This window comes from Saccostrea cucullata, unplaced genomic scaffold (genome assembly GCF_032062105.1).
Source record: "Saccostrea cucullata isolate Sc308-1 unplaced genomic scaffold, CSIRO_AGI_Scuc_v1 ctg501, whole genome shotgun sequence".
NCBI classification, from domain to species: Eukaryota; Metazoa; Mollusca; class Bivalvia; order Ostreida; family Ostreidae; genus Saccostrea; species Saccostrea cuccullata.
This window is the reverse complement of record NW_026935502.1, coordinates 291,703-435,881: the sequence shown is the minus strand read 5'-3', so window position 1 is coordinate 435,881 and position 144,179 is coordinate 291,703. Positions and strand designations below refer to the sequence as shown.

The following is a 144,179-nucleotide window of genomic DNA, read 5'->3' as shown; positions in this document are numbered from 1 at the left end:
TTTTAAATTAAGAACATACAACTATATCATACCAATATAAAGGTTATGATTTGAAAATAACTACATAAACGTTTATAAATAATTTTTATTAGAATTAGTCCCTTTTTAGTTTTTAGAAAATTGGATTTGCTTTCGGTGTATGTATGTGCAGAACTTACAATATAAAAAATAAATATCTAAACTTCAAGAAAATCAAGAAATTAATATATTTCCAAAGTTTCTCATTCAACGTGAAGAATGTACTTCTTTAGTAGATAAAATAAATTTACCCAGAGAGATTGTTAGGATACGTTTAGAGAATTTGAGTTGTCTAAACTCTCAGCGATCTCAGAACGCCTCGATAAATCCAATCCAGTGAAGATTAAGTTTATAATGGGTTTCTTAAGTGATTAAATGTATATTTTTGCGACTATTCGGGGCAAAATATCGAGTTCATTCGCTGAAGGATACAATTTTCTGTCACCCGGCAAGGATCTTGAGAGATTGCTGAAAACTGAAGAGTGACCAAGAATGGGCGAAAACAATTACTTATTAAAGATCTTTAGGCATTTAAACCATAATGTGTTATTTATACTTTTGTAATATCAAAGAGAACGACTTGCGATTTTCCTCATATTTGAGATTTGTAGACATTCATGTATTTGTTAAGGAGAGATATAGAGAGATTGGAAATATAATTTGTCCCTCTGAGAAGTCTCTGAGATGTCAACAAGAACCTTTTTTGGACAATCCTTGAAAATTCTGGCAGATAATTTGCAAAGACAACTAGGTCTAGTCGTTCTCCACCTCTCCACCTCTGAGAAAATATGTTCTAGAAAAATCCACAAAGAATATGAACGATGTTCAAATATGTCTTAACTTGAGGTATTAAAATACATTTTCCAACAATGTTGTTAGAACCAAAGTAAGTAGCAGTTATCGTCTTTAAACTGCTATTAATAGTAATAATGAATATGACAGAATCATTGATATGTTAATTAGCTGTCAAACATATTTATTGCTATGCGAATATATCTTTTTCAAATTATGTTTCTTCAATATTCTTTTCCACGGCTTGAAAATAAGAGGTTTAAAGGCTTCCAGTTATGCGAACAGTATTATTAGTAAAGGATTCACCACCCCCTTTAATGTTTTATGCACAGTTGAATTTTTGTAACAGTGTAATCGGGATTCAAATGCAATATCTAGGCATATGAAGAATTTCACACAAGAAGAAGGGGAAAATCCATATCCAGAAAAAAACCCAAAATAAATTAACAACAAAACAAGAAGGCTTCAGTATATATCCGATGTTGGGGTAAGAGAGAAGTTTCTTCGAAGAGGTTATAGTCAGTAGGCTATTATATGAATTTACATGTAAATATATAAACTGTAAAACCTTAAAGTGTGAACATAGCTTGAAGAATTTTAGATATTATTTTGGAGGAACAATATACCCCTTGATTAAATATGGATTTCCTTTTAAAAAGTGGAATTTTAATTTTCATTTCAAAAAATTTTTATTTTTTGTTTCTGAATTGATTATCAATCGTTAAAAGCATCAAGTTCTAATTTTATCCAAAATGTCCAACTACAGGAGCAAGAGATGGCAAATGTAAATGAAAAGTCATAAAGTGTAACAGGTTAAAATGCACCTGTCAGACAATTAAGGTTTCATATGTCTTGAAAGCTAATGTATTAATGAAAGTTATGGCATTTAGCATTCTATAAACACTGTGTGGGGTTGAGTTGTAAAACAAATGAGTTTTATTTTAATTCCCTATGTGCAAGAATAGCAGTTTCCTTGTACATTTGATCAGATGGGATACTTATAATTTTATTCAATACTTGAATTAATCATTGGTTGTCCATCTAACATAAAAATGAATCTGAGCTATATCAATCTGCAATTTTAATTTTAATATATAAATCAGCATTTTTTTATATATATTTTTAATGATTGCACAAAAGGTTTTGTCTTTTTTATGTGTATATGGCATCTTAATCAGACTGTTAGAACAAATATAAACTGGACAATCATAATCATGCTAATGAACTGCTATAAAAAGGCTACTTACGGAAATGAGATGTAATCCTGTCATATTTTCTTAATATCTTTTGAAGACTATTTTCAACATTATAACAAGAAGCCAAAAGTACTTTCCAAGCTTGCCTGATAAATAATATTTAAGTTCTTAAGTAAATAATTATTAAAAGAATTTTTTTTAAATATTAGTGCTTTCAATTAACTTTCATCCAATAAAAATATCTTTGGTTATTTATCAAAAAGTATAAACAAAGTACTTCATTTATGAAAAGAAGATTTTCTTACGAAACCTAAAATTCAAGCTCCTAACCACCATCATAACCTAAGCCACTTTGGGGAAAATGGTGCAATATATTTTTCATTCAAAATTCACGATATAAAAAGTGGCGCTTAAAGTCAGCATCTTGTAAACTTTATGGTCGATATAATAACCTTGTTAGCGAATACAATCTAGGTTTATCATTTGTTAGGTCTGTATTTTTAAACTAGATTTCCTAGGTTTTTTTGTATTTTTGACAAGGAGATCACGGCAGGTATGATTGGTCGACAGGGGATGCTTACTTGTCTGAGACAACTGATCTCAACTCTGGGAAATTTCGTGTCTTATGCCCTCTTCAAAGATTGGTATTGTTGATGGAGCTTTTGAGAAATCGATAAATGTTCATTATCTTCACCCTTTTCCACAAAAGGCAAAAGTATGTAATCAAGATCTATTTTTGAAAAACTGAAGTCCAAGGCTTTAGAAATATTATTAAATATTGTTAAAGCCAAAAGGACTTGTCTAAAAAATAACTATGAAACATGAAAGTCCAAGCACCAACTCGTCAAAAGTTAAGTTATGGCCATGGTAAAAGTATTTAAAAAGTCCAATTCCAAAGGCATGGTCAAAAGGGTTAATGATACTCAAGGGAAGATATTGTTAAAAGAAAGACACATGTGAAATATAGAATCTTAGAACCAAATGTTCAATAATTATGGCTAAGGTCAATATTGTTGGTAGTTGAAGAAAAGTCTTGACACAAGAAATACACCTGTTTTGTATATGGTTTAAAGTAAACTGAACGTTTTTTAAAAGGTTGGTCAAGCTCATTTGGCAAGGCAAAGAAGTCAAAATTGTTAATAACTATGGAAAGATTTTGTCAATTACGAGTGAAGTATGAAAACCCATGCAACAATTTTTCAAAAGCTGAAACAAAGGTTAACAATTCGTATATTTAGGCAAAAGAGGATCATCTTCGAGGTCTAGAGGTAAAAAAAAAGCTTGTCAGAAGAAAGACTCAGTTGAAATATGAATACCAAAGCTCTACCAAATCAAACGTTATGGCCGAGGTTACAGTTTTTTAAAGGACAAAGAGTGTTATACATTATTTTAATTTATACAAAATTTTATTCACAGAATGAATGGGACTGGGCAGCAGGCAAAGCCTATTTTAGCCCTCTCCCTAAGTGTTATAAATGGTTCTTGATGTAAACTGTATATTCAACATCTTTTTTCCGACATCTTATCAAAGATTGCAAAAACGTAAAATGTAATAAATAAAGTGAAATCATTATTTAAGTTCAAAGATTGATGTTGTTATATAAACGTTTTTTTATTCAAACACAAGCACCAGGGGGTCTTTGTAATTTTTTCGGAAAATTAAAATGTATATATACATGTAAGTGTTATAGATTTAAATTTCGTTGGAAAGTGTTTGAACATACCCCGTCCTTCCAAAATATATGTGAATGATATTTAGAGAATCCCGGTTACTGAAGTCAGATATATGAATAGAATTATTTTCACCTTCTCAGATTGATTTTATGAATGTTTAGTTGTAAAATACAAGTAAACGTTCTCAAATGTAGTTTTTCACTTTCTTTTTCCCCCTCCATAAGTATTAATTTGCAGATATTTGCTGCAGCGTTGTTTAACATATATCAATTGCATGTTTAATTTTCTTCATTTTTCATGTTCAACCTTTATGTTTATTTCTATTTGTTATTCTATAAAATATTGGAACCTTTATTGTCTTGAAAGGTAATTAAGAAAATAGTAAATAATAGATCAGAGTTAGCTGACAACAATGATAGCTCATTTACATTTTTAAATGTTTATAATAAAGTTACATGAAGATGCTTGGTCCTATTTCGATTTAAATTAAGATTATTTTTAAATTATAATAACATATATCATGTTGATGTTAGAAAAATAATGGATAAATTACAAATGGTCTGATCGTTTTATAGTTCCCAAAATAGAGTTCTAGGGGTATATATACTGAGGCGAGTTACTGCTTCTTACAAACCGCTCCCCATCACCAGGAGAACTGCCGCCCAACAAAGGAGGTATGCATCAGTTTTAATATTCCATTTCAACGATTCTTTCCATTGTTCATTCTTTCTTTCATTCATTAATTTATATTTTTCTTTAAATAAATCAAGTTTGTTGGTTTTCTCATTTAAATATTATATAGTAAAACTATTTTTATACTTATATGAATATATATTATATGAAAATTCAGAAGAATTAAATGTACAATTTAATCTGCTAAGTCTATTTAACACCAATATAATACTAATAAAATAATTAAAAAATCATCGCTTTTCAGACAATGCTCAGAATAATCTCCCTTGCTTGTATTGTTGCCTATGTCGTTGGGGACGGCAATTCATTCCAGTATAATAATGTCCCCGGATACAATGACATAGGATTCGGTGTGCAGAACTCTTATGGACCCTATGCCTTACAGAACAACTATGATAACGGTTTTAATGGCGGTCTCAGCGGAAATTACGTACCTCATTACTTCGGTTTCAATTACGACTTTGGGGGTTCCGCTGTAGCTGGTGCTGCTGCTTCCTCTGACGATTTTGGAAGTTCTGCTGCATCTTCTGCTTTAGCTGCCGGTCTGGGTAGCGCAGCCGCCGGTGCTGCTGCTTCTACTGGCGCCGCCGCATCTGCTGCCTCTGCTGTAGGATCTGGAATGTTCGGAAACTACCAATACTATGCTCCTTACACTCCTTCTTATCCATCATACTTGTACCTCCCAAATACTTACGGCAATAGATTTGGACCCGGATACGGAAGTTTTGTTGGTGGATCAAATTCATACAAAAGGCCTATCAGAGGTTTTCCTAGATTCCATAAAAGGGAAAGATCGGTAAGTATATATACATGCATTACTCTTTCTTAAGTTACATACATAATTTTTAAAATTTATCTCTTTAATTTATTTTTTTTTATTTTGTAGGTTTACTAAACAGAGGGACACACGATAAAAACCAGTAGTTTTATAAGTATTAAATAAAACAAAAGAAAAATAGTGTCTTTTGTTCATTTGGTGAATTCGTAAAATCATTGGAGATTCAGTAATGGTTGAAAGGTACAGTCTTTTTCCTAAAATTAAATAAAAATTGTCATGAGTGTAAACATAGCTATCAAAAGTTTAAGCAAACTTCAACACTTAATATCATTTGGATTTTTGTCAATGAAATATCTTCATATAATGTTTTATTTTTTCTATAGAGATTTCCGTGACAAAAAGTACCAATCAAAATAAATGCTTTATGCATGCTTTGACGTAGACTTTAATGCTGCAAGAAATATTAATGTTAATTCAACAATTTTACATACGTTCAATGCTTAAGAGAAAATAGAGACAATTGAAAATAAATATCCTGTTGTCATGTACATCTAGGGCTTTAACTTCAGGTAGCAGTAATGGTTACATCCCTTCTTTTTATGATAGAGCCAAAAACGGATTAAACATTCTGAAATTCCGTAAGAAAGATATATTCTGCTTCGTGGCAAACAAAACGCAGATGTTGAATGGGATAACTGATCTCTTGTAAATTAAAAATTCTTTGAAAATTATCAAAGTAGATCTAGAATTTGCATGGATTATTACTGGTATCAAACTCGTACTTCTTTATAGAACAATGGTGAAGATAACGGATGGATATCTATCTCATTAAAACTTCAAATGATATCAGTGCATCAAGACGGAATCCTGAAAATTCAACAGCCCGGCCAGATGCCCATGAGGAGTAAGCGATGATATAAAACTGTATCTTTCTACTGTATAAATGTGCATGGTGAAAGGGAAACAGTTAAAATTGACATCCCAAGATCACAGCATTTTCAACATACTCGTAGGAAACTTAAAAGCGTTATAAATTTTTTATTTGATCAAGGTCTTTCTGATCTTTGGGAGTTCGTCGTGATGTTCACGTTAAGATTTTTTTGTCACAAACATCATTCGTATAGTGAAAGTCCTATACTATTGATATAGAATGCTGTGCACTCATTGTTTTAAAAATAGAGCTTTGATTTCTAGAAAATGTTTGTGGATATTAACTCAATTTTGAAAGCATGTCCCTATTATTACGAAACTGGTCTTGAGATCATGGTACATTTAAAGAGTTGCCGTCATAATTAGCTAATAATTGATTGATCGAGAACTGGCAATTTAAGATTGTAAAAGTTTTATACCATAAGTGTGCTTATAACAGCGCATTTGGCAACCAATGGAATGTTGAGAGATCTCGACAGATTGCTGAAAACGTAATAACAGACCTTATTTCATATTCATGTCAAACAGAATTTTTTGAAAAACCTGTACATGACATGAAAAAAATGATTGCTGTGACCTTTCATTTGACATTCAGATTCAATTAACAATAGTTAGAAACAATTAATCATGATTAACATTATCAATTATTTATACTTCATACTTCCATTCATTGATATATACCACAACTTCTGACAAATCTAGCTACTTGTATTTCATATAAATATATTTAACGAGAAAATTGCGTAAATGCTAAATTAACAACAAATATTTAAAACAAACGTGCTGACTTCATTTTTTCCTATCTTCAACTTTCCTTTATTTATGTAGCAAATATCATTATTTTGTTCATACGGGGTTTATGTTACCCAGTCGGTTCTGTACCCAAGAAAATTATTTCATAGTAACAAAGTTTTATATTCATCCACATATGATTCACACCATATCTTAAATATTGTTGTTCAATTACCGTGATGTCTCTACTTCACTGATGTAAATATTTTTTGTAAACTTGAATTAATCCTGTTTGTTATCCCTGTACATTTCATTATCAAGATTTTAAAAAGTTTAATAATCCAGCATAGTACAAATTATTCTCATCGTAGGGGAAATTATTGTCATAGAATTAAAGTTGAAAAGCTCAGATAACGATCCTTTAAAACAAAGACAATGTTGTTACCTGCTTTGTCATCTAGTACCCATACTGATCCTGTAATTAACTGAAAACAAAAGGATAATGTTTGCCCTCAGTCGCTTTATGTGAGATTTCAACATCCCTCTGATACTTTTAATGCATTCTGACAAAGTGACCAGGTGTTCTTTTTCATATCTGTCCCATCACCCGAATTTATTAAAATTTATAGTATTATGTAATGAAAACGGAAATCAAAAGTTCGGAGTTCCCTACATTTTTGCCCTTTTGAAAAAAGTGATTTAACGCCTTGATTATTAACTACATTTACATCACCAGTAATGAAGTGTCCAGCAGGACGTACTTTGAAGGAAAACGCCAACTCGTTTAATTTTTATTCCACAAATGTTTGATATCTAGGCACAGAAGAGTATTTTTTGGAATTAAAAACTTAGAAGCAATACTTGATGTGTATTAGTAAGAAATACAAGACCTCAACTTGAAGATGATGAAACACACGTCTGGATCTTTTTTGTTTTTCAAGACATATCAAATGCGTCAATTTTTTTGCTGACATATTGGGCTTTTATGTATTTATTTTCATAAAACAGGTATATTTAAGGCCCCATCTTTTTACCCTAAAGTATAACAAAGAAAAGATGAATATCCAATAATTTCCTTCATTTTACACCTTTTATCAATTCTAATCATTTTATAATACACATGTATTTATTTCATTCTGTGGTCTAATAAATAAAACACCTTCAGTCTAAATAACATAATTGAAAAAAGTCACGTTTCTGTCATTACAACAAAGGACTACGTTCACCTTTTGTAAATTTACAAAACGTAAATCGGTAAACGATGGTCCAAGTAGTGAAAAAGGTGTTGTTACAGATATGTACATATACAACACATGGACTGAGAACTGCAGAAGGCAGGGGTTACAATTTTTTACAATGTAAAAAATATGCTCTAAAAGATTTTTATTTGAAAAAAAGTCCACAAGTAAAGTCTTTATTAACAATGAAAAATTATTAGTTCAATGATTGATTTACCGGCAAGTGCAGTCTTTACCATGTCATGTACTTTAAAAAGTATAGATATTGATTTTTTAAAAAATCAACTACTCTCTCATTGCATAACATAAAGAATAAAGGCACCGAGTTAATAATTAAGAACAAAGTAATATATGCAGATTTGACACATCTATCATTTTTATGTTAAGTCATGAATTAAGGGTCTTTTTCGTACTGTCTGTTTGAAGAACTTAATGACTAAGAGATTAAAGTTCATCTATAACAAAGAAAAATATATGATTTGTCACCTTTATACTGCAATTAAAGGGACCTTCTTGAATTATAATACTATTCTTATTACAAAAGGGATGTAAATTGATTTTAATGGTAATGCTTCTCGACTAAGTTATGTTTTAAAATTTATATTTACCTTCGAAGTAATTTGGTCAGTCATCACATTGAACTACACACCTTGATGAAGGAAAGATTAAATAACCTTACCATTAAACAAGTGAAATGGTTATAGAACTTCCTCACCAAGCCCAGTATTACCATGAAAACGGACAAGACTTATGGATTATAACAGGAATCCACATAAAAGCATATAATGAAACAATACATTTAATTTTAATTTTTTCTACTTAACATCGCAACACCTTAATGTTATATTGCGGATTCTTTTTAGAATAAATGAAGTTTTCGACATCACAAGCACAATATATTATTGCTATAAAGTATTCACAGAAATCACTTGTAATTTTAATGTTAAAAATTAAATTCATTTTTTGTTGATAAAGAAAAAAAACATTAAACGACAGACACCTGAATGCATTTAGATGGAATTAGAGTTCAATATATATAATAACAGAAAACCTTCAAGGCTGGAGTTTGGATACTAGTAATTGTTGAATTAGTCTATATAAAGTTCTGGCGACGTAACTGCTCAGGTATCCCAAAAAGTTGGAAAAAAGATTTGAATTGTTTATCTATTTCCATTTCATGTATCAAATTATTGAAAGATCTATGATTGAAATATTGGAATTGCTTAAGAAATCCTTTAACAATTATTTTAATGAAATATTAATAGAGAATACACGTAAGAATAATATAATATATAATTTGAATATTCATAGTTTAATTCCTGTTGGCGATTAATTTTTTTTTTGAATTTTGCCTTAGTGTTCAACACGTCTTAGACGTGAATTAAACCAAGAATGTCTATTTTATTTGATCATTTTTGAAGACATTAGAAGTATACTTTTTGAAAGCTAATTAAAAAAAATTAATTACAAAAGACTTCCTTTCATAAGCATGTCATTATGTAAATCAGTACTCTTTATAATTTCCATTAATTTGATTGCCAATTCATTGACATTGCCAAGGCAACCATTTTAAACCAACATTCCACCATGACGTCATGTATTTTAAATGATATATAAGGGGAACCTTTGCTCTAATATTTGTACAGCCAAACAGTTGTCCAAGACACCAGACCGAACAAAAGAAGGTAAGAAACTTAATTTTTTCCTAAATTTTAGGTACAGTATTTAAGACAGTAAAAAAGTTATAATTTCTACATGTTACAAAATCTTTTGTTAGAGTATATTTTGTTTTGAACAATATGAATTTTGAGAGGTCTAACATATTATCATTAGAATAGTTTCTCATTCAATGTTTTTCATTATTAATTATCCAGGAACCAAAAATATTTTCACACCACTCCAACCTTTGTACTTTCATATAACCCCACGATTCCATTTTCGACAAATAAAAATAGTTGGTTGTACAAAACATTGTGTTCCTATTACTAAAATAAAAAAATAATTGCTTGTTTAAACAGGACTGATTATTAAATTTTAAATCAAAAACATTATTAATTGTTATTTCCTTTTCTTCCACAGGATGCTGCGACTCATTGCCGTTACTTGCATTGTTGCCTGCGTTTTCGCAGACTCCTACTACCCCAAGTCAGGAGGATGTGGAATTTACGGTTGCAACTACGGGTACCAAGCACAAGGCCTATATGGTAACTTCGGAGGACTCGTAGGCACTGGTGGTAGTGGGCTAAGCACTGGAGGTTTCAACAGTGGATTGTTCGGTCTTGGTGGAGGATCAGCTGCCGCAAGCGCCGCCGCCGCCGCTGGGGATGCTGCTGCTGCCTCCTCTGCTGCCGCTGCTGGTGGAAATGCCGCCGCCTCATCAGCCGCCGCTGCTGGTGGTTTAGGTTGGAACCAATACTACCCAAACCAATACTACTCTGGGCAATACAACTACTTCCCTGGAGCCTATAACAACTTTGTTTCTGGATACAACTACTACCCAGGACAGTACTACTCCGGCTATTACCCCACACAGTTCCCATACTACGGAATCGGAGGTGGATCTGCCGCCGCTGCTTCTGCCGCTGCCGCTGGTCAGAGCGCCGCTGCCTCTGCCGCTGCTGCCGCTAGTCAGATGAACGCTGCCGCCTCCGCTGCTGCTTCTTCAGGATTCAATGGATTTAATGGAGTCGGAAACGGAATCATTGTTGGTGGAGGTTACGGAGTCCGAAGACCCAGAAAGGTATTAAGAAGTGATTTACTTTATCTAAAAAAAATACTACGCTGAAAAATAATTGGTTTTAAAGCATTATATCCCCTTTTTCATCCTGGTGATTAAACATTAGCAAGGTATCGCAAAGATAAATTATTTTATTCGTTCATTATTTTGGTTAGAATTCCGTTTTTGATTTTGCTACTTTGTCTAGTAAATGCTGAATAACTTTCCTTCTTGTTTTTGTCGGATGATCTGCGAGAAACTCATGTAGAAAGAAACATTGTTTACCAATACAATGACCAATAATATTTTTTCTTATTACTTTCAGGTTTACTAAATAAATGGAAACGACCGGAAGCTTGTGTATGGTATTGAATGATTGTATTTATTGTATATTAAATTCTTCATTTATGCAGCATATATGGCTATTAGTTTTCAATTAATTTTACCAATGCTATAACAACATACATTACATATGTACAAGTGTATAACTACGTATAGAACTCAAAATACCCAAGAAACTAATTGTACCAGTATTTGCAATTGGAAAATTTTAATTTAAAACTGCAAGAGGGGCTTCTTATCGTGAACAAAGTTTGTGCTTAATTATCACAATTGATAACAGAACAAACCAACAGGTGCTTTAGAAGAGTAAGCATTGACTGTCGACTTAACAAACTCGCACTGAGTCTTAAGTCTTCACCAGGTAGAAGAGGAAATACGTTTTTCAAAATGACCTAACATTTCCCACTAAAATAAGCTCAGTTATTAAAGTGAAAAGAAAAAATCTACAATGCTTTTTTTTTTTTTTTACAAATGGACTTTTCATACCTAAAAACAAAAGCCTTAATTAACATGGACATATCAATATTGCCTTTCCTTTTTCAGCATTGAGTAAAACGTACAAAACACAACAGTAGGGATCTCCTTAAGCCTTAAATTACTTTAACCATACCTCTGCTATTGTGATTTGTACGTTTTACTCAATGCTGAAAAAGGAAAAGCAATACTGATATGTTGCATTTTCAAACATTCCTGATTTCCCTTTTGTTTTAAGCTCACCTGAGCCGAAGGCTCAATTCAAATAATTTTCTTAACTTTCAAATCAAAATTTGTCCTGCACAAATGTCTGTCGTCGTCGTTGTCGTTGTTGTCGTTAACTTTTCACATCTTCATCTTCTTCTCAAGAACCACTGGGCCAATTTCAAACAATCTTGCCACAAAGTATCCTTAGGTAAAGGGGATTCAAGTTTGATCAAATAAAGGGCCAAACCCTTTTCCAAGGGGAGATAATTATGAATTAGAGAAAAATTGATGGCATTTTTAAAAACTCTTCTTCTCAAGAACCACTGTGCCAGGAAAGATGAAACTTATGGGGAATCATCCTCAGGTAGTGTAGATTCAAGTTTGTTCAATTCATGACCCCCGGGGCTAGGGTGGGGCCAAAATGGCCGACCCAAGTTTTACATAGGAATATATAGGAAAAATCTTTAAAAATCTTCTTCTCAAGAACCACTGGGCTCAGGAAAGATGAAATTGTACTCATATATATATATATCATCCTCAGGTAGTGTAGATTCAAGTTTGTTCAATTCATGACCCCCGGGGCTAGGGTGGGGCCAAAGTGGCCGACCCAAATTTTACATAGGAAGGTACAGGAAAAATCTTTAAAAATCTTCTTCTCAAGAACCACTGGGCCAGAAAAGATGAAACTCGTGTAAAATTATCCTCAGGTAGTGTAGATTCAAGTCTGTTCAAATCATGACTTCCGGGACTAGGGTGGGGCCAAAATGGCCGACCCAAGTGTACATAGGGATGTAGGGAAAACTTTTAAAATAAATCTTCTTTCCAAGTAATTCAAAGCCATGATTAGTGATATTTATGTGGAATCATCCTCAAGTAGTGTAGATTCTAGTTTGTTCAAATCATGAATCCCTTGGGGGTTAAAATTCAACCCCCCCCCACCTCAGTAAACTTTCTGTTCTGATATATACATTTCATGATCTGATATGTGCTTTTTCCTAGCCGATGTGCTCAGGTGAGCGCTGTGGCCCCTGGGCCTCTTGTTTTAGTTCATTCACCACAGATTAAGCATTTTTCTTAGATATTAAAGATTAATTGTATTTAATTAATTAAAGTTTGTGCAATATTATAAGATTTCAATATATTTTTCAAATAGAAGAAAAATCTGAACGCCCATCTATAATTTACCCAGTATCAATCAAACGGATTAAACTCTAGCATGCAAGCTTAAAATTCTTCAGTAAATTTTGCCGAAAATACAATTCAAATAATATGGTATGTCTCTTTTGATTGATAATCACTTAACTTTCTTCACTTAACTTTCAAAGCAGGTACCGGTATCATTAATACAAATATTGTCTAGAGTTGGGGGCAACATTGATTATGTTAAAAAAAACAATAGAAACTAACATGATCAAATTACAAATAGAGTCACAAACTTCTAACATTTCTAGAAACTAATTGATGTAAATAGAATTATTTGCATCTCATACATTATTTACAAGCATTCTGTCTGTAATTCATTCTAGCAAATCTTACCATTATAATGTCATCTAATTTAATGAGTTGATGTAATTCTAAGTTCTTTTTTTAACTTTGCGAAGATATTATGTCTTAGGACATCTGTCTAGGAACCAGATTCAAAGTATATAAAATTGTAGGGAAAACTTATTGCTAATATTCTTAAATATCTGTGGCGTGTAATGAACTTTTATTCCTGCATATATAAAATCAAGCTTAAGGCTACTTTTTATCATATTAAATCTATTGAGTTAGAATTTAAATTGTACTGATAGTGAAATAAGTATTTTGACTTGTAATTACGGGGAAACATAATTTTTTTTATTTAGTATACGGCCATATAATGATCAAATTAGATTTAAAAAATTATCGAGTGTTTTCTCTTTGATATTGTAAAAATGCTAAATGCTAAAACTGTATGTATAAATGTAAATGTTTATTTGCTAAATAATAATTTTGAAAAAAGTGCTATTTTTATTAAAATTAATACAATTTTTTTTATATAAAAGTCATTAATTTCTTTTTTTCAAATAAGAAAATCAAATTATTTTAAGTAACTTACAAACTGACAAGGAAAAATATACTTAGTAATTCATCAATTGACGTACAACAAAGAGAACAAGAAAGCTTTTTTGCTGTATAATATAGAGCCACAAAGAGTACAATATAGTCAAACTGTTTTCCAATGTAGATAGTCAACAAAGAAAACAATATGGCTACCTAATGTTAACACATCCGAGTACATTTTTATGAAATTCTTTGTTTTCTCAATACCTGGAATCGGGTATTGCAGGCTGCATAAATATGATTTACCTTGTCTTTGGTCACTTGTAACTTAATTTTGTCAAAAGCATTGTACACATGTACTCTGAAGTTTACATTAAAGAATGCTTTAGTATATAACAATATCCATGTAGTTTATTGGTACATGTACCAGATCTTCCAACAGTCTGTCGGAATTACATTGAACACCGATAACAGTTGCACTCTGTTATTAGCAGACCTATTATTGTAATCATTTGAAGCATGTACTCAAAAACTTATAAAAGAAAAAAATAAAACAACTGTTCTTGTCTTCAACTGTACGACTAACAACTAACGATTTTTACTTCCATTAAATATATCGAATTGATATATCACAGTAAACTTGAAATGAAAAATACTTCAAGCTCTGCGACCTCTGTTTCATATTTATTACTATATAAGAAAAAAAAATATGGTATCCTACGAATAAAACTCTGTGATAAACGTGATTGCTTCCATTTTGAATCGTCAACTTCCTTACTTATGTAGCGATATGTATCCTGCATATATGTCTGTCAGTCGCGTTGATACGCAAAACATGCTCTGAAACGAACGCGTCCTTAAACGAGGGAAATCTATTGATAAAGAAGTTGATGGAGAGGGCGTTTTAAGTTTTTAGAACTTGTGCCCAATCCCTTTGTAATTATAAATAATAATTAAATATGTTCAAACCAGAAGTCGATGAACCAAGATTATCAAAAGTCTTGTTTGATGTCATCATTGCACAAAGTCTATGGTCGATGACATTATCATCAACTACAATCTATCATAAAGTCAAATGCTGGCTAATGTCCTTTGTTAAAAAAATGTGTTGAAAGGTACAAGACATCACTTCTCAGAAAAAATCGAAAGCTGCATTATAGGAAATATATTCCTCGTAGAGAAAAAGATGACATACAAAGTTAAAAATACACAAATATAAATTAAACTCAAAACTACTCTAAAAAAATCAGCGTTTGATTTGTTTTGTGTTATTTTAAATTAAGACACAAATGCTAGTTTTTTTTAAAATAGATGCTTACGTGACAGAAAACATGGAATATGAATAATAAATTGTTCAATGTTTTGCAATCATAGGATTCAACAAATGAAGATTCGAAGAAATACAGTTTTAAAGAGTAGTCAATGTCAAATTATTAATGCTACGATCTTGAACGCAGCCCAGGTGTCGTAATCCTAAGGAAATATTCCTCTAAATGTTTTGTCGGTTTACTCAATAGAGGTGCCAAAATGATTAATGCCTTCAGAAAATACACACACAAAACGACTCTTTTAACAATAAGCGTTCTTTTTACATGTATTCTTTTTCCCTTTGCACGGGAAATACATAAAATTTGACATTTATATCAACGCAGGTGAAATTAGAATTACATACATGTATATTCTGATAATTCCTAAACATAACTGTTATCTAACTTATGTTAACGTCATAATAAATGTAAATAAGGGCTGGAATTTAATTGATTTTCTTTTGTTAGCGATTTGTCACTTTAACCACAAAATATTTTTTTTTTTGCACAATTAAATAAAAAGGTTGGCTTGTGAAAACTTCTTGTTCTCCGAATACATTTCATGTAATTAAAGGAACTCCTCACATGTAAACATTGAGCATTAAACCATATCGGGTTACTGTTAAGAAAGGTTAAAATTCAATTTTCCTTTCTGGGTTTCTTTCCATTTTTCTAACTTTTTTATTTTATTTCTGCTCATATTAATTCCTGATTTCCTCTAAAACTTTTGTTTAAAAAATAAAAATAAATACTTTAAATAGTGTTATCCCTGTCGTCTGAAAACGAATAAATGGACTGGTTATTATTATATATCGGCTAAGAGTTAAATCTTTAGACTACAAGAAAAAAAATGACGTTAAAGCAAAGTTTAAAAGTTTGATTTTGACAACCATAATTAACAGATTTTTTTATTTTAATAAAGGAATCATAGATTTTAACCAATTATTACTACCCATCTGGATTTTCTACTGTCCTTATTAATTGGTCATTATCTTTAAACTTCATTTATCACTCTGTAATATATGCACATGTTCAAGTGACAAGAACAAGAAGTATAAAGCCTTTCCTGCATGATAAGTGAAGAAATTAAATTAAATTAAATTAATGACTCTAAAACTAATTACATTCCTCTCTATTAAATGTCAAAATTTGCAATGTCTTTAAAAGGAACAACTTAATTCTCAAATTGAAACCGAAGGAAATAAATTGAATAACTCTGATAATTATATTCATTATGAAATATTAGATTTAGTATTTCTTCTTTTAAGCAGAGTTAGATCAAATTTTATTTTCATTTACAAGTTTTAAAATAAAATTTTAAAAGAACAGAAAATGACTTTACAGCAACTTTATATGATAAAAAGTAAAATATGACCATGTATTGGTATCATGTTGATTTTGTTATTGGGATGTGAATACAAATTGGTCCCTTATCAAATCAAAAGGGCTTTATGGTAGATTTGATCATGTGCCAAGCTGTATTTATTGTACAATCCAAAAAATAGAGAGCTTTAGTTACTCAAATACTGGTATGACTTGAATGTATTGAATCCGTTGATTATTTATGATGTCATTATAATAATACGTATTACGTTTATGATTAAACAGGTCGGAGAGAATACTCAAAATCGGGTATTATCCGTGAAATCGCGTATAATACTCGATATTAGGGTATCGTTGAATCCGCGAAATCGGGTGTAGGAGGTGTAATCACCTAATAAAACTTAGACAATGGGATGGCGCATGTTGCCGAGTTAACTTTCATCTAGATACACATGTTTTCTAAAGGTATTACTAGCCAAGTAAGAATTTGGGCGTCAAGATTAATGCGCTCAGGACAACAAATACCCGTGGAGCTCAGTACATTTCATGATATGCACACAAAAAGGCGTTCGATTCGCTTTATATTTTTCGTAATGTTGAAAGTATATGCATCTTCCTAATGTCCATTCCCAACACAACAGAATTGTAAAGTATCATAATTCGGGAATTTATAATAATTCCACATCAACACGACAAACATGAACAATTTGTAAATAAATCAAATTATACGGAAACACATTTCACACACAAGATATGATGCCATCTATAAACAAGGGATTGTCTTTCGTATCTAATTTTGCGTCATTAATTACTTTCACATTCATCTTGTGCATAAAATCAAATTTATTTATGAATGTATAAATAATGTAATGATAAAAATGTCTAAAATTTCGGCTAAAAAAAACCTCTATCTCTTTTATTTGAAAATCTTTTTTTTTATCATTCATACTTATCTGCAGAATATGTCTTCAACATTTTAGCAGAGACAGTGATAGTTTCAGGAATACAGCTTATGAGAGAACATAACTGTTGATCGTTTAATTTCGCTAAGTCATCAAAATTTTACCATTTCTTGGCGACTTCAAAGGGGGGGGGGGGGCTAAAGCTTCTTGACCACCTCTGACAAAACAACCTCGACTGTGTTCTGCATGTGTCCAAGAGACCTCTCTTTGAATGTCACGGTCGGTTAAACTCGGTTATATATTTTTAATTGTAGGGAAGATTTATTCATCAAATAAAAATCATATAGGTAAACAAAAAGCAACCTGTTATTTTCTAACACAATATGAGACTACAAGTAACTAGAATTCATGTTTATTTTTTTAACACATTTTTTCATTATAGATGAGTATTAGGAAAAGTTATTGCCATGAGTAATAAGTATCATATAGATAAAATAACTAAAAGAAAACTGTGACATATTGTCTAGAACCAATTAGATAGTGCGTTGTATTAGCATATTATAATGAGGTATAAGATAGCGATATAAAAAAAATATAGAAGGTAAAGAGGTAAAATTTACCCTGTCTATCAAATAGTGCAATAAAGAAAGGAAGTGGCTACAATTTTTATGAAATTTTAATGTCCGATGAAGAAGTATATACCCAAAAAGTAAGACAAGACTTTCCAAGGCAATTGAACACTCCATTATTTCAGTTTGTTCATTAACATGTTCATAAACGTAAAAACTATAAGAAATGTGAAAACTTGACTATGTAATTCATTTTTCAATATGACTGTACCTTTATCTATATTGAGAATTTTAATGTATTATAAGTTCATGAAAAGATGTACACATTTGACTTTTATTTATACCCACCCAAAAAAAAACAAAAAAAAACAAGAAAATCCTGTTCATATGACTTCTCGCTCTCAATTTTCATACAAATGCATAAAATAAAGGTAAAATAGCATATCTTGTATCGATTAATATGCAAATAAAATATTTACGGTGTCTTTGAATAAAAATTTCCATGCTAAATTAAATTGACATAAAAAAAAAAAGAAACTCACCTTCAATTAGCTATTTTTCAACCTGTTTTCTCGTGGGTATTTATTTAATCTTATTTCATTTTCTTCTTTATAATAACGTTGGTATTCTATTATTAGAGAAAACCACACATATATAAATTTCTTAAAGTTTAATGGCGAATAATGGCCATGGCAGCACTACAATTTTCAGGAAATTACATTTAGTTACTGGTTACAATCGTAACCAAGGTTGCATCCTTGCCTGCGTATTTAATTTGTTTAATTTATTTCCAGGACCGACCCAAATACATTGGGCGATTTTGGCAACCCAAATGGCAAATGGCAAATACATGTAAATGAAAATCATCATGAAATGGGCAAATACATTGGGCGATTTTGACAACCCAAATGGCAAATGGCAAATACATGTAAATGAAAATCATCATGAAATAGGCAAATATAGAAATGAATATGAAATAGGCAAATATACAAATGAAGCTGTTAAGCAACCTACTGGCAAATAATACATTGCAAATGTTTCATCCAGTCTGACACAAATAAGCAAATTGAAATTTCACACATATTGAAAATAATTATGTACAGTTGTAGCGAGCCCTGGGAACAGATGCTCACTAAATATAACCCTATTTAAGTTCAGCTAAAGATTGCATAGACTTATTCCATCCGTTATACATACAAATCGGGAATCGTACGAAAATCAGTCACATGTTAGACAATAGTGAGCCCTGGGGCAAGATACTCACTACACAAATAAATCACTATTCAAGTCCACCGGCAGATTGTGGAAAGCATCTAAAGAATTGTAACTTCATTGGTGCGGGTACAGTAACAGTTGGTTACATCAACAGCCATCTGAGGTTACCGCCATGCAGTGCGCCATGACGAAGTTAGGTGTTGAACTAAGAAATGTACAAGGTACACATATAAATCACTGTTCAAGTCCAACGACAGATTGTGGAACGCATCTAGAGAATTGTAACTTCATTGGTGCGGGTACAATAACTGTTACATCAACAGCCATCGGAAGTTACAGCCATGCAGTGCGCCACGACGAAGTTAGGTGTTGAACCAAGAGATGTACAAGGCTGAAAATAGAAAAATTTAAGCAGCAGAAAATTGACACCAAACAGACAATTTATTTTACATATTCATACATTGCATACAGGGTGTTGGTGGGTGGGAATTTTTTAACACAATATAAAATAAATAAACAAATTTTTATCTTGAGATGCAGGATATGTCTGCTCCCCTTCATTCTCTAACGAAAAAGGAAGTCCTAAGGATTCGACTAAAATACCAAAAGTTGAAAGAACGGGGAAATACTAATGACCCGATAACCCCGAATATGGGCCTCTCTAATAACGCGATTTAATTTTCAGCAATTAAATCGAATTATTAGAGAAAACCACACATATATAAATTTCTTAAAGTTTAATGGCGAATAATGGCCATGGCAGCACTACAATTTTCAGGAAATTACATTTAGTTACTGGTTACAATCGTAACCAAGGTTACCGACCCAAATACATTGGGCGATTTTGGCAACCCAAATGGCAAATGGCAAATACATGTAAATGAAAATCATCATGAAATGGGCAAATACATTGGGCGATTTTGACAACCCAAATGGCAAATGGCAAATACATGTAAATGAAAATCATCATGAAGTAGGCAAATATAGAAATGAATATGAAATTGGCAAATATACAAATGAAGCTGTTAAGCAACCTACTGGCAAATAATACATTGCAAATGTTTCATCCAGTCTGACACAAATAAGCAAATTGAAATTTCACACATATTGGAAATAATTATGTACAGTTGTAGCGAGCCCTGGGAACAGATGCTCACTAAATATAACCCTATTTAAGTTCAGCTAAAGATTGCGCCAATGGACACAATGTGTCCACCGCCACAATGGCGGTAGCTGAACGCTTATGATTACCCCCCACCCCCCCCCCCCACCCCTCTCCTTTTTAAAGAAAGGCAAAGCAAATAAATTAACATTGCATACCAAGACAAATGAGTATAAAACAATTGCATTAGCTACATCTATTGTGTGTCTATTTTAGTGTGCTTTACATTCTTTAGTCAGTGAAATGGAGTGCCATGGCCATTAAAGCCCACCCTTGACATTATAAAATTATGCAATGCTTTCCTCAAAGTTTCAACAAATATCTCATTGCCTTGCTCTGACAAGTGCACCCCATTCTCTTAAAGTAGAGTATGATCGACCAAAGTGAACTCTGGGCAACAAATATATCCCCCTTGATGTGCAACAAAGCTATAATCTCGAAACCCGACTTTAGTAAGAGCATGGTTGTCCCTAGCATTACGCCAAATCAATCTAGGTAATATCTGAGACCAAATAATTTTCAATAATTGGTGTTTGGTAACAGAACTACAATTGAATCAAAAGAATTATTTATGCTATAATGCAAAACACATGATGGAATTTGACCAATGTCGTTGCCATCGCAATGTAGAACCAGATTATAATTGTGGGGTATCTTCATACCTTAACATTAATTTGATTTTTGGGAGGAGATGTCACCATCTCATGCCGCCTTTCCCTGCCACCAGATATTAGCTTTCAATGTGGATAGCCCAAAATTGAACCCCCCATTTTGTCTAGCATAACCAAAACCAGAAGTCTCTGTTGAGACTGTAGCTCTACTGGTTTATACTTAAAACGAAGGAAGAGAAAAGTAGCAGTTGGGACCTGAAACTTTAAAACAGCAATGAATAAAAAATGATCCTTGCCACTCATCATATAAAAATCGATGCACAGAATTATGTATCCTAGCATAGACCACCTGTGTGCCAAGTTATCTCGAAATCGGACCAAAACTGTAGGAGGAGTAGCATTTTGAAAGAATTTCACAGAAATTTCTATTCTTATTAACCATGGCAGCACCATTCATCGAAATCCCAAAATCACGCATAATATTGACGATCCAAAAATACATATTCTTACACCCTCTGAACTATTTGTAAACAAAAATGATCATATTTAAAATAAGATGTTGCATAAAGGTATTAGAAAACCTATCAAGCTATACTGCTTGAGGTGCTTAAGAAGTAATACAACCAATTGAGTCTTTAGCCATCAATGAATTTGAGGTTGGTATTCTTATTTATCTCTTGTTGTTATCAACGACCTAATTCTTGATATAATTGGCAATCTAGCATATACAGAACTTTGCAGTCTTGACATGCCTACCACCATCTTTTTCTTAACAAAGTCTCAAGTACCATCAAATGTACATTTAAAGCTTATACCTGACAGATATGTTCTTACCGTAGAATATGATAGATACTTTAATGAACAACTAGCCATAAGTTCTATTATCTATTTTTCAACAGGATGCCAAATCGGATGTGACCCACAAGACAATAAGACAAGCCTTGAACTGTATATTATTTAAACTGGAACAAGCTAAAAAATGTGATGACCCTGATTACTTCAGTACCAACCCATTCACTTGGCCTCTTAAAAAACAACCAATGATTCTTAAAGAAAGCACCACAACCTAATTCTGAATTCCATGCACTATCAGTAAATAAATGGAGTTGATCATCATCTACTAAGTCAATTTGTGGAAAGTAACAGCAGCCATTGAACAAATCTAAAAAAAAAACAAGCCATACTTTCAAGTCCTCCTTAACCACCACAGAAACCCTGATAAAGTGATGTTGTTTACAGACCCCTTGCATGATGTCATAAATTATGCCTTGTGAATGCTCGGCCCGACGGAGTGACACACAAACAAAAATTCAACAAACCTGCAAGAGCCTTAAATTCCTTTAGAGTAGCCTTCTTTCTTGACATAAAACTGTTGACCAAATCCTTTAAACTACTCTACTTATCAACTGGGATTGACATAAAACTGTTGACCAAATCCTTTAAACTATTCTACTTCTCAACTGGGATTCTTAACACCATTTCAACCGAATCTAACTCAAAACCCAAAAAGGTCAGGGGAGTGGAAGGCCACACTGTTTTATCATCAGCTATTGAGGGGACACCTAACTGCTCGCATAGCCCATCAAAGAATGACATGAGTTCATCACATGTATTCCTACCTGCCTTACCAGGAAACAAAAAATCATCTAAGTAATGCACAACAGATTTCTGACCAGACTGTTGCTTAAATTTCCATTCCTAATATAATAAAAATTCCTCAAAAAGACTACAAGAAACCACAAAAAATATTTATTTAAAACCTAAAAGCTCAAAGATCTGCCCGGTGAACAGGAAGCAACCTAAATGCAGACTTGAGGTCCATTTTACCCATCAAGGCCCCCTTACCCAACAAACTTAGTAACCTAACCACATCATCTAATGAGGAGTAATTGACTGAGGAGAAAGATGGATCAAAAAAGGAATTAACACTTGAGTTTTCCGGTTAAGATAAATGATGAATCAACTTAAATGATCCATCTTTTTTCAGTACTAAACCTACAGGTGAAATAAAGCCTAAGACTGGAAAAGGGTCTTGAATGGAATAGGCCAGTAACTCTTCCAGCATTAATTTTTAAAACTTTTTTCAGAATTATCTCTGGCTGAGTTTAAATTAAAATAATTAGTAGCTACCCTTTGGACCATTGTAATTTAGAAACCTTCATAAAACCCCTTTGGCAAAATTTCTGAACTTTTCCTATTATAATCAGAGTTTTGCAAATAAGTGCAAGAACTTCTACTTTAACTGGGGAATAACCTAGGTCCTGCAGATTGTGGTGCACTGGGGAATCATGCTCAAGGCTGGGGTGGTCTTGATGAAGGTCCCTGGTTCCTGTATTATAATGGGTATCTTTGACCTGAAAAATCTCTAGAAGCATATTGATATTTAGCAGACGGGCCTTTTTACATGGATGAGGCCCGCTACAGTTCAAACATTTATGTAATTAATGGCACTGCTGTTTTACACAAACCCGATAATTGTTATAGTCATAGCATTTAACCCCCCCCCCCCCGGGAGGTTTTTGCACCGAACCAATAAACGATGGTACCATGTACAGTAGCTAAAGCTCCTGATCAACTATTCTTCATGAAACACTTGAATTTCTTGCAATTCTCATTAGAAATTGTTCATTTTAAAACTTCCACCTTATATCTGACAGCCTACCTGCTAGCCCCTAGACAAACAGTGTGGATTCATTTTAACAAGCCAAAAAAGAAATTCTGTAGGGTGTACTGTGGCATATACAGAAGAGAAAATTTGTAATTTTAACTGTAACCCATTTCGGTTCAATTACTACTTGACCATTAGAGACTGTTAGTGTTTGCTTATCAATTGTCGGGACCGGATTGGATAGAAGCTGTCCTAAATCAATGTATTCGCCCTTAACATTTTTTGATTTATTCTGTAGCATTTTCCCCCAAACTACCGCATATACCATCAATCTCATTACCTGTTGTATTAACATGATTGGCAGTCCCTACATTGACATCAGATTCATTGCTGAAACTAGTGGAAAAAGTAACCACACTTGTAGTAACCATGGTAACAATAATGTCTGTACAGGGTATGTTTTCCTCTTACGAAACTTCTGTAGATTCGACTGATCCCACTTTTTGGTTTAGGCCCACTCGTAGGTGCTGATTTTCGCTTCGCCGGCTTGGCAGCGGGTTTAACTCTAGGCATTTTCTGAAACTACCGACTTTGGAATAAGAAATACAATATAGAAATAGGCCTAATAATAAAGTTATTATTATTGTTATTATTTTTAATATTGACTTGGCGTTACGGCTTAGACAATTTTTGTTAATAAAATCATCATTATTATATTTTGCTCAAATATTCACTAAGCGTTACGACTTTTCTGTTTTATATTACGCATGTGGTTTTTCAAAATCGAAAAACATCCGAAAAGTCATGTACATAATGATGCAAATACACACGAAAATAAAAATTGCTAGAAACATTCTCCTTAAATTTCATGCATAACATGAATTTTTTAACACAATATAAAATAAATAAACAAATTTTTATCTTGAGATGCAGGATATGTCTGCTCCCCTTCATTCTCTAACGAAAAAGGAAGTCCTAAGGATTCGACTAAAATACCAAAAGTTGAAAGAACGGGGGAATACTAATGACCCGATAACCCCGAATATGGGCCTCTCTAATAACGCGATTTAATTTTCAGCAATTAAATCGAATTATGGCAGAAATATTCAATTATGACTCGCTTATACTGTACTCTCTAGCTGATAGGAATAATTTATATTTCACGTGAAATGGACGCCATACATTTTTCAGTAAAAACACATAACACGGCGTTAGTCGTTTACTTTCTTTAAAGTTTCACATTTTGTGAATAGTGCACAAATTATAAAATTAAGTATATGGAATACTTCAATGGGAAATAAAGACAAACGAATTGTAGTTATTTGTTTTTAAAAATTATGCTGAAAAATAATAACGCCATTGTGTCCTCTTTGTTACCCCAGCAGTATTTGTCGTTTGATTGTAAACTTCTTTGACAACGGAATGAATTAGGTTAAATAAAAATAAATCCACAAGATACTGATGTACATGTACAAGTAACAGTAACTGGCATAATGCGCCATTGCTTTATTCTTTAGTTTTTATAGAATACCCGATTTCGCGGATTCAACGATACCCTAATATCGGGTATTATACACGATTTCACGGTTAATACCTGATTTCGAGTATTCTCTCCGACCTGTTAAACGATGAATTTATGGTCGGTTAAAGAACCATTTTTAAACAGTTATAAAACGCCTTGCTAAGTAGTGTTTTAAAAGAGAAAATATCTACGATATTCTAAATGTTGTTATATTTTACGTGCAATAACGTCTGGAAACCATTTTCCCAACATTTAATAAGGTTAACTATATCCACTGTATTCCTGTGTTGTTCTTAACATTTTTGAGATTTGATTAAGCATCAAAAATGTTAATGGTATTGTATCATTTTTTTTAAATAGACAAATTTAAGAATGTCAGTTTTTTTTTACATTGTTTACGAACATGTCATGTCATGACAAAAAATATAAGATATGAATTCTCTTTTGTTTCAAATATTGTCTTCCGTTTTTGTTAAATAGTTAAAATATATGCACTGGATTAATCAAAAATAATTTTTGACAATATATATTTTATTTAGCTTTGTGTTTGACAAAATTATGAAAAGAAAGATTGAATAATTGAATAAAAACAAACCAAAACTTACACATAAAAATACTATGAATAATTCTATAAATGTTAAAAAAGCATTTAAGTTTTTATCTAGCTCTGTTCTAATCTCACATTTTAATGCCTAGTACAAAGAAACTAAAAAGAAACTCCTGAAGAAAAGCAGTGAATTCTTTGTCCTAATGATACAAATACGTCTAACCTATAATATTTCATTATTCCATTTTATTTTATACAAAAAACAATTTCTTTCATAAATAGATGACTACAGATAAAGCTGTCATTTTTTTGCATTATTTCCTTGTTAATTAATTAATTGTGTTTTATCAAGCAATGTAATAAACCACAGTCCCCGCCTCACATTGTTAGTAAAGGTATATAATACGTTTGAAGAGCGGAATCTTTACATCAAACATTCAAGCAGCAGATCCTGAGGCCCCACAAACCAGGGTAAGAGATTATTAGTTATCTTTGAAATTATCGTGATTTTAATGTTGCAAGATATACAGGTTGTTTTCAAGATATTTTTCACGTATTTTATGGAGAAAAAAAACTTTTAACAAACAAATGAATTTCTTATAACTTATTTCATCTCAAAAATCATTAAATAAAATCTTCATAAATTACTAAATTAAAAATGTTTTTTTAACAGAAAATGATGAGAATAATCTCCCTCGCCTGCATCGTTGCCTGCGTTTTTGCGGATTCTTACCCAAAGGCTGGGGGTTACTATCCCAAGAGCTATGGATATGACTTTGGATACGGGGATTACTATCCCAAGAGTTACGGAATTGGTCCATATGGTAACTTTGGAGGTGTAAATAGTGGTCTGGTTGGATTCGGGGGCATCAACAGTGGACTCGGTGGCGTTGGAGGATACTATCCCGGTTTGGTCGGTATTGGAGGCGGATCTGCTGCCGCTAGCTCAGCTGCCGCTGGAGGTGCTGCTGCTGCCGCCGCTGCTTCTGCTGCTGCACAAAATGCTGCTGCTGCCGCTTCTGCCGTCGCTGCAGGAAACGGTGCTGCTGCCTCTGCTGCTGCCACTGCTGGTGGACTGAATGTTGCTCCATACTACACCTATCCTGGATATTATTATCAGGGACAACAGTTCTACAACTTCCCCGGTTACTACCTGAATCAATTTCCAGGAAACTACTACCAGTTCCCCCTATACAACACCTTCAATCCTTATCTTGGTATTGGAGGAGGATCTGCCGCTGCTTCTGCTGCCGCCGCTGGTCAGGGTGCCGCCGCCGCCGCCTCCTCTGCTGCCGCCAGTCAGGGATTCAATGGATTCAATAATGGCGTCATTCTTGGAGGAAGAAGACCAAGAAAGGTTAGACTGAGATCTGATTTAAAAAATATATAACTCTTTTAAAAATACACATTCAATTTTATCTGTATTTTTTAAATAGACCTGAATTTCATTCTTAAAACTCTATAATAACTTTTTTATTTTTATTTGTTTTCAGGTTTACTGAGAAGAACGTTGTGTTCTTTGACGGCTGTGATGGTGTTACTTTTTATGATTAATAAATATTGAGTCCTTTATGTACGTGTTGACTTTTCGTATCTGGTATAACGTTTACCGAAACATACTACGAAAAAATCTATGAATCTTTAATTTGTAAAGTGTCTTTGTCCATTTTACCTTAATACATTCTTAGTTTACCAACAATGATAAATTAAAATCCAGCCTTTTTGATCACATAGACAGCTGCTTTTTAAATAAAAATGGAATTTGTAAATCTATATATTTTGTCATTAATCAAAATTATTTAATTATTTTGTCAAAAATATTGTTCACACAGGCACTCTGAAGCTGATATTAAAAAGATGTTTGAGTTTCTAATTGATAATATCTGTGTGGTTTTTGTTAACGAGGTCTTAAAACAATCTATTGGAATTTCCATGGGTATAAATTGTGCACCGATAATTTTGTATTCATATGAGCAAAATTTTCAATGTGAAAAGAAGGAAGCACTTGCTTTGGCCTTCAACTCGACATTTAGAAACATTTCCGACGCATTGTCAATCAAGAATGGTTATTTCCATTCTTATGTCGATACGATATATCTTAGTGAGCTTGAAATATAATATATCAAAGAGTCTGACACATTTTTTCATATTCAGAAATTCTTCATGAAAAAAAACGTCAATAGTTATCTAACTACCACGTTTTATGATCAACGTGATGACTTGAACTTTTCAATCGTCAACTTCCCTTACTTATGCATCAATAAACATTCATCACTTGCATACTGGGTTTATATATCTCAGTTGATTCGATACGCAAGAAAACTCTTTACGTTTGAATGATTTCTAAACCGTTTAAGAAACGTTTGACGGTAAAAAAGCTTAGTACTCAAACGTAACCCTATATTTTGAAAAATGAGTGAAAACGACAGCGTGTACGAATGTCTTAACAATTATTTTAAAATATCAGTAATTGTAGTTATCCACGTTTGTTTGATATTCATACAGATAATGGAACTTGAATCTACTGCTTAAAACCCTCAATACAAAATTTTCCATATGATGTACTTAATAAAAACAGCTGTCTGAAAAGAGCAAAGAATTGCAAGAGCACAAAGACATATTTATATGCAATTTTCTTAAATATTAGTGGTATTTTTGTTCAAATTCGTATTCGGGTAGACAGTTTAATTTCTGGAGGAGTCTAGAAAGCAAACTTTTTGCAAAAAAATCGAAAGGTTTATTAGTGGAAGGACCCAGAATAAGGAATGCACTTCATTAAATTTCTTCATGATAGCGTCCAAACCCGCACGCCCTGAAGAGTAAAGGGGTTTTCGGGATAAACAGAAAGTTAATGTTTTTTCACAGTAACAACATTCACCAGATCTTTGGCCTTTCGACTTGTTTCTATTTCCAAACTTGAAAAAAAACACCCTTCAAAAGGAAGAAACAAGTCTAGGAAATCACTGGATCTGCCATTTTCCAGTATACTAGGGGTCATACCCAAAAATGAGTTCTAAAAACAATCAGAAATTGGATAAAAAATGTTACGGACATGTGTTTGAATTAAAAGAGATTTATAAGATAAATCATGAAGACTAAATCATTGAAAAGCGTCTTTTGCTTCTATCCGAGCACCGAGGACATTATTTATTGAACAGCCCTCGTACTCATGTTTGTTTCGAATTATCACAAGAGTTTTATTGTGTTAGGCAGTCTTGTAGAAAGGGTAGAGTAATCCCATATACATGTACCTGTTATCGATTTAATGTCGGACTGTATCAATTACCGATATTATAGTCATTTTCTGATATTATTGAGAAAAACTGAAGTTTATCAATTATCAATCATCACCTGGCCTATCCCCTGTCATCGTTTTATTGCTGATCACTTTAAATATCATCACTCTTTAATTTATGCACATATTTGAACAATCACAAAAATAACAAGTTTTACTGCTGATTAATTAGTGTTAAAGTCATAATCACATACATGCAATTAAAAACTTATGTTACTACTCCAGCAATTGCTGTGTCAGATAAGTATTAAGCATATGAACAGCAAAAGTCTGGAGGAAGCAAATTGAACAACTTGATAAATGACATGAAATTTTAATTAAAGCAGTTTAACTTATATTTTTTTAAGTTCTTCCTTAACAAAGATGGGTTTATTTTTGTTTGCTTTTGGTTAGAAAAACGAATTATTATTTTTAAAGAATTCAATACAGTGTGAATTTACTGCGACTTTTCTATGTTAGGAATAAAATAAGAAGCATCTTCTATTTAAGTATCTTCTATTTAAGTAGGTCGCCCGCGTGGCGCAGTGGTTAGAGCGTCTGCTCTAGAGTGGCGGAGTAAGGAGTCAATTCTTACGTCGCGGTTTCGAATTCCACTGTGGGACGTGGATACCGGTCCTTCGGATGAGACCGTATAAACCGAGGTCCCGTGTCGCAGTAGGTGTTGGCACGAAAAAGATCCCTCCCTGCTCAAAGGCCCCGAGGACAAAATTTGCAGCTCTTCATCAGCAAGTGGTGGCGTCTCCATATGAGTGAAAAATTCTCGAGAGGGACGTTAAGCAATATACAATCAATCAATCTATTTAAGTAATACTAAACATGTGATATGCATATGGTAGAAAAACCACGTTATTCGAAAACAATGATGGAATCGAAGAAATCATTAAGATTTGTTGTAGAAAGTTCAAAGTAAACATGGTACTCATACATAAATGAAATTACGTTTTAAAAAATATCGTTTCATTTATAAGCCTCGTAAAGTCACAATACCATCAGAAAACATTGTCATCTTTACACTGTCAATATACGAGGGTTGTCCGGTAAAATCGTGGACAAATTTTCTAGTGTGAAAAATAATCATCACTACGTTCTGAAATGTTCACTATTCTTCAGTACATATTTTATGAATAAACATAGCAGATTTCAGATAGATATATGCATAAATAAACAAATAATGAGATTTTATCTTATGTATTGTATCGCCTTACAGCGCACAAATGTTAACGTCAAAGTGTCTAAAACAGCGTCACTTTTAACCTTTGCTAAAATAAAGTTAGATGAGTCCCTCCATAATTTAGGAATTTATTGATGCACGTACTCGGGTCTCCATAAACAGTTGAGGAATCAATCTGGCACACACATTGGATTTTCTGAAGATTTATTAGTAAGTTTCGGACTAAATTCTAACGATCCTTCCACTAAATAGACAATCTTTCATCGACGGTCTTCAATGGCAGGGTCTTTTGCTACTACAAAAGCAGTTAGTCCGTATGTTTTGTACTACCTAGGGAATCGATCAAAAAAGACTTCTCTAAGAAAACTCCCATTTCATTTGTATACTAAAGATCTGTTACCATGTTTTGATTTTTTTCTTCTATATTCATTTAAAATCTCTTAAGGTGACATTACAACATCTAAATAAAACTGAACTGCTCTCCGGTGCGCCGTAACGTCATCAAACGTCGCCATTTTTCATGGGTTGTGTTTATAAATTTCGCATGCTCGGAAAATTTTAAAAAGACGACAAAATAGATTATGGAATCGAATTAGCATAATTTGTACCCTAGTCTTATCTATTTAATTTTTTTATTTTGAATTAATTCTTGTGTATTCTCTAATAAAATCGTGGTTTTTGACCATGCGCCGTAGGACCGTACCCTGTGCACATTCAAGCTTAATAAAATCTATTTTTGTCTATATTTTATCAAAAAAATTATGATGCACTAAAGTATGATAGATAAACACTTATTGAAAATTTTAGCTTAGTGCGCCTATTATTTTTTGAGAAAAACGCTTTGTCCACGATTTTACCGGACAACCCTCGTATTTAGCCTATTTTCATTCAATGCTTAAAATAGGTCCCACTGTTTTTTAGCTTTGCCTGAGCAACAAAAATGTTTCAAATATAAATACACATAAGAATGCCAATGAGTTGTATACAAACATGTCATAAGAAATCAAAAATTTTAATTTAAAATTTGATTGAAAGAGTGTTTTTTTTATTTTATCAGGAAGTAACATTTGATTATGATTTTTGTTTGTTTTAATAATTGTCAAAGCATGAGCAATAAAGTGCATGACGCTTAAAATATGAATTCTATTCTTTTTTTATGGCAGTTAAAGGAAAACCTGTCCTTTAAATCATTTGGAAATTTTTGTATTCAGCGTGTTTGTAACGGAGTTGTAAAACTTCGTCTAAATCATATTTCTATTTTTTTTTAAATTAAGAACTGAAAATACTCACTAACAAATGAAGGATATGGAGAAAACGAACAGTACTCAATATCAAAGTCCACAAAACAATAAAAAATAGGATCAGAGCAAACACGGACCTCCGAAACATCAGAGTTGGGATCAGGTGCCATGGAGAAGGGAACATCCCCTGCTGACCGTTCACACCCACCGTGTGCTCTTTGTCATGATCGGGAAATAACGGGGGAAAACGTCGTCAATTCAGTGTATGAATATTGGACTAACAATTAGTATGAAATACGTCAGTCAGCATTTGACTCAATGATAAATTGTATTTACTGACAAGATCATTGTATCGACCAAAGAACTTACGGAATGATGACTTTAACCGAGACAGATGATATTTTTGTTTCATCAACTTGTTTGTCAATAATTTACATCGTTTCAGAAATTGTTCATACGTAGAGCATGTTCTTGCGTATCAAATCAACTGAGGTATATAAACTGCATATGCAGGTGATGAAGGCATATTGATCCATAAGTAAGGGAAGTTGACGATAGAAAAGTTAAAGGCATCACGTTTTTCATAGAGCTTGGTTGTTAGATTACCACTAACGTCTTTTTCAAATAAAATATCCAAGCATGAAACAGATGTGTCAGACTCTGTGGAATCTTTTATATCAAACTCTCCATGATATATCGACATACGAATTGAAATTTCTCTTGTTAATTAACAATACGTCGTCGATAGATCTAAATGTAGAGTTGAAGGCCACAGAAAGTGTTTCCTTTTTTTTCATTCATAAGATTTTGCACAAATTCTGCTTCATATGAATACAAAAATAGGTCTGCTAATAAAGGAACGCAGTTGGTACCCATAGAAATTCCAATAGATTGTTTGAAGATCTGGTCTCCAAAAACCACATAGATATTGTCAATCAGAAACTCAAGCATGTTTTTGATGTCAACTTCAGAGTACTTGTGTGTGCAATCAGAAAGTGTTTTAACAAAATAATTTTGCAAATGACCAATGACCAGGTAAGTAAATTTACGAGTTCCATTTTTATTGAAAAAGCAGCTGTCAATGATATGAAAAAGCCTCGACTTTAATTTGTCGTGGGGAATGGTTGTTTATAAAGTTGAAAAGTCGTAAATTTTTAAACTGTTGATTTTGGTAAAATCTTTTGATTTCAAATTGTCCAAATGTTCTTTGGAATTTTAGAGTATCCTCATCTGATTCACACTACTTCTTGAATATATTGTTGCACAGTACTCTTGAAGTTTTTCCTTCACTACTGTCAATATATTGAATATATTGTTGCACAGTACTCTTGAAGTTTTTCCTTCACTACTGTCAATATCTTAGTGAGTGAGGAGTAAAGAAAGAGACTTGGTTGAACATTTACCGGAACCCGCAGTGTATCTTTGTTGTTAAGGATTCTTATGAAGTTTCAGAATCCAATATATATATGGTAGTTCAAAAAGTAATTTATGAATTTTTAAATTTCTTTACTCTGCTTTCTTTTCCTATCTGTCATAATAAGCTCATTAAGTCTTATTTATAATCTGTTATCGTATGAGTTAAAAACCTCATAATTGTCTTGCTGAAAGATTGGGATATTATTTTCGGTCTATCTGTCTGTCCGTCTGTCTGTAGTTCTGTTTGTCTTTAATGCTTTCGTTTCCACGTGATATCTCGAGAATCCTTTGAGCTTTTGCGATGAAATTTTGAAAATAATCCATATGACCAAAGAAAGATCCTTATTAATTTTGAGGTCAAAAAGGTCAAAGGTCATAGATAAAAAAAATTCTGTTGTTTCAAAACTTTCGTTTCCATGCGATATCTCGAGAAACCTTTGAGCTTTTGCAATGATAGTACGATTTCCCGTGGCTTAAAGAAGATCCCTTTTTATTTTGGGATCAAAGATCAAACGCCAAGGTCATAAATTTTATACACTGTGTGTGTGTGTAAAGATGTGTGTGTGCGTAAAAGTGTCATTTCCGGGCGATGTATCAAGATGCTATGGAGTTTTTGCAATTAAATTTTATACCATAACTCCTCATGCCCCCGCTCTTCTGTCCGTCCCTCCCTTCGGCTGTAGTTCTGTCTGTCTGTAATACTTTTCAAAGCGATATCTCGAGAAGCCCTTGAACTTTGCAACTAAACTCTGCAACCCCCTATGGCTTAAAGAAGACGCCTTCTGATTTTGAATTCAAAAGCTTTAGTAGAGGCTAATTTAAACACACTTGGATTTTTTGTGCAATTTTGACAATATAGAACGTGATGTAAACTTGTATACGATATGTATGTAACTTATTTTTGCATTTAATTTCTTTTCAAATCAGGTCCGTTGATGGTCAATTGGAAAACTTCTCGCTTAATAATTAGCACGCCCGTGTTTGCTCTGCTCCTATTTTGTATTGTTTTATGGACTTTTGATTTTGAATACTGTTCATTTCATGCATCTCCATATGTTTCTTGTGAGAGGCCCATGATTCCCCGTTGATCCTTTTTAAAAAAAATTATCAATTGCTAAATGATAATATTTAGCAAATGTTATGAGATATGGCGTGTTCAAAATGTTTATTGCATTATGAATATTTTATATTATAAGAACCTTCATTTACACATTTCAGGAATGAGATATTAAATATTTATATCCATATTGACATATTTTTCATTTGCTTCTGTGCAGAATCTATGATTTTTTTTTTGTTGATAATTATTAATCAATTATTTATAATTATCGTTTGAGTTAAAAACCTTATAATTTTTACATGGAGAATGAAAAGAAAGGTCCATGACGATAGGTTTCAAAGTAGCTAAGTACACATCTTACCCAAGACTCTAAACAGAAAAGGCAGAACCCTATTCAAAGGATGTCAAATTCTAACATTTCATGATATTGATTTAAAAAAAAACTTTCATGTTTAACTAAAAAAACATATGCTGTAATTAAATCCAACCTCAATGTTGTTTTTATTTATTTATTGTGTTGTATTGCTGAAAAACATAAAAAAAAATTTAAAGATGCTCCTACAATTTATCAGATATATATTAACACCAAAAGGATGAGATGTACATGTGATTTTTTTTGTAAAAGTGAGAGTTCTGCATCTTATCAACAGTGAGGTTCAATGCGTTTTAACCATATTTTTCTTTTTTTTAATACTATAACTTATCTTATTAATCTACAAATGAAAAGCGTTGCCCAAAATAAAAAAAAAACGAAAAAAGAAAAGAAACACACAAAAATATAATTCATCTAATTATGTATTTTTAATTTCTCTGTATCATACGAAAGCCCAGAAGGCTCATTCGAGATTCGAGATTCGAAATACGAGATTCGAAATTCGAGATTCGAAATTCGAGTTTCGAGATTCAAGATCCAAATTAACCAATCAAAAGGCAGGTTCTATTTTGATTACTCCCCTTTATTATGTTTTACTATCAAGAAATCGTTGAATATATTCATATCAAATGGGTCATTTGCTTAAATGATAATGCAAGAAAAAAAGATATATGTATTAAAACGAAATAAAAAGAAATTTTAGGTTACATTTTAGAAAATATATATAAATTCTTATTTTTCCTCATTAAACAAAACAATAGATAGGTATATAGAATATTATATGGTCTTATCGTTGAATTGCGGTATTCTTAGTCGACATTTTTTTAAATAAGAACATTCACACTGCTCAACGCGTTATCGGCAACTCGGTTGTTATCGGATACTCGGTGCAGGAAAAAAACAATGCAAAGAAAATGTAGGTGATTTTAAATTTCTTCATTCAATGATAATTGTGTACTTCTGCAAACAAGTTTGTGATCTTTGGCAGATAAATGATAATACTTTCAACGGTAAAAAGCACGATCCAAATCACACTCTTTCAAGAGATCTACAGCTCTTTAAAATGAAATTTAATAAAATTTTCTGAATATATCAACATATTTTAGTCTTTGTAGAGGTCAGAATCAATTTATTTTATAAAACAAAGTAATTTATTAACTATATGGACAATCATAAACCTTTAGATAAGCAGACATTTATCAAAATTCAAATTATGGTTTATTTTACGGGCATTTAAAATGTTTCGTTGGGCAAAAACATGTCATCGGAAACACGGTTGAAGTTGCCGGATAATTCGGTTTTTCACGGGTGCAGGTTATCGGAAACCTAGGTTAAAAATTTTCCTTCTGTTTCAACAATAGATTAAAAAAAGACGAAATTCCATGATATTCGACGGTCAAGGCTTTCAGTTAAAAAAAAATAACAAATTGAACTTCAGCAAACAAAGTTTGTGATCTATGACAGATAATTGATTATACTTTCAGCAGCAGAAAGGACAAACCGAATCAAAAGATCTACAGCTCTCTCAAATAATTTTTATTAAAAAAAATTCGGATTATGTCATCACATTTTAACTTTTGTAGAATTCAAATTTAATTTATTCTATCAAACTGGTATATTTATTCTATGGACAATCAGATACCTTTAGATCGGCAAACTGAGATTAAAAATCCAAATTAAGGTTTAGAAAACAGTCATTTAAAATGTCTCGTTAGTTGAAAACATGTTATCGGCAACAAGGTTGATGTACGTAGCCGGATAATTCGGTTTTTAAGGGTGTATGTTATTGGAAACGCAGGTTAAAAGGTTTCCTTTAGCTTCATAAATAGTTTGGGAAAAGTCCATTACAATCTGTCAATTCTTGAAAAAAGCAAACGTAATGCGTAAGAAGTAATTTTGAAATTTATTTTCAAGGGCTGTCCGTAAGGTTCGTAAGTTTGTTTTGATATGAATGGTTATAAATAAGATTAATAAGATAAATGATAGAACTATTCTATCTGTTTAATCATTTTTGACATGTTTTCCATTCAAGTGAACCTCCTTAAGCTTCAGGAGGTTTCAGACGTAAATATATATCTTTAATTTATCATAACAAATTTTTAAAAAATCAAGTTCCCCCATGATCCCCGGAATCAAGTCACAGTTTGATTCATTTTCAGTTCCTCATATGTTTAACTTTTTCTACAGTCAGTGATTGGCGTTTTCAATTACACTTGGGCGGGGGGGGGGGGGGAGGGGGAGGGGGGGCAGAGAATTTTTGCTTCAGTAAAACATCCAATAGCAATGCAATATCCATGTGAACCCTCCTCGATCTACTAGTATTTGAGCATGAGCTCTATTAACACATTGCGTCTGGCCAATAATGACGAAGGGCACACTGCTGGATGTAACCGTTTGTCAGGGGGTTCTTATTCCTTCTTGGTATGTTAAACAACCTCCGATGTCTTTAGAGATCCGTGTTTACGATTTCGCAATTTTTTATGTCAATCTCTTTTCTCCTCAAAAGTTTTAATTCTATTTCATATAGTTTGGTCTAACGCCCTATTTGGAAATACATTTAACCACCCCGCTCGCGTGGAGCAGTGGTTACAGCGTCTGCTCTAGAGTCGCGAAGTAAGGAGTCAATCCTTACGTCGCGGGTTCGAATCCCACTGCGGGACGTGGAGACCGGTCCTTCGGATGAGACCGTATAAACCGAGGCCCCGTGTCACAGTAGGTGCTGGCACGAAAAAGATCCCTCACTGCTCAAAGGCCCTGAGTGCCGAGCATAGGACAAAATTTGTAGCCCTCCACCGGCAAGTGGTGGCGTCTCCATGTGAGTGAAAAATTCTCGAGAGGGAAGTTAAACAACATGCAATAAATCAATCATTTAACCACCCTTATATAATTTTATTGAGTTTGAATTCTTTAATTGATTTACAGTAAACTTATAAATTTATTCGTGTTGGAAAGGTTGTGAGTTTGAATTTCGGTGTCGCCTGTGCTAAGTCGATAAAATGACTGGCAACTGTTCTTTCGCTATGCGCTCATCACCTTGATTGACTGTATGTTGTTTAACGCCATCTTAAGAATTTTCAAGTCATATGGAGACTCCACCACTTGCCGGCGGAGAGCTACAAAACTTGTCCTATACTCGGCACTTAGGGCCATTGAGCAGCGAGGGATCTTTTTTTGTGCTAGCACCTATTGCGACGTCCCACTTTGGGATACGCACCAGCAACGTATAAGGATCGACTCCTTACTCGGCGACTCTAGAGCAGACACTCTAACCACGGGCGACCTCGGTAACTTGAAATGAAATTTAAAACTAGTACCATATTTAACAACAGGTCAAGATCATGCATATTTCAGTGAGAAATGCCAAAAAATACGCATTTTTTAAAGTTATATATGCTTAAAAGAGGTAAATAATAACCAAAAATTAGAATTGTGTGCCAGCCACTTTATATATTTAGATTTCATGCGGATTTCTGTCGTTCCTTTATATTTTTCCTAATCTATCTCAACCTTTGTTTCCGATAACCAAAACCGAAGTTTCCGATAACAAACTGAATTATTCAACCGTATTTCCGATAACATACTGAAAGTTAAAACTGGGCAATTTTTGTCCTTTAATAACATATTTGCAAGGTTCTGACGATGTCATCTTGTGGATAATCATTAACGCTAGGTAAATGTAAGGATTTTGAAGAAAAAAGCTATTTACAGCAATACCAATTGGAGAAAAACTTGCAAAATATAGAAGATTTGACTTTTAAAGCCTTCCCAAGGCTAACAAAAGCTATTCTAATACGTATCAAGGCGTTATTTTGTATCCATATTTATTTCTGTTTACAAAAATAACAATAAACATTCTCTGTTTCAATTTACCAGAGTTTATTTGAAATAATTGACTACCTTGTAGAAAATTGTGATCAACCGAGTGTCCGATAACAACCGAGTTGCCGATAACGCGTTGAGCAGTGTGACATTGATGAGGGAGAAAATTATTATTTATATGAAATACTAATGAGGGTACATTTCTTTACACTGTGCCCCCCCCAGTGATTTTGCCGATTATAAAATACTAAAGAAATCATAACTACTATATGCTTGTACCCCCCCCCCCCCCAATTTTGTGCCCCCTCAATAAAACATCTGATGACTTTTTTTGCTTTGTTTTTGGTTTTCAAGAAATTTTTGTTGTTGAAAACTGAAAATTGTATGGTTGTGCCCCCCCCCCCCCCGAATGAGATGAGCATTATGGTTTTACTAGTATATTTGAGTCTTTGACCAAGTCGGGCGAGACCCGAGCGATTTCCTTTTAAATAATTATCGAATATATATTTATTTTATCTATGCATCGCAAGATTGACGACGAATGTTGATAACCACACATTTGCCCCTCCCCCTCCCACTTGGCCATTCCCATAATATTTTATATGTTTCCGATATAATATACTATAGAAAACAGTAACTTTATGCTTATGTCCATTCAAAAATAAATTCCAATTACCATGATAACCCCTATTTTTTGAGGTTAGGGTAGGGATAGGGGGATTAACAATGATTTTTTTTCAAAATTTATTATTCACAATGGGTCATTATCTTTATTAAGCATGCATGTTTCAGCCATCCGTATTTAAGGGGATGTCTATTGGTTTCATAAACTTGGTCGATCTCGATCACTGGCCACTTTCTAATACCGTGTCACAAACACTATCCACCTTGAAACCCGTAGTACTAATTATTACAGAGACGAAGCATCGATTTTGAAAGTGGGGTGGGGGGAGGGGGGGGGGGGGCAGACAAAAATATTATTGCAAACCTGAAAATAAAAACTGACAGAAAAAATTTGTCCAAACCCGAAAATCCTATTTCGGGGCGTGAAAGGGGGCGTGGGGTGGGGGTGGGGGGGAATCGAACTTCTTTTAGTACCTAATTTCTTTTAATACACTACTACTTAAACTTCTTTGACTATTCTGCACCACTGTACCAAAACGTGGAGGGGGAGGGGGGGGGGTGGGCTTGGCAACTGACCTTTCGATGAACATTTTCAATAGTAAAAAAATTATGTTTGGATAAAAGGGGGGATGTATGTATGTACTGTAATCTATTTTAAGTTTACTATCATGTCAACAACCCTGTATCCAAAGTAGATAACACGAAATATATATATTCTTTATATAAATCTCTTATGACATTTAAGAAGTTATTATAAATTAATTTAGCATATCTTGCAGCCCAAAATCTAATATTTCTTTAAATTTCGCTTTGATAATATATAACACTTTTTCTTGCGTTGTAATTTAATCAAATGACCTCCTCAGTATTAAAATACTCAACGATTTGTTGATAGTAAAAAATAATAAAGGGGAGTAATTGAATCTCAAACCGCCTTTTGATTGGTTACTTTGGATCTTGAATCTCGAATTTCGAATCTCGTATTTCGAATCTCGAATCTCGTATTTCGAATCTCGAATCTCGAATGAGCCTTCTGGGCTTTCGTTGTACGTATCATTATAGCCTTTAAACTTTAATGAAAATGTCTTTTTTTCTTTTTTGTATCGGACTAAAAGCCCACTAGCTACATTTGAAAAACATAATATAAAAAAAATCTCATGTAGAAAAATTGTGAATTGGGTGTGTTATTTATTATAAATCTTATTTATAACTTTCGAGAAAAGAAATAAAAAGCTTTGTTGAAAAGATATTGCATTAAATTATCGTATGATATTCAATGTTAATCAATTTCCTTTAGAAATTAAATTACTAAATATAGAACTGTCAACGAGCAACATTTCCTCGTTAATTAATTTTGTGTTTTTCCAGGTATTGTAATTAAACCGCAGTCCCCGCCTCCCAGTATCTCTAAAGGTATATAATGAGTTGATAGGCAGGACCTGTACTAAACGGTTGTCAAGCAGTAGCTCCAAAGACCACACAAACCAGGGTAAGAGTTTAATTCATCTTTTTAGTAATTAATGAAAAAAAGTTTTCAGACATTTCATACGTTGTCTTCAAGATATTTTTCTTCGTTATTCGTTCCCAGTACTTTAAAGTACATAATTAAATTGTTTTTTTAACTCCATAGAAATTAATATTTCAGGAAAAAATTTAAAAATGTGAATGATTAGCTTATTAAATAGATAAAAATTATCTCAACATCCAAATTCTTTTCATGTTAGAAAATGATGAGAATAATCTCTCTCGCCGCCTGCATCGTTGCCTGCGTTTATGCGGATTCTTACCCAAAGGCTGGGGGTTACTATCCCAAGAGCTATGGATATGATTTTGGATACGGGGATTACTATCCCAAGAGTTACGGAATTGGTCCATATGGTAACTTTGAAGGCGTGAACAGTGGTCTGGTTGGATTTGGGGGCATCAACAGTGGACTTGGTGGCGTTGGAGGATACTATCCCGGTTTGGTCGGTATTGGAGGCGGATCTGCTGCCGCTAGCTCAGCTGCCGCTGGAGGTGCTGCTGCTGCCGCCGCTGCTGCTGCTGCTGGACAAAATGCTGCTGCTGCTGCCGCTGCCGCCGCCGGAAGAAACAGTGCTGCTGCCTCTGCTGCTGCCGCTGCTGGTGGACTGAATGTTGCTCCATACTACACCTATCCTGGATATTATTATCAGGGACAACAGTTCTACAACTTCCCCGGTTACCACCTGAATCAATTTCCAGGAAACTACTACCAGTTCCCCCTATACAACACCTTCAATCCTTATCTTGGTATTGGAGGAGGATCTGCCGCTGCTTCTGCTGCCGCCGCTGGTCAGGGTGCCGCCGCCGCCTCCTCTGCTGCCGCCAGTCAGGGATTCAATGGATTCAATAATGGCGTCATTCTTGGAGGAAGAAGACCAAGAAAGGTTAGATTGAGATCTGATGAAAAAAATTCTAACTCTTTCAATTTTTTCTTATTTATTTATTAAGACTAATCTGAAAATAATTTTTAAAAAATCGATTATAATTTTTTTAATCTATATTTATTTTCAGGTCTACTAAACGGAGTAGAACGTTCAATATGTTCTTTGACGGCTGTGATTGGGTTATACTTTTTATAATTAATAAATATTGCATCATTTATGTACGTGTTGACTTCTTAGATCTGGTATAAGGTTTACAGAAACATACTTCGAAAAAATGTTTAAATCTTTAATTTTAAGTGTCTTTGACATTTTTTGAGTGGTTAAATCTTTAACGAGTCCAAAAATGAAAAGAAATGAATATTGATGAAATTGAAATTCAATAACAATGAAACATATGGATATAATAAATATTCAAGATCATAAGTTCATACAACAATACAAAATGGACCAGAGCAAACAGAGACATCCAAAGCATCGGAGGTGGGATCAGGTACCATGCAGGAGTGAGCATCCCCTTCCGACCGGGCCCACCCGCTGTGTGTTCCTTGTCATGATAGGGAAATAAAGGATAAAAATGCGTCGTGAATTTAGTTTATAAATAATGGACTAACAATCGGAATGAAAAACGTCAGTCAGATGCCATAGAGGAGTGAGCATCTCCTGCCGAACGGTCAGACCCGCCGTGTGCTCTTTGTAATGATTTGGAAGTAACGGAAAAAAATCCCGGTATCGATTCAGTGAATAAATAATGGACTAACAATAAGTATGAAAAACATCAGTCAGCATTTGACTCAATGATAAATTGTAATTGCTGACAAGGTCATTGTATCGACCATAGAACTTACGGAATGATGACTTTCAACGAAAAAGCTGTAATTCTTGTTTCATCAACTTGTTTGTCATTAATTTACCTCTTTTTAGAAATTGTTCGTACGTAGAACATGGCTCTTGAGTATCGAATCACATGAGATATATAAACTCCGTATGCAGGTGATAAATTTGATTTTGATTTATTTAGTTCAGCCTGGTCGATCTTATTCTACGTGACTCAAAAGTTTAAGTTGACTATAAAAAAAGGAAGTCACCAAGTTTGTCATTACGTTTTATTATTAGGTTTCCTTTTCGGATCCTATGTATCCTATTTTAAAATTCTCTGCGAAAAACTGTAAAATCTGTGACATTTTGATAACTAACCCTTCTTTCACCAGTCATCTTACTGCACAGAGCTCTTATACCTAAACTTGGGAAAAACTGCAAATCTTCTAATGTTGTCTACGGAATAGAATGTAATCTATGTGGATTAATAAAAGAATATTAGAACATAGATTTCAAATAAATAATGTGGGCCAAAACTTTTATACAAGCATTTCAAATTACCTGATCATTTAATTTTGCCAATGAAATTTACAATTCTAGAAAATATTTAACACCATACCAATAGTCCTTCACTGAGTACACTTTTACGTAGACACCGAGCAGAATTTTGGATTAGAAAACTTGGGACAGCTTTTCCCTATGGATGTAATGACAATGTCGACAGTGTTGAAAATCTTGTAAAAAAGCCCTTGTATGTCCTATGAATATACATCGATTAATGGTTCAAAACTTTTTGATTAAAAGAAAACTATACAGGGCCTTGATATCGAATATCTGAGACATAATCCTCCATCTCGTTCATATTCTTCTTCACCCTAAAACTATAGTCCTGCTGGACACGTTATTATAGGTGACGTAAATATAGTAACTAATGAGGACCTTAGATCACTTATTTTAAAAGGTTCTAAATACATAGGGAACCCCGATCTTTTAACTGGGGTCGGAATTTCTTAAATATTATGGATTCTGTAAAAGATTACGCCAGGCGATGGGCCAGATATGAAAAAGAAGACGTTGACACTTTGTCAAAATGGATTAAATGTATCAGATCTGTGTTACAATTGCATATTAAAGATCGAGGGGCAATATGAAAACCATCTATCCCTCTGTATTCAATAATCCAGAGGTATACAAAGAATTAGATAGATTACATGATCAGTACGTACTGGTCCCTGCCGACGAAGCAGGTAACAACATTGTCTTCGTTTATAAGGCTCATTACATAATTGTATTTTAAAAGAAGTTCGATTTAATTCTACAAGTGGTAATTCAACTTATACTCATAGTTCCCATTCTAAGGAAGAAATTCTTCAAAATCATGTCAGTTTTGAATATTTTTTCTCAATCTCAAACAATCACAATGAATTTGAATTACCATATCTATATTAGATTCCAAAACTCCATCAAAATCCTTACAAACAAAGATACATAGCTGGTTCCAGTAAATGTTCAACCAAACTTCTTTCTTTACTCCTCACTTTAATATTAACATTAGTGAAGGAGAAACTTTGAGAGTACTGTGCAACAATGTATTCGAGAAGTGGTGTAAATCAGATGTGGATACTTGAAAATTCCAAGGAACTTTTGGAAACATTGAATTTTAATTAAATTTCAGGATTGTTTATATCATAGACAGCTGGTTTTTTTTTTTTTTTTTATAAAAATGGAAATTGTAAATTTTCTTACCTTGTCATTGGTCATTAGCAAAATTATTTGGTTAAAACAGATTCTGATTGTACACACAAGTACTCTAAATCTGACATGAAAAATATGCTTCAGTTTCTGATTGACAATATCTTTATGGTTTTTGGTGACCAGGTCTATTGGAATTCCCATAGTTAGCATTTGTGCCCTCTTATGTTTGTTCATTAATATGAGGCAGAATTTGTCACAAATCTTAAACGTGAAAATCAAACATTACATGCTGTGACCTTCAACTCGACATTTTGGTATATCTGCGATGTATTGTCAATTAACAAGGGTTATTTCCATTCTTATGTCTATACGATATATCCCTGTGAGCTTAAAATAAAAGATACCACAGAGTCTGCTACATCTGTTTCATATTTAGATATTCTACATAAAAAACATTCATTGTTATCTAACTACCGAATTTTATGATCAACGTGATGACTTTAACTTTACAATAGTCAATTTCCCTTACTAATGCATCCATATAGTTTCGTTGCCTGCATCTGGGTTTTATATATCTCAGTAATTCGATACGCAAAAGTATGTTCCTCATACGACCAATTTCTAAAACGAGGCAAATGTTTGACAAAGAAAGTAAACTGCTGAAACAAGAATATCAGCAGTCTCGTTGAAAGTCATCATTTCGTAGGTTCCATGATCGATGTAATGACCTTGTCAGCAAATATACAATTTATCATTTAATCAAATGCTGAATGATTTGTAGGGCACTATATACACACTGAATTGTTGACGGATTTCCCCATTATTTCCCGATCATGACAAAGACGGCTGAAGTGACAAGGGATGCTTATTCATTCATGGCACCTGATCCCCCCTCTGATGTGTTTAAGGTACGTGCTTGCTCTGCTACAATTTTGCGTTGTTTAATTGACTTTTGAGCTTAAATACTGTTTTTTATCACCAAATATTTTGCTCAGTATCTTAACTTTTGTTTTAATTATATTAATTTTGACTATGGACAAATTCATCTAATTAGTAAAAAGATATTATAGTGTATGCAACCCTTCAAAATAAGGCTATTTGCCTCCTCCAAGCAAACTGGTTCAAACTGCAGTGTTTCAAGGAATTCGTGATTTTTCCCCCCGTAATTTTCCATTTTTAAAATCCTGCTTCGTTTCATTAATAGGACTTATTACATCATCACAATTCGTTTTAATCTTTACTCGTTTATTTTTTTCATTTCAATGTCTTTTGTGAAATGAGTATGTTTAAAAATGTAATGATTTGATGCAAACAACATTCAACCGATTTCAATTCCACAAGATTTTTTCTTTGACTTACACAACGTCTCTATACGAGTGAAAAATTTTCGAATGGGACGTTAAACAATATTCAATCAATCAATCACTGACTTATGCATGTTAACATTTCTTAAATCCTATTTTGGACTATCGGCTTTTTTGGGGGTTAAATTCCAGGAAAACCGATGTTTTTTCATAAAGATATTTAAATCATTATTTTTATGTTTATTTGCGTCTAATATTGTGGTTCCTGAGAAAATGCATTACTCATATTTGTTTTGAATTATCACAAGAGTTTTATTGTGTTAATGAGATTGAGATTTCGTACGTGTATATGTACAGGTACGTGTGGTAGGGGAATCACCACAATTCCTCGCGTCATCAATTTTTGTGATGACAAGGATTTTGCATGTTCTTAGAATTTGTAGAATGGCATTTACATGTAAGTAAAAACTTGTAGTTTTAAAAATAAAAATAACTGTTAACGATAGTATTGTTCTCCCGCCTACTTTCAAGTCAATTTTCAAAAGTTAAGATATTCGAGTGGTTTTTAATATATATATTGATATTTATATGGATTTTCATAAAACATTTCTTATTTGGGAAAACAACGAGAGATAACTCTAAAATTTTGGTAAAACTTATTTTTTTTCACTATAGAATTCAACGGAAAATATCTTTAAAACATCTTTTCCCCCGTGAAACAAAAATTCCTTTTTACGGGTAATATATAAACTGTCATTTCAAAAATTCATACCAAAGCTTTTTTTTTGTGTTTCACGGGGGCGGGACATATGTTTATATACAAAAAACGACAAAAATGCTTATTTTTTCAGCTGTGTCCAAATGTTTAACAACTGGAACATTGTATTTTACTGATATATATGCCTGATTATATATACATAAAACATAAGAAAAGATTTAAGAAATGTCTATTCATATGAAAGACAATTTCAGTAGCACGCTTTCAGTGGAAAATATCTCGTACCCCCCTTACTTCAAAAGCCGGAATTGGAGATATTTTACTTTTCAGAACTGGTATCAAAATATTCAATCAATTACCATTGAACTGTTCTTTGTATTAAACAAAGATTTTATGGCCAAATTGTCATCAATCCTGTATTAAATGGTTGTAAAATGTAGGCGGGAATCGAGAACTGTGAAAATGTGATTGTTATAAAATTATTTAAGCTGTTTGGTTTCATGACCACTTTATAATGTTAAAAACGTGTACGTGTACGTAAAAGTATGTGCACAAGTACAAGTATGCGTACAAGTTCAAAGATCACAACCCCACTAATCAGTCTTGTAGAAAGGGTTGAGTAGCCTCTAATACATGTACTTTTTACGTATTTCAATCATGACTGCATCAATTGCCGGTATTATAGTCAGTTTCAAATATTACAATGAGGAAACTGAAGTTTATCAATTATTATTCATCACTTGCCTATCGCCTGTCATCGTTTTATTGCTAATCACTTTAAAATTTATCATCACTCTTCAATTTATGCACATATTTAAGCAGTAGCAAAAATAACAATTTTAATATTACATAAGTAAAAATCATAATCACATAAATGCAATTAAAAACTGACGTTATTACTCCACCATTTTGCAGTGTCAATTAAGCCACAAGTATATGAACAGCAAAAGTCTGGAGGAAACAAATTGAACAACTTGATAAATGACACGCAATTTCAATTAATGCAGTCAAACTGATATTTTTTTTATAAACATTTCTTCCTTAACAAGGATGGGTTTAGTTTGGTTTACTTTTTGTTAAATAAAAACGAAATATGATTTTTTAAGAATTAAATACAGTGTTAATTTACAGTGACTTTTTTATGTTAGAAATAAAATAAGAAATATCTTTTATTTAAGTAATACTAAACATAATTTAAAAACTAACGTTATTACTCTAACAGTGTCAATTAAGCCCGAAGTAAATGAACAGCAGAAATCTGGAAGTAACAAATTGAACAACCTAATTAATGACACACAATTTTAATTAGAGCAGTCTGAACTTATTTTTTTTAAAGTTCTTCCTTTACAAGGATCGGTTTATTTTGGTTTACTTTTTGTTTGAAAAAAACGAATTATTTTTAAAGAATACATTGTGAATTTACAGTGACTTTTCCATGTAAGGAACAAAATAAGAAGTGTCTTTTATTTAAGTAATACTAAACATGCGATATGTATGTGGTAGAAACACTACGTTATCCGAAAATAATCATGGAATCGATGAAATCATTATGATTTGTTACAGAAAGTTCAAAATAAACATTATATTTATACATGAATGAAATAATATTTTAAGTATCGTTTTATTTATCAGCCTTCTACAATCAAAATACCATTAGCAAAAAAAATGCCATCTTTGCACAGTCAGTAGAAAAATTTAGCCTTTTTATCTTCAGTGCTTAGATTAGGTTTCAATATTTTTCAGTTTAATTTGAGTTACAAAAATATTTATGAAATAAATATCACAAATGTGTAAGAAGGTCAATGAGTTGTATACGAACATGTCATAAAAAAATCAACGATTTCAATTTTAAAATCTTATTCAAACGGTGTTTTCTGATTTATCAGAAGTTACATTTGAGTATGACTTTTTTTTTGTTTTAATAATTGACAAAACATGAAAATTAAACTGTACGATGCTCAAAATATGAACTCTATTTTTATTAGCGGTTAAAGGAAAACCTGTCCTTTAAATCATTTGGAAACTTTTGTGTTATGTGTGTTCGTAACGGAGATGGTATTCATCGTCTAAATCAGATTTCTATATTTTCTTAAAAACAAATTAAGAACTGAAAACACTCACCAACAAACTAAAAGTAATTTATGATTTCTTAATTTCTCCACTCTGTTTTCATTTCCATTCTGTCATGATAAGTTCCTAAGTCTTATTTATAATCTGCTATCGTATGATTTAAAAACTTCATGATTGTCCCCCGCTGATAATGGGGGGATATTAATTTTGGCATGTCCGTCCCTTCGTCTATCTGTTAGTCTGGCTGTTGTTCTGTCTGTCTGTAACTCTTTCGTTTCAATGTAATATCTCGAGAAGCCTTTAAGCTTATGCGATGAAATTTTACAAAATAGCTCCTTATGACCTGAGGAAGATCCCAATTGGTTTTGAGGTCAAAAGAACAAAGTTCAAGGTCATGAATTAAAAACGTCTGTCTGGTTTAATACTTTCGTTTCCATGCGATATCTCAAGAAACGTTTGAGTTTTTGCAATGATAATTTATACCAGAACTCCCTGTGGCTTAAAGAAGAATCCCTATCTATTTTGAGGTCAAAAGATCACAGGTCAAGGTCGTAAATTTATACATTTTGTGTGTGCGTAATTTCATGGTGGTTTTGAGTTTTTGTAATTTAATTATATACCAAAACTCCCTTTTCCCCCTTGCCCTTCTCTCCGTCCCTCCCTTAGACTGTATTTCTGCATGTCTGTAATACTTCCGTTTCCAAGCGATATCTCGAGAAGCCCTTTGACTTTGCAATTAAATTCTACATGACAACTCCCTATGGCCTAAAGAAGAATTATAAATTGATTTTAAAGTCTTTAGGTTTAGTATGTTTAGTTGAGGATAAACTAGACACACTTGGTTTTTTTCAACTTTTTTTGGTAAATTTTTTACAATGAAGAACATGATGTTAACATGTATACAGTATGTATGTGACCTATTGCTTGCATTTAATTCCCTTTCAAATCAAGTTCGTTTATTTTCGAGGGAAAAGATTCTCGCTTTGCATGAGAGAAGCCCCCGGTTCAAATCCCCGTTGATCCTTTTTTTTTTTTTAATATTTTAAATTTATTAATTACTAAATGATAGTATTTAGCATAGCTTATGGCATATGGCGTGTACAAAATATCATTATTTTGTTAAATATTATATATTGAAAGGATCTTCATATAAGCTGTCAAAACTTTATATCCATATAGACATTTTTCATTAGCTTCAGTGCCTAATTTATGAATTCTTTTTTTTCATAATTATTAATTAATCAGGAATAAGTATCGTTTGAGTAAAAATCCTCATACTCAGTAATTTTAACTGAGAAATTGAAAGATTGGTATTGAAGAAGTCAACTACACATATAATCTAAGACTCTAAACAGAAAAGGCAGAACCTATTGAAAGGATTTCAAATTCTATTCAATGACTTTTGATTATTTTTTAAATTATGATTTATAACTGATTAACAGTATGTACAGTTATGAAATCCAACGTCAATCTTGTTTTTATTTATTTATTTATTTACTTTTGAATTTGTGACAAATATGAAAAAAAATTGAAAGATACTCCTACACATTTATCAGATATATATTAACAGTAAAATGATAGCATATGTATTAATGTGATTTTTTGCAAACGTTTGAGTTCAGTGAGGTTTAATACGTCTTAACCATATTTTCATAATTTTGAATACTATAACGTTTCTTATTAATATACAAATTAAAAGTGATGCCCAATTGAGAAAAACAAAGGGAAAAAGAAAAGAAAAACACAAACATATAATTCATCTAATTATGTATTTTTAAAAATATTTTTCTGTATCATTATAGCCTAACAACTTGAAGATATCTTTTTTTTTTGTATTTTGCATCGGAATAAAAGCTCATTAGCTACATTTGAAAACCTGAATATAAAAAAATATCTTACAGAAAAATCGTGAATTGGGTGTTTTTTAATTATAAATCTTATCTATATTTTTCTATTGATTGTATGTTGTTTTACGTCCCATTCGAGAATTATTTCGAGAAAAAAAGCGAAAGATTTGTTCAAAAGATGCTGTATTAAACTAATTGTATGATATTCAAGTTAAACCAATTTCCTTTAAAAAAATGAATTACTAAATATAGAAGTGTCAACTTTTGCAATATTTCCTCGTTAATTAATTTTGTGTTTCATCAGGTATTGTAATTAAACCGCAGTCCCCGCCTCCCATTATGTCTAAAGGTATATAATGAGTTGATAGACAGGACCTGTACTTAACGGTTGTCAAGCAGTAGCTCCAAAGACCACACAAACCAGGGTAAGAGTTCAGTTTATCTTATTAAGAAATAACGATAAAAATATTGAGACGTTACATAAATTGCTTTTTTAAAAGTTATTTTTCTTTTGTATTAGATTACAGTACATATATGTACAGAATTATATGGGGCTTTTTTAACACCATATAAATTAATACTTCAATAAGAAATTGAAATTTTCAATGTTTAGCTAATTAAATGAAAAAATATCTTAATATTTAAATTTTCTTCATGTTAGAAAATGATGAGAATAATCTCCCTCGCCTGCATCGTTGCCTGCGTTTCTGCGGATTCTTACCCGAAGGCTGGGGGTTACTATCCCAAAAGCTATGGATATGATTTTGGATACGGGGATTACTATCCCAAGAGTTACGGAATTGGTCCATATGGTAACTTTGGAGGCGTGAACAGTGGTCTGGTTGGATTCGGGGGCATCAACAGTGGACTCGGTGGCGTTGGAGGATACTATCCCGGTTTGGTCGGTATTGGAGGCGGATCTGCTGCCGCTAGCTCAGCTGCCGCTGGAGGTGCTGCTGCTGTCGCCGCTGCTTCTGCTGCTGCGCAAAATGCTGCTGCCGCTTCTGCCGTCGCCGCAGGAAACAGTGCTGCTGCCTCTGCTACTGCCGCTGCTGGTGGACTGAATGTTGCTCCATACTACACCTATCCTGGATATTATTACCAGGGACAACAGTTCTACAACTTCCCCGGTTACTACCTGAATCAATATCCAGGAAACTACTACCAGTTCCCCCTATACAACACCTTCAATCCTTATCTTGGTATTGGAGGAGGATCTGCCGCTTCTTCTGCTGCCGCCGCTGGTCAGGGTGCCGCCGCCGCCTCCTCTGCTGCCGTCAGTCAGGGATTCAATGGATTCAATAATGGCGTCATTCTTGGAGGAAGAAGACCAAGAAAGGTTAGATTGAGATCTAAGAAAAAAATAAAAAATCATTTGAAAACTTAAATTCATTTTTATCCTATCTATTTATTAAGATCGGACTATATTTAATAAAAAAAATTCGATGATAATTTTTACTTATTATTTTTCAGGTCTACTAAATGGAGTAGAACGTTAACGGTTTACTGTGTTATTTGACGGCTGTGATTGGTTTATTTGTTTGTTATAATAAATATTGTATAATTTAACTACCTGTTGACTTATTTTATATCAGGTATTTCGTTTGCAGAGAACTGACTTGAAAAACTATACTTTTCAAAGTTACTCTACAAATCAACAAAGACGAAATCTTGCTAGTCACAATCTCTCCGTAAAACTCCGTAAAAGTTTTCAAGAAGTTGAAAAGGTGATTTCAGCAAGTCTTCGTGTGGGAAAAATGAATATTGGGTATTGATGTACGAGATGTCGTACTTCACATAAAATTTGATGACACCAATTTTTATGCATTTGACTCAGGAACAGCTTATCGTAAGACTAAAGAGATCAAAGGCAATGATTTTATCTTACAAAAAGCTATATTTTTTTTTGTTAAAAATATCATAGTTCTATTCGAAACCTTACTGGAATCATTTTATTGGATAAAAAATTATCAAGAGTGAATAAAAAATATCTGTTTCAATCTTGAAGTAAGAGGAGCTTTATTCAAGATACCAATGTTCCACTTTTGTTGGTTATGGTAAGATCACAGATGTTTTTACAAAGCAAAAGAAAAAAATTGATTTAGATATAGTGCGATGTATAATAGAAAGACAAGTTGAATACGGTACTTAGAATATAAATCGGATATCACAGATTGCTTTACCGTAAATCTAAAAAAAAAAATGTAAAGTAGATAAATGTTTATAAAGCATATGTGCGTATACATTGAAACTGCATTCGCAAAAAAAAAATCTTAAAATTAAATCAACAACAAAATTTGCTAAAAGTTGATATCTTGTTAACCTCGTGAACAGATGTTCTTAACCAGTGGTCATTTTTAGAAACCTGTTAATACTACAAGCTAATTTGAGTAATTGTCCATGATTGTCCTTGCTGGAGAGTTCTTTCACTAGATTCAATATTGTCATATGATTTGACATGCAATCTGTCACTTAAATGTTATTTCTCTAAGAAAGAGAGGTCAGTTGTTTTATCTAACAACTAGTCCCTAGTTAGAGAAATTGTTCACTCAAATGTTATGAAAACTTTAACAGTTTTTATGTAACTGTTTTATCTTTTCTAATATATTTATCGGATTATTGAATGTGATCAGCACCATTTATTGCTGTATGTACATGGGTAATGTATGGTATGTACGTGCTAAATTTATAATCCGGTTTTTGAACGCCGGCATCGTGAAATAATGTTTGTATATGCGTAATTTAAGGTATTCATGGCGTAACAAAAACTGTTTTGAAAGCTTTTTTTTCATTTTAGAGCAAATGGCAATTTACAAATTTTTAAACGTAAAATTACTAGTAATATAGCCTTTGACCCACATTAGCAAAAGTAAATTGACTTTTTAAAAAACTAAATTTACCGCAGGTGCATCTTTATTTAAAATATGAATAAGAATTGAACAGGCTAAGAAATTATTTACTTGAAGAAAAAAAAACAACTATATAATATAGTTTTGTCATAAACCGATTTGTTGGAATAAAAGAATAGAAGGTTTCAAACATTTATATCTTAAGGTGAAATTTGACAAGTGTTTATATAAAGTTTTGCAACACTTGGGTCAGAAGATTCAACAAACTGATAACCAATGCAATAACGATGGCCAAGAAATATACATGTATTATCATAGTATTCAGGCGTCGTTTTATCTAGATAACCACTTTTCCCTTCCAATGTTTCGTTGATTAACTCATTGAAACTAAAAAAAAAACAAATTACTTTTTGTTAAAAATATGCATAGTTTCCTCTTTTAACCTTTTAAGTCTGTAAATCTACTTTAGTTTGGTTTGTTCGGAAAATATGTAAAATTCGATGACATATTATATGTTAATCTTCACAAAAAGTATGCACGTGCACGTATTTTTCATGGCTATATCAATTTGACTACGGAAAGTTCGTAACAATCAACCTGTGTGTGTAACCAGAAACCATATCTAACCTCTGATATTTCCAGGGGTCTCAGATTGACTTGTAATATTGAAACTGTTTTGAGATCACCGTACTTCATTTTCACCCTTCTCATTGACTCTGCACTGATATTTCAGACATTAAACTAAAGAATGATGAATGATACATATGGAGATAACGAACAGTATTCAAGATCAAAAGTTCATAAAACAATACAAAATAGGATCAGAGCAAACACGGACCTCCAAAACATCAGAGCTTGGATCAGGTGCCATGGAAGAGTGAGTATCCCCTGCCGACCGGTCACATCCTCCGTGTGCTCCTTGTCATGATCAGGAAATTCGTCAATTCAGTGTTTAACTAATTGACTAACAATTAGCATGAAAAACGTCAGACAGCATCTGACTCAATGAAAAATTGTATTTGCTGTGAAGGTCATTGTCTCTACCATAGAACTAAAGAAATAATGAATTTAAACAAGACTGCTTATATTCTTGTTTCATCAACTTGTTTGTCAATAATTTACTTCGATTTAGAAATTGTTCATACGTACAGCATGCTCTTGTATATCTTATCAACTGAGATTTGAAACTCCGTATATAGGTGATGAAGGTATTTTGCACCATAAGTAAGGAAAGTTGACGATAGAAAAGTTAAATTCATCACGTTTATTATAGAGCTTGGTTGTTAGATTAACATTCACGTCTTTTTCAAGTAAAATATCTAAATATGAAACAGATGCGTCAGACGCTGTGATATCTTTTATCTCAAGCTCATCAGGATATATCATATCGACATGAGAATGGAAATTACCATTGTTAATTGACAGTACGTCGTCGATATATCTTAAGGTTCAGTTAAAGGCCACATCAAGTGTTTTCTTCTTTTCACGCATAAAATTTTGCACAAATTTTGCTTAACATAAATACAAAATTAGCCTGCTAATAATGGGCGTAATTGGTACCCATGGGAATTCCAGTAGATTGTTGGAAGACCTGGTCTCCAAAAACAACTTAGATATTGTCAATCAGAAACTCATGAATGTTTCTGACGTCGACTTCAGAAATATTATTACCAACAAAGTTTAAAATTTTAATTTTCAAAGTTTTTTTTTCATTTTTTCAAAAAATATTTTTTGACAAACACCCTTTAATACGGAAGCCCGTTGAAGGCAGTTCAGAGAAAGAATTATTTTTTATTGCGTTTTAATCGCAATAATTATTGCGTTTAACCGCAAAACATTGCGTTTAAACGCAATGATTTTTGCGTTGAAACGCAATATTTTTTTGCATTAAAACGCAATAATCTTTGTATTTAAAAGCAACCATTTCTATTGATCTTTGAAGAGATCAATGGATCCACGCTGATATTTTTTTTTTCTTTTTTGTACATTAACCTATGAGGATAATTGTATATTGTTAAGGTTTATAGAATCAGATTCTTCTGAACAAGCATTTTCTGAATGGTTAAATCATTGGTATATGGGTTTAAAGAGGAGAAAGAAGTTTCGGTCTGTAAAAACAAAGACAACCTAAGAAAGAAACAAAGCTTAAGCATGTATAGATATCTATATTCCTATAAAAGTTTTGGTCAGTTGCTTACAAATAAAAATAGCATTTCCTTTATTGTTTTCTCTACTTTTAAACTTTAAAACTGTGCAAACAATTTAAAAGAATTATCGAAATAAAAGACTGGGGAAGAAATTGATGATTGAAAAACTATCACTGTCACATGTACATATTATGTGCATGTATATGTATATTCACAACCTTTCCTTTGATCAAATACAGTAAACACGAGAACACGAGAATTTAGGAGATGGAATCATATGAAATCAAAGATAAATCAAATGAAAACAGATTAACTGATGTATACTGCAAAACTGATATGGCTATTAATACAACTGAAACATTCTTAATTGGCTGTGATACCTAAGAAATTGATTAATGGCTCCGTTTAAAGTGTTGGGTTCCGCAAAAAGTATTGCGTTTAATCGCAAAATTTTTGCGTTTAAACTTTTGTGATTAAACACAAAGTGTTTTGCGTATAAACGCAATGGTTATTGCGATTAATCGCAATGTTTTGCGTTAAAACGCAATAATTATTGCGATTAAACGTAATAAAAAATATTTCTTTCTCTGAACTGGCCTCAACGGGCTTCCGTACTTTTACCTCTTTTGTGTTTCTTTTTTATATATTGATTGTGCACCCCATGAAAATTTTTGGTCTGCTTGTTTAAACATAATTAAAACTTGCGATAAATAAACAGGGAAACTAAAAAATCATTCACTAAAGCTTTCTCGTGTCATGATTCTACTGCTTTCAACATTTTGAATTCATTTATCATTCTGTATTACCGTATATCAGGATTTTTCCGCGTGTATCCAATTTTTTCTTCTTTTGTGTAAAACAGCGTAAATTTAATACAAAGTTTTATATATTTCTTAATGCTTATATGTGCACCCCAAGCGCAAGATGAAAATTTTTAAGCCCGTATTGTTTGTTTACTAATTGACACATAATTATATGGAACGTTTCTTGCGAAGCTATAAAACTAATTATACCTGAGCTGCTAGTCAGTTTGGAACAGTAAATGAACTTTAATTGTTTAAATCTTAAAAAATAATATCTGTGCACAGTTGATTTGAGAGTTACTAAACACAGTGTGTATGGAGCTATCACTCATCACTATGAAATAACTCAAGCTTAATGACTTTACATTTTATATCCAATTCCTTCATAGGCTGCAACAATTGTTAATAATATAAGCACTTAGACTTTGAAATAGTGAAAATTTGATTCGCGTAAATTTAATATACATTTATTCTGATTCTGTATATATATATTCATATGTTAAAGCAACAAGAACAACAAGAAGTTTAAAGATTTTCCTGCATGATAAGTGTTAAAGTTACAACGATATTAATACAATGTGATATTAATGACGTTGCTTTTTCTTTGAAATGTAATGTGTCATAATTTGCAGTGTCATTCAAGTCTCAACTCTAAAAACAATATGATACTGGAGGAAATAAATTGGAGAACTTTAATAAATAACATGCTATTCTGATTATCGAATTAGCAAATAATAGCTTTTGGAAAAAAATTTTCTCTAAACGATATTATCAACTTTTATTACTATTATTATTATTATTATTATTATTATTATTAAAGACTATTGGTTGACTTTCCAACAAATTTTTTATATAAGAAATAAACTTTTCTTTTTATATTATTTTTTTTAGACATTTTTACTTGCCAAGAAAGTTGGAAAACAACCTTTTTCCAAAATATGACAATTAAAAATTAAGTTTAATGAGGTTGTTCATCAACAAAATATATCAATTATGGTCTTGATTTATTCAATATCAGTTTTAACAATGCCTATCTGATAAATATCCAGTTTCAGTTTCATCAATGTCTTTTGTCATTGGATTTTAAAGTTTGAAAAGATGAAGATGAAAAACAAAACAAACATAATTAAATTATTTTCAAGATTTCATCAGGATCATATCACTTTTCAGATACCTTAATATTTCTGTAAATATACAGCAGTATCAATTAAACAGGAGAATGACATTGAATCCAAGTCTGTAAATAATGTTTTATTTTATAATAGAATACATTTTTCGTTGAGGAAATATTACTTGATTTGTCTCTCACTGCATACAATCTGCATCAAGATTTACGAAATGACGTCACATCGATAAGTGCATTGCGATCAGTGACTTGATCACCTCATTTTGTGGAATTTTTAGGATTTGTTGGTTTTCTATGATGTATAGTTAAGTTTTCCAGTACAAAGTAGGCTCCACCCCCTTTTTGGAACCTTGACTGTGCTGTGAAACTAAAAAATAAATTGTTTCATATTTGGATGTTTTATTGAATATGAACGATGATGACGTTTGAATAAAAGAAACTTAAAAACAAATTGTTTCATTTTGGATATTTTCCAAAAAAGGGTAAATGGTTATCTTAAAACAAAACTTTATGATACATGTAAACGCGATTACTCTAACTTTTCAATCTTCAACTTCCCTTTTTAGAGTTAATTTTACCAATTTCATGGTATTTAAATACAGTGACCACTGATGGTATGAACATAGGATTATTCTGTCTAGAAATGTAACTGCTGCAGCTAGATAAAAGCAGATAATTATTTTGTCCAGAAATGATTTGCAAATATATTTCCATACTTGATGCAAAAGATTGATTAATTACAATACCACACCTAATAATTAAACAATAAATGATTTTCAAATTCGACATTTCCCTGAAAGAACAATTAAATAATGAAATCCGATTCGTTTATAAAATTATGCAATTGCATTGTGTTTAATTAAACGTAAAAGTTATTGTGTGCACATAATGAACAAAAATTACCATTAATGCAATGGATGTGAATAAATTATTGTGACCATAATGAACAACAAATTTATTGAAAATGATAAGCATCAAATTCCCCTTTTGTTTCAACTGCCCAGATGGTCTACTGTTTTCATGTCAATGGAGAAGGTTGTAAAAAGTGCTAATTCTATGATAGACAATAAACAAAAGGAAAAACGCATGGAGAGAGAGAGAGAGGCAAATGGCATCCTATCATACCCAAAGTCAAAAATCTGAAAAACCATTCCAAATTTAGAGCAGAGTAAACACATACCTCCAAAACATCAGAGGTTGGAGCAATCGCCTTGGAGGAGCCAGCATCCCCTGCCGACTCCCTCAATATTAATTCATTGATTACTATCGTTCTCCTTTTAAGGACACACGCAACGTACCTTACCTACTGATAATTTTCCAAGATATTCTAAATTTAAACTTATAATATCATTACATGTTCTTAGACAAAAAATCAGCATGCGTTACCTGGGGTTTTGCAAAGATATCGAATTTGAAAACTTTTGCATTATTCAAATAAAAATGTACAAAAATTATAAAACATAAATTCCAGATTTTATTTCATCAAAAATTGTTTTAGAAGAGATGTACAAATCCATATATACACATTAAAAATATTGCACACAGGTCCTTCATTTAGTGGAACTCTTTAACTCCAGGGAAGAATCCAAAAAGTGTGTAAATGGCCAAAAAAATTATATAAAAATATCAGTCAGCATTTGACTTAATGATGGATTGTATTTGCTAACAAATCCTTCTCTCTGATAAAAAAATCTTCCAATTCCTTATTCAAATGAATTGATCACACTTTATCAATTTACTATGTTTATCCTTTCATACATATCTATAATACAAATATATGCTTAGAACATTTCTTTTATTTTTCTTTTATTTGAATTTATTTTATTTTAAATTCAGACAATGTTTGTGCCTTTTAATCATTATCTCTTTATTTCTTATCAGAAATTTTAGAAATTTCTACTTTTAATGTAATCAGTAGTGAGCTTTTAAATGAATTAAAGTGTCGAGTTTAAGTCAACCACACGAATAATTGAGAAAATTTAAATTAGCAGCAAAATATTTATCCTGCATCAAAAAAGAAAACTTTGCAAACCAAACAAATATCAGGAAATAAATTTACCTCCGAAGTATCAATGGATTTTGATTACGTACAAGTGGTTGGAAATTAATAGCCTCATTATACAATGACAAAGAATAGCTCATTTAATTTTTTCTTGTGTGAGACAAGCAAAATTATGACACAGATCTTTCAAGTACAAACTTGTACCATTTTAAAATTATACAACATTACAAACTTGTTTCAACATTGACGTATTTAAGTAAAATCAAGATGAACATAAACTACCAATAACAACGACTTCATTTTAAGATATACAAATTACGTCCAATTTATAACCCAAAATTCATAATTTCTATAAATATAAATTATTTATATTATTATTAATTCATGTAAAAAGGTGAAATTTTTCATCTTATAAATGCATTCATTTACAGTATTCAGTTATTCAAAATAGTCTTTTTATCTTATTTGCTTAAAATACCAGTAGTAAAGAAATTTTTTCAAGTATTCAACAAAATTATATTTGTAAAAGTACTAATTGATTTCACAGAAATGTTTAGGAAAAATCTTATTCAAATTTTATTTTTATTTGACATTTCACGATTAACTTTTAAAACTGAACAGCTCTTGGGAATGCAGTTGCATTCCTGTCAATCATAGTATTCTTCCTTTAAAATTTATTTTAGTTATTATTAGGACAGAAAATTAACCACAATCGCCGCCTTTCTTTATGACGTAAGCATTTGAAAGATGTATATAAACGCCAATACTTTGAAAACACGGTACAAGCAGTAGTTGCCTTGAGAAGACCGGCCAAGTAAGGTAAGATGCCAGGCATAAGACAGTATGTAGCACTAAGAAGCTATTCTTGATACTGTTTATAAAATTCCAATTAATAATGAAGTTTAAAATATGATTTTGTAGATTGTTATATGTTTTTTTTTCAAAATATAAAAAAGAAAAAGGAAGAAAAGAAATAAAATACATATATTTTCCCAATCCAACAGAAAATGTTGAGACTCACCTCCCTTGTCTGTATCGTTGCCTGCGTCTTCGCAGACTCTTACCCAAAGGGTGACTATTACCCTAAAAATGACTACTATGGTGGGTGTGGAAAATACGGATGCACATACGGTGTCCACTCTCAAGGTCCCTATGGTAACTTTGGAGGAATAGTCAGCTCTACAAGTGGAGGATTAAACACCGGATTCGTCAGCACCGAGGGTCTCAACACAGGATTGTTCGGTCTTGGAGGTGGATCTGCTGCCGCAAGCGCTGCTGCCGCTGGAGATGCTGCCGCTGCTGCTAGCGCAGCCGCCGCAGGACAAAGTGCCGCTGCCTCTGCCGCCGCTGCTGCTGCCAATGGAGCAGCTGTTTCATCTGCTGCTGCCGCCAACGGAGGTTTGGGATTGAACATTGCCCCATACTACTACAATCAACCAGGATATTTCTATAATTTCCCAGGTCAATATGGAAACTTTGGTCAATACCTCACCTACCCAGGAAACTTCTACAACAGCTTTCCTATCTACAATAACTACGTCCCTTACTATGGTCTTGGAGGTGGATCGTCTGCTGCTGCTAGTGCTTCTGCTGTTGGTGGAAGCTCTGCCGCTTCCGCTGGTGCTTCTTCTGTGGGTGGATTTGGAAGATTTAATGGAATTTATGACGGAATCTTCCTCGGAGGATCAAGACGTAGTTTCAGAAGAAGACACAGCAAGGTAAGATTTGATGTACTTTATAAGTTTTTTTTTGTTTATATTGAAATTTTTTTGCTTATTATTGAAAATTAATTCCAGATAGCTGTTAGTTAGCATGTTTGTTTGATTTACATGATGTGCTTTCTCTAAGCTAGATATGTTCATTGTCCTCTTCATTTTCTCTTCTGTTTTTCAGGTTTACTAACGGATCCGGCCAATTAAAATTGTTCTTGGTGTTGTTTTGTTAATTTATATTAATAAATGTTTTATTCTTAAATTATCTTTTTTTTTATTAATTCCATGCTAGAAAAATTAAAGAACAATATTTTATTAAACTGCTACTTAAAATTATTTGAGGTATGGTATTAAAATATTTTGAATGTAAATTTATGATGCTCTTTAACTAATTTTTTACTATTAGTACAAGTACAATGAGAAATGCAAAATTATTAAATTTATCTCATGGATATATATGAAATAATATTTATGAATTTGCTAAAATTCTACCTTCGATTAACATTGAAATGTTCTTTAATTCGCTAACGCAAGTATTTTGTAATTTATAGTTAATGATGTAAATAATACGGTATACACAGAAATTTTCGCCCCTGTTTTATTTTTGCCCCTTTCGTCCTTGTCACAGGTGGGCGATTTTAAACTAGGCAAATTCAAAGAACATAATATAATTTCTTAAACAGAACTGTGACTGGGTGAATTTAAAATGGAGCAATTGTTTGCAAGTGTGAAGGTGCGAAAATAAGACTTGGCGAAAATAACCCTGTATACAGTTGTACAGTAAAAGCCAAATACCTTATTTCCATTAAGAGGAATTAAAACCGCGACTCCTGAAAAGAATTGGTGCTTTAATTTTGAAGTACGAAAGGTTCAAATATGTTTTTAATACTAAAATTCGTTTTCAATTTTAAAGTAAGCAAACGGCTTTCAAGATGCAGAGAGAAAAAGAATATAATTTAAATGTATAATAGAGACAGTCCTTTTATTGTGTAGAAAGCTTAAGAGCGGATATAAACTAGTATGCCGGCCCCAAGAATCAGAAGAACGGTTGATTCCCTTTTCGCTGCTTGTCCAGAATGTACAGAAACCCATATTTCCCCTCGCTTCAACAAAACTCAATTCGATTGAGTAATTAGGGTAATAGTGTATAATTTTCAAACATTAGAACCGTTTCATATTTTCTTTCTTAGATCTTTTTGACTTTGAGCTGGTTCATGTTTTTTTTCCTAAAACTTGTATGAACCAGCCCTATTTCGAACTATTCCGGTATATTTTCGTATAGGAATAAAAAATGAAACATGTAAAAGTTAATATATTAAACATAGCAATTAAATATGGGCGCGATGTATAAGGTCGACGTATTGCATGGACTTAAAGTACATATAAGATTAATGCATCAACAGTTTTATACATCTCCATCACTTTTGGCATGCAGTTTTTTCATAAACGGAACTAGAAAGTTTTGTGACCAAAATCCTGGACGACATCCGAAATTGGAAAGTGACAAACACAAGTACGAAAAATGGCTAGTTTGATGACGTTACGGCCCACCGGTGAGAAGTTAAGTTTGATTGAGATGCAGTAATGATGCCGTAAGTGAATTTGAATGAATACAAAAGAAATAAATTATTAAAATACCAAGAACCTTAATTTACATTTAAAACAGAACTTTTCTGAGAGAAATCTTTCTTGATCCCCTTGGGTAGAACAAAACATATACGGACGAGCAGTTATGGTAATAGCGAAAGACACTGTCAATATAGACAGTCAATATAAGATTGCCTATTTAGTTAAATGATAGTGGGAATACTGTCCATAACTTACTAAAAATCTTTAGAAGGTCTCATATGTTTGTGAGATTGGTCCCTTGACTGTTTATAAAGGAAGAAAGAGAAACTCAAGAATGTGCATCAATGAAATTCTTAAACACAAGTGAGACAATTTGACTTTATTATTCATGCGTCGAAAGGCGATACAGCACATATCGATTTTCTTTTAATTCATAGATTTTATTTGTGCTTTCACATATATATAGACGGTACGATGAAACATAACGAAGATAACGAACAGTGATCAAGATCAAAGGTCCATAAAACAATACAAAATAGGAGCAGAGCAAAAATGGACCTTCAAAACATCAGAGGTGGGATTAGGTGCCAAATGATCCTTGCCATCATTTGGAAATAACGGAAAAAATCCATCCTCGAATCAGTGCATACATATTGGACTAACAATTATTCTGAAAACCTCAGTCAGCATTCGACTCAATGATAACTTGTATTTGCTGACAAGGTCATTGCATTCACCATAGAGCTTAAGAAGTGATTACTTTAAACGAGATAGCTTATATTCTTGTTTCATCAACTTGTTTGTCAATAATTTACCTCGTTTTATAAATAGTATTTTAGTTTGCATTCAATACATACTTTCATTTCTACTTCCTAATAATAAATATTATTACAAATACTATTTCTCATTGGTTAATGATACATCTTCATTTCAAAAACAAGCTGAAAAATATATGAAATTCATGTGTTTTTATGAATCTTCACGGTGAAAGCCTTATACTAATATACAAAGTGAAACAAATGTGAAGGGGGTGAAGGAGGGTAAACACAAAAAAGTGAAGTAGTGGGAGCAGTATTCAGTATTTTAATAATTATACTTGTACATTTCTTTATAAATTCGGGAAAACAAATACAAATAGCATATCACAAATAGTTTTGCAGTGTTTTTCATATTATTAAAATTTACAGTTTCTTAAAAGTATAGCTTTTTCCAACTAATATTTTATCTACAATATTTTTTTTCCAGCACTGAGATACTAAATTTAGGCACATTTTTAAACCTACTGGCAAAAATGAATTGTTTAACAGTAAGAATTATTATATTGTACAATCTATACATGTTTTTATTGTTGAATTTCCCAAACAGTATATCCTTTCTATCAAAGCCTGCATAAAAAAAAAAAACTTTTCAAAATTGCGAAATTTTGAAAAGTTTTTATGATGCAGGATTTGTTTTAAAGGTGCATGGACAGAGATTTGAAGTAAATATTTTCTGCATAATATTACGACCTATATATTTTAATAGCATGAAATAAAATTTTAATAAATTTTTGTGTGATATTGCTATAAAATATATAAGTCGTGATAGTATACAAAAATATTGACTTCAAATCTGTGTCCATGCACCTTTAATAAGAGATCTGTTTGACTCTGAAGCAGACTTCGTAAGCCTTGAATACCTTACAAATCTAAGTGTAAAAAAGTAATTTTGTAGAATATGAAGAATTAAATTGAACAACTCATATATACGTATGAGATTCTTGGATTAAACCATATACGAGTATGTTCATGAAGACTTTGCATATAACTTATATTTTGACTACCACAGTCAATGATTTTTACCCAATTAAGAAAACCCTCTCTCCAAAATGTGTACTTATTTTATTACACATATTAACATTAAAGTCTAAACCTCTAATACACAGAGATTCAATTTTCATTCCCAATTCTGATTCTAAAAGTTTTAGCCATTTTGTATCTGAGTAAATTAGTCTTCGGATCCATGTTGATTTGAATGCAAATAGAAAATCCATGAAATAAATCATTTTCAACCCCCATTTCTATAATCGCAATTCTACCACGATTATTGTAAAGATTAAAGAAAACCGGCGGACATTATTCTCCAATAAATCACGAACGTCATCAAAAAATCATAAGATCAGAAACACGTATCACATCTGAACAATTCAAATGCATATTTGGCTGTAGAATAAAATACTTGTTTAGACCGCATCGATGTGTCGTCTTTTGCAGTATAAACACTGTAAATTGCATAAATGTGCTGATGATTGTCGGTTTTTATAGCTAAGCGGGGCTATTCCACGGACCTCCCTAGTTACATTAAAATAACGTGATTTTAGTCCCAATAGAGTAGTAAAACAGGAACATGATCTTGTCATTGTATATTCATTATAACCGATCAATACATATTTCGAACAAATTTGTAATTTAAAAAGGCTATTTTTAATGCAACGAAAGCTTAAAAAATTCCATACACAGGTAAGCAAACAAATTTTACCTCTGGTGTTAAATGGAACAGCGTAATCGAGACATAATGACCTAATTTATTTCTCTATAAAGGAAACGATCAGTCGTATTTTAGCGATTTTAGTAGACATGGAAATAAAGTCCTTGTTGTCCTGAATGATGCAGAATAACCTCCTCGGTCTCGAAATGTAGTTTGAAATATAAAAGCCTCGGCTTTTATCTTTCAAACAACATTTCCCGACCTCGGAGGTTATTCTGCAACATTCACGAAAACGTGGACTTTATTTCTTAAATAATAACATTTTACTTAACCTTGTGAATTTTACTTCCCCATAAAAATAATAAAGGTATTTCTCCTTGAGAATTTCCTTATTTCAGTTTGGTATAGTCAATATCAATTGATTCATCTTTGGTGAAACAACTGGAGATAACAAACAGTATTTAAGATCAAAAGTCCATAAAACAATAATAAAAAAAATAGAAGCAGAGCAAGACGGACCTCTAAAACACTATGGGTAGGATCAGGTGCCATGGAGGAGTGAGCATCCCCTGCCTACCTGTGATACCCGCCGTTTGCTCCTTTTCATGATCGGGAAATAACGGGAAAATTCGTCGTCAATCCAGTGTATTAATAATGGACTAAAATAACTTTTGATTCATCCCGTATATATTACTTCCTACTGCCCAATGAAGGAACAAATCCTGATTAAGTTCGTCAGTGTTCCCTGTGAGAAGAATAAAAATGTAGGAGTTGAAAACGGCGCCTACTGAGACGAATTATTTTAAGGACAGATGATACTTACCTCAATAACATGTATTTTTCCCCAAGATGTTGTAATGAATCATTCCTATTTTTTATATTTTTGGCGTGTACCTAATCCGGCATTTGTGCAAGATAGCAGAGGGTAGTGTTTCTTAAATAATCTTTTTTGGAAAAAATAATTTTCCGAAATCGATTTTTTTTATTGTTTTAATTATTTTAAGACGACCAAAAACTGGTTTTGAAGCCATGATTAAATTAAAATTTAAATATTTTTTATACTTTACAAAGATAAACAAAAAAAATATTTGAGGAAATGAAAGGAAAAAGAACCGCAATGCTAACCATTACAGATGAAAAGAAATTAAACAAACAAATAAAAAAGCTAAGGCACATTAAATTCAGTCAAACTTAGAATACAATTACGGGTGTTCTCCCAAATTTTCATAGACTGGTTTCATTTGTTTTATGAATATAGAATTTCACGCTGCTATCCAACATTTCGCTTGTACGGTTTATGCATTTCTCTTCAAAAGCTTCCTCATTTATTCCCATAACATCCAAGAAAAAAAAATTTATTGCTCAAAGAATGTTTATTTCCATTTCCATTACCCACAATTTAGAGCAAAAAAAATTTTTCAGAGGATTTTAAATATTGAAAGCCTATCACACTTTTTTTCGGATATTCTGCCTCCCTGTACAAAATAATGCAATGATTAATATATGTAAATACTCAATGTTTCATAAATTTAATAACACTGATAATTATTATTAGTTTAATTTAGATACAAATCTCAATTAATATATGACATCGGATTCCAACAAACTATCTACTATTATCTAGGGCATTTTAAGACAAACATCGCATAACCAAAAGTACATTGATGTAATATTAAACCTAAAGCAAAAAGAACAAAACAATTTAAAGAAAAAACATAAGAACGTAATGACATAAGAATAGAAAAATAAAATGGATTAAGGTGATCAGTATTATAAATCCAGTAAACAAAATTTGTGAACAGGAAAAAAAGTATGAAACCCTTAAAAAAATATCAGAGTTGGGATCAGGTGCCTGGGATAAAGACATCTACGAAAGCCCAGAAGGCTCATTCGAGATTCGAGTTTCCAAATACGAGATTCGAAATTCGAAATTCAAAATTCGAAATTCGAGATTCAAAATTCGAGTTTCGAGATTCAAGATCCAAACGAACCAATCAAAAGCGGGTTCAACATTTGATTACTTCCCTTTATTATGTTTTTACAATCAAGAAATAATTCAATATAATTATATCAAATGGGTCATTTGATTAAATAACAGTGCAAGAAAAATTGTTATATATATTAGAAGGAAATTTAAATAACTAATGTTTTTTGATCAGCAACAAATATTTCAATTTATATTATAGATTCTTAAATATTAAATAGATTACATATATCAGGAGTATATATATTTTTGAATTGTCCAATAACCTTAATTTCTAACCTTACTATACGAAAATGTCGCTGGCGTAAAATCCCAAGAATAATCGCTTACTTAAAAAAAAAAAAAACAATAAACAAACAAAAAAACACACTATATATTACCCCACTTTACAAAAGAGAATGCTGTTTACGGAGAAAATGTGGGATTATTACGTGATGCAGAGTCAGTCCGATAGCATGGACTAAGACAGAAATATAAAAGAGTTGCGTCAAGCGAAAAGGGACCTTCGTGACATAAACGTAATTACGTCACAATAGCGCTTCAAAGACATGACCTCTAGTCTGCGCGTTTACCGATGAAAAAAAAAATTATATACGATAACATGATTGGATAAAGCAAAACAAAAAATTATTTGCATAATACATATTTTTTAGAAAATAGACACGCCTAGAACTGTCTTGAAAAAAATGTTCAATATCGTCAATTTATAGATTTACTGGTAATTTTTTCAAAAAATTATGTAAACTAATTTAAGTTTTGATTGTTTATGAATGGTTTAATTTATTCATGAGCTGTTAATTAAGTACGCGTGTAGACTCTGAAAACAATTCTTTTGCCTTTACGACTGAGCTCCAGTCTCTACAGACAAGCAAGTGGTCCCTAGTATTTATTTCAAAGTTTTGTTTTTTTTTCTTTTGGATTTTTTTTTTTGGGGGGGGGGGGGGTATATATAACTCATTCCAGATTGTTTCCAGAAAATCCGAGATTTGGCGACTCAGTGCCCAAAGTTTGTCATCAGAGATTAAATACTGTATAGGGGGAAAATAACTCGCGGTGTTAATATTCGCTATATTCACGGTGATAATAAATCCGTGAATTCAAGAAACAGTGAATAATTTTTCTATAATCTCCATGTTTTATTTGGAAATTTGAGAATAGATTACGATAGGTTTCAATACATGTACCACAGTTCGATAGGTTTCAATACATCAACCACAGTAATGGTCATTTCAGTAATTACGAGTAGTACTTGTCATTCATTTATTTTAATTAGCACGCTTTACATTAATTCAAGTTAACAGATAATAACCTGTAGTTTTTTTAATAGCCAACGCTACATGAACACGTGGGTCATGAGTTTTGATTACCCGTGCGTAACTAATGTTACCACGCACGGTGTGTGCATTACCTGTATTATCATGCATATTATAGTTTATATCGACATTTTGATTTTTAAAAATCATTCAAATAACTATCGAACATACTGAAGATTTGGAAGGATATTATTTCGTCGATCTACATTAACACATTTATTACCGTCCTGTGGTTTTTCGCCGCGATGTATTGAATATCTTGGGGTGTACTTGCACTCATCGTAATAGAACAAAGGAAAGTTATTTGAAGTATACAGTCAAGGACTTTTGATAACTGCACCTGTTTTAATTAATCGTCAATCATTTATTAAGTCTAACTATTTTATATAAACCTACCCTGTTCGTGAAATAAAGACATAACAATGATGAATGTCGTTTACATGTAGCTATGGATTAAACGGATATAGAAAAAGGAGGTAACTTCTATAACATAAGAATTCCGCGAATTCAAGAAACCGCGATCATGTCCGATGAGAGAAAACCGTGAAAATTACAACCCGTGAAATTAATCCCCTATACAGTATTCGATTCTAGCATGGTTGCAATAGCATTTTGTCAATTTACATGTATATTAAGAACATAAATATAAAGTCAGCAGCTAAGAATCTGTCTGTATAGCCATGTCATAAAGGGTGAAGCGGTAAAAGCCATACGGACTTCCATCTTTACTCGCTACTATTAACACGTCATCTTAGGCGCAACAAAGGTTTGAAAATTTAACTGTTTGACGCAATAAAATGTGAAGATAATAAACAGTGGCCATTTTCAAAACTAATTTGTGGTGTTGTTTTCATTGCCTTAATTAATTGCAATAAATTAAAACTAAACACGGTAACATAAGGTAAGCTGATGTTGTTGAAGTCGAAAATTAAGAGCGAAATATAAGTCATGTATTGAATCAGACGCATGTAGGTCATTAGCTTTATTTTCTGATTATTTCAGGCAAAAACAGTAGTTCCAGACTATAGATATGAGCTTATCTTTAGTTTGTAATCTTACATAATATTGAAATTAAAAGGTTTGATTACCCCCCCCCCCCCCGTTTTTGAATGTGATTGTTTGTATTACTACGAAAAGGGAAGCATTTCAAGGATAAATTCCGATTTTTTAAAATTAATTTATTATTCGTTTCGATTTCGCTTGTTCATCATCGTTTTAACGTATTTATTTTACTATTAATTTCTGTTTTTTAGTTCGACCATAACCACTTTGAAAACACTGGTACATACACCATATCCCAACCCCACCCCTTCTTCTAAAAAAAAGAACATATACATGTATTTGATCAATGAATAAAGTTCCGGATCATTGTCTTGAATCCCCATCACCAGAAGAAGTGTTGTAATTTTTTTTTCAAACTTCGATAGTTCCGTGATAGATGGTTTTTACAGAGTATCAAGATAATCTGATTTCTGGGAAGCTGTGCACCCCCCTTCTCAATTCACACTGCGATTGTAAAATCATGCAATGCTTACATTCACGAACTCTTATTTTTGTGAACTCTTTATAATTTTGACTGAGGACTCCCTCTTTGATCTCTTTAAAAAATCTTTTATAAAGCCCTTTCCTACAAATGAAGTTGCTTTCTATACCTGTCTGTTTACTGGGTATAATTTCTTTTTTTCAATCAGGAATAAATTAAGAAATTTTGGCAATTTTATTTTAAGAATTACCCACCCTATAATATCCTGACTATAAGAAAGAAAAGTTGGAGTTTATATTAATTTTAAAAAGTACGTTTTGTGAATAATATCCTTTAATCTTCAATAATTTCTAATTTTAATTTATATATGATTTTTTTTTTGGGGGGGGGGGGTGTATGGCGTACATATATCACTCGGAGCTCCTCGGATGGCTCGTGTACCATTTTGAGTGTAGCGAAGTAAGCCGAAGAATACCGAATGTGCACATTATGCATAATGAGATTTTTTTGCTTACAATCACATGCTCATTGCTGAGAATGAATAATTTAAGGAAATTTCTACCGATGACAGCGTGTATATTGTTTGGATTTTCAGGGGTGAGGCCAATTTCACTCCATATAAACATATACATGTATTGTCTTGTTCTCATTGACACTAAGTATGAATTTAACTGATTATTTAATTTACAATATGTAACTGTGCATGAACTTGTTCATTCAAGTAATGTCTGTAAGTAAGAATGTCATCCGTGACCCTTGACTTGGTAAAAAAATATGGCATGAAACAACGTACCAACCCGTGAATAGGTGACACATAAGAAGTTATACATTAACCATTTTAGTTTATTCTGAAAGTAAAATTTAACGTCCAGCTTTGAATTGATTGTGTTGCATCAAGCCTTGATATATACGTAACCTTGGCATTTTATCGGTATTTTTTAGTCCAGAACAAATTAAATTCCTTAATTTTCTTTTTTAAATGAGAATAAAAAAAAACACACGGTTTTTACATTGTACAACACACAATATTTACCTTTATCAAATGTACAAAAACTTTATTTCTTTCACTGTTACTAGTATATACATGTATAGTTAAGTGACAATTGTACCATAGGAAATTGAGATTTTGCTTTGATGTTGGTGTGGTGTACGAGGGGCATTTCAAAAGTCCTGAGAACTGTTTAATAAAAAATTAACCGTTTTACGGAAATTTTTGAGTTTGGTATAATTGGAAAGAGCAGAAAAATGCACACATATTGTGACGTCACTTTATAATTTTTATGACGTAATAATTCCGATAATGACGTCAAACTTCCGCATACTTACAATACTGACCATAAAAATGACGTAACAAAAGACACAATTTCATCAATGTAAAATTTTAAAAACAACTTTTGCTCATTACTCGGGTGCAAGCTATCAGACGTAAATGACAGTTGGTAGAATCTTTACATAGACTACAATCTATCATATGGTGGTCTATTATAGAGATCTTCTTGTTCTGAAATGGTTTAAGCGATTGTCAAACATCGCAAGTTTTTATCGAATCTTGCTCAAAATATTGCGTAAAACAGACCAAACTGTAAGAATAAGGCAAAGTTGACAATCAAAGAAAAATAAACGATCGTGTTACTTAATTTCATGGCATCAATTCGTCAGGTGTTTTAACCATATTTGTGGGATCGATGAAGGCTCAAGAGAAATTAAGTTTAGTGTGCCCCATATTTTCTCGTAAAATCCAAAATGGCGCAGGCGCAGTTGTAACCCCACTGTACCTCCAGATATTCGCAAAAATTAATTCATGGAAAATAAGTAAGATTCGACATGTCTGTGTAACTTACAAACCTTTTTTTGGAGTCAAAAGTCAAAAGCAGTACTGAGTTTTGGGGGCGCCGAAGTTGAATTAATGAGAAAAAATACGTACAGAAACAAGTCAGGGGCAAGACTTTTGTACATTTATTTGTAAACGGTAAGAGTATTGTTACTCAAAATATATTTGTTGAAAATTGCATTAATATACTTTAGTTTTATACAGAAAATGTTTTATTTCATACAATGGAGAAATATATATAAGACCGAAAATCCAGTCGTATCATGTAACTTAAAATCTTGGATGAATGTCGATGATAGCATAATCGGACATAAACCGCGCTAGTAAACGAACAAAACGATGAAATATAGTATTGTTGATAAAGAGTACCATAGTCCTACTCAACTTCTTTGCAAATGAAAATTTTCGTTTAAATATATTTTCATATAAGCCTTTGGTAGCACTTTTAAAATTGTGCATTGTGGATAAAAACGCGAGTTTTCAGTATGCTAAACATTCTATATTCTGACGTCATTTTCGGAGATATTACGTCATAAAAATTATAAAGTGACGTCATAATATTTGTATATTTTTCTTATCTTTTCAATGATACCAAACTCAATAATTTCCGAGAAACGGTTAATTTTTTATTAAACAGTTCTCAGGACTTTTGAAATGCCCCTCGTACTTGCCTGAAGAATCACATTATTTTTTAGGTCAAGTCCACTTAGAGTAGCTATAACTTATTGATACTATATGTGTAAACCAGTATATTTCATTGAAATTTAGCATCTTAAATCATTGTCACACAGGCAAGTAACATCGTGGGGGGGGGGGGGGGGGATTTTCCACATTTCAATATAATTTCCAATTGAAATAATATTAAGGGAAATCTTTTTTGAAAGAAGCGTTAAATAATTGATAGGAAAAAAAATACAACGCCTGAAGGTTGTACCCCAACCACCCCCTACATTTAGTTCAGAGAAGTACCATAATTTCATAAAAAATACATGTAGGTACTGCCTAAGGGTTTGTCTTTGTGGAGGTGGGTTGCTGATTATACCGGAAAAGAAAATTAAAGGGACCATCGTGACCAAATTTTGAAAAATCGGGTTTTCGCCGTTTCTGAAAGAGCTAGTTTTTCTGAATATTTTGATACTAAATATTCTAGATTTTTTTTCTTTGTTGAGCGATAAATCTCGGGATTTTACAATTTTTTGATATTGTATACATGATGAATAAGTGTAATATATACATTTTGTGAAAAAAAATGTCCAATAAACCCGAGGGTTGAATATCGAGGGGGGGGGGGGGGGGTGTCCCGTCCACAAGTACCTGTGGATTTACTAATAGAGGAAATTCAAATAAGTCAAGTGTACGCAATACAAAAATATATATACTCCTGATACGTGTAATCTATTTAATATTTAAGAATCTATAATGTAAATTGAAGTATATCTAGCCGATTAAAAATACAATAGTTATTTAAATTTCCTTCAAAATTATATAAAAGTCTTACTTGCATTGTAATTTAATTTAATGACCCATTTGATATAATTATATTAAATGATTTCTTGATATTAAAAACATAATAAAGGGGAGTAATCAAATGTTGAACCCGCTTTTGATTGGTTAGTTTGGATCTTGAATCTCGAAACTCGAATTTTGAATCTCGAATTTCGAATTTTGAATCTCGAATTTCGAATCTCGTATCTGGAAACTCGAATCTCGAATGAGCCTTCTGGGCTTTAGACATCGATCTTAATCTAACAACTGAACTTAACGATCAACGTAAGTAATATTAACTATGCCTTTGCCCACTCTCTTTTGTATGTACCTTTATTCCACTATTATCTGGATATGAAAATTAAGTTTATTCTTAAGTTGATACCCAAAAACATTTTAACATTTCTTTTTTCAACCGACGCGGTCTTTTCACAAACAGGTTTGTGCTACAAATTTATTAGTGATCAAAATTTTGGCAAACTCTATAGTCGATACAATCCTATTTTTTGCCAAAAAATGTCATCACACCAATTGGTGACAAGTTAATACTGAATTTACTACGCATTTCGCCGATTATTGGAATATAAGAATGACTTGCAACCGGTGTGATCAATTTATCTTTTATAAATTTTAGACAACCAAGTGATAAAACTTTTAATTTTTTTGGATTCCTTAAAAAAATGTTAAACACTATTTTTAGAGAACCTTAATGTAACACTATTTTTCATTTTTATATCTGCACTTTCTATACATTTTTTGGTTTATTTTGGTTTTCCTATATACAGTCTATGTTGTTATCAAATGTATGGCTTTTCTGTATGCAAAAGTCTCAATTTAGATTCAACTATTGATGTTTCTTTTTCATAAAATGATTTGATTTTCTTCGATTTCAAATATGAAACAACAAAATGTAATGTGTCTTCATTTTTTTTTTCTAATTCTGGGACCATTATGTTCGAAATTATTTCTTTCAATGACTTTATTTCTTTTTTTACGATTTAATTTTAGTTGTGACGCGTAATTTGTTTAGATAAAAGATTTACTTTCTATCGTATAACATAAGTTGCCTAAGTCACAATGAGTTACTTCAAAAACGTATTACTCTGTTTGACGTTCATTTTAAATTATGTCCAATTTAAAGCCATTTTTGGAGGGAAAATTGTCTACACTAAAATTAAATAACTGGGAATGAAGCTTATTTTTATCAAGGTTATACAATATAACATAACTTGGGGCAGTTTTATGCTTTCTTATAAACCGCGTCGGTGATCATAGTTAAAACAAGCTTCGTTTCTTAAATAAAAAATTATTGATATGTTGACTTTTCACGCAATCAGCAATGAACGTATTGAATAAATTGGTGTGTAAAGTTATAATCATTTTTACAAACAATAGAGCGATTTTATTAAGCAAATGCAAGAAGTATTTTTTTTTCTTCTCGGGGAAAATGAAACTTAAATAAATCCAGGAAATGAATTTATCTGTAAAACTAACAATGGATTTTGATTACGTGCAAGTGGTTGGAAATAGAACACCTGATTATGTAATGGCAAAGAATAACACATTTTTTATAAGCATGAGACAAGCAACATTGTGATATAAATCCTTTTAAGTATAACCTTTTCCCATTAATCATATCATAATTATAAACTTTTTTTTAGCAAATGACGTGTTTAAGAAGAAAAGCTAAAATTATCATAAACATCCGCGGTACGTTATTATATATTTAATTAAAGTCCCACTATAAAAAATAATATAACGAGAAAAAAAATAAGGTCAGTGGGAAATATTCCTAACATACAAATTATTTCAACTTTCAAAGGCCAAAAAAGTTAACTTAAGATACCGTTCCTAAAACTTACTCTTGTATCATTATTTTAAGAAGTCATTGATTTTACGAAATTATTTGGGGAAACTTTGAGCTGAGTTACGCATAATTTATTCTTGTTTGGCATTTTACAACTTTTAAAATGAATATGACTAAGGAATGATGTTGTTATCCTGTCAATCATCGTATTCTTCCTTTAATATATCATTTAAGTTATTATAAGAACAGAAAATTAACCACATTCACCACCTTTCCTTGTGACGTAAGCATTTGATTCATATATATAAACGCCAACACTTTAGAGACACCACACAAGCAGTGGTTTCCTTGAGAAAACGTGTCAAGCAAGGTAAGATTCCAAGCAAAGGAAGTTATTAAGCACTGATAAATTATTTTTGATATTGCTGATAAAATTCTCATCAATTATTTTATACAATAATATAAAATTCTAGAAAGTTATAAGGGTTTTCTCAAGAATAAATAAATAAACATATTTCTTTTTTAACAGAAAATGTTGAGACTCACCTCCCTTGTCTGTATCGTTGCCTGCGTCTTCGCAGACTCTTACCCAAAGGGTGGCCATTACCCTAAAAATGACTACTATGGTGGGTGTGGAAAATACGGATGCACATACGGTGTCCACTCTCAAGGTCCCTATGGTAACTTTGGAGGAATAGTCAGCTCTACAGGTGGAGGATTAAACACCGGATTCGTCAGCACCGGGGGTCTCAACACAGGATTGTTCGGTCTTGGGGGTGGATCTGCTGCTGCAAGCGCTGCCGCCGCCGGAGATGCTGCTGCTGCTGCTAGCGCAGCCGCCGCAGGACAAAGTGCCGCTGCCTCTGCCGCCGCTGCTGCTGCCAATGGAGCAGCTGCTTCATCTGCTGCTGCCGCCAACGGAGGTTTGGGATTGAACATTGCCCCATACTACTACAATCAACCAGGATATTTCTACAATTTCCCAGGCCAATATGGAAACTTTGGCCAATACTTCACTTATCCAGGAAACTTCTACAACAACTTCCCTATCTACAATAACTACGCCCCTTACTATGGTCTTGGAGGTGGGTCGTCTGCTGCTGCTAGTGCTTCTGCTGTCGGTGGAAGCTCTGCCGCTTCCGCTGGTGCTTCTTCTGTGGGTGGATTTGGAAGATTTAATGGAATTTATGACGGAATCTTCCTCGGAGGATCAAGACGTAGTTTCAGAAGAAGACACAGCAAGGTATGATATAAATATATTCTCCAGTCTTAACTTTTCTTCAATGTTATGAATCCTATCTGTCTTTTTATCTTTTAAGTATAGTTCAAAGTATGTGCACTCTCTAAGTTCAAAATTGTTCTTTGTTTTTTTTCATATTATTTTTTTCTTTCAGGTTTACTAATGGATCCGGCCAATTTAAAATGTGTTTGGTGTTGTTTTGTTTATTTATAATAATAAATGTGTTATTTTTAAGATTATTTTTCTGTTTTATTTTTCTAAATTCCATGCTGAAAAAGAGCAATGATATTTTTCCAATGAAATGTTTATTGAATTGCTCATTAAATAATTTGAGTGTAAGACTTTTTTGATGCTATGATGATGAATTATTTATGAATAATTATAGGATACAAAGAAAATATATAATATGAAAAATATTCTTTTTTAAAAAAAGAAATATGCTTAAACTCTTTTAAACCAGATAGCAAGGTCGTGATTTAAAAAAAATATCATGTAATGGAGTCAGTAATTAAAGCAATGTTAGCAAAATGTTTAATCGAAATTAAGAGGTATTATAGTTGGGAACCCCATCCCACCCAACCCAACCCCCCTCCCCCCACCCCCACCCCGTTAGAGGGCTTGGTACTTTTTTCTTTCGGTAAGAGAGGGAAGACAAATATTAGTCTCATAAATATTTATTTTCTTTGAGCATCTTACTTTTGTTTTATTAAGAGATTTTGCTAGTGTAAATTAAGAAGAAAAAAATGGTTCTTTAAATATAGAGAGAGAGTAAAGATTAATGTATAAATCAGAAAAAATGTCTTAAATATTGAAAGATGAATTGAAATTGTTTGACGCCGAGTTGTCAATATTTAAGCCATATGTCGGCAGTATTTATAGAAAGAGCAGAGCTTTTTATTGAAGTCTTGAATTAATGTTTTTCTTCGAATTACATTATACATATAATGCGATAATTTTTAGAATCGCGATAATTTTTAGAATCAGAAAAGGAGATGGGTGAACTTAAAAAACCCACAAGCTTCAGATATATATAAAAATCATATTCAAATTGTGATTTTAGTATTTAGAGTAAAGTTCTCATCATTGATTTTTGTAAAATCATGATAAACAAAAAGTTTTGAGGAAAATTTTTCGTTAAAATTTATTCTTTTAAGAAATATAATGTGGTATCCATTGGGTTCGAACCCTGGCAATAAAATTCCTGGGTTGCATTCTCTGTTGAGATTAGCACGCTAACCACTACGCTACACAAGTCCTGATGAAGTGTGGCATTTAAATCATGTTTGTGATATGACCATTGACTTAAGGGACTTCAAGTATTTCTCGAAAAGATACGAAAGTTATGTCATAAACTTATATTTTTTAGGTATAGTGGGTCATTGCTCCATAATTTTGGAAACCAAAATATGTATGTTTTTAAGCAAACTTTGAGGATTACTTTTCAAAAAAATGGAGAGAAGACCCACTCATAACGAAAAATAGTGTTATAGTGTAAAAAAATGACTCGTTTTGTCCTCTTTCGTGTGTGTATAATATTTCATAGGCAAATAACTTCAATTTTCATGAGATTTGTGCAAGTTGTAGAGATTTTACATAAAGTATACTTTAATGTTAGATGAAATATTAAGGAAAATTTTGATAAAATTGAAATTTAATTTTTCACCTTCATGTTTGTTGCATTATGGGCTTATCTCTCGTCATGTTCACCCATCTCCTTATCAAAGAATACAATAAAGTGTAGGTAGCAAGGAGTATATTTAGAAAAAACACACTGTCCATTCAAGATGTCCATAAGGACACAGGCCACAAATTTACATCAGATGCATAGTTTCATATGTTTACATTGAGTGTCTTCTGTGCATTATGTTTGATGTGTACTCTGTACACAACACTCAGCACGGGCTGACAATACTAGTGAGGGGGTTTTGCTTTCGAACATCTATGGATTAAAGATGTAATATTTTTCATTACTACACACACAACAACAAAGTTTCTTTTCTGAATTATTAAGGATAAAATTAAAATTAATGACAGTGTAAGGATGTGTTAATCAAACGCGTCCTGGAATAATTTCCCTATAAAAAAATTATTCAAAATTTCATTTGAAATGCTTTTGAAATATATAAATCGTGATATTGTATCGAAAATGTGAGAAAATATTAACTTCAAATGTGTGTCTAAGTGCCTTTCATATAAATCCAAAATTTTCTTTGAAAAAATCTGCAACATTGACATATTAACAACCAAAGCAAGCGTGTTAATGAAAACAGAAAATCAATGTTTAATTCTATTCACTAAATTCTGTGCAGTCAATACTTTTTGTAGAATTTTAAATGTGCCTTTAATATCAATCCGATTTTGATAGCTATTTTCGGATACTGTGTCACCCTCTTTCACCAAATAATGAAATAGTTCTAGTTCACCTGTGTAATTAGAATCAATGTTTGTCTAGAAACTCTGTAGTTAATGTGAGCTTATCTTAGTGCAAGCTTTAGCATTGACTCTACAAAGCTACCTACTTCTACGGAATTTTAAGATAGCCCTAGCGGCACAAACATGCAAAAATAACAAATCAAAGTAACTAGAATATTTTTTTTATATATTTTTAAGGAACAAAGTACCTAACGAAATAAAAAAAATAACAAGATGAAGTTGGGCATTTTAAATCCAGTAAACAAAACGAATCGTGGACAAGTACGAAAGCAAGACCCCTTTCCCCCCATGGAAAAGTTAGAGGTGGGATGAGGTGCCTTAGATAATAACATCGATCAAAAACTTAAGACTACAACTGTTTTTTTCGTGTTTCCTATTTATGTTGTTATATACGATCCTCGTTAACGCCTCACCCCTGATTCCATACACAAGAGCGTGTATTGCGAGGGTCCTTCAATGAGTAATGTAGTATACTGTTTATCAAACTAAATGCAAAAGTATTTAATTTCATTTTTTTACAGTTGAAATATTCTATCAATCAGCTTTTTATCACGGAAAATCCCATGAATTTTCATATTTTCCCCGTAGAGTATTCATGGTCACTACACTTAGCTGAAAACTGTCTAATGATGATCTCCGCCAGGTTTTTTTTTTTTTTTTGTTCTGACGAATTAGAAATTTGTTCGGAGGAGTTAAATATTGTTCGGACGAATTAGAATTGAGTTGGGACAAATTAAAATAATCAATATAATAGTTTAGCCGTAACTTTTTAAATATTGGATGAAATGCTTTGAAACTCATAATATAAGGATATAATAGTAGTATAGACATTGACATGATATTTCACGCGCATGCAATTGGCTGAAACTCAAATTCTAAATATCTATTTTGTTTTCTGAAAAATCCTTTGAAATTTTGAACATAGTCTTACATTGATGTATGAAGATCTATAATGGCTATTGCCTACAAATACTACTATCAAAAGAAAAATGGACGTGCATACATGCAAAAGAATATGCACACAATTTTAAAAGACAGTATACTTGAGTGTTTGATGTTCATGCAGAATTTTCTAAATGTCAAGACATGTAACATACTGGAAACCTTTGTCCTTGAAAAAAGAAACATGAAGTACATGTACATGTATCTAGATTTCAGAGTTTATTTCGGTTGACAGGTTAGAAGTTAAAGAGGTGGTGGTTTTTAATGACCTTGACCTTTCAAAATGTCACAATCAATCTTAAGTTCTTGGAATTTTCAACTCCAACGTTAAATAGGTTAAGAATAAAAATTCAAATTAATGGCAACGTAGAGAATCACTGTTAAACTCAAATAACACCTCGGACCCACATAAAATTTCAGGAAAACTGCAGAAAAGAACTCGAGGAAAGTGTATTAAGATATTTCATTTGAGTTTCCAAAGTATATAGAAATTATTAATTTATACAGAAAAAATTACAAATCCTGTCGTGTTTAAAATTAAAGTGCAGATGACCAAAGTTGGCATATAAGCCTTTTATAGCCTAATTCAGATGTCGTTAATTTCGATTCTACTGATTTGAAATAATATTTTAATACCAAGCATCCTTTGTTTAATTTACCTTTGAAATTTATTTGAATTTTTTTTAGAATTAAATCCCCAGAAATTGCGATTTTAGGTATATTAAAAAATCAATATACATGCAAAATAATCAGATATTTGCATTCATTATTAATAAGAAGGTGTTAAACAATATAGTCACATTAGACACAAATGTCTTTTTAAACATCTCTTGTATAACCCAGAGAGTAGCCCCCTATGCATTGGAAAAAATGAATAGTTCCGGTCAAAAAACCTTTATATATTTATTTACAAAGTATATAAAATTTACCAGGCACAGGTATCAGAGTTGTCAAAATGGCCTGAGAGGAAATATTAAAAAAATTCTGAACAGAAAGGAAAATCCATTTTCCATGTATGGAACTACTATTGAATAAGTTCATTTTGATTGGTTAGGTATTGGTGTGTAACCCTTAGTCGACTTTAACCCTGCCTTGTCGTCGGAATAAAACCAACTTTGAGCCCGAGGTTTAAATAAGTAGAGAAATAAAATGTGAATCGATATATTAAAAATATGACATATGCTTGAGAAATGGTAAATTAATGTATGTATTTTTTTCTTTGATTCGCGGGATAGAAAGATATGTTAATCGCTTAATCAACATACCATAATCATCTTGCATATGCATGTACATGTACGTGTGCGCGCATGCAAAACGTTAAACAATATATCGTTGATAGTTGATATCATTGTAACTTTTATATTCTTAAATGAAATCTTGGGATTTAGCATATTTATAAAAGGTCTTAGAGGAATAAGGCACGATAAGGGACATGGGGAGCGTTTGGGGAACATCTGTAACGGTCCCCGTTACAATTAGCACTAGTTTCTTTTTTCTTCTTATTTCTTCTCCGGTACTTTTTTGTCCGGAAGTGTTCTCAGAAACTGTTCACCAAACTAAGTTAAAACCTTTTTAGGGTTAGTAGGCATGTTGTGTAGATGTGCCGAACGAAGGTCATTTTGCGCGCATTCGCATGCACGTGCGGGCGCGTGCAATGAGTAAAATGACTGATATATTTAATATGGTTGTAACTTTTATATTTTTAGATAAAATGTTTTGAAACTCATGAACAACATATCAATAAATGATATATAAATGTTGGAAGGATTTGTCGATATATTGGTCATATAGATACATTTTAATTATTATTCTTAATTACAAATTCACTACCCTGTATTTATTGCATTTATTAAGTATGGTATGTGAATGATTTATTGAAATACATTTCTGGTATATACGCGATGTATATGATGGGATTTACAACATAGATAGACATAAAGGACTCCTACAAGAAAAAAGGGCCATAAGCATACTTTAAGATGTCCTACAATATGATATATAATAATTGTCATGAAAATACGCGCATGCACGTGCGCTGCAATCTGATTGGCTCAATGAGTTTTAAGAATATGCAAAAGTGATTGATTAATACTGGGGGCATATCGTGGCAAAGCCTCAACAATAGTTTCAAACGGTTACGTGTAAATACACTACTAGAAAACAAATATATTTTAAGCTAGTCCATAGCTCTATAGAGCACAATTTTAAGGAACCCTCCTCCTTATTTCAAAGTTAGTGGGACAAAATATTTTAATACTGTTTTGCAGTACCAGTTCGAAAGTTTGATAGACCAATGACTCACTAGTTAGGGGACATTCTGAAACTACTCCTTTTCTATGGAAAATAAATAATGAATTAATGAATATTTTTAAGTAACCCCCTTTTGAAACAACCACTTGTCTCAATTATTGCGAAGTTTAAATTGCATTGAATTTTAGAATGTTTGTACTTTTAAATTTGACTGCACTTTCTGGAAAGGTATTCATCTATATTTTTAAGCTTTTTCGGAGAGGGGGTGGTAATTTGGTCATTTTTATTCAAAAAATCATGCACTTTCATGATATTTAGATATTAAATAAAATTAATATAGATACTAAATAGTATTTTGTCAACGATCTAAGAAACATTCCATTGGAGATGGATTTATGAGACCCCCTCCTTTTATTCCTTTATCACAATATATTTCAGTGTGGGAACAGGGTATGGAAACAAAACTACAAATGTCCTAGCTTTTAACACATCCCCCACCCCCTCTTTGAAAGTTTTTTGATCCTTGTAACAGGTGGCTTGATGTTCCGAGTCCGATGTTTATTTCATATAATACGTAGGAATGAAAGCTTCAAAAGTGGATCTCATCTTTTTCACATAGGTGGTAACTGACTACTGGCACCCTATCGTTAGGGAGTGGAATGATGTTTAATAAGAAGTAACGGGCCCAGTGAACTTGTGGGCTCTCAGATGATTTATTTTCAGATTTTATGTAGTACTATCATTTCTGAATATTTACAATCGACACATCCAACTTTAATATCACATGTCTTGTTACATCGTGTGTATGTCATAGTCCAAAGAGCAGTCTATGTTTACATAGATTTATTCATGTCACTAATACATGTATATATCAAGGGATGAATCCTCATGAATTAAAAAAAATGTAAATCTCTCTAGACAAGATAATTTGTGCATAAATCTAATTTGTCCGAACAAATTTCTAATTGGTCTGAAAAAAAAATTCTAAATTTGTCTAAATTCTAAATTAATAAGTTATTTGTCCGAACGAATTTCTAATTTGTCCGTACGAATTCCTAATTCTTCCGAACAAATGAAAATATTTTTTAACTGGCCCTCCAGTGGCGCCATAATTTTCCATATTGATTCAATAATTCAAAAGGAAATGGAGGGTTTAAATATAGCAGTCAAATTGGCCGATTGAAATTTATTGAGACACAAAAAAATATCGATGTTGCATGTCACATGATATCTAAAATGTTAGATTTACATGAAAAGGTATTGTTAATACACTTAACACTTCATCATCGCAGCATTTTACAGAATTCTAAAACAGGAAAAAAAATATAACAGCATTTCTGATTGATAGGCGCCCTATTTTCATTCAAGTCCCTAAGAGAAGTACGCGTTAGATGTGAAAACGGTTTATTAAAACATATGTTTTAACAAAATTGAAGTTTTGATAAACTTGCTTGATAGATGAAAAAATATTTGTGCATTTTTACAGCCGAAAAAAAGATCAATAATAAATATGTGCCAAAATTTTGTTGCATAATAATTTTACTAGTCAGTCCATTTCTCAGGATACAAATGTGTGATAGTTTTGTAGTATTTTGTGTACATATATGGTTTTTGATTTATTGTCATTTATTGAAGGAGTGTTGGATTTTTTTGCACCTGTCACATCATTTTTGTGTAACGTCTTTGATGATTTTTTTTATATGCTATTATGTATTGTGAACTTCTTATGATTTGTGCTCCTTAATAAATGACCATTTTTATTCTTTATATGGTAGTTGACTCTTCTTATACGGAATTTGGGCAGGCAGGCATAAAATAAATATGTGGAATTAAACTTTAAAAAAAGAAATTTTTATAATGGTAAAGAGAAGCAATGTCTCTCAATAATTACGCTTATATGTTATTATGTATTTAAAGAGGTCTAGTAAAAGATGTATATACATCCAAATGAAGGACAAGCAATTGTAACTATTATGTTTGAATAACCTTTAAGGAAAGATACAACAGTTTCATTCCAAGGGGGTCTAGTAACAGTGACAATGCAGGGTATTTTCCTGTACTGACAAACAGCTGCAAATAAGCCTTAGGCTAGAGAAATAAATAAGATTTTGAAGAAAATACATTGCTTTACCATTACCCATTTTTGATATGTCTCAGCTATTGTGAGATCATTTTATTCCAAAAAAATTTGAAAACAACTTCACAATATAAGATATCATGGGAAAGGAAATTTATCGGTGATTAGCTCATTTAAATAAATCGGATGAAAACACATAATAATTTAATTTATTCCTGAAGCAACGTTTTGCGAAGTTCTTGGTTCATCTAATGTAATACTATTTTTATATTCATATCTGCACCACTTTCAATACAGAATTTGCGTTATTGCTGTTTTTCTAGCCGGTCTCAACAACATACAATCAATTTTCCATTGTACTATTAATTTTTAATGTGTATTCAATTCTTTTTTGTTATATTTTTAATTCTGGGACCATTATTTTCTTGTTTATTTCAACAATATTTTTAATTTTCTTTTTTTTTTTGTAATCTGAAAATGAAATGAAAATATTGAAATGTCAACTATTCATGCAATCATCAACGAACATTTTAGATAAGTTAGTGTGTAGTGTGTTAATATTTTTTTGTTTTACAAATTATCATCAATTAAGCAAAATTCATTTTGGAATAAAAAATTTATTCTGCTTCGAAAAAATAAAACTTAAAATAAATCCCGGAAATAAATTTACCTGTAGAGGAGTCAATGGAATTTTGATTACGTGCAAGTGGTTTAAAATTAATAGGCTTATTATGCAATGACAAAAACTCAAAAATCAGACAAGCAAAGATGTGACACGTGCCTTTTAAGTACAATTCGTCAAATTAATTATACCATAATTATAACTTATTTGACCGAAAGACGAATTATAGAAGAAAAAAAGCTGAAAAGACTAGAATTAGCATCAGTTGATTGTATAAATACATAAAAATTGATTTCTAAGTATCTTTAAAAATTCAAAAATAATGAAAAATATGGAGATAATACGCAGTGTTCAAATCCAAAACTTTACTTAAAATACAAATTTTGGGGCAGAGTAAACAAAGTTCTCTAAAACATCAGAGTTGGGATTCATATGTAATTTTCAAAATTCAAAACAATTTAAGAAGGTTACAAACTAAAATATCATTAGTTATACCATTCTGTATATATATATATTTTTTTTAATTATATGAAATATATGGAGACAATAAAGAGTGTTCAAACCTAAAAGTTTACTAAAAAATACAAATTTTGGAGCAGAGTAAACAAAGTTCTCTAAAACATCAGAGTTGGAATTCATATGTAATTTTCAAAATTCAAAACAATTTATAAAGGTTACAAACTAAAATTTCATTAGTTAAACCATTCTGTATATTTTTTAACTAACAAAAATAGTTATCCATTTAAAATAAAAATTAAAGAAAAATCTGAGCAAAACAGAAGCCAATAGAGGCCAGCTCAGAGAAGAAAATCTTTTTATTGCGTTTAAACGCAATAATTATTGCTTTGAATCGCAAAAACATTGGGCTTCCGTGGAGAAACATATAATTTATTCTTATTTTGTATTTCATAATAAACTTTAAAAAGTGAACAACGCTTAAAAATGCAATTGTCATTCTGTCAGTTACAATTCTCTTCCTTAAAATAATCAATTTACTTATTATTAGGACTAAAAATTAACCTCATTCACCACCCTTCCTTGTGACGTAAGCATCTGATGAATATATATAAACACCAACAATTTGAAGACACCGTACAAACCCTGAAAAGACCAGCCAAGCAAGGTAAGATTCCAAGTATAAGAGAGTATAAAGCATAAAGAACACTTAATTTATTGTAGACACTGTTGATGAAATTCCCATCAATTAATAATTAATATAAAATACTAATAGTAATTAAGGTTCTATAAAGAATGTATAAATAATTAAGCATATTTCTTTTCAACAGAAAATGTTGAGACTCACCTCCCTTGTCTGTATCGTTGCCTGCGTCTTCGCAGACTCTTACCCAAAGGGCGGATATTACCCTAAAAATGACTACTATGGTGGGTGTGGAAAATACGGATGCACATACGGTGTCCACTCTCAAGGTCCCTATGGTAACTTTGGAGGAATAGTCAGCTCTACAGGTGGAGGATTAAACACCGGATTCGTCAGCACCGGGGGTCTCAACACAGGATTGTTCGGTCTCGGAGGTGGATCTGCTGCTGTAAGCGCTGCCGCTGCCGGAGACGCTGCCGCTGCTGCTAGCGCAGCCGCCGCAGGACAAAGTGCCGCTGCCTCTGCCGCCGCTGCTGCTGCCAATGGAGCAGCTGCTTCATCTGCTGCTGCCGCCAACGGAGGTTTAGGATGGAACATTGCCCCATACTACTACAATCAACCAGGATATTTCTACAATTTCCCAGGCCAATATAGAAACTTTGGCCAATACTTCACCTACCCAGGAAACTTCTACAACAACTTCCCTATCTACAATAACTACGCCCCTTACTATGGTCTTGGAGGTGGGTCGTCTGCTGCTGCTAGTGCTTCTGCTGTCCGTGGAAGCTCTGCTGCTTCCGCTGGTGCTTCTTCTGTAGGTGGATTTGGAGGATTTAATGGAATTTATGACGGAATCTTCCTCGGAGGATCAAGACGTAGTTTCAGAAGAAGACATAGCAAGGTATGATATGGATATATCCTTTATTTGTCTTACCTTTTTTATTGATAAAATATACTCAGACATACTGGCATAATGCACATGAGGCGCGTATTTTTTATTTTAAATTACAAATACGTTTTTATTGTTTATATTTCTTTTTTCATTTTTCCAGGTTTACTAATGGATCTGTCCAACAATGATATTTTGGGTGTTGTTTTGTTAATTTATATTAATAAATATTCTATTCCAAACATATCTTTTTTTTCACTTTTTTTATGTTGGAAAATGAAAGTTTTCAAAGAAAGTTTTTTTTATTGCTCCTTAAGATTATTTCGAATAAAGTGTTAAACTGTCTAGAATAGAAGTTTATTTTTAAAAAAATATTTATTCTAACTATTTTCAAATAACAAATGCAAAATAAAGAAATATTTTCAAATGATGAATGAACAATATTGATATAAATATATTTTTTATATTCTTTTCAAGCATAAAAGAAGCTCCAGAGTTTTTAAAAGGAATATTACGTAATTTAGTTAATAATTTTAGAAATAATAAGTAAATAACAAAATGTCTCGTCTTCCTCCAGAGAAGTTCAATCTAGAGACAACGAAAGAGTCCGATTCTTGATTTAAATAAGGTATTTTAGTGATAAAAAGTATGCATATTTTAGTCCCATTAAAAACCAATTACTTTAAACATATTGCTTTTGTTTCAATGAGAGTTTTTTCTTCTTCTAATGTTTAAAACAAGTTAAAAATAACACAGCTTTCTAAGATGCAGAGAGAGAATACAGTTAAATAGCAGGCAAAAACGAATCTTTTTAATAATAAAAAGAAAAGAAGCAAAAAAATGTTGATTAAAACTCTTCATCGAATTACGATAACATGTTGACAGTGCAACCGTTACATGTAGGGCCAGCGCAGCTACTTATGCAGTTTATACTTGGGGCTCGTCAAACCGCACATGCCATTTGATATGTAGAGACTCTGACGTCACATGGAGTCGTACGTATGTAATTTTGCATTCCTTTCTTAGGAAAAAAAATCTTCAAGATCATATGTAAGTTTTGAATATTTTTAATATCCCAAACGGCTAAAACGAATTTTAATTAATCATCATTTCTATACTGGATTCTGAAACTTCACAAAAATCATTAAAATCAAAGTTTGAAGGTTTCTTTCAAGGCAACGTCGAATCTAAATTATTTTTCTGCAATTATTTTCCGCAACTATTTATAACTGCACCTTCTAAAGAAAAGTAGGGTATATTGTTACATAACCTTTTTGTCTGTCAATCAGTAATATTATCTTTTTCCTAAGACTTCTATTACATTTTAAGCAGTGGCCAAATCATCATCATCTTTTGTATGAAAAATAATTCAGTCTGCATTTGACTCAGTGATAAATTGTATTTGCTGACAAGGTTATTGAAGAGACCATAGAAGTTACGAAATGATGAATGTTGATATTCTTGTTTTATCAAGATTTTACCTCGTTTTAGAAATTGTTCATAAGTAGAACATTCTCTTCATATCGAATCAAAAATGAAGGATGTCAGCTACGTATGCAGTTAACAAAGGCATATTGCTGCATAAGTAAGGACATTAAAAAGTTATGTCGTTACGTTTATCAGAAAGCTTTGTTTTTAGATTAAGAAATAAAGTCCGCGTTTTCGTGAATGTTGCAGAATAACCTCCGAGGTCGAGAAATGTTGTTTGAAAGATAAAAGCCGAGGCGTTAGCCGAGGCTTTTATATTTCGAGACCGAGGAGGTTATTCTGCATCATTCACGACAACAAGGACGTTATTTCTATTCTGCAAAGATCGATAAATACGGCTGATCGTTTCCTCTATAGAGAAACGAATTAGGTCACCATGTCTCGATTTCGCTGTTCCATTTAACACCAGAGGTAAAATTTGTTTGCTTACCTGTGTATAGAATGCAGACGAGTTGAGCTTTCATTACATTAAAAATAGCCTTTTTAGATTATAAATTTGTTCGTAATTTGTATTGATCAGTTAGAATGAATATACAATAACAAAATCATGTTCCTGTTTTACTGCTAAAATCTCGTTGTTTAATGTGTAGGGAGGTCCGTGGAATAGCCTCGCTTAGCTATAAAAACCGACATTCATCAGCAACTTGATGCAATTTACAGTGTTTATACTGCAAAAGACGACACATCGATGCGGTCTAAACAAGTATTTCATTCTACAGCCAAACATGCATTTGAATTGTTCAGATTTGATACGTGTTTCTGATCTAATAATTTTTTGATGACGTTCGTGATTTATTGGAGAATAATGTCCGGCGGTTTCCTTTGAAGTTTTCAATAATCGTGGTAGAATAAGCATTAACATCTTTGTTAAGTGAAAGATCCAGATATGAAACAGATATGCCAGACTCTGTGGTAACTTTTATTTCAAGTTCACCAAGATGTCAAAAATTGTCGGTTTCTACAAATACAGAATCATTGACTGCCTCATACTTTTCTCAGTAGCCTTTCAAATCTTTTATTATGATTTAGCGTGGCCTGTAGATATGAAACAGGATTTTAGAATTCAAATGTTTAAGTTTTAAATTTTAGGATAATTGGAGAGTCTGAAAAAGATGCTTTAGTGTAAAGCGTTGCCTCCTTTTACTCCAAACATTGATTTACACACTGGGGGAGACTGACGGCCTACAATTGTTATCTTTATTATCCCAAAAGTAGACATGTTTGTATTCACTCGAAGAGGAATTAATCTAGAAACTTTATACATAAGAGAAGACTTGGTATGACCCTCAAACTGGACATTTCAATATATCGACGACGTATTATATACTTACAATAGCTACTTTTAATCATATTTCGACTTGATTTATCCCAGTAAGCTTGAAATAAACCCATGCAGAGCCTCGCAAGACTGTTTTGCACTTGTGTATTAATATATCTTTATCACTTGCAGATGAGGTATATGTCTTTCAGTTGATTCGATACACAAGAGCGACATCTTATTTGTATTGGCCACAGTTTCGTATTTGAGCAAGTTGCATTTTGTTATACAATTTGATGTTATAATTGCTTGTGAATATCTACAAAATTTATGTTTGAATATGTTTTACTAAGATTTATCAAAAGTTTTACGTTTAACGGGGTTTAATAGTAGTTACACATTTTTACTATGACCGAGCTATTTGAATATCGTCTGCTATACGATAGGAGTTTTCTATCTTGAAATACGCGTTAAATTCACATGAAATGTTTACTTACAGTTGTTCAGATCCATACCATATTACTATTATTATTACTGTGCACTTTAATTCCGTTTTGCAGTTATTATCCTCATTGTACGGCAGCTTTATTTGGCACTGTTTGACAGATCTCTGTTTGTACGTTGCCGTACAGTGCTGTAATTGGTCGAGTGACAGTTTTTCGTTCGTTAATTTTTGTCACATGACTATTTCCGAAGGTTATAAATATAAGTGTCTCGCCAGTTTATGTCAGATAAGTTGCATCAGCAGCACCGCATTACTTAGCCTAATTTTAGGTGGGACATGCAGCTGTCAATTATCTCCCAACACACTGGACACCTATTTATTATTTGAACCATATTATTAATTACTATTTAATATTGAGTTGACGATTATCACCTTAGTGCCCCCTGCTCCTTTTTACCATGTGCCTGTACAGTAAAGACGCCACCGATCAAACTCATGTATTACACCTGATGCTGTTGCTGAAATGTGTCAAAAAATTACAGCTCACTTTCTAAGCTCACATGGTTTTTCCCTCAAATTAAGGTCAAATTGATTTTGCAATAAAATGAACATTATCGACCTTAAATACGAGATAAAGCCCTAATATGTATTTCATACCTCATGTTGTGCAAATTCTTAAAATTAATAATCTTAAAGTTTTAAAGACGATGTTTCAAATGGGACTAATTTAATAAATGATATGATGTAAAATTTGTATGATTTCACCATAGGTATTTACAAATTAAAACTATCCAGCTTTCTTTGAATCTTTTTAGGTGAAATTTTCAAAATGTCATCTTAAAGATGAGTTTTTTTCGAAATACTTTGCATATTTTCTATACTCGTCGTGATTTTGTCGAAATGTTACGCCGAAACCTGACAATGCTGCATAAAGAAATCATGCCAAAAGACAGTATAAAAAAGTATTTTTCATCTTTTAAAATAGCAAAATTGTTACCATTGAAAAAATAATTCTTTTACATTTACGGTCTGAAACATTAGAATTTTGCGATCGGATCTATCTTTCATGATGCTAGAGTTCGAATGTAACCCTACAAAATGCCAGCTTCCTAACAGAAAAGCAGTCGAACACAAATGAGAAATACTATTATCATCTTGCACTTTATAGAGGGATGTTATTGTACAAAAATACAAATTTTACATGATTTGCACTGTTTTTGAGGCAGTGCTAGGCAAAGAGATACTTTAAAAAGAACGGATACATAGACGGTTACATTTCACGAGAAACGACGAAAACAGTTTGGGAATTATCACAATCCATCAGCCAAGAGTATATCAAATTCTTACCAATAATTGTGTGTGAGTTATGTTTTAAGTTTGTTAAATAAACTTAAAAGTAAGATAGAAATCATTTTTAAATATATTTTGTTGCTTCGTTACACAATTTCGCATAATAACAATGTGACTTTAATTCGTGCAAGTAAACAATGTGAGCTTAGAAATGCCGTGAGCTGTATTATAACTTTGAAGAACTCTTGTTCTGTTTATCAAACTGAAGTTAACCAGGATTGAAGTACAGTGTATTACCCTTCTTGTGCATGTACAGTATGATGTTATATTTTGTAACCCCCATTTATGAAAGGCCATCCGTGGGGAGCTTCCATTATGTATTGTTTTTTAAGCCTAATGTCGACAAGTTAATTGAAATCAGTGATTTCTTTATAACCTGCTGTGTGGGATTTACCAAGTTATAAACATTAATGCATTGGTAAGTTTTGATATTGTTTATTACGCAAGTACACACAGTTCAAAGTCGAAAATTGTTTTATTTACTGGTACACGTATTATGAGAAATATCTATTTTTATGTGAAGTCACTGTAAATATTTCCGGACAAATACCAACTGACGTTTTTCATACTTATTGTTAGGCTATTATTTACGCTATATATAATTTATTTCATTTATTGAATTATCTAGGGATCATTTGTTTTGTTTTGTTTGTTGTTTTTTTTTTTGTTTTGTTTTGTTTTGTTTGTTTGTTTGTTTGGTTCTTTTTTTTTTGCTTTTCCTTATCGTAACAAGGAGCAAAAGACGGCTGTATCCAGATGTATCTGGAGCTCAGATTTCCTCTGCTCCCGATTCGTTGTGTTTAAATGTAAATGGTTCGTTATCACCATATTTCATCTTCATTGTTGTTTCTTCCTTTGTTGCCAAAATATAAAGGTAAGGACATTTAGAGCCAATTACCTACAAGTGGGTATATAACATATTTCTCTCTTCTCTTTTTTTATTATTAAAATTCAAAAAGTAACAAAATAATTCAATTATAAAACATTTATTATCACAAATCAAATATGCCTCACCACAAACAAAACAAATGGACTGCTTCTTAGTATACCTGCAAAATATGCAGTAAACAATGTACAGATAATTATTTCAAAGTCACAATAATGAACCCATACACGATATAAAAAAGTGTGTGAATGAGAAGGATATGAATCAATTTATTAAAGTAAAATACAAGAAAACATTCAAACCACATTTCTATCTTACCTTGCTGTGTCTTCTTCTGAAACTGCGTCTTGATCCTCCGAGGACGATTCCGTCATAAATTCCATTAAATCCTCTAAATCCACCTACAGAAGAAGCACCAGCGGAAGCAGCAGAGCTTCCACGGACAGCAGAAGCACTAGCAGCAGCAGACGACCCACCTCCAAGACCATAGTAAGGGGCGTAGTTATTGTAGATAGGGAAGCTGTTGTAGAAGTTTCCTGGGTAGGTGAAGTATTGGCCAAAGTTTCCATATTGGCCTGGGAAATTGTAAAAATATCCTGGTTGATTGTAGTAGTATGGGGCAATGTTCAATCCAAAACCTCCGTTGGCGGCAGCAGCAGATGAAGCAGCTGCTCCATTGGCAGCAGCAGCGGCGGCAGAGGCAGCGGCATTTTGTCCTGCGGCGGCTGCGCTAGCAGCAGCGGCAGCATCTCCGGCGGCAGCAGCACTTGCAGCAGCAGATCCACCTCCGAGACCGAACAATCCTGTGTTGAGACCCCCGGTGCTGACGAATCCGGTGTTTAATCCTCCACCTGTAGAGCTGACTATTCCTCCAAAGTTACCATAGGGACCTTGAGAGTGGACACCGTATGTGCATCCGTATTTTCCACACCCACCATAGTAGTCATTTTTAGGGTAATGGCCACCCTTTGGGTAAGAGTCTGCGAAGACGCAGGCAACGATACAGACAAGGGAGGTGAGTCTCAACATTTTCTGTTAAAAAAGCAATATTCACTAAGAGAAAGGATAATTATAGGTAACACCGGTACTATTTGAATATATTTTTTCATGATAAGACTTTTAATAAGATAAGCATACATGTATTATACTTGTAATGTTATTTGATATTATACATATATAATTATAATATTATTATTATAAATAATAATTGTAGCTGTAATCTTACTGTGTTTAACAGGACTTCACAAGGATTTTATTGCTTCTTGTACAGGACTCTGAAAGTAAAGGTGTTTAAATACTTATCAAACGCCTACGTCACAAGGAAGATTGACGAATTAATTTCTTGTTTCACTAATAATTAAAATAAAGTCAAAAGGAAGCATTGTTCTGGTTAACGGAATGATGATTCAGTAAATAATGTTCTCCTATTTCTCTATACAAAAGAAAATTGATGTCAAGGTTCCAAAATCTTTAAGCAAGTTCTTAGGTTTTTCCTTAATAATATCTTTTAAAAAGAATGTTAGAATTAAAGTAAATACGATGCATATTTTACTAAGTATAAATTAATTGCTAAGGTATTGCAAGCAGAAGGACACATCTAATTAATCAAGTGCTGGATCCTTAAAATAAATCACCCCGATATGATATTTACCCGTGAAATGAATATTATACCGTATACATGGAAAATAGTATATATATTAGGTCTTCCTTAAAAATATACATTTCTATTTTCTACTTTAATTTATATTACAAATAAACTTTTATCTAACTTTAAAAGTATATATAAAACAAAAAATCTGAGAAAGTGTTAATAAATCATTACTTTTTTTCTAACTTTGCTGCACCTAGGGGTAGTACATGTACTATTGTTTTGTTGTTTCGTAATGTGGAAATAAGTTTTGATTGCGTTTTTATCTACGATAGCTTAGTTACAGTTCCTCAACATTTTTACTTTCCCACAAAAACAGTGAATCATTCCCTCATCAAGAAACGTCGATTGAAGTTTGCTCAGAATTTGGCGTATTTGAGCACTGACGATTCTTTATCGTTTTAACATCTACTATTTTAAGGTTTCATCTGAAAGACATGACTTACACTTGGCGCAGAATTAGTACCTTCATGTGTTTACGTCATCTAGGTTTGACGTTGATCAACGAAAGATCATTGACTAACAAAAAAGATAAAACTTATCGCTTTAAAACTTTGCCAATGATAATGATGTCGATTGCTGCAATTACAATAAAGAAATTATAATGTGAAAAGATAAACCGTAGTTGTTATTCGAATTTGGTCTACAAAATCATTACAAATGTTTAGAAGAGAGGTCGTTCAATCTATTGAATGCATTATAAATACATGCAATTCCGAACAAAGGAAGTTTTAGTTGAACAATTAGAAAAACTTACTTATATAAACGTACCATATTTATTTTTATGAATGTATATTAAGCATATTTCTTACTTTAGACACATCTTTCTCCGTGATTTATGTTCGGGCACGATGAAATACAGGCATTTATATTAATTTTCATAGATTTAATTTCGATCTTTTTGTGAAAGTATCTTATAAGATAAGGTTCGCTAATTCTTAGTTTTTTCTGCTAGGTGTTTGCTCCCCACTTCGTTTTTGTCACTCAGATCAGAAAATTAACACTTCATTATTTCCGTAATAAGATTTGACCAGGAAATAAGCTTATTCTAATTCTACTCAGGGTTTTCAGTGATGCTATGGCTGACTCTGCCATTTATCTGGCAGACCTACACATCTTTTACATGTCATGTTGTTTTGTTTTCTATATGTACACATGCGTGAATAGAATGGTAGAGTCGCTAACACGTTGCAATACATATTCTTGGTCCGTGTAACACTTAACACTTCAAATTTCTAAAATGATTTTAAGTTTTAAAATGTGAATTTAATGTTTAAATATTTAAATTTCTGCTTTGATAAATTGAAATTTCATATTTTAGTTTAATAATCTAAATTTTTAAATTTCCAAACAGGTTTTAAAATTTTGATATTCTAGATTTTTACCTTAAATATTCAAAATTCAAATTTCCAAAAGCAATTCTTTTATTTTAAACTTTTGAGTTTTTAAGCTATTGTTTGCTCAGAAAGTTTACATTTAACAAACTAAAGTTCAGAATCATTTTACTTCTTTTCTATTTTAAAATTAAATTCAAACTTCTAAATTTCAACTTTCAAAACGTTTTAGATTTTTAGATATTTGGAAATTTGATTTAAACCCACTTTAAGATTTTAGAATTTTACTTCTAATATCTGAAATATCAAATTCCAGACCTGGTTTGAATTTTTTAACTATTTCAAGAACTATTTTGGTTAAGCAAAAGAGCTTTTCGATAGTTCAACTATTAAACGGATATTTGAATTTCAAATCGGGCTTGGAAATTTGATATTATGGATATTTATAGTAAAATTCTAAAAACTCAACTAAAAACTGTTTTGGTTATTTGAAATTAGAACATCTGAATCAATATCTAAAACGTTATAAAATTGAAATTTAGAAGTTCGAAGTTAATTTTAAAATAATCAAAAGACGAAAAATGCTACTGAACTGCATGTATATATATACATGTAGATTGTTAAATGTAAAATTCTGGAACAAACGGTTTAATACTCAAACGCCTAAAATACAAAAATCGTTTTTGGAAATTTGAATTTTGAACATTTGAGGTAAAAATCTCAAATTTTGAAATTTTAAAACCTGTTTGGACATTTAACATTTAGGTTTTTGAATTAAAATACTGTAATAAATTTCAATCTTCCAAATTAGTTTGAGTTTTTAAAATTTAGATATTTGAATTCATTTATTAACATTCTAAAACTCAAAATCATTTAACAAATTTGAATTGTTAAGTGTTACACGGACCATTCGTATAAATGCATCATAAATATTTTTTTCTATTTTAATGGAGTAACAAAAAAAAAAACAATTATTAAACTTTTGAATTTTTGAAAGTTCAGATAAATCCTTAGTACAAACAAAGATGCATTGCTAGGTCTAGCGAATCTCTACCAATCCCTTATCTTAAATCCTTACAAAACTTTTTTAATTGCTGTATAGGAGAAACTTCAGGTTTACTATGCTACAACTGTTTCTAGAGGTGTAGTCAATTATATGTGGATCGAGACTCGAGAGACTTTAAGAAACTTGCTACGACTTTTCTACACTTTATACAGTTCACCACAATAAATAATAAATCTAGACCTCTTGATATCATAGACATCTGCATCTAAATAAGAATTAAACACGGACTATTGCACATCATGTGATTGGTTTTCTGCAAAATTTCCCATCAAAAATCACGCTGATTGTACGTACAAGTATTCTGAAATTGTAAATTCATGCTAAGAGATGCTGTAAATCCTCACTCAAACATTTATGCAGCCTTCGGAGATCAAGTTTCTCAACTAACCATTGAATTTCGATGGGCATTTAATTCATTGAATACATTTATTGGAAAAACTTCTGCATTAGAAGAGGAAAGCAACACTAGCTCTGGCCTTCTATTCGACATTCAGATAAATTTACGATGTTTTCACAAATATTTTCAATCCTTTATTAACTAAATTTGTTATACCCTTATAAATAGCTTTCTTTATATTTATTGCAAACAAAAAGCCCCACAAAAGAAATGTTTATTATATCAGTCTAATAATTTCACTATTGACCGGCCTGTCGGTCCAACATAAGAATTGTTAGACTGGAACGTCACTGCTACGTCACAAGTAATTAATCATCGTTCAATATCGGCGACATGGAAATAACCGAAGTTAAGAGCTGCAAGAGCTGTTGCTACTAGCAAGGAAGAAGGGAAGAGTATGTTTTGTGATAAATATTTTTTGTGATATAATGAAAATATAATTAATTTGTTCTTTCTCAGCTATTGTTTTATATTTACTGATTAAGCCATAATTTTCCATATAAAGTAATTAATAATATAGTGCGTATTGATTAAATCTTAAGTGAGCACTGAAGGGTATAACAAAACAGTTATAGACTGGGATTCGGGCAACATATGATTTGTTTGACCTAAAGGTGAAAATGTTGTCCGTGGCCGCAGGCCAAGGGCAACATTTTCGCCTTCAGGTCCAACAAATCATATGTTGCACTCATACCCAGTCAATAACTGTATAATATTGGACGTTATTTTATATATCTTAATTGTTTGAAGTCATCTGTTACACGTGTTACAATATGATGTTATCTTTAGAATTGAAATAAGTAGCATGATATTTGATTTTCTTTATTGCCACTGCTATCATATGCTTAAAATTACATTAAATAAAATTAGTAGCGTACAGGTATGATTTAGACTGTAAAAATCCAATCAAATCAACATATTTATTGTATGTAGCTGTCATCTTACTATATTTATAAAAGAGATTTTTTGCACTCGAATCAACCCTCCTGATACTTAAAATAATCCAGGAAATAGCGTTACCTGTACAAGTATCAATGGTTTTTATTACGTGCATCAAAAGGTCATGGGTCACAATAAATGTATAAGTTTAAATATTAAGGGCCTAACTTATAAGTGGTTAGAAATTAAAAGCTGTATTGTGCAATTACTAAGAATTACACGTTTCATTTATTTTGCTTCAGTGTGCGATGAAGCATTTTGTGGCTCACCGCCTAAGCAAAGAATACTTTAATCGTAACTTAAATTTACATATCAGGCAAATTTACATATCAGAGAAGTGACAATCAACAACATTAATTCAATTCATTAACGAACATAAATTTGCAGGCAATTACTATTCATAGAATATACTTGTAAATAAAAACAGAAATTTAAAAAAATAAGATAAAATAAAGAAAACATTCTTTTTGTTCCTTAATTATTCTGCAAAACAAAAGATTCATTTTTTGTTAAAGGCAGGCAAAAACAAATAAATTCATGTAAACGTAAAAAATGTCATTGATTGAAGAAAATGACGAGAGAAGTAAAATAGTTAACAAAATGGGGGTCAGAAAGATGGACTCAAATATATATTGCAACATTTCTTAGGCAAAATATTGGATAATCTGACACCTATCACCATATAATGACATTATAACAAGATATTCCTGAAAAAGGAGGGACAGCAAGACTTGAATAAGAAAGCAAACCCTGTTATCCTAAGCTTTTTCAAGGTAAAGTATACAATTATTTTTTTAATTAATCAATGAGAATTACTTCCAAGCACATATGTCAGAAATCCTTTATTGTGTCTGTTTTTGTTAGTATCTTAAAATGATATTAAAAGTGCAGCAAAATATCCGTAAAAGCAGCAAAATGTTCTTTTACAAACTACATATATTAATTATCTTTTTTATCTTTTTATACTTTTATGAGGTACGCATCGCATAATTTATAAAGATTTGGCATTTCGCAACTTTTTTCTTTAATTATCAAAATTTTGAATTATTAATTCATGCTATTCTGTCAATCACATAAAAGCTTCCTTTTAAAATAATAATTTTAGGTATTAATTAAGACAAGAAATTAATCATATTCATCACCCTTCCGTGTGACGCAAGCATTAAATAAGTATATAAACACTGTTAATTTTAAAACCTGTACAAGCAGTGGTTGACTTGTAAAGATCACTAAAACCAGGTAATGCAATCGGCAATGAAAAAAAACCACAACAGTGAAACAGACTGCTGTTAAAAAATAGTGTGTTCTTAACGTAGGAAAAAAGTCAAAGTTTGCAATAGATTATGATGATTGCTTTTATTATTTTATTCTGAATTATTCATTTAACTTTTTTCCAACAGAAAATGTTGAGACTCACCTCCCTTGTCTGTATCGTTGCCTGCGTCTTCGCAGACTCTTACCCAAAGGGCGGATATTACCCTAAAAATGACTACTATGGTGGGTGTGGAAAATACGGATGCACATACGGTGTCCACTCTCAAGGTCCCTATGGAAACTTTGGAGGAATAGTCAGCTCTACAAGTGGAGGATTAAACACCGGATTCGTCAGCACCGGGGGTCTCAACACAGGATTGTTCGGTCTCGGAGGTGGATCTGCTGCTGCAAGCGCTGCTGCCGCCGGAGATGCTGCCGCTGCTGCTAGCGCAGCCGCCGCAGGACAAAGTGCCGCTGCCTCTGCCGCCGCTGCTGCTGCCAATGGAGCAGCTGCTTCATCTGCTGCTGCCGCCAACGGAGGTTTTGGATTTAACATTGCCCCATACTACTACAATCAACCAGGATATTTCTACAATTTCCCAGGCCAATATGGAAACTTTGGCCAATACTTCACCTACCCAGGAAACTTCTACAACAACTTCCCTATCTACAATAACTACGCCCCTTACTATGGTCTTGGAGGTGGATCGTCTGCTGCTGCTAGTGCTTCTGCTATCGGTGGAAGCTCTGCTGCTTCCGCTGGTGCTTCTTCTGTAGGTGGATTTGGAGGATTTAATGGAATTTATGACGGAATCTTCCTTGGAGGATCAAGACGTAGTTTCAGAAGAAGACACAGCAAGGTAAGATCGTAATAGCATTTAAAAGTCTTTTTTCAATTGTGTGTTGAAGAAATAATTTAAGCTAGTTATATTTTTCCTTCATAGTTATTTATTTTTAATATAATAACTACATATCACATTAAAGATCATAAAAAGGACACATACACATATATATTATTTTATCCATATTTTGCAGGTCTACTAAGGGATTGAACCCACGTAAAGCTCTGGTGATGACATGGTGTTAATTGTTAAAATAAATATCAATACTTAAAGGCATCTTCGTCGTGTTTTCAATTAATAAAATGCTGAAAACGGTACAAATATGGATTTTTTCCAATAAAAAATTTAATTGGCTATTTAAATCAATTAACGAGCCATTGTGAAATATTTTGAATCCGTAGATTGGTGTGTTATTTATATATCTTTAACGATTGAAGGTAATTTCTATTAATTTTTTGATTTATTTAAAAAATAAGTCATTTTTAATTATTCATTCAAATTTCTTAATCAATTCAATAATTCATTATGCTGATTAAGTCATCAGTTTCAAATCCTTGCTGGAAACGTCATTATTATTGTGTTTTATAGAATCAAATCAAAATTTTATTTTCCCAATATGCATATTTTGAGCCTTGTGTTACTTGCCATATCCTGTTACCCAATATCTGTCGAGCGGTGTATTTTTAAGTTTTTAGGACGACTCAATTATTGCTTCATTAAAATCTTGAAGATAATAAATAATTATAAAATTTATAATTTATAGTCTAAGTGTAAATTGTAATCTGTTGAGACAGAAATATGTTACGCGAAGATTTAAGATACTCCGATCCTCAGATTCTGAAAATGAGGCATATACTATTTGGAAATGCTCACAAAAATGTCTCTTAAATCTCAAAGTAATGTAATTTAACCCACGGTAAATCTCCAAACTTCATGTTTAAAATAAATCATATTATAAAGGGAATATTAGTAAATCTCAAATAAGTTTTCAGGAAATGCAAATCAAAAAACTACTATGCATTTTCCTATTCAATTTTTAACAACAAACACAGTTTACAAATAAAAATCATAGTTATCCAGGCTTTTGAAGAAATTGCACAATCTTTATACGATTTTAGTTTCTGCTACAATAATGCATAATGTATCAAGATTTTCCTATCATTGCAAAACACCATAAATAGATTCTAATTTCATATCATATTAATAAACATTGGTATCTGTGGTTAGATTAAAACAACCGCAATTTCCTTAAATATGCTATTTTAAAATGCTTTTATGGGGTAAAAATTTCAACTTTCATTATCTCTTTGTTGCAACCACTATTAGATAACGACCACTATTGAAATAATTATATGAGTAGTGGTTGAGAGTGCATTTCAATGACAAACATAGGTAATAACCACTATTGAAATACAACCACTATTGAAATAATTATTTCATTGGTGGTTGAGAGTGCATTTCAATAAAAACATAGGTAATAACCACTATTGAAATAATGTTCACTTTTGAAATAAAGATTTCAATATGGATAAAATTATTGATTTCAGTAGTGCTTTGAACAATGAATCCAATATATATTGAAATAATTATTTCAAAAGTTGCTGACGTGGTGAAACATTTCCTTCAATACTGGTAGTATTTCAATAGTAGTTGAAACCTATGGTTACCATATTGAATTGAAGTCTCACCCACTATTAAATAATTATTTCAGTAGTGCTCGTATTTCAATAGTGGTTGAAACCTACGGTTATTATATAGAAATGCACTCTCACCCACTATTAAATAATTATTTCAGTAGTGCTCGTATTTCAATAGTGATTGAAACTATTGAAATATTGATTTTATTAGTGCTCGTATTTCAATAGTGGTTACTAACTATGTCTGTTATTGAAATGCACTCTCAACCACTATTGATATAATTATTTCAATAGTGGTCGTATTTCGATAGTGGTTACTAACTATGTCAGCTATTGAAATGCACTCTCAACAACTATTGACATAATTATTTCAATAGTGGTCGTTATTTCGCGAAAAGATTTAATTTTTAAGCTTAGTTTTAAGACTTTTTGAATTAAATCATGAATTAAAGAGTTACCCTTCCTAGGTGAGGATCGAAGTACCTCAAAAAAACTTTATTTAATCTTAATTTCTATAACTTAAGGGAGATTAATACGATACTTTTTGCACGCCCCACCCCTTTTCATCCGAAGATTTTTCCTGATTCAGAAGATACATAATGGAGATAACGAACAGTATTCAATATCAAAGTCCATAAAACAATACAAAATAGACGCAGAGCAAACATGGACCTCCGAAACATCAGAGGTGGATCAATAACTTAACTTCTATTTAGAAATTATTCTAGCGTAGGACATGCTCTCACGTATTGAATCAACTAAGAGATATAATACCCGTTTACAGGTAATAAAGGTATATTGCTGCATAGGAAAGGGAAGCTAAGTTGAAAATTTAAAGTCATCACGTTTATCTTAAAGATTAGTTGTTAGATTAACATTAACGTCTTTTTCTAGTGAAATATCCAAATTTGAAGCACATGCGTCAGACTCTGTGGTACCGGTATTCTTTTTCCAAACTCTCCAGAATATATCTTATCAACATATGTATGGAAATAATCGTTGTTGATTGACAATACATTGTTGATATATCTTGTCATTGTATTTAATGCTGACAAGGTCATTGTATTTACCATATAACGTACTAAATGATGACTTTAAACGAGACTGCTGATATTCTTGTTTCATCAAAATTGCTTGTCAATAATTTATCTCGTTTTAGAAATTATTCAAACTTAGAGCATGCTCTTGCGTATTGAATCAACTGAGATATATGTATATACACTCCTATGTCCTAAATTGTATTTTTTTTATTTAAAAAGATCGTATTTAATAGAAAAATTGTAATCAAACACCAAGAATATGATAAGTAACAAATAATTATGAAAAGGAATGCACATCATTTCATAATAGACATCACAAAATGTACACACAATCTACAACATGTACATATTTGACTTAGACACATTTTATCAAGATATTATATTATTTAGTTGACAACTGAAGATTTCTTCAGATTTTTGCATTCCTTCAAAATAGTTACAAACCATCACATTATTACAATAAGTTGTATACATTGTAATTTCATTACACGAGATTTAGTCTTGGATTAGTCGACTTAATTTAGGTAAAGATTGAGTAAATGAAAGGTGCCTACAGGTTTCTCTAATTCAAGAAATATATTGTCATAAAGCTTTATAACAAAAAAAATATATAAATTGAATTAAGATTATCTTGGTATGATTTAAATTGAATTCTGTTAATTTCAAAATACAATTTTATTGAAGCTGTAAATTACAGGAAAAAAGACATGAAATAATTATGACGTCACAATGGATCTAACACAGGCTACTAAAGACATTCACTAGTTACGATGTCATACGACGTAGGTTCAACGTTGAGTAACGTGTTTCCCGCCCTGTAAAATTATAAAACTCTTTTTTTCTGTCTTAGATTTTTCTGAAATTTAGAAACGTGATAGCCACTGACTCGTAAAGTTAATTCTTACCCCATTTCTTCAGCATTACAGTGATAAGGTTATAACCTAATATATCGACACTTTTAATACATGATTTTAAGAAGTTGTGTTTTACAGTATGTATTTTTTTACAGCGTTTTTGTTAGCAAAATTTTTATTTTATTTTAATTTTTTTGTACATCGTCATTATTTATCATGTTTGATACATAAAGAGGTTTGTATGTTGATTTTTATTATATTTTATGCCACTTTTCCGTGCCTTATAAATTATTTTTTTGATATTTTCACCCATTAGGTTGCTGTAATCAACAATTAGCAATTATCTTTATAATCATTTAATCTCTTCGTAGAACGTCAGAAGTTTATAAATAGCTAAAATGTAAATATGAATCTGAAAAGTTTGTGTAACAATTTTTTTCAAAAGACTTATTTTGAGATATGGCATATATGATGTAGAGAGCATTGGTATTAAAGTGACCTAAAACAATATATAAAAAAGAATATTTATCAATCACTTTCAAAAATAATTCTTAAAATAAATTAATTAATCATTAATGTTGTTTGTAATATAGTACTTATCAATTTTAATGATAAGCAATATTGAAAATAAAAAAAAATAACCGATTTTGTGGATCACAGAAATGATGTAAAAGAAATTGATAATCAGCGTCCTTTTTAGAGTCTTTAATGCGAGTAATGTAAATTTCCAGTCTGAGTGAACTCTACTGAAAGAAAGATAATCGTATTTCGTGTTGATCGGTAATTTAACTGAGATCATTATTAAATTGAATACACGTGTTAAATATGGATTCAAAAATGCACATTTCCCTGATATTTCGCCGAAAAAATAATGTATAAGCCTCTTTAACCTACCTTAAAATTAATGAAAAAGGTCAGTATTTCTATGTTTAAATAAATTCCAAGGAATGAATAATTTGGTCGGAAAAGATGATTTCATTATTGTCAGTTGGCTTTTTCAGAATTATCTTTCTTGTTTCTATAAAGCTGGTTTCTTTTTTTTTTGCGATTATAAAGGGAGAGTTAGCACCCCTCTTTTTCTTCACACAACAATTACTATGGTAAATATTATTGAAGTGCGGATACCCTCCCCCCAAAAAAAAAAATTGCTGTGTTTGTATCAAGAAGTAAAAATATATTACCTTTAAGTATATTTAAAAAAAAACACACACACACAATAAGAAACTTACTTCTACTTACATTAGTTAAAAGAACGGAGTTAAATGTGTAATAAAATCGTCTGTAAATCTGTCTCCTTATAACGAGATAATCTTCTCCAGTTATTTTAAGCAAAAATAAAATAAAATATTTTTAATTCTACAGCATAACAGTCTGTGAACAAGACATAAAATAGAACTCCGCTGGGGAAACATCAGAGTTGAAAACAGGTGGCCACTGCCTAGGATGAGTAAAAATTAAATTTTCGACCAATAACACGCGTCAAGAGCCTTTAAAAAGTTCAATAAATGGTCTAATTAATCAGAATATTTTTTTTTAAATATGCAAATGAAAAATTACAAAGTAAGTTAATCTATGAATTCCATTTTTATTGCAAATCCAGCTGTCTATATTATATCAAAAAGCCCTGATTCAAGCTTATCGTTATAAAGTGTTGAAAAGTTAAACGTTTTGATGATTTTGTTAAAGTTTCTAGACAAGCTCCTTGGTATCCACATCCCCTTCTCGAATATATTGAAGTACATAGTACTACTAAAGTTCCTACTTCACTACTGTTAATATTTTAGTTATGAATAAAGAACCAGGCTTGGAAGAACATTTAACAGAACCCGATATACATATCTGGGTGTAAGAATTTTATGTATTTTCGAAATCCAGTTTAGATATAGTATTTTGAAGAATTTTCTGTATTGAAAGGGAGGTATGGGTAAGGTTGGATAAACACTTGTAGAATAAGATCCCTGATCCTCTAAAATACAATTAAAATAATTCAGTTTCAAACAAAAACAGTGGTGTTATCCGCTTTGTCAGCTGGGACCAGTACATACTAATAGTTTAATCTATCAAATTCATTTTTCACTTCTGAACTACTGAACACATTAAGATAAATGATTTTTAACATACACATTATACATTTAATCCTCTCTGTATATATATACTGGTAAATGAATGTTCGGAGTGTGTGTTTAACAGTTATGTGTTACTATCTATGGTTAACAGATAACATTCAACGTTAAAATCAAATCTCTATGAATGTTTTTAAATATCAATTTTTACCTCACTGTTTTCATTTTCGAAAAACATAAGATGACACATTAAGATAGTTGTAGTTTACTACTTATTTATTATTATTATTTTTTTTTTTTGGTGTGTGTGTGTGTTTAAGTATATTAACTGCAGTAAAAGCAACAACATATTCCAAAAGCGGTGTAAATCAGATGTGGATTCTCAAAACTCGAAAGAAAATTTAGAATGTGAAAGTCGCTATTTATTTCAAATTTTCCTATTTTGTCGTCAATTATGAACAAAATGATTTTGTTAAAATAATAACTATGATTTTGTTCGCTATCTTCAAAAGCGCTTAAGTTATATGTATAAAAGAAATCCTTCAAGAAACAAACAGAGCGATAGCCAACACACAGTACACAAAAGAAACCAACAGGATCGTAAATCGAGGGTATCTAACATTTTTACTCAAAGAAATAAATTGACAGATTCAAACAAATAGTTGATCATTCTTATTTTTAAGCTACAAAGCTGGTGACTCATGCTTTTCTTGGAACGTTCTAAGTTTCTAGTTTTTGATAAACCCTCTTTCAATTCCTGGTCATATGTAAAAGAACAAGCACAAAAAGAGATCATTATAACTGATTTATTGTTCCCTGCGGGGATGTGATTTAAATTCAATTTCCTCAACTTTTTACTGTTGGTAATTTATACAATTACAGTGCTTAATTTGAATGATTACGTTTTAAGAAATGTGTATGCTTCTGAAACATTTGATTTTTTTTTTCGTTAGAAACGTATTTCGATTACATTATCTAAAACATTTCAATCTGAATTTATTTTAATTGGTTTTAAAAAAAAATAAAATTGATGCGAACATCACTTTTAAAAAGTATAAGAATGTGCCATCATATTGTTAAAATATAAAATATCATATTATACAGATTAAATTGTCACTGAATCTAGGGAATGAACTTTTCAACACTTCAGGAAAATCAAATAGAAAAAATAAATAAGTACTTATAGAGTTTTATGAAGAGACTTACTTTTACAATCAACGACTTACTTCTACAATTAAAAACGAGACAAACTCCAATTACTAAAATGTAAAAGTCAGCTGTCGAATGTAAAAGTACATCTCTTCATAAAACTCCTATATTTCATATCTGTTAAAATGTAGAAGTGTGGTTGAGTTGTAAATACATGTATGACTTCCCTTACTTATGCAGCAATATACCTTCATCACCTGCATACTGAGATATAAAAAAATCTCAATTGATTCGATACGCAAGACAATGCTCTACGTATAAAAACTTTCTAAACAAAGTAAATTATTGACAAACAAGTTGATGAAACAAAAATATCAGCAGTCTCGTTTAAGTTCTATGGACGATACAAAACATTTTGAATAAACACAATTTATCATTGAGTCAAATGCTGACTAACATTTTTTTTTATTCTAAATGTTAGTCCATTTTTGTACACTGAATTGACGATGGTTGTTTCCGTTATTTCCCGATCATGACAAGGAGCACACGGCGGTTGTGACCTGTCGGCAGGGGATGATCACTCCTCCATGGAACCTGATCCCACCTCTGATGTTTTGGAGGTCCGTGTTTGCTCTGCTCCTATTTTGCATTGTTTTATTGCCTTTTGCCTCTTGAATACTTTTTGTTATTTTCGAAGTGAACACGTGAAGCCCTGTGTTACTCTTCGGTTAAAGGGATAAAGCAAGGAATCGCTTTCTAGTTTGTTAGGTTTGTAAATAGGTGGGAACGTGGGATAATTTGCATAACGGGCGTTGATGCAATTGTGCAATAAAATTGTGAAATAAGATTCAAAAAGTGTTGTCTATTATTTTTAATTACACGAGACCTCCCATGTCAATTTCATTTGTCCCCGTCAACTGACGTCAGACACAAAGACAGACGCACGAGATCTAAATGCATGTATTATATGACCCGTCGGCAGGGAATGCTCTCTCCTCCATGGCACCTGTTAGCACTTATAATGTCTTAGAGATCCGTGTTTGATGTACTCCTATTCTGTATTGTTTGATGGACATTTGATCTTGAATACTGATCGTTATCTCCATATATTTCATTCATAAAAAAGGTTGCTGAGTAGGGTTAATTAAGTGTCAGTATTAACACTTTCGAAGCCGGAAACTGCTATTTTAAAACTTCAAGCGTATGCATATTTCAATGATTTTTGTTTTCGATTTGATATTGATAAAAAGTGTGAGAATGAAGGTTGAGCTGTGGACAATTGCTATGATTTCATTTAAAAAAAAAACAGGAATCTCCACCAGATGAGAAACAATTGTTTTGAACGTTTTCAATAAATTTATGCTCTAAAAATATCAAGATTTCTTTTCAAAAATAAAATGTTTTTAATTAACAGCAATTCAAGAATAAAAGTCCAATTCAATATATGAAAGTTATAGCAGAGCAATCATGGACCTACATGTGTGAGAACATATGAAGCAGAAAAGGTGCCACGGAGGAGTAAATATTCCATACCGACAGAATAAACCACCAGTGAGTTCTTTGTCTTATCGAATAAACGGAATAATCCACGTAATATTCAAAATGGCAATAAAGCCAAGACGATCTCTTCCAATTAAATCACTTCTGCTTGTTAGACAGCACAGTCTTCAAAATTTCTGATGATTTTAAAGCAGAGTTTCTGTATTTTACAATCAGGAACGTAAGCCAGAACATCTCCGTTATAACAAAAATTTACCAACTTTCGGAATGTAAGCAAGGGCGGTGTTCAACCCTCCAAACAATTAAATCAAATTTAGCAAAGTTACAACAAGTCTATTCATGAAGTGTTAAAAACACTGGCTATGCAGCATTTCCGTCAAAAAAGTCATTAACAAACACGAGGAATTGATTTTAGTACGATAAAGCTATAATGGTAAGATCATCTGCATGTCTGTCACATTTATATTTCATAATTGCGAGGCACAAGAGGTCAAATTTAAATAGAGTCCCAAATTAACATTACTCAATTAACAATAGCTATTTCATTAATTTGCAAATATGACTTGATGCACGTGCAAACCAAATTATTAGGAATAGCTATTTCAGTGATCTAAGTATCCAGTGGAAACTAATAATAGAGAGCAAAAACTTATATAAAGCATTGAAGGTGAAGAAGGAGTAGGTATTTTCAAAAATAAATCACAGAAATTTTTATTTTTAGTAACTACATGTAGGGCAACCCTGTTCAAAGAAATCTAAAACTGATATGTATCTTATTGTAGTCTACTTTTGTACAAAGTTATTTTGAAATAGGACTGAAACTGTAGAGGGATCAATTTTACGAAATTCAATCTTTAGTAACCATGGCAACACTGTTCACTGAAATCTAAAACCAATATATAGCATTACATTTTAGATATATCAAAATAAAACTGTAGGAGGAATAGCATTTTGAAAAATGTGAGAGGAAAAAAGTCAGACAGACAGAACTACTGAACGGACGACGGGCACCTTTCTATCTCTTTTTCTTCTGGTGTCTGACCAACAGAGCTAAAACAGCCATAAAAATGCTCAAGTTTGTTAATGAAGTTCAGTTTAAATTAATGTCTGGAAATAATTTTTAAAAAAACATATTAAAATGCTACTTGATTAGTTATTATTTTAAAATTTGTAATTCATTTTTCATAGTGGTATAATTAGACTATTTATGCCACAATAAACTATAGCAATTTATTTTTCTTGAAATATGTCCTTCATGATTTTTTTTATGATTAACAAAGAAATTTTTATATTTCATTTTTAACCAAACAAATATAACAGTAAAGGTACTGATGTACATAGAATATAATTTCCATAGTAAATTGACGAAGAAATAACTGTATAAAGATATTACAGCAATTAAACAATTATTTCTATGATAATTCGTAATAGGAGTATCGCTGGACATTTCATAATGATTATACAATGTCAGAATCTGAGAATCTAATCTAAACATGCTTAATTAGACTCAAACAACGAAACTTAAGAAGAAGAAAAAACCGAAACACAAATACACGTGATAGGCAGAAAAAATTACTTTGTTGTGTAATTTAAATTTTGTATTCATATTTCATAGTCAGAATGAACTGAAATTGTTTTTGCACATTTAAGTCAAATGTCATATCATCAAATTGACTCATAATTATCATTTTGTATTTTTGTCTTGTGCATTCAAATTCATTTTTTAAAAATCACAGTGTATGCTTTGCAAATAAAGTACATTGTATATTAAGTAGTGATCGCCATCTGCTATCATTTCTATTTATAATAAATTAAGAAATTTTTTTTCCCCCTTTGTTACATACTTTCTACATTATTATTTACTATCATACATAAATCTTTACTGTAAAGAATAATGAATGGGTCAGAAAGATAAAACTCATGTGGAAGCATTCTCATGTAGTGAAAATTCAAGTTTGTTCAAATCATGACTCCCGGGAGTAGGGTGGGGCCACAAGGGGTCATCAAGTTTTTACGTACGAATACATAGGGGAAAATTGTTAAAATCCTCTATAAGAACAACAAAGTCATAATTGATTATCAATATAAAAGCATCAAAAATGTAATGTTGATATATTTGTTCAAACCATGACCAACGAGAAGAATAGAAGAATTGAAGTGGATCATATTTATACAAAACAATATAAAGGTTATATCAATTCAAAAAAATTATCTTATAAACAGCAAAGTCATTATTTGTCGTATTAATACAATTTGTTCAAATACCCCCTCCTCCCAACCCAATTTCATATTTATTTCTATCGTCAACTTCCCTTACTTATGCAGCAATATACCTTCATCACCTGCGGAGTTTATATATTTCAGATGATTCGATACGCAAGAAAATGCTCTACGAATGAACAATTTCCAAAACGAGGTAAATTATTGACAAACAAGTTGATGAAACAAGAATATCAGCAGTCTCGTTTAAAGTCATCATTTCGTAAGTTGTATGGTCGATACAATGACCTTGTCAGCAAATACAGTTTATCATTGAGTCAAATGCTGACTGACGTTTTGCATACTAATTGTTAGTCCAGTATTTATACAATGATATTGACGACGGGTTTTCCCGTTATTTCCCGATCATGACAAGGAGCACACAGCGGGTGTGACAGGTCAGTAGGGGATGCTCACTCCTCCATGGCACCTGACCCACCTCTGATGCTTTGGAGGTCCGTGTTTGCTCTGCTCCTATTTTGTACTTTTATATGGAATTTGATATTGAATACTGTTCGTTACCTCCATATCCTTCATTTAAACTTTTCAATACTGAACTAAATTTTTCTTTACTTAGTTACTCAGGATAGCGATATTGGTCCTTGGCCTCTTGTTTTGTGATGTTATTATTTAGATTAACGGTTAATTTAAAGACGACAATTGGACGCTGCTATACAATATTACATTGTCTAGAAAAGGAACGGCAACCACTCTATCATAAACCGCTTAACTTTACCCCCCCCTCTCCCTTTCACCAACTCATGCCACATTTTCATCCGCTTCACACCGACCATGTGTCTTACTTATAGCAGCCTATCTATTACCCCTCAGGAGTATTCTGAACTGAAAGGATAGGAATCAGACTCAGGGCCCCAAAAATGTACATGAGCTCACATTTGATCTCAGGTTCACTTTTACTAAAGGAATATGTAGTAGAAAAGTGAGACTGAGATCAAAAGTGTGAGCTTGTCTGTTTTATGGTCCCGGGGTCGGATATTTCTTTGTCTCAGTGTCTTTGTTAAATATACTCGTATATAGAGGATATTCAATGTTTTATAGTTGAATATGAAATATATTTTAGCAGTGAGACAGGATTTTTTTATATATTCAAGAGTGCGAAGCTCGAGTGAAAATATAAAAAAAATCCTGTCTCACGAGTGAAGTAAATTCTATATTCAACTACAAAACATTAAATTTTCTGTTTATTACATTTTCTTTCATTTTCCAATTTCCAATTTTTTTCTATGCAGTCATAGGATACATGACGTCATAGTTGAGTGGTTGAGATGTCATAGCGAAGTGTTTTGAGAAAACAAGGATTTCAACTACATATCTGGGGGGATCTTTGGAAGTTATATTCTGTGTCAGAATGGTTTATTTATTTTCTAACGGACCAATAGTTTTTACAACATTCTTTGTTATTGGAAGGAAAATCTCGAGTTTTACCGCTCTTCTAATATTTGTCATTTCTTTTTAAAGGATATCATTTTGATATCCTTTCACACTCTGACAGAATATCATTTTTATTCAAAGATTAAATAAACAAATGAATGTAATAAAAATTTTTTTTGCAATATATTCACAATAAACATTTTTGAAAACAATATTTCCCATCCTGACTATATCCTTTTTAGTATTGTGAAATTAAGGTCTCTTTTGTCATAAGAGATTCTTGAAGCTAATTGCTTTGGACTTTTGGTTTGAATTTATTAAAAATTTAACAAGTATTTTGAGAGTGTTGACGCAACAAAGATACTAAGTAGTACCCTATTGGCAAGCGATCTAGTTCCACTTAAAAATGAAAATCTAACATTCTGTCAATAATCACTTTAGCAGAACAAAATACTTAAATACGACCCTTATCTATGAGAGGGGATCACAAAGTGCACGAACTATTATATATTTACAAAACCACACAATTCAGATCAGAATCAATTTGGCACACATACTCGTATAGTCATAAACATTTTCTATAAATAGCATACAATAAGTAAATTTTTGTTCATGTTTGTGACGTCACAGTGTGAAAATGACGTATGTAGGTGACTTTTGACAAAAATGGTTGACACAGTCTTATTTAAATTGAGCAACCAACAGCTGTAAAGTTTAACGTTTAACTTGGAAATTCTTTTGCAGTAGCAGATAATAATTATAATAATTTGTATAATGTTTATAAAGACAAAAACCTTTCTTGAAGTTCAATCATTAATTGAATAGTTTGTTTTAGTGACGGAGAGTAGATGATTAAACATGACGTTTGTTATTTTGGCCAGTGAAAGAAAGCTGAAGATGCTTCTTTAGTTAAGCAATTTGTAATGAAAGATTGACAAGTCATAATTATTAAATTTCTAAATTATTATCTACTTAAAGCCGCTTAGTCCGATTCTAATCGCGAAAAAATATACATATGTATTCGTTTTTCTTCTTGAAAAATAACTGTCCATAAATTGTTTCACTTTTTTCAAATTATATCCCCAAAGTCTTTTTCTTTTAAAAGATGATATCAAAATTCAAAAGTTAAAAGCATAATTTTTGTTAGGTAACACAAAAAATAATCCTATGTTGATATCGTGTGAAATTGCGTGAAAAATTAAATTTATCGCTTATATCTCATGAAGAACAAACCCGAGCATTTTTCACAAAAAAGTTCTTATAACTGTATACGGACAATATTTTAGCCTTTGTTACTAAACTTCCTTTAAAAAAAATCTTTAAAAATATCTGATTTTCCTTTATTCTTTAAATATGCATATTGATATAAAAATTACCCTGGATTATATTCAAATAATTTAATTTTGTTTGTATTCTAGTCTCTCATTGGTTGATTTCCAAAAAGGAACGCAAATTATTTCTCAATAACCTGGTTTGGTATGGGGACACACCCCCTTGACAACCAGCTGAATCATCTGTATCCATGCAATCCCCTCATTTCCAGTCCTCGGGATTCATGGAAAATTCCAGATTTAATAAATGTACCTTTAACTTCAAACAGTAGCTCGATCTTACCTCATGTAAACAAACATCATGGCTGCTAGATCTGTGTATCAGTTATTACCTCAACTTGTTTCACATCACTTCCGTTACTAGAGATGTATTATTGAGCAAATTTGAACTCTTAAAAAGCAGTACAATTTTACATCCACAGTTGTTTAATTATTTTAAAATTAAATTTTAAGGAACGAATAATTTGGCCAAGGATTAGAGTCATTCCTTAATTAATTTCTTAATTTTTAAAAGACCTATTAGGACTTAGGCTTTCTACTATAGGAAAACATACTCGGGTTTGAATTATCATCATAATTAGATAAAGCCGATAAATTTATTTTTTCAAAGGTGACTTCACAACAGATCTTAACTTCCCGTCAAGAAATTCTGTTTGTCAATAATTTTTTTGATATATGTTTTCCATGTAAGGATTGTTGTAATAAACTATTAAATCAATCTTATAATTTATTTTTATATATTATCTATGTATTGACTTACTTTTATTGTGTAAGATATTATGTGCCTGTTTCGGATGAAGCGGCTTTAAGACTTTAAATATATCAGATATGATTTAAAGACAGCACCCTTTATATATCCATATTGGATGAACGGTGTTCCTAAGACAGAGGACTCGGGTTATGATGGTTACCATGTTCTGTCTTGAAGAGGAAATCCTTATCCACCCCTCCTGTTTCCTTGGTTAGGTCATTTCAAACAAATAGGCTCTTATAAATATTAATGGATTTGTTATAAAAATCAACTTGCATGGTAAGAAGTATAAGACTCCCAAAAAATATTGTAGCCTCTATGAACAGAACGCTATGGGACATGTCACGTGACTGCCTGGAGCACACGTACGTGATTCGCGCATGACAGAATGGTGGCGGGTGTGCATAAAAATCGGAGAGGACCATAATATAAAAATTATGACCACTTGAATTTAATTTTAATTGTTTTATTTGTTTTTAAATTAGTTTGCGAACTTTTGATCACCCTTCGCATACCGGTTAAGATAGACTCACATATCTACGAAAGCTCAGAAGGCTCATTCGAGATTCAAGTTTCAAAATACGAGATTCGAAATTCGAGTTTCGAAATTCAAGATCCAAACTAACCAATCAAAAGCGGGTTCAACATTTGATTACTCCCCTTTGTTATGTTTTTACTATCAAGAAATCGTTGAATATATTTATAACAATTGGGTCATTTGCTAAAATCATAATGCAAGAAAAAATGGTTTATGTATTAAAACGAAATAAAAATAAAATTTGGATTACATTTTGAAAAATACATATATATATTTTTTTCTCATTAAATAAAATAGTAAATAGTTAATACGTATATATGGAATATTATATGGTCTTATCGTTGAGTTGCGGAACAAGTCGGTCGACTATTTTTTTTAACAAGATCATTGCTGAGGGATAATATTATATTTGAATAATTTAATTTTGTTTGTATTCTCGCCTCTCATTGGTTGATTTCGAAAAAGGAACGCAAAACATTTTGTATTCTGGTTGTAACACACCCCCTTGCTACATTTGATTGGATAAAAAATTTACTTCATATCGTATAAAATGGGTTGCCTACGTCACAATGACTTGCGTCAAAAACGTATCAATCCGCCTGACGTTACATTCAAATTTTGTACGAACTGAAGTCATTTTGTTAGAACAATAATCTTTTTTTCTTACATCAAATGAAAGAAAATTAAATTATACCATAACGCTATAGCAATGAATCTACTATTTCAATTCAATTTCTTTATTGATTCACCAAACATGTTGGCATACAACCATGTTACATATAAAAGACTGTGTTGGAACAGTTTACGCTTAACAACTTTTTATAATAATCCGCTTAGCGGTGATGAGCTAATAAATGCATTAAATAAATATATTATAATTGTGCTTTATTTTTGGAACGCAATTCAAAACGTTCATATAAAAATTCACACAGCCTTCTAGAATTAACTGCATTATCAGGATTACAACCCAGTTTATACCGTATAAATATATAAGGTCATATATGAAATGTATTTCACTTTCTATAACAGTTTTACAATAGTGACAAAAACGCGATATTTTGAAAATTTCCAAAGGATCATTCCTTTTGTTAATTTATAATTAGATATGAAATACTATTTTATGAAAAATAATAATTTACCAAATTTGTCTCTACAAATTAACATTTTTTATGCTTAGTAATTCAAGGGTATATATTTCATTACATTTATATAAGCCGGGTACATTTGAGCAGTATTTAAACATTGAGATGATAGCTTTGCAACAAATAGCTGCTGATATTTAATGGCTAAATTTGAACTGTAGCGTTATATCAAATGGCTAAGGTTTATCACAATATATTTTAGTCTTTGATCATAACGGTATGGCCAGAGACTAAAATTTAAAACCATAATATTCGCTATATTAAATGATTATAATAAAAACTGCAATCTAATTTAGAAAATCATTGCTTTATTTTATCTACTATTTTGATATAATATAGATAAAATAAATGCCGCATTTATTATAATTCATATTGCCAATCTGTATTGTATATATAATGTTTAATCAATTCAAGAAATCAAAGCCTTAGGTGAAGATAAGTAATTTTATATGTTATCAACCCCTGAAACAAAGTAGACAATACAAAAATATATATACTCCTGATATATGTATTCTATTTAATATTTAAGAAGCCATAATATAAATTGAAGTATATCTTGCTGATCAAAAATCCAATGATTATTTAAATTTCCTTCTAATATATAATAATACTCTTTCTTGCATTATAATTTAATCAAATGACTCATTTATTATAAATATATTAAACGATTTCTTGATAGTAAAATCATAATAAAGGGGAGTAATCAAATGTTGAACCCGCTTTTGATTGGTTAATCTGGATCTTGAATCTCGAAACTCGAGGCAGTCGGACGGAAAGAAAGACAAAGAAGGAGGAAAGCAATCCCCCCCCCGAGTTTCACCAGCCAGGGACTAAAAACGGACAAAAATATCTGTTATGTTAATTCAACTTTCATAATAATTTGTTTTAACCTTGTGACCTTTAGCTTAACCTCCTTAAATAGAAAATTAATAATGTCCAAAAAGGTAATGTTAAAAATCTTCAAATTTAAGCAGCCTTTATTGCAATGTTAAGACATTCAATTCCATCTAAGCTGATCTTTGTGAGAATGTTGAGGGGGGGGGGGGGGCTTTATTATCCATCTGATGAAAGCCTAACTTGTTACATGTTACCGGTTTTGTTCCCAAATATATGATCATTTCTTGTGATCATTATAAAATTTCGTTCCAATGAAAAATCTATATACTAAAGTTCAACAACTTAGAGGAGTCAATGCATATACGTACTACAGTATTTTGAGAAGTTACATAAATCTTAATGCAACGCATCATATATTTTTATTCATAAATTAATTTGCAATTAATAATTAAACTTAATTGCTCGCAAATCATCAATCTCCTCCTGATATACCAAAATGCAATGAAAATATTTTTTGTCTACTTATTAATATTCAATACATGCAATTCAAAAAAGCATGAGGCGGAATGTAGATCACTTAAAGATAAATATGAAATTAACCGCAGGAGTCGACCTTCTTTGTGACGCAGACAGGAAAAGCAGCATAAATAGAGAGGCTGGGCTCTGAATCTTCACTACGCTGCTAACGGCCTAGTGAGAAACTCCCGACCAGGTAAGAACACTATTTCATTGATTTTAACCCTTAATGAAAAGTTACATTGACAACAACCATTATATAAGCTGTTCTCTTTTCTCCATGTTTTGCATTTTAATCTTTATCTTTTAGACAATGCTGCCATATATCGTCCTTGCTTGTATCGCTCTTGGCGTTCAGGCCGATTACGATAAGAAATACCCTGCCAGGCCTTACTATACCACCTATGGACAAAACTTTGGAGTGCCTCAGTATTATTATGGGGGACCTGGAGTTAATTATTATGGTAGCGGACAGTTAGGCAATGTTTTCGGCGGATTACCTGGAGCTTCTCTGTTCGGATCTGGAAATTTCCTAGGCTCTAGAAGATCTTTCTTCGGTGGAAATCGCGGTGCAGCCGCTTCTGCTAGCGCCAGTTCTGTACGAGGAGGAGCTGCCGCTGCTTCCTCTGCTGCTGTGTCAAGAGGGTCTGCGTTCAACCCGTACACATACTACAATGAATACTCTTACTCTGGTCCCGGCAGTTATTATCAGCCAGGCTTCCAACCTTTCGGCTATCAGCCGTTAAGCTATGGGTTGCCAGGTGGCGCTGCTGCAGCTACAGCGGCGGCATCCTCTGATGACGGTAGTGCGGCTGCTTCCGCTTCCGCTTCAGCTGTAGGAAACCGTGGTGTATTTGGTCCCTATTCATCTGGTGTCCCACTGGGCGGAGCAGTTGGATCCGTCCCTTCAGTTGTTCAATTAGGAGGATTAAGTGGACCATTAGGTGGAGTTGTTCCATATGGTGGAGTGAGAGGATCATACGGCAGATTTGATGGAGTGAGTCTGCCATTCGGAGGAAGTCTTCCACTTGGTGGAGTCAGCGGACCAATCTTCGGAGGTGTTCGAGGCAGAGGAAAGAAGGTTTGTCGATCTATAATTTTTTTTTGAGAATCTAAATAATAAATCTTTGAATTTTACGTGCATTAGGTGAGGTTCTTTTTACTTACAGGTATATTAAACACAAACGGAAAAGGCCAGCCAAACGGACAACGACGACTTTTACAGGAATGTCTTCTATTGAATAAACAATCTGCAATGCAAAGTGGTCTTTTTTATTAGTTTTCAGCTATATGCATGCATATAGACTTTAATCGGTGTTTCTTCTTTTTCTGCTTTTAGAATTTGTAAGTTTAAAAAATATCACAAAGAGAAATCTTTTTAAGCGGCAATACGGCTGCAAATCGTGTGCTTTTTCATTCAAATTTACCCAATATATCATTCAGGAATAAGGTAAAAAGTTTAAGTAAGCATTTTGAGAAAAATAAATATTCTCTCCTCATACATAATTAACGTAATTAGAATCTGCCGGAAAATCAAGGGTCGTACAACTTAGATCTGTTTACTTGTACCACGTGAATTCTAAAATGGCACGTGCATACAATGTAGAGTTTACAATAATAATGGAATAATAGGTAAAAGCAATTCTCAGAATCAAAATATCTTAACTCTCTGGTAAATTAATAATAGTTAACATTTTAGTCTGCATTTAGACGAATTTAACATGATTAAGTACAAATGTTGACGTTTTGTGTAGTGGGGTGCAGGAAAGGAAAATTCACCAAATCATACGTCATCGCGGCAAAATGTCAAACAAAATATCTACAGTTTGCACTTCAAATCTAATTTTTATATGTCACTTTTTATGTTTTTTTTTTTTTTTCTTTGAAAGCCATGGAGATACGAGAAATGATAGCATGTATCAACAAACATGTAGGGTAGAACCTTCGCGAGCCTCACTGGAATGTCGCCGAATTTCCGTTTCTTCTTTATCCAATGATTATATTAATCTCCCAAATAATTTTTTGTCAGGAAAATTGCTTTCTAATTTCAAGCCCTATTTTTTGGTTTTGTTTTTCGTTTTGGTCGACTTTGTCAAAGTAGCAGGCCTACCGGGCTTCTCTCTCTTTCCATGCTCTTTTGTTTATGAAAACGCATGCGAGTATATCAGAGAATGTGGAACCTCGAACACATTGCGATGTATATATTTATGTACCATAAATAATTAATAATTTTAATGAAATGATTAGAATTATTTACTTATGAAATTTGTAATTTTCTGAAAGTGTATACATTTATGAGTATGAAAAAAATTCCAAATCCTATAGGAAAATTTTAACAAGTCTGTTTTTGAAGAGATGTGCCGTATTGTCACTTTAATGCTATTTTTAACAAACCAAAAAAAAAAAATAACTTGTAAAAAGAATACAAATAAATTTTTTGTATATCCAAATATTGTGCAATAAAATTTTTTCGAACAAAACCTTAGAGATGTTTAAAAAGGAGATTCAAGCTTTCAAATCGATGAAAGGATAAATCTTGTATATCCCAAACTAAATTTCCTAGAACAAGATTTACATATACAACTGTAGCTAAATCGTAATACAGTAATGCACGGGGAAAATCATAGGGGATGCACTGCAAGCAAATATTAATGAAATATGTTTGAAAATACATACAACATGTATATTCCTGTACACAAATTCATGGAAAAAAATGTTATTTTCACTAATCTTATTAAGATTACCTTTAGTTACTTTAAAGCTTATAAATAAAATGATTTTCCTGAAAGCAAGGATGAATGGCTCACTGCATTAAGTGTTTCTGGTGCTAGCGATAAGAGTACATTCTGGCGGCGAGGTATGGACAACACCCATATAATAGAACCAAAAACTTCCCGCTCTCCGCGTCCCAGAGTACACTGTAAAAAAAATTAGTCACTAAGAAGACTAGAAAATTTACCGTCCATACAATCACTACCTTTCAAGTAGTTTTACCAGGTATTGGATATATTTACTAGATAAGATTAGTAAATCTAGAATTGATAAGTAACTTTCACTAAGTATCTATACGACCCTCGCTCCACAACTCACTGTCTTTACCAGTAAACTGAAAGTTTACTAATTACGACAAAAACTTTACGAGGCACACTAGTTCATTAGGTTTTTCTTTCAGTGTCCCAATCACAAATTGTGGTATTGACCTGCGCCACGAGATGAACTTTGTTGAGAGGGAAATTTCTTGCCAAACCCAGCCATGGTGAAAATAACGATTCTTAGAAATTGTAGCGTGTTTATCTGAACAATAGGGTTCTTTATAAGGTATATATGATTTTCCTTGTACTCTGTCTGAGTCAACTAATTGGGCAATAATTTTCCTAATAAACGCGACTGGATAACCTATCACCGCGTATTCTCGTTATAAGGTACCTGCAGAACTGTAGCGTTATGGTTTTATATATTTGTCTTTGACCATAACGCTACAGATCTCGTAATGCCAAAAAGATGCAATTTACAGAGCAAGAGTTTTTGCGCTCTCTTTGGGAGAATTTCTCAACTTTCCAGCATTGGTCAATCACTCCCTAATTCTAGACACATTTTGTTACCAATCTGTATATTTTATCCATCTACCTACCCTTTATAGTCGTCTCTATATACATGCGATAAACTCACTTAATTAGAATCATTTGTTGGATTGGTGAAAATTCACCACAAGCCAGTTTATCGTCTGCAGTGACGAATATAAAGGGCTGCCGAGTGAATAAAATATACAAATTGGTTACAGAATGGGTCTAGAATTAGGGAGTGAAATGTAGTTGAATGACCATGCTGGAAAGTGAAGAAATTCTGCGCCGTAAATTGCACCTTTTTTGCATTACGGGATCTGTAGCGTTATGGTCAAAGACTAATATATAAAACCATAACGCTACAGTTCTGCAGGTAGTTATACATGTAAGGGTTCCAATTAATATAGAGAATCAGGCGCCTTGATCTAATACGATCTACTACCCCCTGACTCTCAGATTAATTCCCCTAACACCCTACCGCTGGTACACTTATTCTATTCCTACCCCAGCCTTACTCTTACGTTCGTCTTTCGTCTTCTGTTTTCACTGACTGCTAACTTCACAGCAATTCTCTCCTTCAGCTGCCGTCGCCTGCGTGGCGCAGTGGTTAGAGCGTCTCCTCTAGAGTTGCAAAGTATGGAGTCGATCCTTACGTGGCGGGTTCGAATCCCAGTGTGGGACGTGGAGACCAGTCCTTCTGATGAGACCGTATTAACCGAGGTCCCGCGTCGCAGTTTGTGTTGGCAGGAAGAATATCCCTCAATGCTCAATGGCCCCGCCGAAGACGTCAAATTTTACTATAAAAAATAGTCCCCTAAAAACACGAAACAAATTTAATGAGAAAAATGGATTTGTAAAGAAAGAACATAATGTACAAAGTTAATAATTACGATACAATTCGTCTCTGTTTCAAGAGAATTGAAGAAATCACACACAATTGGTGCATTTTAATTTGACTAAGGCAAAGCCACGGAGAAGGTAAAGACCAAAGTATATGACTAAATTCACTAAAAAGAAAACAGGTGGATTGTCAATTGAGGTGTCAATCAATTTCATATTTCCTCGTCTTTATTATGAATTTATTCAAAAATCTTAAAATTTATTTTCAAAAAATATCACAGCATGACTCCACGTGTACGTAGCTGATTTTCAGGCTATATAAAGAGATAACTCTTTAGATCACAGTCTAACACTGTATTCAGTAGCTGTTAGAGAAGCACTAGATTTCAAGGTATGTCATAAACTACTAGATATCTATCAGTTTTAGTCTGTAAATTGTGGTCAATCTAAATATTATTTGCGTATCACTCATATATTGTACAAAATTTTATTATTTATTACCACTTAAATAAATTCCTTGGATAAAATAACCCCAAATTTAAAAAAAAAACGCTGATAATTCTATATTTTATCCTGTAATCAAACGCATCGCTTTTATCTCTACTTGATTGAAAATTTGTTCACTACAGATGCTGAAATTCGCCGCCCTAGCATGCCTGGTTCTCTGCACTGTTGCAGACAGTGATTATGAGTATTCCACCTCTAGTGATGGTGACTACTATCCAAAGTGGGGCGGTGGAAATTGGGATTTCGGCGGTAGTTCTGGGATCTCTGTAGGAGGGGGAGTTGGTGGAGGGATCAGTGGAGTCTCCGTGGGAAGTGGAGTGGGAGGTGGTCTTGGAGTGGGAGGAGGTTTTGGAGGATTATCAGTCGTGGGTGGAAATGGCCCTCTTATCTATGGAGGCCTTAATTCAGGATTCTTCGGAATTGGAGGTGGATCAGCCGCCGCAAGCGCCGCTGCCGCTGCTGCTGCTGCTGGACGAAATGCCGCCGCTGCCAGTGCTGCTGCCTCCTCTGGACTTGGATTTCCATTCTTCCTGAGCACATTCCCATTCAGGCAATCTTTCTACAATGTAAGATACTTCCCTTCATTCCAATACCGCCACAGCTTCCCTTCGCTCTACCAGGTCAGCCATCCATCTTATTACCAAGCCAGTTTCCCTTATTATGGACTCGGAGGTGGTTCCTCTGCCGCTTCTGCCTCAGCTGGTGCCTTCTCTGGACTGGGAAGTTTTTATGATGGAATCAACCTTGGATCTGGATATCCCAAAAAGGTGAGCCATTCTTTCATAAACTTGTTATGAAATATCTTAAAATGGTTTTATGTTTTCCCAAGATGTCATATAATATTTGAACTTAAATTTTGTTTTACAGGTTTACTAAACAAGAAGAGGACTTTGATTGTTATCTGGATTTGTGGTTGATTTTCGTTAATAAATATTTGCCCATAAAATATTATGCAATTGCATTTTTATATCCATTATCATTCGTCTTAATGTAACATGAAACTAGAAATCTGTTTTTGAAAAATATGCTGACCAAAATGACGTCAACGCTACAATATTGAAATCAAGAGTAAAGCAAGAGAAATATTTTTTAAAGTACCCTTTTCTCTTTCCATGACATCGCATTGGAACTTTGAAAAGCACAATTAGACTTGGTGATTATCAGTTCTGAGCTTCATAAAGCCATCAAATTGATAGAAAGAACAATGTTATTTTTCTACCTATCTTCGTTTAATATTGTTACAAGCGAATAAGGTATAAAACAACTCAGCGAAAGTGTTTTAAATATATGTATTACCAAACAACAAGAAATAAAAGTAATAGGCAACATTTGGAATTCTAACTTATCCATGTGACCCATCTATAAAGGAATAGAGTAAGGACATACGTTTATATATATATTTATATAGAAAACGATCCATCCTAAATGAAAATAAATGCCTTCAAATAATGTAAATGGAAAAAGTCGATCTCAGAACAAGCTATTGAGTGTTGAGTAAATTGGGAAACATGAAGATTACATGCAGGGTGGTGTTGAAATACAAGAAATATATGGAAGATTGTGGGGTATCTTTTATTTTAAGTATGGAACTAACTGTTGTTGATGAATAACACATTTTCGATATATCTGAATGTGGGGTTGAATGCTAAAACATCCTTCCTTCTAAAGTAAAAGTAGTTTTGAAAAAAAAAACCTGCGTCTTGTGAATATAAAATCAGATCTGCTTAAGAAAGGAACAATTACTTGTAGTGCCCGAGGAAATCCAACAACTATTTGACGACTTGGTCTTCAAAGACTACATTAATGTTGCCAATAAGGAAATGAAGCATTAACTTGTGGGTACTTGTGTAAAGAAATTAAAACATTAAGCATATTGAATCTATAGTGCTTAATCAGAAATTATGAAAGTCTCAAAGTTCCCTTTTATGGAAAAGGCAGGTTTCTATGATATCATACAGGCCTAGTTCTTATTACTTACTTTAAAGATTATTTTTTTTAAAGCATAGGAAAATGTGCTTACTGTAAAAAAAAAAAGAAGACTGATTTTAATTTTTGTAAAATAATTAGATATTTCTAAGAATCCAAATCTGATTCACCGCTTCTAAAATATGATGTTATGAACTCAGTCTGAGTTTCATTGTAAATATTGTTTCCTGGTTCTCCGTGGAATCCACCTAGTATATAGTATATAGTATATAGCATACTTAAATTATGTATCCTACTGAAAATCAAGAAAACTATTTTACATTACCTTTACACTGTCTTCTATCAATAATTGTCCTTCTATTAATAATTGTCTTTCTATTAATAATTGTTCCACTCTCGTAGATGAAATACAAAGATGTTTGTGAAGATACATATAACGAACAGTATTCGAGTTCAAAAGCCCCATAAACATTACATAATAGGAGCGGAGCAAACACGGACCTACAAATTATTAGAGGTGGGATCAGGTGCCAATGAGGAGTGAGCTTCCCCTGCCGACCAGTCACACCCGTCATTTGCCCCTTGTCATGATCGTGAAATAATGGAAAAAAAATCCGTGGACAACGGTGTGTAAATAATGGCCTTACAATTATACATTACTCTTGTTAGCAAAATCAACAACATAAACACTAACAACTGTTCAACTTTATATAGAAATATTTCCAACGATTAGTTAAGGTCTTGGCTTTCTTACATTGACAGCTGCTTTTTCAATGAAAATGGACCGCTTAATTTTACCTTCCTTATCATTGGTCATATACAAAATTTCTTTGTTAAAACAATCTGATTGTACACACAGGTACTCTGAAGTTGATAAAAAAAAGATGCTCAAGTTTCTGATTGACATTATCTATTCTGTTTTTGGAGACCAGGTCTTCCAACAATATTTTGGAATTCCCAAGTGTACAAATTGCGCCATGATACTAGCAGACCTATGTTTGTATTCACATGAAGCAGATTTTGTTCAAAATCTTTTCAACTCGACATTTAGATATATCGACACCGTTTTATCAATTACCAACAGTTATTACCATTTTTATGTTCACACCATATATCCCTTGAGCTTGAATAAAAGATACCACAGAGTCTGACATGTCTGTTACATATTTTGATATTTTACCTTAAAAAGACGATGATGGTAATCTTAGAACAAAATTTAGGGAAAAACTTGATGACTCTAACTTTTTGATCGTCAGCTTACTTATGCCTAGGTCACATTTCCCGGCCGGTAGCCGTAGACCGGTGGTAATCGGTGGTAATCTGTGGTGTTAACGATGCCCCAACATCGGTCCACATCGGCCTAGTAGTCCATAAAGAATCAGTCACATTATCCAGCGATGGGTATACGATGGGCAACCAATGCGTTTTATGATAAAAATGGCGTGGTTGCCGGCCGGACTTACAAAGGCCCAGCGATGCATTGCTAATCATAAAACGATGTTCCAGGATAATCGGACGATGTATATTACTTCGCTCATACGTTGGTGAACATCGTGCGAACATTGGTCGACTACGGTCCAATGTTTGATTGAACATCGACCGGTGATCGGCCGTTCTCTGTTGCCCACCACTCAACCCCCCGATGACCTCAGATTCATCGGATACTGGACGATACTCGGCCATACATCAGCCGATCCGTGAAAGATGTGTTAATGATGGGATAGCGATGAGAAGCGATATGAGGCATCGTTAGAGACATCGCTCAATTTTAACTACGAATTATGTCCTACCGATGACACCAACGATTCGCAAAATTGCCTCAGACACCGTCCGATCACTAGTGGTGCCCGGCCGGCAACCACGTCATTTTCATCAAAAACCGCATCGGTTTCTCATCGTATATCCCATCGCTGGATAATGTGACTTATACTTTAATAATACAAGTATGCATCAATATCTCCTTATCAAGTGCATACGGAGTTTACATATCACAGTTGATTCGATACGCAAGAGCGTGCTCTACGTTTGTACAACTTCCAAGACGAGGTTTATTGTCAAAGTAGTAGATGAAACAAGAATATCAACAGTCATCATTTAGTAAGTTCTGATTTAGTTCTATGGTCGATACAGTGACCTTTTCAACAAATACAATCTCCCATGAACCTAAATGCTGACTGACATTTTTATACTTATTGTTGGGTCATTATTAACATATTGAAGTATACGAAAGCCCAGAAGGCTTATTCAAAATTCGAGGCTCGAAATACGAGATTCGAAAATCGAGTTTCGAGATTCAAGATTCAGATTAACCAATCAAAAGCTTGTTCAACATTTGATTACTTCTCTTTATTATGATTTTACTATCAAGAAATCGTTCAATATATTTATAACAAATGAGTCATTTGATTAAATCACAATGCAAGAAAGAGTGTTGTATATATTAGAAGGAAATCAAAATAATTATTGGATTTTTGATCAGCAAGATATACTTCACTTTATATTATGACTTCCTAAATATTAAATAGAATGCATATATCAGGAGTATATATTTTTGTATTTTGTACTTTGTTTACGGGGTTGATGACATATAAATAAAGTTACAAATAAGTGTCAAGTTTCCAAATATTAACAATAACCCCACCCCTACTCACCTGCCCATTTTTCCAAACACACTGAACATTTTACTTTGTAAAACTTGAAAGGTGACGTAGTATTGATAAACAAAAATCGCGTTCGTTTTCCTGACAGAGGAAATACATAAAAATTAAGTATTTAATTACTTATCTTCATCCAAGACTTTGATATCTTTAATTAAGTATCAGTCACATTATCCAGCGATGGGGTATACGATGAGAAACCGATGCGTTTTTTTATGAAAATGGCGTGGTTGCCGGCCAGGCACCACTAATGATCGGACGGTGACTGAGGCCATTTTGCGAATCGGTGGGGTCATCGGTAGGAAATAATTCGTAGTTAAAATTCAGCGATGTCTCCAACGATGCCTCACATCGCTCCTCATCGGCAACCTATCATTAACACATCTTTAAAGGATCGGCCGATGTATGGGCGAGCATCGCCCAATATCCGTTGAATCTGAGGTCATCGGGGGGTTGAATAGTGTTTTTACAGATAACGGCCGATCGTCGGTCGATGTTCGACCAAACATTGGCCCGTAGTCGACCGATGTACGAACGATGTTCACCAATGTATGAGCGATGTAATATACATCGGCCGATTATCTCGGAACTTCGTTTTATGATTAGCAATGCATCGCTGGGTCTTTGTAAGTCCGGCCGGCTAATAACGCCATTTTTATCATAAAAGGCATTGGTTGCCCATCGTATAACCAGTGCTGATAATGTGACTGATACTTTAAGGACTACTAGGCTGATGTGTACCGATGTTGGGGCATCGTTAAAACCACGGATTACCACCGATTACCACCGGTCTACAGCTACCGGCCGGGAAATGTGACCTAGGCATTAGTTAAAAATTATATATACAATACAGATTGACAATATGAATTAAAATAGAAGCAGCATTTATTTTATCTTATATAAAATAGTAGATGAGTCTAAATTAGATGCAGAACTATAGCGTTATGGTTTTATATTTTAGTTTCTAACTATATAGCAATATGGCCCAAGACTAAAATATACTCGTGAAATCATAACGCTACAGTTCGATTCAGCAATCAAGTCTCACTGCACAAATGTAACCTTCATAAATGTAATGAAATACATACCCTTGAATTACTGTGCAGTGTAGAGATGATTCATAATATTTCATATCTAGTTATAATCAAATACAATATTCTCCCTCAGCAATGATCTGATAAAAAAATGTCGACCTACTTATTCCGCAAGTCAACGATAAGACCATATTAAATATTCCATATATACGTATTTACTATTTTGTTTAATGAGAAAAATAAGATTATATGTGTATTTTTCAAAACGTAATCAAAATTTTATTTTTATTTCCTTTTAATACATAAAACATTTTTTCTTGCATCATCATTTTAGCAAATTACCCATTTTTATAAATTTATTCTTGATAGTAAAAATAAAACAAAGGGGAGTAATCAAATGTTGAACCCACTTTTGATTGGTTAGTTTGGATCTTGAATTTCGAATCTCGAATTTTGAATCTCGTATTTCGAAACTTGAATCTCGAATGAGCCTTCTGGGCTTTCATAGAATTATCCACGGTTTTTCCCGTTAATTCCCGATCACAACAAGGAGCATACGGCTGGTGTAACCAGTGGGCAGGGGATGCTCACTCCTCCATGGCACTTGATCCCATCGCTGATGTTTAGATGTCTTTGTTTCCTATGCTCCTTTTTTGTAATGTTCAATTGTTTTTTGAGCTTGAATACTGTTCGATATCTCCCCAAATGTCATTTTACTATTTTGTTTCTTATCTTTATTAATATATTTTTGTGATATTTTTATTATTGTAACCATCTGTTCAATCTGTTATTGTCAAATGTCATTGTTTGTGTAGGGAGATTCGCCAAAATAATGCACATTGACCCCAATATGAAAATTAAACAAAGTAATTGAAACGCAAGAAAATTAATTGCAGTTTTCAAATAAATAAATGAAACATGATTTTTTTTTCCGTTTTAAATTTTTTACAACCCGTTCTTGTTCAGTGTGAAAAACATTGTCCAAAACACAATTACCTTTACAAATATATCCCTGACAGGAGAGAATATAATACAATCACATTATAATTTAAAAATCATGCCTTTTGACACTTCGGTAATTGTTATTTAAAAGGGAATACAATTTTTTCAGTCATGCATAATAACGTTTTTCCTTGTGTTTTTCACCTTCTGAGGAAAGAATTATTCGTCGCTAAATGAGGTTACCAGATTCACTAAGAGTTTCTTTGTTACGCAATCTGCATACATGATGAAGAATTGACAAGATCAGCAAAATATTTTCTAGAAGTTCTCTGAGCTTCAGAGAAATAATAAATAAATGATATATGACTTCATTAGATTATTCCAAAATGTCTTGATAATCATCATCGTTTTGTTATGAAAAGGGCATTTACCAATTTAAATATATCTGAGGGGATTTTTAAAATGTTATAATATTGAGATTTAATTGTTTAAAATACTGTATCGCTTTATTCTTCGAGATAATCAATATTCTATAGGCCTAAATAAGTTCAGATATGATATAAAATAATCATATTGAGTGATCAGAAATACATGTGAATTAATTCAAATATTTTGTTATTGCCAAGATGAGTGATTTCAAATACACTTCTTGAAGACGCCCTATTGGATTAGGCGGAGCTAATAATTTTGAGTGACATTGGCTTAGAGTTTAACGACAAGTAATGTGACTGGCAACCAAGAAGTAATTTATGCAAATGAAGCGAGAACAAATGTCTATAAATCATGTAGTCTTACATAAAGGGTCATCGGCAATAAGCTAGTATTCCCCGCGAAGGAAAAAATAGAGAGAGAGTGAAGTTTTAATTTAATTTATTCAAATTAATTTTCATTTACTACCATGCATTAATCTATTTTTATCATATGAATTCATTAATTATGATTTACTGTGAGATATAGTGCCAAATGTACTCCTGTAGTTGAGAATATCTGATTGATCATTATTTAGTGTTCGATTTATATTTTCTCGATCCTTCAGATAATTATTTGATTAAGTTATTTTACAAATTAAAAACCTTCTAAACACTGCGCACCTAAACGCCTTAGTAATGGTGTTTATGCAAATAGAATGAACAGCTTTTATGTCAAAAATAAAATATTGCGTGAAATAATGAATTTTTTATTGTATACAATGGTGAAAAAATTTCGGATGGGACATAAAACAGCATAACATATAAAATCAGGAGAGTCGACAACCATGGGTTTTTTTTTATTATCAATATTGTGTTTATTCCCGAACAAATTGCTGGTAAATGACAAGTTCCATGTGTTGAAAACAAACAAATCAATCACGTTACCACAACTTTAAATTTAATTTTAGCATGTTAAAGAATTAAATTTACATTTTATTCTGTATATTTTAGTTTTAATATTGTAGAAAATATAAATGGTTTCTAGTTGAACATAATTTTTTTTAAGTTTAAGGTTTTACTGTTTAAATATAAGTTGAATTGTGATTATCTTTAGTATTGATGTTTGCTTGTTGTGTTTCAATAAATACCATGACTGGCTGTCCAGTCGAAAAAGGGATACATTTTGACATAGGTTTTGTCATCGGGAAAACTATTTATGTTGAGAAGATGTAGTTCAATTCAGAAGTTAGCTGTTTAAGAAACTAAGCAATATTATTTGGGTTTATTTTCTTCTTTTTTTCCTGAAGGTTTGGGGATTTCTTAATTGATTTTTCTATTGACACATACTATTTACATAGAATGTCTAGAGCTTTATTGCTGATTAAGTTATTTCACTATTTGAATGTTGAGTAACCTTAAATGTGACAAGGAAAGTATTTAATGGAATATCTGCCTTCTTTAACCTCAGACCACAAAGTTTACTTCTTTCTATCAATGAATGACTATTTCGTCAGAAAGTGAACATCACAAGGAGTCATCGTGAATCAATTTGCATACCTTAAAATATCATGTTCGCTTTCAGAATACAATTGCCAACATACTGTTAAAACATATTATTTTTAGTCATCAACAAGCCCTATTAATTGTTCTTTTTCCCTATTTGGATGTTTTTGTCAATTTTCTGGTGTTTCCTCGTGTGTTAATGTTCCTAGGCAAACACTGTTTTTCAAATATTTCGATAACAATTCGTTTTTATTAAAATTGAATCAGCTGAGCATACCAATGTTTTATATACCTTTCCTTTTTAATGGGCGAAAAATTACTCCCTGAATCTCTTCCCCATATTCTTACTAAATATCGTTGACTAACATTTGAAATAAAACTACATAACAATATAAACTATCAAAGAAAGGCATAAACAATTATATTCTGGCAATTAAAGAGTAAAATGATAGAAATGAGACAAAACGTCATATTACTTTGATTTAGTGAATGTGACAAATCTTTTAACAAATAGTAAAGAAATTTCTTGAAAATATATACTGCTGAAAATAGAAATATCAACTGACATGACTTAAACGTTCCGCATCAATTTTCATCTAGATTTACAGTTAATTCAGAAGTCAGAGATATAAATGCCAATATGTATATTAACATGCATCTGATTCTTCATTTTCAAATTATACCGAGAAATATAATCTGATTTCTATTTTTATTTTGTAATCAAAACCTGAGAGAGTTTTATCAATTTACTCATGTGTTGATATATAAACTAAATGAAAATTTTGTTATCATCCATGTATTATATACTTTGTTTTAAAACTGAACATTATCATTTTCATTCTTTAATTTAAAATAACAAATAGCCTGGTGTCTCTCTAATTTCGTGAAGAAATGATATAATTGAACATAGATGGAATAATCCAACCCATATTTACACCGAAATGACCTAATCATCTAATCTAAACGATCCAATGATATCAAATTAAATTTAACTGAGTAATCACAAAAGTTCAAACCTCACGAATTGTCTTCCTTATTACGTAGCTACCAGTTAGTATAAATACGACACAGTTTTAGATGAACAGTACTTATCCACAGGTTCTGACAATTAACCAAGTATCACTCTCAAGGTAGGAATTGAATATTTTGTAACTATAGAAATCACAAAGGGATATTTTTAAGCTCTATATAAAAAAAACTCAAGAATTTATAACACTTTAATTTTGAGCGGCGTTTTCTTTGATCGGGTCAGCCATGAAAGTAAATGTTTAAACATGAAAATGGAAACAAATTTGCATTTATAAGCTGAATGATGCAATATCTATATCAATTTTGTGCTATACAAATATCCATTTTTACAAATTGATCATTCAAAATTTAATTTCCAAACATTTTTCATAATACTTCTGACAATTTGAGAATGTTTAAATAAGTATAGTAATTACACTATTATGGCTCAAAAACCATTTCAAATTAAAAAATTGTTCAGTTCAATAGAGTAATAAAACAATACAAGATGATCTTTTATTCCCTATTTTGTCCCTTTGTAGAAATATAGCTTTCCTTGACTTTTTCGTATTTTGAATCTTCATCTTAAAAGTATTTTTTTTTTCTTTTAACTTTTATTCAATTTAAACAATTTTGTAATAAGTTTATAAAAACAATTATCCTTTTGTTTTCCGTTCTTAAAAAAGAGCCCACAATATAAATATCAGTCCAATTTAGGACAGCAATATACAAATTTGATGTAAAATGGTAATTAAGAAATTTCTGTGTCATTTGTCAGATGATCCATCCTGTCGTTATCCTCTCTGTTTTTGCTGCCATTTCTGCAATCCCTGTCCCAAAGGATTATTATCCAAAATCAGGATGTGGTCAGTTCGGATGTTCACAGGGAACCCACGTTATTCAACAACAAGGGATTATTGGGGGCATCGGGAACGATGGTTTTAATGCTGGCTTTACAGGGTTTGATAGAAGGAACGGCGCCTCTGCAGCTTCTTCTGCCGCAGCAAGTGGTTTTGATGCGTCTGCTTCCGCTTCCGCTGTTTCTGGTAACAGAGGGTTTGTTGGACACCCAGGAGTAATAGGCTTGAACAATGGACTTGGATTTAATGGAGTAAACCCTGGTGCTGCTACTGCTGCAGCAGTGACCTCTGACGCTGAAAGAAACGCTTTCCTTGGAAATGCTGGACTTCAAGCTACTGCACCTTACAATGGACCTTTTGGTCATCAGGTTCCAAGCATCAATTACCCATCTGGTCCTCTGGTGCAACCAATCCCAAGTGTACATTATCCTACCCAGCAGATTCTTGGTCAGTCCTCTGGAGCTTCTGCTTCAGCTAACTCTATTGGTGCTGCAGCCTCTTCAGCTGCTTCAGGACTAGCAACTGGTGCCACACTTGGATCTGGAATTGGAATGGGAGCTGTCTTGGGATCCCAGTTAACAAGAAATGTCGGTGGTCCAGTTTTGCAGCCATTCCCAAGTGTTCAATTTCCTACTAATCATGTTCTAGGTCAGAATGCAGCAGCTTCTGCTTCATCTGCTGCTTTGGGTGGTTCTGCTTCAGCTGCATCTGCGGCTAACATCGGATCTGGAATTGGAATGGAAGGAGTTTTTCAACCGGAATTTCCCAGCAATATCGGGGGTCCAGTTATTCATCCAGTCCAAGGTGTGTACCGTCCTCAATTTCCTGTTGTCGGTCAAACCTCTGCATCTTCTGCGGCTGCTGCTTCAGCCTTTCCAAACAGTGCGTCGGCTGCTTCATCTGCTGCTGTAGGATCTGGAGGATTCAGCAATAATGGAATTATCCGGGGAGCATCTGGTATCAACAACTTAGTTCCTGGTAGAAAGGTAAGAAAACCAACTTTTTTCATTGACAAAGAAAAACTATATTTTGAATATTTATGAATAATATTTTAAATATGTATTTTTTTCATTTCAGACCTACTAAATCTACGAATACTCGGCAATCGATGTTGACTGTGATATTCATAAGTAGCAACCATGGTGTCTGAATTCCTTTTGTCTTATTTATTTATTTATTTATTGAATAAATAATTGTTCAATGGTTACACTTTCTTACATTTTTTGTATACATGTATTTTAAAACGATATTGATCAGAAATGTTCTAAAATATAGAAATTCCTTCCGGCAAATCAGTTGATATAATTGAATATAATGAGACATTAAGTTATTACGTTTTAAATTTCCAAAGAGTTTAAAGAGTTTAAAGCTTAGACCGCAAGTGATATATAGTTAAATAATATAGCAAAGTACTTTGCTTTATAGCGATTGTCACATGCTAAAGACCCTAACGGTTGCATTGTCTTGCAATAATAAAATGTGTTTTCTGGAGATTTTACATTCCTTAAAAGTCATACAACAATACCTTTCAGATTCAAAATTTTCGCATTCTTCACCAATTCTGACAACGGTGACAAAAATGTCAATAGCTTAAAAGAAAATCCAGTTCTTAATTACACAAAGTATCATACATATATCGTAGTTAATGAAATTTATAGAGATATCGACCTTAATCAAGAACGAGGGTCCATTCAAACAATGCAAATCGTATGTAGAGCAAAATGGACCTCTAAAAACATCACAGGTGGTATCAGGTGCCATGGAGGAGTGAGCAGCCTGTGCTCCCTCTGCTTATTGCCATAGTCGGGAAATGACGGGAAAATCACAATTCAGTGTGAAAATAATGGCCTAAAACTGAGTGTGGAAAATGCCAGTAGGCATTTGACTCCAGGTTTTTTTATGCTGACAAATTCATTGCTTCGATCTTGAAACTTGATGACTTAAACAATACTGTTCATATTGTTTCATCAACTTGTTTGTCAGTAGTTTGCCTCGTTTAAGGACATTGGCAACGTTTTTGGTTTTCGTATAGAATTTTTAGGAACTTTTGTACAGGTTTAATGGTACCAAACATGTTTAATTCAGGTCTTTTAACCCATCAAGCCAGTCCTTCTTAATATATTTTGTCGAATCAATGTTTTGACAATTCTCAATACATTTTCTATGTAAAATGTTGATAAAATGGACCTATATTATTTTTAACCATACACTTTCTCTTAAACCCATTTATTTCATAAAGTTCATAAATAAAATACATTGTTGTATCCTCATTCCCGATGACATGCATATACTTTGGTTAAAAATGCAAATATAGAAACAAGGCACAGAAATACCAGCACTGTTCTTTAATTTTGAGTTACTTCTGTTAACATCTGAATATTATTCATAATAATCAAGAGACTGGTTGTTTGTTTCTATTCTATAACTTACTTTATTGGATACAAACTGTCATAACATATTTTGGAATGGATTTATTATTCTTATTTTTTTTAACGGTCCCTCCTTCACATAACCCATGGAACCGTTCTCATCCAATCTACCTACACTGTAGCTATCACCACTTTCAGCATAATTATGTCAAATCTTTGCCCTTCTCAGCATACATGTACCTATTCTAAAGGAAGACCTGTTGATGTCTGCCCTCTCAAGGGCAAACAAACCCATCGTTGCTTTCCTTTTATCACTGTAGAGTTGATTATATCCGATAAAAAAATAAAATACGTGCTTTTGTTTACCTCTCAGTCTGTAACATACGCTTTATTTCTTTTCATCGCCTAGAGAATTCCATACCGGAGATCACTCTCGATGACTATTTTTATAAGTGAAGAAACCTATTATCAAACCTCTTTTTCTCCGGAAACCCTGCGTTGCTAATGACCTTAAGAATTGTTCGAACGCAGAGCATGCGGTCAACTGAGATCACTGCTGGTTTTCTTCGCCTTTTTTATTCAAAAGATGATTGTAACGTACACGTTTTGGTTATGTTGACAATTCTTGAGATTATCATTTCGACAACTCCTCAAACTTTCCATTATGTTACCTGCAAGTGCCCATTTGTTTCTGATCACTGTTCATTCTTTTTGACAATGGAAGAAACAGATTTACAATCACAATGGGGAATTACTAGTAGATATGAAGACTGAATTGTATCAGGTAATCAAAAGATATTAATACTATATATAAAATTAGATTTACTCATAAATAACAATAGTAACATATTTTAGCTATTTAAAAATACAATATCTGTTTAACATTCATTTGATTAAATACTAAAGATGCATATAACATGTAACTCGATAATTAAAACTTTTTTTCAGTCTTTGCGACCTGAATTTGAATGAATATGCATGTACTGCGTTTGGCGTAAATTTCGGAAACTACCGGTATTTTCTTCGGAAAAATCCATTTTAAGAACAAAGTTTTGTTTTTAAGTTAAATATGCAGAACAAGTCTGCACCTTATACATCACACTGCTGTTGTTGACATATCATGGAAAAATAAATAAAATAGAAACATCATCGGGTTTAATTGGAATTGGTTTCCAGTCTTTCATTTTCAGGTCGATGTTTGGATCATGGTTAACCTCATAATCAGAGCATAATCTGTACTCTCAAGACTACATTTCTGCATCCAATAAATCTACAGAAATTTAATTCATGTGACACATTTCCAGATTTGATTTAAATTTGTTTATCTTAATCAGGTTGGAAAAGAAACCCATTTTAACGTTGAATTTTTGCTTTAAATATTACTTTAAACTCTCCCTTTTCTTTGCTTTTAATTCCATGCATCACTTTTTTGTGCATCGTTTGGTTCATTGGATTTTGATTTAGACATACTCTCTTTATCGAAGGAAAACAAGTATGTCTTTACAGCGCATACTCAGTTCATATTATATCATCAATTACAAGATCACTTCGGGTTTCGACTAACTTTGTATAAATAACATCGTTCTTAAATTCTAAACTGCTGCTGTTAGGTATTTTATTTTACATGTGCATTCTTTGCGATAGTATCTTTCTTTTTGTTTCAACATTTTGAAATCATGACCTCAGCCTTGTCGTTTAACCCTAATTTTTCAATGTGGCAATAAGCTGCCATAGGAGCACCAGTATTTCAGAAACATGCATCTTTTTACACCCTTAGATTAATTTAAGAAGGATATGCAGATAACAACGAGTCATACAAAATGGCAATATTTGGTGTAAAACGTATTTCATTAAATATGCGTGTATTCAGATGAAATTTATGGAGATCACAGGCACTTGTTTCTGTAATAAATTTTTGACCCATAGTATAAGAAGGTATCTAACGCCGATTTACACCGAGTACCCCCCCCCCCCCCCGGCTCCCTTAGAATCGCGCTCATTTACACTTTCAGAGGAAATGCACGGGTAAACTGTTTATACCTATGTCTTCTATGATAATTTATCTACACAACCAAATCTGACATGCTTGTCTTTATTTTCTTTTATTTCCGTAATCAGCTTCAAAACTCTGTTCGCCAAGTGGAAAGTGAAACTCAACCATAGCATGGTATGTTCTAGTCTCGGGCAAAGAATTAGACCCCGAATTTGATTGGCTAAAAATCTGTTTCTCAAATGACATCGGAAAACATCGTAGTGTTTTCATGGAAAATAAGACACTATGAAATTTTATTTATTCAATGCAATATTTAAAATCTGGAATTGAATTTTTAAACCCACGCATTTTTTAATTTTTCTCTTTGCCTGAGATTAGGACATACCGTTTTATGGTTTAGTTCGAATTTTCTACTCGGCGTTTTGACGCTAATTACGGAGATTAGAGAAAACAAAAGATGACATAGGTATAAACAGTTTGCCACTGCCTTTTCTCTGAAAGTGTAAATGAGAGCGATTCCAAGGGAGGGGGTACTACGTGTAATTTGGAGTTAGATACCATGTGTTTTTATTATACTATGGGTTAAAATTTATTCCCGAAACAAGTGCCTGTGATGGAGATAACAAAAATTATTCAAGCTCAAAAGCCCATAAAACAAGACAAAATAGGAGCAAAGCAAACACGGACCTCCAAAACATTAAAGGTGGTATCAGGTGCCAGGGAGGAGTGAGCATCCCCTGCCGACCGGTCACACCCGCCGTGAGCTACTTGACATGATCGGGAAATAATGGAAAAATCTGTCGTCAATTCAGTGTGTAAATAATGGACTAACAATTAGTATGAAACACGCCAGTCAGCATTTGAATCGATGATTACTTGTATTTGCGGACAAGGTAATTGTATCGACCATAGAAACAACGTAATGATGACTTTAAATGAGACTGCCTATATTTTTGTTTCATCAACTTGTTTGACAATAATTTATCTCGTTTTAGAAATTGTTCATACGTAGAGCATGCTCTTGCGTATCGAATCAACTGAGAGATATAAACTCCGTATGCAAGTGTTGAAGGTATATTTCTGGATAAGTAAGGAAGTTGAAGATTGAAAAGTTAAGATTACCATTAACGTCTTTTTCAAGTAAAATATCCAAATATCTTACAGATGTGTCAGACTCTGTGATATCATTGATCTCAAGCTCATCGGGATATACCGTATCGATATAAGAATAGAAATAACCATTAATAATTGACAATACCTCGTCGATGTGTCTAAATATCGAGTCGGTAGCCCCAAACGTGAAAATAAAATTGTCATCATCTCTCTTGCGCATCTGTTACAGCCTTAATTCACTTGTGCATGGAGTTCATCAGTGCATTTATCTTTTTCATAGAGATTATATTCAACCCCTAGGGTATCCCTTCGTTGGTCGAAAGTAGTTGTAGCATTCTAAAGCCTTAAAACAATACGGCCAAGTTTATCCCACTTTAATTTTGAGGAAAAATGATAGAATTTACAGAATCCAGCTGATATGGTAAATGTGAATGTTTGTAAGAAAGTCAATCACTGGTGTATTAATCTGATGTAATAATGGTCTTGTCAATCAAAGTGTACTAATATCGATCTCTTTGTAATGCCTTGATGATTACCGAGGTCGCATGACGAAATGCCCTTTTTTGATATGACGTTGTTAAGCGTCACCGTCACCGTCATGGTTGGTTGGAATTCATTCAAGTTACTCTATGACAACTGAAAAATGATTTTTGGTGAAAAAGTAAAAAAAAAAAAGAAAAGAAACTGCGCAGCAACATGTTGTTGCCTTTTTATTCTCTTATAAAATTCAATTTCTAGACCCAGTGGACTTCCGTCAGTCATACCATGATTGCAATAAGTTTATATTGACTGCAAATATGCAAAAATGATGTCTCTACACTGTACAAGCTGTACACGTATATATATGTTTTATGTTTGACTAATCCGGTGGCGAAAAAGTGCTTGAAAAGTATTGGTTACTTTGAATTTGAGGGTTTTTTTCATGGGTGTTTCAATGGAGCAACCCACAAAAAAGTATTTTGCATTCGTGATATAATTTTATTAAAATTATGATAAAAAAAAAAACTAAGGAGTCATCGTGAATCAATTTGCATACCTTAAAATATCATGTTCGCTTTCAGAGTACAATTGCCAACATAATGTTAAAACATATCATTTTCTGTCATCAGACGGCCCTATTAATTGTTCTTTTTCCCTATTTGGATGTTTTTGTCAATTTTCTGGTGTTTCCTCGTGTGTTAATGTTCCTAGGCAAACACTGTTTTTCAAACATCTCGATAGCAATTTTTTATTAAAATTGAATCAGCTGAGTATTCCAATATTTTATATACCTTTCCTTTTTTATTAAAATGAGTTATGTTTAAAAAAAGCATAGGGGATGTCGCCGCGTCACAACGAAACGTAGTCCCCTAATCTCCCAATTTTTTTTAAAGACACACTTCTCGTGAATCTCCTTTCCTTTTTGAAGGGCTAATATTCTTACTAAATATCGTTGACTAACATTTGAAATAAAAGCAACAAAAAACTATCAAAGCAGGGCACAAACAATTATATACTGGCAATTAAAGAGTAAAATGATAGAAATGTTAGTGTTTGACACAAAAAGTCATATTTAATTTGATTTAGTGAATGTGACAAATCTTTCAACAAATAGTAAAGAAAATTCTTGAAAATATATATTGCTGTTAATACAAATATCAATCGACATGATTTAAACGTTCCGCATTAATTTTCATCTAGATTTACAGTTAATTCAGAAGTCAGAGATATAAATGCCAATATGTATAATAACATGCATCTGATTCTTCATTTTCAAATTATACCGAGAAATATAATCTGATTTCTATTTTTATTTTGTAATCAAAACCTGAGAGAGTTTTATCAATTTACTCATATGTTGATATATAAACTCAATGAAAATTTTGTTATCATCTATGTTTTATATACTTTGTTTTAAAACTGAATATTATCATTTTCTTTTTTTAATTTAAAATAACAAATAACTTGGTTTCTTTCGTGAAGACATGATATAATTGAACATAGATGGAATAATCCAACCCATAACTACACCAAAATGACCTAATCATCTAATCTAAACGATCCAATGATATCAAATTAAATTTAACAGAGTAATCACCAAAGTTCAAACCTCACGAATTGTCTTCCTTATTACGTAGCTACCAGTTAGTATAAATAAGACACAGTTATAGATGAACAGTAGTTATCCTCAAGGTTCTGACAATTAGCCAAGTATCGCTCTCAAGGTAGGAATTGAATATTTTGTAACTATAGAAATCACAAAGGCATATTTTTAAGCTCTTTATAAAAAAAAAACTCAAGAACGTATAACAGTTTAATTTTGAGCGGTGTTTTCTTTGATCGGGCCATGAAAGTAAATGTTTAAACATGAAAATGGAAACAAATTTGCATTTATAAGCTGAATGATGCAATATCTGTATCAATTTTGTGCTATACAAATATCCATTTTTACAAATTAATCATTCAAAATTTTATTTCCAATCATTAATCATAATACTTCTGACAATTTGAGAATATTTAAATTAAATAAGTATAGTAATTACACTTATATGGCTCAAAAACCATTTCAAATTTAAAGATTGTTCAATTCAATAGAGTAATAAAACAATACAAGATGATCTTTTATTCCCTATTTTGTCCCTTTGTAGAAATATAGCTTTCCTTGACTTTTTGTCTTTTGAATCTTCATCTTAAAAATATTTCTTTTCTTTCCATATATTTTTCTTTTAACTTTTATTCAATTTAAATGATTTGTAATAAGTTTGTAAAAACAATTATCCTTTTGTTTTCCGTTCTTAAAAAAGAACCCAGAATATAAATATCAGTCCAATTTACGACAGCAATATACAAATTTGATGTAAAATGGTAATTAAGAAATTTCTGTGTCGTTTGTCAGATGATCCACCCTGTCGTTATCCTCTCTGTTTTTGCTGGCATTTCTGCAATCCCTGTCCCAAAGGATTATTATCCAAAATCAGGATGTGGACAGTTCGGATGTTCCCAGGCAACCCACGTTATTCAACAACAAGGAATTATTGGGGGCATCGGGAACGATGGTTTTAATGCCGGCTTTACAGGGTTTGATAGAAGGAACGCCGCTTCTGCAGCTTCTTCTGCCGCAGCAAGTGGTTTTGATGCGTCTGCTTCCGCTTCCGCTGTTTCCGGTAACAGAGGGTTTGTTGGACACCCTGGAGTAATAGGCTTGAACAATGGACTTGGATTTAATGGAGTAAACTCTGGTGCTGCTACTGCTGCAGCAGTGACCTCTGAGGCTGAAAGAAACGCTTTCCTTGGAAATGCTGGACTTCAAGCCACTGCACCTTACAATGGACCTATTGGTCATCATGTTCCAAGCATCAATTACCCATCTGGTCCTCTGGTACAACCAATCCCAAGCGTACATTATCCTACCCACCAGATTCTTGGTCAGTCCTCTGGAGCTTCTGCTTCAGCTAACTCTGTTGGTGCTGCAGCCTCTTCAGCTGCTTCAGGACTAGCAACTGGTGCCACACTTGGATCTGGAATTGGAATGGGAGCTGTCTTGGGATCCCAATTAACAAGAAATGTCGGTGGTCCAGTTTTGCAACCATTCCCAAGTGTTCAATTTCCTACCAATCATGTTCTAGGTCAGAATGCTGCAGCTTCTGCTTCATCTGCTGCTTTGGGTGGTTCTGCTTCAGCTGCATCTGCGGCTAACATCGGATCTGGAATTGGAATGGAAGGAGTTTTTCAACCGGAATTTCCCAGCAATATCGGGGGTCCAGTTATTCATCCAGTCCAAGGTGTGTACCGTCCTCAATTTCCTGTTGTCGGTCAAACCGCTGCATCTTCTGCGGCTGCTGCTTCAGCCTTTCCAAACAGTGCGTCGGCTGCTTCATCTGCTGCTGTAGGATCTCGAGGATTCAGCAATAATGGAATTATCCGGGGAGCATCTGGAATCAACAACATAGTTCCTGGTAGAAAGGTAAGAAAACCAACTTTTTTCATTGACCAAAAAAAAAAAACAACAACTATATTTTGAATATTTATAAATAATATTTTAAATATGTATTTTTTTTCATTTCAGACCTACTAAATCTACGAATACTCGATAATCGATGTTGACTGTGATATTCATAAGTTAGCAACCATGGTGTCTGAATTCCTTTTGTCTTATTTATTTATTGAATAAATAATTGTTCAATGGTTACACTTTCTTGCATTTTTTGTATACATGTATTTAAAAACGATATTGATCAGGAATTTTCTAAAATATAGAAATTCCTTCCGGCAAATCAGTTGATATAATTGAATATAATGAGACATTAAGTTATTACGTTTCAGGTATAAAATTTCCAAAGAGTTTAAAGTTTAGACCCGCTGGTAAGCATGTGACTAAATGATTAAACAAGACTGTTCATATTGTTTCATTAACTTGTTTGTCAATAGATTGCCTCGTTTAAAAATTGTTCGAACGTAGAGCATGCGGTCAACTTTTGGTTATCTTCGCCATTTTTATTTAAAGTTTATTGTAACATACAAGTTCATGCTTCTTGAAATCATAATTTTGATAACCCTTAAAGTATCTTGCAAGTGTCTTGTTTCAATAATAATTTTCTGGAGATTTATACAATTCCAGGTAATCAAGAGAGAATCATACAACAAAATTTACACTTTAAGATTCAAAATTTTCGCATTCTTCACCAATTCTGACAACGGTGACAAAAATGTCAATAGCTTAAAAGAAAATCCATTTCTTAATTACACAAAGTATCATACATATATCGTAGTTAATCACTTTGCTGTTGTTGACATATCATGGGAAAATAGATAAAATGGAAACACCTTCGGGTTTAATTGTGAAAATAAAATTGTCATCATTTTTCTTGCGCATCTGTTACAGCCTTAATTCACCTATCATGGAGTTCATCAGTGCATTAATTTATCTTTTTTGTAGAGATTAAAATCAGCCTTTAGGGTAGCCCTTCGTTGGTCGAAAGTAGTTGTAGCATTCTAAGGCCTTAAAACAATACGGCCAAGTTTATTCCACTTTGATTTTGAAGAAAAATGATAGCATTTACAGAATCCAGCTAATATGGTAAATGTGAATATTTGTAAGAAAGTCTTGTCAATCACTGGTGTATTAATCTGATGTAATAATGGTCTTGTCAATCACAGTGTATTAATATTTGTAATGCCTTGATGATTACCAAGGTCATATGATGAAATGCCATTTTTTGATATGACGTTGTTAAGCGCAAACGTCACTGTCGTGGTTGGTTGGAATCCATTCAGGTTACTCTATGACAACTGAAAAATGATTTTTGGTGAAAAAGTAAAAAAAAAAAGGAAACTGCGCAGCAACATGTTGCTTTTTTATTCTCTTTGCAATTCAATTCCTAGACCCAGTGGACTTCCGTCAGTCATACCATGATTGCAATACGTTTATATTGACTGCAAATATGCAAAAATGATGTCTCTATACTGTACAAGCTGTACACGTATATACGAGGGGTTCTCAAAAAGTTCGTGGAGTAGCGCTATAAAATTAAAACAGCTTTAGGCACATCAGTGAATTTTTAAATATCTAGTTAGCATCATCTTTTCTATCTAAAGAATAAATCATTAATTTCATTTTTTGATAAATTAGTAATGTTTTTGTAAGCAGTGGTATGTCCAGGCGGTGCAACCTCGAACACGACGTTTTTGCAACCTATGTGTAACTGAGAAAAAAAACTCTTTTGATTGAACATTTGACAACCAAAAATCCCGTTAATTCAGGTATGTGTCGGGACGCAATTTTTCGGTAAAATATGAAATTTTCACTTCATTTTGTAAGTTCTATGAAATTTTATCGTAAATGGAAAGTCCAAATAAATGAGGCCTTGAAAATGACGTCAAAAGGGGAGAGGGGTTTCTTTTTCACACATTTTATCAAGTTTTGCCCCTGAAAAAATGGTATAGACCTAAGAAATGTTTAAACTGGCTACAGAGAAATAATATGCATCCAGAATACTTGCCTTTTAATGTCAAAATATATTCAGAGAGAAAAGGGATACACAGTTAATGTCGATTTGTTGTCAAGGTTTGAAAAATCGATCGCGTCAAAAAATAACGTTGATCATGTGTTGTAGATATTGAACTCTCAAAAGTAGAGTATACTGGCACAATCAAGCGATGATCCCTCCCAATGGATAAATCCATTTGGAATATTATATTTATCGAAAGCCGCTGTTCATGACATTGTAGAGTCATAATAACAAGGCGGGTTTAAGTCCTTACTCAGCTCCAGGGAATCTCATCCAAAAAAGTGCATGAGGTAGAAGAAGAGGACATTGTAATAAACAATGACGTTGTTGGACGTCATGAAAATAAACGACGACAGCGCTGGGTGATCATATAATGTCGTTTTTATTTTATAATAATTTGGAAAATAATGAACGTATCAAGCTAAAATTTTCAACATTTCTTTATTTTTTGTTGTTTTATGTTCCATATATATTTTGAAAGCACAGACTACATAGTACTAATTTTATAGCCTCAGTTCACGAACTTTTTGATAACCCCTCGTATATGTTTTCTGTTTGACTAATCCGGTGGCGAAAAAGTGCTTGAAAAGTATTGGTTACTTTGAATTTGAGTTTTTTGTTTTTTGTTTCCTGTGAGTTTCAATGGAGCAATCCACAAAAAAGTATTTTGCATTCTTGATATAATTTTAATAAAATTAAGATTAAAAAATAAAGGGTAAGGTTTGAAGGAGAAAAACATCGTAACTCGTGCACGCATTAAAAAAGGAATGAAATAATTGCAATTAAACTTTCTCACAATCCTTTTGGCAGTAAAATCCCCTATTTTGTACATCATTTTGTTGATAAATGCATTTGTGTACTCGGTGATATTCTAATGATTGTTTCCTAATCAACTGACGTATTTTCTCACTTCTCTTCCTGCCTCTCAATTAATTGGTTATTTCATACTACAGAGGGTGAATTTCGTAAAGTATATACTAATCCAGAAATAGAAATTAAAGTTAATTGCAAGAAATTTGCATAACTGTTTAATTAAAGTTACAAAATCATTTAATTTTTTGTGAATTCATTGTCCATGTTGATCTTTGACAAAAAAATTTCCTTTTATTGAAAATCTAAAATGTTTTATTTCAATTTAAATTTTGTGGAGAAGTTACGTGAATAAGAAGAAAAAAATAAAAAATATTTTTTTTTATTTATTTTGAAATCTGTCTTTTTATAATATTATTAAAATAGAACAGTAAAAAGGATCAGTTTTATTCTAAAGTTACACATTTGTCATTGTTGCAATCTGATAAATGAATTCTTTTTGAAACCTCATTGAAACTGAGGAATACTCCGGTATTAACCAATAAAACTAAGTGTTTATGTTGAAAAAGAAAAATCAATCAAAATGATTAAAAGTTTATCTTTCAAGCTTATTCGTAAATGATAGTTTTTCAAACGATCACATTTCAAATTCTAAAGTAAATTTCGAAGAATAAATTGATGAATAAATTAATTAACAAGGTAGGTATTTACGCTGACCTCAAAGCGTAATTATCTTCAACAATGAATGACTGGTTTCTTCAGAACATGACTGAAGAAACGTCAGACATATGACAAAAGTTCTTGCTTAAAATTGGAATTTTGATAAAATGTCAAATCAGCGTGTTATTTTTATATCCTCAACTCTTCATCATTTCAATTCATGCCCCTGGAATCATGAAACATTTTAAGCTTAAGTCGAAATCTATATTTTATAATTAAATTCAAGCAGACCAGAATTAAAATATTTTCAATGTATTGCTTCATATTTAGATATAAATTCCATAATTGTATAAATATTTTGTAAGTGATTGAAAATTGGACTTAAGTCTAGGTTTGTTTCATGATCCAGTTGCCAGATCTTTAAATCTTTAAAAAAAAAATAAGCAAGTTTCTGTATTATAATTGAAATAAACAAAACAAGCATGGTTTTCTTTAATTCTTTCATGATATATAC

General features: G+C 32.4%; 10 protein-coding genes across 10 annotated transcripts; 9 read left to right on the top strand and 1 right to left on the bottom strand.

Annotated features, from left to right (window-relative positions):
* The first annotated feature begins 4,620 nt into the window (after window positions 1–4,620).
* On the top strand, window positions 4,621–5,329 carry LOC134243042 (keratin-3, type I cytoskeletal 51 kDa-like). The gene is made up of 2 exons (XM_062725259.1): window positions 4,621–5,169; window positions 5,260–5,329. The coding sequence occupies exons 1-2, from the start codon at window positions 4,621–4,623 to the stop codon at window positions 5,266–5,268; spliced, it is 558 nt and encodes a 185-aa protein (XP_062581243.1). The 3' UTR covers window positions 5,269–5,329.
* Window positions 5,330–9,643: 4,314 nt separating this feature from the next.
* Window positions 9,644–11,184, top strand: LOC134243041 (spidroin-1-like). Its single transcript, XM_062725258.1, has 3 exons — window positions 9,644–9,736; window positions 10,131–10,791; window positions 11,093–11,184. Exons 2-3 carry the CDS (start codon window positions 10,132–10,134, stop codon window positions 11,099–11,101), a joined length of 669 nt encoding a protein of 222 aa, XP_062581242.1. The 5' UTR covers window positions 9,644–9,736; window position 10,131; the 3' UTR covers window positions 11,102–11,184.
* Window positions 11,185–25,988: 14,804 nt separating this feature from the next.
* On the top strand, window positions 25,989–27,153 carry LOC134243040 (spidroin-1-like). The gene is made up of 3 exons (XM_062725257.1): window positions 25,989–26,052; window positions 26,255–26,938; window positions 27,075–27,153. The coding sequence occupies exons 2-3, from the start codon at window positions 26,258–26,260 to the stop codon at window positions 27,081–27,083; spliced, it is 690 nt and encodes a 229-aa protein (XP_062581241.1). The 5' UTR covers window positions 25,989–26,052; window positions 26,255–26,257; the 3' UTR covers window positions 27,084–27,153.
* A 12,835-nt stretch (window positions 27,154–39,988) lies between these two features.
* Window positions 39,989–60,339, top strand: LOC134243054 (spidroin-2-like). The gene is made up of 6 exons (XM_062725275.1): window positions 39,989–40,069; window positions 40,305–40,988; window positions 49,807–49,863; window positions 50,100–50,714; window positions 59,586–60,083; window positions 60,259–60,339. Exons 2-6 carry the CDS (start codon window positions 40,308–40,310, stop codon window positions 60,265–60,267), a joined length of 1,860 nt encoding a protein of 619 aa, XP_062581259.1. The 5' UTR covers window positions 39,989–40,069; window positions 40,305–40,307; the 3' UTR covers window positions 60,268–60,339.
* Window positions 60,340–74,515: 14,176 nt separating this feature from the next.
* On the top strand, window positions 74,516–75,489 carry LOC134243036 (spidroin-1-like). Its single transcript, XM_062725252.1, has 2 exons — window positions 74,516–75,258; window positions 75,410–75,489. Exons 1-2 carry the CDS (start codon window positions 74,548–74,550, stop codon window positions 75,416–75,418), a joined length of 720 nt encoding a protein of 239 aa, XP_062581236.1. The 5' UTR covers window positions 74,516–74,547; the 3' UTR covers window positions 75,419–75,489.
* A 9,376-nt stretch (window positions 75,490–84,865) lies between these two features.
* Window positions 84,866–85,809, top strand: LOC134243039 (spidroin-1-like). Its single transcript, XM_062725255.1, has 2 exons — window positions 84,866–85,579; window positions 85,731–85,809. Exons 1-2 carry the CDS (start codon window positions 84,869–84,871, stop codon window positions 85,737–85,739), a joined length of 720 nt encoding a protein of 239 aa, XP_062581239.1. The 5' UTR covers window positions 84,866–84,868; the 3' UTR covers window positions 85,740–85,809.
* Window positions 85,810–91,078: 5,269 nt separating this feature from the next.
* LOC134243038 (spidroin-1-like) lies at window positions 91,079–92,026 on the bottom strand. Its single transcript, XM_062725254.1, has 2 exons — window positions 91,313–92,026; window positions 91,079–91,157 (listed from the first exon to the last, which is right to left on the bottom strand). The coding sequence occupies exons 1-2, from the start codon at window positions 92,021–92,023 to the stop codon at window positions 91,149–91,151; spliced, it is 720 nt and encodes a 239-aa protein (XP_062581238.1). The 5' UTR covers window positions 92,024–92,026; the 3' UTR covers window positions 91,079–91,148.
* A 5,548-nt stretch (window positions 92,027–97,574) lies between these two features.
* On the top strand, window positions 97,575–98,746 carry LOC134243037 (spidroin-1-like). The gene is made up of 3 exons (XM_062725253.1): window positions 97,575–97,617; window positions 97,779–98,492; window positions 98,668–98,746. Exons 2-3 carry the CDS (start codon window positions 97,782–97,784, stop codon window positions 98,674–98,676), a joined length of 720 nt encoding a protein of 239 aa, XP_062581237.1. The 5' UTR covers window positions 97,575–97,617; window positions 97,779–97,781; the 3' UTR covers window positions 98,677–98,746.
* Window positions 98,747–115,627: 16,881 nt separating this feature from the next.
* On the top strand, window positions 115,628–121,341 carry LOC134243053 (shematrin-like protein 2). The gene is made up of 6 exons (XM_062725274.1): window positions 115,628–115,679; window positions 115,794–116,564; window positions 116,823–116,827; window positions 120,211–120,277; window positions 120,516–121,160; window positions 121,261–121,341. Exons 2-6 carry the CDS (start codon window positions 115,797–115,799, stop codon window positions 121,267–121,269), a joined length of 1,494 nt encoding a protein of 497 aa, XP_062581258.1. The 5' UTR covers window positions 115,628–115,679; window positions 115,794–115,796; the 3' UTR covers window positions 121,270–121,341.
* An 8,610-nt stretch (window positions 121,342–129,951) lies between these two features.
* LOC134243052 (elastin-like) lies at window positions 129,952–140,376 on the top strand. The gene is made up of 4 exons (XM_062725273.1): window positions 129,952–129,995; window positions 130,652–131,719; window positions 139,084–140,151; window positions 140,254–140,376. Exons 2-4 carry the CDS (start codon window positions 130,652–130,654, stop codon window positions 140,260–140,262), a joined length of 2,145 nt encoding a protein of 714 aa, XP_062581257.1. The 5' UTR covers window positions 129,952–129,995; the 3' UTR covers window positions 140,263–140,376.
* Window positions 140,377–144,179: the final 3,803 nt, after the last annotated feature.

Coding starts and splice junctions, on each gene's coding strand:
- LOC134243042 (XM_062725259.1), top strand. CDS start 4,621: ATGCTCAGAATAATCTCCCTTGCTTGTATTGTTGCCTATGTCGTTGGG.
- LOC134243041 (XM_062725258.1), top strand. CDS start 10,132: ATGCTGCGACTCATTGCCGTTACTTGCATTGTTGCCTGCGTTTTCGCA.
- LOC134243040 (XM_062725257.1), top strand. CDS start 26,258: ATGATGAGAATAATCTCCCTCGCCTGCATCGTTGCCTGCGTTTTTGCG.
- LOC134243054 (XM_062725275.1), top strand. CDS start 40,308: ATGATGAGAATAATCTCTCTCGCCGCCTGCATCGTTGCCTGCGTTTAT. Junction 49,864..50,099: donor CAAAGACCACACAAACCAGG/GTAAGAGTTCAG, acceptor TCTTCATGTTAG/AAAATGATGAGAATAATCTC. Junction 50,715..59,585: donor CCGCCGCCTCCTCTGCTGCC/GTCAGTCAGGGA, acceptor GTCAGCACCGAG/GGTCTCAACACAGGATTGTT.
- LOC134243036 (XM_062725252.1), top strand. CDS start 74,548: ATGTTGAGACTCACCTCCCTTGTCTGTATCGTTGCCTGCGTCTTCGCA.
- LOC134243039 (XM_062725255.1), top strand. CDS start 84,869: ATGTTGAGACTCACCTCCCTTGTCTGTATCGTTGCCTGCGTCTTCGCA.
- LOC134243038 (XM_062725254.1), bottom strand. CDS start 92,023: ATGTTGAGACTCACCTCCCTTGTCTGTATCGTTGCCTGCGTCTTCGCA.
- LOC134243037 (XM_062725253.1), top strand. CDS start 97,782: ATGTTGAGACTCACCTCCCTTGTCTGTATCGTTGCCTGCGTCTTCGCA.
- LOC134243053 (XM_062725274.1), top strand. CDS start 115,797: ATGCTGCCATATATCGTCCTTGCTTGTATCGCTCTTGGCGTTCAGGCC. Junction 120,278..120,515: donor GAGAAGCACTAGATTTCAAG/GTATGTCATAAA, acceptor TGTTCACTACAG/ATGCTGAAATTCGCCGCCCT.
- LOC134243052 (XM_062725273.1), top strand. CDS start 130,652: ATGATCCATCCTGTCGTTATCCTCTCTGTTTTTGCTGCCATTTCTGCA. Junction 131,720..139,083: donor ACTTAGTTCCTGGTAGAAAG/GTAAGAAAACCA, acceptor GTCGTTTGTCAG/ATGATCCACCCTGTCGTTAT.